The sequence below is a fragment of the Lampetra planeri genome, chromosome 3, assembly GCF_965212315.1.
Source record: "Lampetra planeri chromosome 3, kcLamPlan1.2.h2, whole genome shotgun sequence".
Lineage (NCBI taxonomy): Eukaryota > Metazoa > Chordata > Hyperoartia > Petromyzontiformes > Petromyzontidae > Lampetra > Lampetra planeri.
Window position 1 is genome coordinate 24,793,456 of NC_136109.1, and position 102,854 is coordinate 24,896,309.

The following is a 102,854-nucleotide window of genomic DNA, read 5'->3' on the forward strand; positions in this document are numbered from 1 at the left end:
GTTTTACGCCAACTTCTAGACTACACATTTTACAATATTAAAATTTTAGTTTTAATGTGCACTTTACATTTCATTTGCTATGCTGTATTGTGTTGTTCTTTAGTTCCTCATGAAATGTACTGTCACATACAGTATTGCTAAATTTATTTTTGGCAGATTAAACACATTTACAAAATACAGAGCCGTAACAAAAAAGTATTTTAGATCAACTTCGAGGATGTACAATTTTTGGTTGGGCCGTAAAATCCTCACTGTTGTCATTATTACTGTTACAACAGGTTAGTCTCCTTATTTTAAACATGAGCAGTCACTGCTTTAAATAGTAAATTTAGTTTTCGAATAAATGGTTTTAATGACAATGATGATTTATTTTTCAGCTGTTTTTTTGTTCAATGCCACAGCACACCCGTTATGTTTTTGTGATTATTTTTGGAATTTTGATGCAGTATTTTTTATTTTAATTCATGTGTATTCTTGAATTCAAATACTGTGTGCTTCCACGGATATTTTTCAGTCATTCCATGAATTCCAGTTTGAATAAATCTTGAATCATTGTGACTGATGCTCTCACATTTTGTACCGTAAAATGTATTTTAACCATAAGTTGAATGCTTCTCACCTGTGCGCTTGTATTTATGCAACTGAACTAAAATGTGTTATCCTTGTAGAAATAATAAAAAAAGATGTAAACACTTTCTTTGTTCTTTAGTTTACTTGAATTCCATCTGCAATTAAAAGGTGGTGGTATATACCTACCATATGATACTCAACATGGATAGGGGAGCTGTTTAGTTGTAACTTGTGCTAGATACAAATTGTTTTCAATCAACTGTCCCCCCCCCCAGCCATGTTGCAAGAGTTAAAAGTAAAACTACACACCAACAATAACTGCGTGAAGCTCATGTTTTTTCACCCTGTGGATTACGGATTCATGCTGTGAAAGCAAACTAAAGGTAAAGGTGCACCTGAAGATTATTGCTCAAATGCATCTGGAGGACATTTTGCCTACTCTTCCATACTAGCCAGACGTCTTGGAAGAAGGACGATTACCCAACTGGTGTATCCGTTTAAAATTAGGAGGGATTTCAGAAATTTTAACATTTCATTTGAGCGAACTACCTATGTTGTAACAGCTTACCAATACTAACATCAATAGTGTTTGGGCAAGATTTATGAAGAAATATGTTCACAAAATGTGTATTTTCATTAGAAAATCAACATTCTGCAAACCATTGTGATTACCTCGTGGATGCTTAATTTTTGTGTTTCTGTACATTTCTTTGTACCGTTGAATCTCCAATAATAGTGGAGGTTCATTTAAGATACTGACTTGCCAGAATATTTGTTTAACATATCCCGTAGTCTATACCCCCTATACAACCATGAAGCCTTCGGAGTCCGTTCACCCTGTATCACCGTTATCCCGATAACAAGATCAGCGTCGCATGTATCGGGGTTCACTCCACACCGCCACGACGCCCTGACGCTTCCATAGTACAGTACAGTTTTTTTGGGTTACATCGTGGAAATATAAATGTGTCGTTAAATCCGCCACCACCCGACACAGCCAATGGGTAAGGTTTGTCAAGTAAACAACATGCCAATTGTCAATTCTGTTTTGTAAGGTTTGTCACGTAAATTCTGTTTACCTTACTAATTAGTACGGTTTGTCGAGTAAACAACATGTAAATTGGCAATTCTGTTTATGCGACAAACCTTACTAATTGCCAATATCGGTGGTGGCGGGGTTAACGACACATTTACACGATCTAACCCCAAAATAAGTATTATTTTAAAAACACGCTTTTATGAAATGTACTAGTAATGGCAGAACTACACGACTCCAAGAAGTGGCCCCGAAGCTTGCCATAACATAAGGGACCTTGGTCATTTACAGCCAACGTCAGTTGACCGTGGACAATTAGACCCAAGCCGAAACATAACATATAAAAAATAATGTTTAAAAATATATATTTTAAATTTTTATGATAGAATATAGTATTGTCATCAGTATGACATAAGTATACCAAGTTTGCAGTCGATACCACATTAGTAAGTGGGTTAAAATTGAGTTACAAGATTTGAGGATACAACAGTGAGTTAATACTGGTAGGAACCTGGTTACACCAGCCCACAGGCGATTATTGTGTCCGTCCGTCGTGCAGGAAGGGGCTGGGTGGGGAGGGGGTGGGTGGGGCTGGGTGGGGAGGGTAGGGCTGGGTGGAGGGTGTGGCTGGGTGGGGAGGGGCTGGTCACCCCGTGGTGCCCTTATAAAACTCAACGTTTAACCTACTCACGCCGGCTTGTGCCCGCCCTCACAGTCGGGTATATTTGCGGAATACACCACGCCCTGGCCGTTGACCCTGGCCATTGACCGAGCAACCCAACGTTCCTACCAGCTCCCTCCGCAGGAATGTGTTAAAAATCGTGTAATAATAATAATAAAACTTCTATATTATCGATATTGGTCGCGGAAGCAAACTTACTACGTGACACTTCCCTCCACATCCACAAGGAGGGTCAACTCCCGCCAGCACGCACGCTACAACACCACCAACCTCCTCTCTCCACCATCACAAACGACTGCACAGACACAACACCAGACGTTACCTTAACACGTGTTTAGTGCTTTCGCGAACAATATCCATAATACAGATTTTTGTTTATTTTTTGGGTTAGATGGCGTAAATATAAATGTGTCGTTAAACCCGCCACCACCCGACACGGCCAATTAGTAAGGGGGTTTGTCACGTAAACAGAACGCGTCCAATACTACGACGAGAATAACAACAACACCGGTGTGTTTGGAGAACCAAGCCACAGCATTTACAATCGGACGCAAGTGACAAAAGCCACCAATCGGCCACTACGCGGCGGTGACGTCCCCCGTACCAGGCTAGGTGCACTCCACACTTCCGAAGCTCTTCCACTCTCACCAGCCGCGCAGCGTTTTCCGAGACGACTTCAAGGAGCGATCGAGCGATCGATCGAGCCGGTGTCGTGATGGTGTCTGCCTCTCGCTACGAGGAGTCGGAGAGACGCGGTGCCCCATGACCACAACGAGCGACTCGTGCTGCCTCCCGATGGCCGAGGCGGCCCCACCGGCCCCACCGGCGGCGCCGCTGCCTCCTCACGACTCGCCTAGAATCGTGCAGACGAAGCGCCTCTACCGGTGGGTGCGCCGCTAGTCGAGCGCGGCGACTTCGCGGCCCTCATCTCCCGGCCTACTCGCTAGGCCTCGGTGGCGTTATCGGAGGGGTCCGTCTTGTTTGATTTTGTTGTTAATTCAACGGATTGACAAAGCATTCCGTGATGTTGTTTTTGACCATCGGCGTAATTATTGAGCCGTGATCATCTACCGCTTGTTGAGTGGTCCGGGTCACTTGGGCCTCATTGGTGTTGTTATTTATTCGTGAGGATGAGCCGTGGTCGATCCACTGCTGAATTAAGGGAGGTCTATGGTATTATTTTTTGTTCGTCATCATCATGAACTATGTGCCACCGATGGATGAATGCTCCCTCTCCCAAGTCTGCCGGTGAGCTAGTGATGATATTGAATTTCCTTCATCATCATCATCATGAGTAATGGTCATTCCGCTGCTTGATGAAGGCCCTCCCCAAGTCGACCGGCTCGCATGGGCCTCTGAACCACATTACGATGTAGTTCATCATCATCGTAGAGCCACGGTCGATGATCCACTTCTGTTTAAAGGGCCCAATCCAAATAGGCCGACTTTATCGTTCCTCATCGGTACGTTGTTCGTGAGACGCTGCAGGACGAATTGCCCCCTTTAACACACAATTGAGACATTTGGACAAACTTCAAACTAAACGAAGAAGCATGTAGAGCTCTTTGTTAATCTATTGCTGGATTCAGGCCTTCCACGTCGTGGTCATTGTGGGTTGTTTGACCATACTTAACCATGATGGTCAGTGTGGGTTGGTAAAGGCAGTGTGGCCCTGGTCCAGTTCAGATTTATCACACGCTCCTGATGTGAGCCGGATTTGAACTCAGGCCGCTGGATGCAAAGCGTTGTGTGCTTACCACTCTCTTGGAATACAGCAGAGGTGTGGACTCGAGTCATGTGACTTGGACTCGAGTCAGACTCGAGTCATGAATTTGATGACTTGCGACTCGACTTGGACTTGCATAACAATGACTTTGTCCCACCTATGAGATGTGGACTCGAGTCATGTGACTTGGACTCGAGTCAGACTCGAGTCATGAATTTGATGACTTGCGACTCGACTTGGACTTGCATAACAATGACTTTGTCCCACCTCTGGAATACAGTACATAAATGTGCAATATTATAATCTCTCATTGATGTGGGTTTCCACACAACTCTCTCTAAAATGTACCAGTCTTCTTGGTTCTTTCGGTAAAGTCACGTAGAAGGGAAGTAATAAAATAATAAAAATAAAACATAATAAAAAAATTCTCACGACGTTTCGGCCACAACGCAAGCAGCCGTCCTCAGGTGAAAACCAGGTCTGTCGAGGCGACAGCGTCTGAATGAAACAGCCGAAACGTCGTGAGAATTGTTTTATTATGTTTTATTTTTATTATTTTATTACTTCCCTTCTACGTGACTTTACCGAAAGAACCAAGAAGATGAATCCCTGCAGTCACGAAAGCTTTAAATCGAAATTGTACCAGTCTTGTTGAGTCTTTCAGTGACATACGAATTTCTCTGCTCCAGCAGACCTCTCTCTGCCCCCCCCCTCTCTATTTAAGGCCTCGACACAGAGGCATTGAGTCTCTGTGTGTCTATGTTGTGTCTATGTTGTGTCTCTGTGTGTCTCTGTGTTGTCTCTCCCTGCTTGTGTGTCTGTCTGTGTTTTGTCTCTCGCTCAAATTTAGTTCTACCTGATGATAGTTTCTTGTGTTGCAATCGAAACGTCGTATTTTATTATTTTATTTATTTTATTTCTACGTGACTTTACCGAAATAACCAAAGAATACTCACATGAAGTTTTATGCTGAATACACTCTGTAGGCACCTTTTCAGCTGTGGATAATGCAGTGTGGTTTAGGACAATAATAGGCTTATTTGTCACGTTATAATTGTCGGAAACGGCCTCTGCCATTAATTGGTTCACCGTTTATAAAACTTGAGTGCGAGTTGTAACGCTTCTTTAGCGCTCTCCCTTAGCCAACCGCGTTTAGGGGATTTGGTCCTTATATGTCATTCATGTACAGCTTTGTGGGTTGCTGTTGGCATGAATGACGCTATATAAAATGAAAGTATTCTTAAGTATTATTAAAATGCTGTGTGTCCTGGTGTAACCTGCTTGTAGGGCGGTTGTGGATGTTGTTCATCGGCTGGACACCATAATTTCCAGTTCATCTGTGTGTCAAGAAGTCTTCAAGCCAGAGAATGTGAGCCAAAGAAACAAGTAAGCAATTTGTTTCAATAAAATTGATATCATTGCAAGATGTTAAAATGTTGTTCTGTCATGTGGGTAGGGTGAATTTCATTTAAATGGTTATTTTTATACAATTTAATTCCAATCGTGTGATCGGCATCACGTCATGAGATAAAGTATCCAGAGAATGGCCCACAGAAGCGTATATCACAGAACTACCTCTGGGATCCCTTGAAGTGACATCTGGTCCACACAGTAGGGCACTTTCTCCACCCACTCTGCCACTGAGAGTAATGTTCATCGCATGAGTCAAACTGATATTTTAAATGTTATAACTGTAATTTAGCCAAATTGAGTGCAGAACCAAATTTAAACTAATCCCTTTTTTTTTGTACCACCATTGGTTACTGGGCTGAGACCATCGGCATACTACACTGAATAACTCTGTTTAATAACAGGCTACCTTGATTTGATCCCAGGATCTCAGCAGTGTGATTTGGTGCTGTGATCTCTGAGCCACTTCGTCACCTCAGGGTGCATATAAAACATAGCTGCTCTAATCATAATTGAACCTGCAGCTTTTGCATGCTTGTGTGTGTTTTCATTGCAATAAGGTTGCGGGAGCTGTGCGTGAAGCTCATGTTCTTGCACCCTGTGGATTACGGACGCAAGGCTGAGGAGCTGCTTTGGAGAAAGGTCTACTATGAAGTGATTCATGCTGTCAAAGCAAATCGTAAGGTGTGGTATTTTAAATAAGGCAATAAAAGGTAAAGGTGCACCTATGCATTTTTTGTTCATATTACGGCTGGTAGAAGGGTCTCCACTAGAGGGAGCACCAGATAGCCTCTAGGGGATATTTGGCCTACTCTTCCATACTGGCCAGACATCTTGGAAGAGGGACGATTACCCACACCATGACTAACTGTAGTGTAGCCATTTAAAATAACGAGGAGGGATTTAAGAAACTTTACAATTTCATCTGTTGTGCCGAGAGAGTGAACCAGTGATAGACTGCTTAATTTCTGTGTGCAGGAAATATTACATGTATCATTTTTTTTGTCCAAAGTTGCTTCACATGTTGTGAAACGAACACACAGATTACCACTGCAGGAATCCATACTCTTTGGTTCTTTCGGTAAAGTTACGTAAGGAGAAAAAATAATAGATCACGACGTTTCGATAGCAACACAAGCAACCGTCATCAGGTGTGAAACAAACACAGCAGGAGGACTTCTCACGTAGTAGCTACGTCGTGATTTATTATTTTTTCTACCTACGTGACTTTACCGAAAGATCCAAAGAGTATATATTTATAGTATTTGGGAAAAATTTCTGATGTCATATGTTCACAATATTTGTATTTTCATGAGAAAATGTTTATAATATATCACACATGCCGTAATCTATTGTGCATTGACTCTTTCAAAAGTGTGGACCCTGCATTTTGCACCCCTTTTGTCATTGCCTAACTTATTGAAAAGCGTTTTTTCTCTCAGCCCAATTTCAAATGTTCTTGTCTGCAACACTAACTGCAGACACTTTAATGTCATACATTGCTTCAACATACAGATATATACATGTATATGTTTAAAGCTACTGTGTGTACAGATTTGTTGTCTTGTTGGGTTTTTTTAACTTGCCTTTTTGGGGGTGACTTACCTCATGCAGCAGCTTCAGACCCGGGGCTCGATGGAATGTGCGTACCGCACGCACCTTGTCGCGGGTGTCGGCTTCTATCAACACCTGCTGCTTACCCTGCAGTCTCACTATCAGCTGGAGCTGCAGGCCTGTATCGACTGGACCCACGTTGTTGACACGCTGAGCGGTACAGTGCCATCGTAGTGGCATAAAACAATGCGATTGTTTTCTTATCTTGTTCTTGTTTTCCATCATTCATATATCCAATCTGTGCTATTGGAGACAGGTTACCTGGAAAAGTTGTCCATTCTGCATTATTACTATGCAACGGAATATATGGCAGAATTTCGAATGATTGGCAGTTTATCTCTTATCCATCCACAAGGTGGCACTCAAGTCGTTGCTGTTTGCAAGGGAGTTTTGAAAATTTGTTGATCACGTGTCTGACAGTTCTTTGAACATTCAGTAAGCAGACTGAGATCACGAAGCAAGTATAAATAATAACTTTGTTTCTTTTGTGTAACCACCCCCGCTTCAAATCCAGAGTCTCGGCAGTGCTTGTGCATCTATGCACACATGGTGCATGCAAATTCCACATGCAAATAAGCAAGACCTAAATGATATTTTTCTTTCCTAAGATATTCAAGAGGAATAAAATATACAATAATGCACCGTACTGGCTGATTTCTAAATGTAAAAGTTATGCTTTGCATTGTTTGTAAGTGTACAGAGCTTTAAAAGCAATCTGAAAGTGTTCCTCTATTAAATCCATTGGATTTAATAGAGGAACATAGCCAGATTAGCTGTATCACTTGATACAGCTAATCTGGCTGTGACGGTCCCACCTGATGACGGAGACTTGTGTTGCCTCCGAAACGTCGTGATTTTTGTTTTTATTTTATTTTACTTTCTACGTGACTTTACCGAAAAAACCTAAGAAGATGATGTGGTTATACTTTAACGCTATTTGTAATGTTTCTTGTTGCAGCTGTAAAGAAACCAGCGGTGGTTTCATCTCGTGCATTGGAGTGGGCACGGATGGCTTGTCACCACTGCCTGATATACCTTGGAGACCTAGGTGAGCTACCGAGTAAACAAGAAACAACAATAAACAATGCAGAAGGAAGGAAGCCGCTGTTTAACCCACAGAATGTACTGGTTTTTGTTGACATTTGTGGTCAAACAGAACACTTCCCGTGGTGTCCCTCCCTATAACTGAGCTCATATTTTAGCAAGCAAATATTGTTGTATTCATATTTTGCATGTGGAACACAGATACGGAGTAGTATGCATATCACTGTTGAGTAGCGGTGCTGTGACTGATGGTGTGTGCTGGCTTTGTCTGCTGTAGCTCGCTACCAGAATGAGCTAGGCGTCATCGACACCCATCACCTGTCCGAGCGCTTTTACCTCCAGGCTCTGGCAGTAGCTCCCCACGTTGGTACGTTGAGAACATCTCTGCTTACCACTGGAATTGTCCAGTTTGTGTCTTGTATGTATGTTTGTTGAACTTCTTTCACACCATACGTAGCCACCCGTGATAATCTCAGGTGTGGGGGAAGACTGAACAACCCAAATAAGAGTTGGATGCATTTGTATTTCATTCCCAAAACACTTTCCCAGCAGATTTTACATGTACAGTAAAACCTTGGATTGCGAGCAAAATTCGTTCCGGAAACGTGTTTGTAATCCAAAGCACTCGTATATCAAAGCACTCGTATATCAGTTGTGATCACGTGACGCTCGGCAGACAAAACGTATACATACTACTCGTATTGCAAAACCTCGCTCGTTTATCAAATTAATATTTATTTAAAACGTTTGCTCGTCTTGCAAAACACTCGCAGACCAAGTTACTCGCAATCCAAGGTTTTACTGTACAGCCCTTTGTCAATCCACTGCTGGATGAGCAACAACCTCATGTCGTATGGATCGTGGGGATTATGTGACTATATTTCACCTTTCTGGTTCGTGTGAGTTGGTGAATTTTAAGTTTGGGGAGAATAAGCAGTGGAGCATAGAAATGGACATCAATGGATTTTAGGCGCACTTTCCTTTATTGACAATGTCGCACCGTGCATTCGGCAAATAACAGGTTTTGAGCCATCACAGGCTATGATGTTTCCTGGTGTACTTTGTCTTCCATTTTATATGGATGGCTCCCACCAAGCGCTGTGTGTCGTGAATTAGCCATAGTGGTGGCTCCCTTCATGCACCGCTTATTATAAAGTAGCTGTAGTGGCCAATCTTCTATTCTTTGGTTCTTTCGGTAGGTCACGTAGATAGAAAAAAATTAATTAGAATACAATTTAAAATAAAAGCAAAAAACCCACGACGTTTCAATCGCAACACAAGCGGTCTTCGTCAGGCGTAGAGAAAAGAGGGGGTAAGCCTCCAAATGCAACTGCTGAATAGGGCTTCCAAAGTCGTGAGTGGGCGGGGGACTAGAGTTGCGAGGCAGCAGCAAGGAAAGCTGTGCGGCGTAAACAGCACGGGCGGGGCAGCTAATGATAATTGAAGCTTGCCCCCTCTTTTTGGAGGTTTGCCCCCTCTTTTCTCTCCGCCTGATGAAGACAGCTTGTGTTGCGATCGAAACGTGGGTTTTTTGCTTTTATTTTTAATTTTATTTAAAAAATTATTTTAATTTTGTTTTTATTTTCTATCGACGTGACTTTACCGAAAGAACCAAAGAATATGAATTCCTGCAGTCACGAATGTTTTAAGCTAAAAGCCAATCTTCTACTTTGTATTCAAAGGTTTGGGAGTCATATTGTAGTTCTGTCATTCGATGGCGCTATGCGAGGATTGTGGCTTTCAATTATTTTCTCATTTATGAAGCTTCAAGGTTCTATCAGACGGACCAAGACAGAGATTGTGTTTGTCTGCACGATTAATTTTGAGTTGTATCTTCTTTAAAAAAAATATCACTGCTGTCATTGGTGCCCTTCAATCTAAACCTTTAACCTCTGTTATAGTAAATGTCATTATGAGTGGTCACTTGTGGTAATTGCTTTTCTTGCAGTACCTTGATACTATGCTGTCATCATACCAGTGCAGTGTTATAGAGCATCAACTAACAACTAAAGCTTGATTTTTGTGTATAATTAATGTATTCTAGAATTGAAGCTTTCGTGACTGCAAGGATTCATACTCTTAGGTTTTTTTTTTCACTACAGTTACTTTTCTGTGCCTTTTTTACACCTGATGAAGGAAGCTTGTGTTGCCTCCGAAACGTCGTGATTTAATTTAGTTATTTTCATTGAATATCATTTTATAATTTTTTACCTACGTGACTTTACCGAAAAAAACCTAAGAGTATAGTTAATGTGTTATTCATAGGGGTGCACCCTATGAATCATATTTTGCCTGAATCATCGCAACAATAATAATACATGCTAAGCTAAATATTTTGAACTTTGCGTGTTGTCGTAGTTATTTGACCACCATGGCTCTTGGTGGAGGTGGGGAGGGAAGGGAGGAGTAAAGTTTAGGGGATGGAAGCTTCAACAACAATAATAGTAGATGCTACTCAACCAGTTTGTATTGTCAACTTGAATCTTATGTCTCAACAGAATTTGTGAACTGCACCAAGGGCGAACCTCTGGTTTGTGTAACTGCGTTGTTTTGTCTTTTTTTTTATAGGAATGCCTTTAAATCAGTTGGGTACATTGGCTGGGAACCGGTCTTACAATGTGGAGGCAGCCTACTACTACATGCGCTGGTAAACCCCATTGCCTATGACTATAATGCATAAACACTTTTTAAAGAAGTTTTGCGTGTATTTTTTTTATCGATTAATTTTCAAAAACTTCTTTAGGTGCGAAAATTTCAAGTGTGTTTTCCACTTTTGTTTCCACCTAGCATTCAGTCTGAGGTGGGATTTGACGGTGCTGTTGGTAACATGAGACGAGTGTTTATTAAAGCCAAGAAGATGTATATGGAGCTCCTCAAGAAAGAGGCTCCTTGTAAGAAGGCATCCCTTAGTAAACAGAGGTGTGACAACTGCATCATTCACACTCTTATCAACTGAATGCAGCCATGATAAAGAACTTGTCACATACTTGTATTTGATCGTGCATGGCTATAGAACTTCATGCAATCTAAATGTACAACTTAAAAGTCATAAAGATGTTGCTTCATTTAAGTATTGTTTTTAAGTGTATAACATGAAATGGTAGTTTTTTTAATGCCAACATAATGATAATTTCATGGTGTTTCTTCAGGACAGACTTCTGTGAAAATTAATGCCAACAAATGGTTTTCAAGGGACTGAGGTTTTCTGTGATGCCTTGAGGCTTTTGTCTTGAAACTCTATGTTCTAGTGAATATTATGTTTGGCTTGTAGCCATGTAACAATTTACTCCAGCATTAATTCAATAAATTATCACAGTTTTATTTAACAAAAAAGCTTACGTGTTGCCTGTATAATTTGCACAGTGTTATTTTCTCTATTGTATTTAAGTGACTTTAATCTTAAAACAAATATTTCAGGATTTGTTGCATGTATCGCAAGGGTAAATATTATTGTTAATTTACTTTTTAATGTTTTTACCTACGTGACTTTACCGAAAAAAACCTAAGAATATGAATCATTGCAGTCACGAAAGCTTCAAATCTAGAATCACCACAAGGTAGTTTAACACGTAGGCTTTCGCGACCAACATGAGCCCCAAACAACCTCTTATGGATCACCACTAGGTGTCGCTGGATACGTATCTAATGAGCACTGAAACTCGATTGAGAAGTTAATTTTTATTGAATTTCTCAAAAGTACAATGGCAAACCTTTGGATATGAATTTATATTATCTAGTTGTTAAGCAATATTGTTTTTTTTACTTTGAAACGTAGAGCATGCAATGCTAGACATTTTCCGATGTGAACTCCATTTCAGAATCATACACCTTTATAGTTTTTTTTCTGGAGATGAATGTTAATTTCCAATAAACTGTTGTCTGTTTTACATGTAAATAATGAACAGGTCACGAGACCTTAAAAAGCTTCTTGTGAGCTTCCTCTACCTTCAGAGTTTGCTTCATCCAACCAGCAGGTATGGATCACATCACCGCATGGTCGTGTCAATTTTGGGTTGTTTGTTTTTACTTGTAATGTTTTCAATTTAACTGGAATCAAGGATAACATTTTCCGTACGTTTAATCTGTTGACATCCCCCCACTACTCCTAACACTCGCTCCTTGGCCTGTGTTTTTGTCAGTGTGTCCGAGGCAGAGGTGACCTCCCTGTGCCAGGCCGTCCTGCACGATTTTAACCTCTGCATGTTCTACTTGCCGGCCGCGGGGGCCAATGCCGGTGCAGGACCCGAGGACCATGACGCCCCCTGCCTCTCCCACCTTCTTGTCTTCAGAATGCTCGTGCTTTGCCTCATGGGCCTGCACGGCCTGAAGAGGGCAGGTAAGCGATTCCACAGGGCAGAGCAGCAACAACGACCGCTATTTGCACTGAATTGGCGATGATATCACCATGGTGTTTGTACTAGGCAAGATGCACTTTGAGGCCAAGTGAAGTGTCAAAGGCTCACTGGCAGGAGGTCAAGGGGTGGACCCTGATGATATACTAACTAACTATTTTTATTTTGCCAGGTAAGGGCCAGTGAGCTATATAGCTCTTTTTCAGAAGTGACCTAGCCACAAATGATTGCTCAACAAAGTGACTTATGTGTAAATTTATAGGAGCCAAATACTTGAAATGTGGAGGGAAAAACCAGAGGACCCGGAGATATATCAACGCGGCCACGGGGAGAACAAGCGAACTCCACATATACAGGCGTTAGGGTCAGGATCAAACCCACGATCTCCTGTATACCAGGTGAGGTAGTTAATATTTTGACTAAGATTATGCTTCCCACCATGCTATCTTGCCGGGATTTAGACACAAACACCACACAGCCTATTTCGTGCACAGAGAAACCTTTATTGGGTCCTCTCTTTCTTGAGTGAATCCAAGTTCATTGGGAAAATGCAAAACATAAAAAATTATGTATTCGCATATGTTTTCAATTACTATTTTGATTGGGCTTCAGGGCTCATGATGTTAGCTGCAAAGGTTAAGCAGGGGGTGCGAAGAATTGATGGTTATAAACAGGATGCATTCTGTATTTAATAATTGCTGCATGCAACATGCAGACTTTGCAGAGGGAACTGGAGATAGAACTGATCTAGATATATTGGTACATAGTTGTACTCGGTGAGGTGAGACTCAAATTATATTATACCAATGTTTTTTTATTAGCTTGGTATTCGACACGTGAAACTATTCTCATTTAGACTCTACTTAATACATTTCATGTTAATGGTTTGAGATAACACGTTTTCCCTCCTGGTGTTTGCAGCTATAATACTTCATGATCCTTGTGATATAAACATTAAAAAAAATGTTGTGCCTTTATTAACCACTAGATTAAAAAACCCCTTAAAAGTGATTAATCAATAACTTTTTCATATAAACCTCAATATAGTACCATATATCTATTACTGTATTTAAAAAGAAAAAAAATTGCCATGATAAAATAATTATGTATGACCCCCCTCGCCCGCTGATTTTTTATCTTGGTTGCCGTATAAATTACAATATTTTCAAAGTATAATGGCCTACCTTATATTTCACACTGAAACATCATCGTGAGAATCAAGAACAGTGGGTTTGTTAATTACATTTGTTTAATGGCCGTTTGTTTCATATAAGCTTTACCAAGAAAAATTTATGCTGGAAATGTGTTTATTACACTGACCAACCTGAGCATCGTTTTTTTTTGCATTGAAATGCCTTACATGTTCTGAGATAAATTGTGTTTGGCCTACATGGTGCATTGAAATAATGTGCGTGTTCGTCTATGCATTTGTGTGTGTTTGTACCCGTGTGTGTGTGTACATCTGTGTGCCTGTGTTATGTACTTTGTTCACAGGATCAAAGCAATTTACAACGGCTGTGGCATTCACCCTGGCCTTGTTCTCTCACCTCCTCAACCACCTCATCATGCGGCTGCAGGTCGAGATGGACGACTTGGAAAGCATTGTGCCTGCTCTGCCTCCGAGCGAGGAAGGTCGGTGCCAGATTTAATGACGCACCAAATGCACTCAACTAATGAGTATATTGTATACATGTGTTGTGTATTGCCAAGTTCCAATAGCCTCAACTGTCAACGAGAAATATGTTAGTTGATATCTAAGAGATTAACAGTAGGTCTCTCTGCTACAGATTTTGGAACGCCAAATTTTCTATGAAATTAAATATACAACCCATTGTCGGTCCACTGCTGGATGAGGGCCTTCCCTCACCATGCAGGTCATGGGGGTTATTTAACCGCGCACCAACACACTGGTCAGTGCGGTTTTTTGTAGGCAGAGAGCATATATGTGGGGGCACAATATTGTACAACAATGTATATGGCTGCACTACCTGGTGATGCCCACAACATAGCCCTGCAGCAGGTTGTAACACCTATTTTGGGAATATTGTAATCCATGCAAGCACTATCCAGGCTCAATGCAGCTCTTAACTTCTGATATCTGAGAAGATAGGGCACATTGGGAGTGACTTGTTCATAAGTTGAGTAGAATGGTATGGGGGCTTTTAGAGCTTGCTGCATTGGCAGAATGAGGTGCATTGTAAAACTGTCTCCTTTTAGGCACATTTATATTGAGACACAATATGGAAAGGTTTCTTCCCCATAAAATAATGAATGTAAACAGCTGATGCCATCTGTCCTAGTAAGTTGGAGATTTGCATGCGTTTCCATTTTGCGTATGTGCCCTTCACACATTGGTGGTATTACATGGGGTACATAACCGGACAAGTTTGCACCTAGATGATGATTTTCCCTGAATTGCTTGCAACTCCTTTCATATTCTGGCAATTCAGTGTTGAATTGAATTTGAGTCTCAGTAGGATGCAATAACAGCCAACAGCTTTATACCAGAAACATTATATTCTCTTGGCTTATTATGGAAATGTTATCATGGGGTAAGCTGAGAGCATTTGCGCAGTTCTTAGCGCACTGCATTATAATGCTGGTGACTTGAGTTTGATTCCCATCTATGATTAACATCAATGTTACGTGATCAGAATTGATCCTGGGTCCCGCACTTCACCATCCTGTACTGACCAACATGATGAAGTACAGTCAAAACAACCCTCATAAATGAAACGGCACATGGGTGGCCCTTCATCTAGCAGTGGATTACTGTAATTAATATTAAAAATGTATTTGAAGCTGAATAAAGCTGTATACCCATTTTATATGGGTATAAAGTGGAATTGGGATTCATTGAGATTGACAGCGTGTATTGTACTTTATTACAAACAATGGAGGGATTCTTTAACATTTATTTATTTATGCAGTTTAGTTTCTAAAAAGGGTAGGTTACACAACAATGATGGTCATCAGATGGATCACATCAATCACTAACAAACTTTAAAAACACTGCAGATGGGAACACAGTCGTAAACAAGACCGGAAGGTCAGCTTCAGCTGCACGCCCTGGCACAGAGGAAGTTACCGGCACAGCGGCACCAAAGGACGAGGCTTCTGCTCCGGTTGAAGCCCAGTCATCAGCGGTGGTCGAGTCAGTGCCACCTCCCCTGCAAAAAAAGCGTGGTAAGCTCGAGCCAAAGACGTCGCGGCTGCGCTGGCGCCGTAGGAGGAGAGGCAGTGGCTCCGGGGAGAGTGACTTGAGCGAGGACTTCGACTCGGATGATGATGGTGATGAAGGAGGAGACCGTGGTGACGGAGAGAGTGAAGGGGCTTCAAATTCAGAGGTACAGTTCTGGCTCCAGTCACTTAAGATGACTCACTAGGCTTATTCTTTCCACAACAAATTCAATCCTACAGGGTGAATTGCTCATGAATTTAGGTTGGCAATGCAGTTGGTGTATTGTAATGAGTGGCAGCTTAAGGTGGGCTTTATTGAAAAAAAAAAGTATTTTCTCTGCATGTTAGTTCATCCCTATTGCATTTAAACTCAATTCACATTTTGTACAAAAGGACAGAAGCATAGTTAACCATTTAGAGTATGCTTATTGGTGTTGTTTATTGTGATAATGGTGGTAGTGTTATGGTATGACATTTATTATGTAAGTATGTATGTTGAACTTCTTTCACACTGTATGTAGCCAACTGTGCTGATGTTGCCGATTGTGAATGTGGTGTTGTCGGTGAGAAATCTCACTCCTAATGACAGTTTTGCCTTCAGGAGGAGGATGAGGAAGTAGCGGCTGCATTTGGCTCAGATTCTGAGTCGGATATGAATAGCCAGGAGTCTCGGTCAGACCTCGATGATGTGGACGGCGAAGATGACGAAGAGGAAGAAGAGGAGGCAGAAGATAAAGAGGAGGATGATGTGGACAACGAAAAGGAAGAGAAAAAGAAAATCTTGAAGGTGTCAGAAGAAGTGCAGCGGACTAAAGAGGTGGAAGGACAAGCCGAGGGAACCAAGGAGGGTGACTGCACAAAGCAAGAGAGCCCACAAATTGGTGTGTGTTTATCAAGCATTTATGAAAATCCACCAATATCTCAAGTCCAGTGCTCAGGAAATGTCCTACTGAGCCAAGTTAAATACAGTAGACTGTACAATAATCACTACTTCCCAGTACTTTCTGGAGATATCCACTGTGTAATCCGGCATTTGAGAATTAAAGACCCATTTATCATATAATATGTAAGAGGTGAGAGCTCGTTGAGACAAGGAGTTTTCAAAGGAGACTTGGATTAAATATAAAACATCAATTGTGTATTCATACTATACACTATGCATGTCTGACGTTTACACCAATATGTATAACGAGGGCAGTTATTGAAGGTAGATGGGGATAGAAATATATTTAAAATACTGACTTGGATAATGAAAAGCAACATACAATTGTGCCTAAAGTGGACAGTTTATTTTTGGAAAGTTTAAAGTGCTATAATCAGTATATATAACCTGCCATGATGTGGATTAGAACCTTGGACATCGACAAAGAAAATGTAACAAAATCTTAAAAACTAGCCTATAGCCCGTCCAAGGACGGGTGTATTGCAGTTAATCTGAAATATTCAATGGAAAAGAATGACCTCCTCATGATTACTTTTTGACTTAAAACTTTCGTGACTGCAGGAATTCATTTTCTTTGGTTCTTTCGGTAAAGTCGCGTAGATAGAAAAATTATAATAAAAATAAAATACAAATTATAAAAACAAAAACCACTAATGTAGACTTTAGCCTGGTTCTTCCTCTGGGTGAGTGTACTGGCAGTCTATAATGTAGACTGTAGCCTGGTTTTTCCTCTGGGTGAGTGTACTGGCAGTCTATAATGTAGACTGTAGCCTGGTTCTTAACCACGGTGGGCGTACTGGCAGTTTATTTTATTTTAATTTTTATTAACTTTCTTTTTATTACCGCTCATGATTATTAATGAGGGAGTGGGGGCGGGGTCCAAATGAGTGATGTCATCAGCTCATGATTATTGATAGGGGGGGAGCTCCATGGGGAGTGACGCCATCCGCTCATGATTATTAATGAGGGGGGGGTGCCTCGCGTCATCCGCTCATGATTATTAATGAGGGGAGTGCTCCATGTGGAGTGACGTCACCCGCTAATGATTATTAATGACGGAGGGGGGGGGGGGGCCCTCATATGGAGTGACGTCACGCGCGAGACACACAGGCTTTTTTGGCTCGTTATATTAGTTGCATTGATTTTTTTACTAGCTTTACTTTCCATAAAGAAAAGTAAAAATGAAAGCTAATTTGCGTAAACAAATTTTCGTTTCTGCTCCACCTTCATGCGGAGTGACGTCACCCGTTCATGATTATTAATGACGGGGGGGTGGTCCATGTGGAGGACCCCACCTGTTCATGATTATTAATGAGGGGCTGGTCGACGTGGAGTGACGTCACGTGCGCGACACACACATTCTTGGCTCATTATATTAGTGATGCACTTAGAAGCTTGGCAAGGCATGTTTTGAATTACATTGAGGGAGGAATTAATGGATGAAATACAATATGCAAGTTAGAGTTTTTACACCATTGGAACCTCATTTGCCAGTAAAAAATATGATAATTGGTTTTTTACCCTTCTATCTGGCAACAAAACTGACACCTTTTTTTTACAAGGAGTCATGTTTGCATAGACCACAATACCTGCAGTCACAATGCAAACAAAAAACATATGACTGCAGGTATTGTGGTCTATGCAAACATGACTCCCTGTAAAAAAAAGGCGTCAGTTTTGTTGCCAGATAGAAGGGTAAAAAACCAATGATCAAGTTAGAGTTGTCATATTAACTGGCAAGTTATTGTCTTGCCAGTCAACATTGGCTTGAGTAGACGACATATTTCGTAAAGGGACTAATGACGGAATGACAGCCAAGTCAATGAATGCTCGCAGTGTCCACTGCGGAGATGGAGCAATGCGATCAGCTCATGAGCAGGGGCTAAATGGATTTCGGCATCATCAAACCGAGGGAGATGATGAATGCTTGGGGAGCATTCGTTTCCAGTAGTGAATAGGTCAGTGCCGATAATGTTGAAAAGTGTGTCCGTGTCATCACCCATATCTTAATTCTGAAGCTTTATTACCATGCCTCTCCATCAGGGTCAACCCACTCCTCCCTGGCAAAATATATTTGTTCAACCAATCTTAAACAGCTTAAATAATGAACACAAAATAACATTAATAATAGGAATGTTATAGTTTTATTTTGTAATAGATTAGTGCCCCACAGCCTGTTCCTGCACTCGGCACAAAGAGACTTAACACCCAGCTCTTAGCACGAGGTATTGTATAACAAGAAAGACGAATAGCAAATGTTACACACCCACATCATCCCTTGAGCATAATTTAAATATATTACTCAAATTGTGTAACAACGCATCATTCATTGTTTGTCTGGCACATGCATGAATGTTCTCTTTTTGTAATTACATCACTATTCCAAAATGCTGACGATTAGCGGCACTGGAAGAGCTAATAAAAATTACATTTCCGTCATATATATTGCACCTTGTTTATAATACAGGGTGATACATTTTTAGATACGCTACGGATTTATTCTCAACAGGTGGTGAAATGTTGTGAAAGTGATGGCACCATGCCTTACAGAGTGTTGAAAGATGTATTAAGTGTGTATTGAGATGGTTGGGAGATGTAGAGGTTCTCAAATAAAATATATATTTTTTTACTCCTTTTCTATAATTTTTCCATATTTGCTATGAAGGGCAATTGCCTCAAACATTGCCAGTTATATACTTTCCCTTTAAAGGCCGTGTTATGAATTGAATATCGATTAATTGTCTAACCCATCTTCCCTTCACACCCTGTTCATTGCAATGGTCAGATACAGTGGCGCAGAATGGGGCACTGACGGCAACAGAGGAGGTGAACTTGGGCACGATCGCGAGCAGCCTGCAGATGTTCCAGTCTAGGCGCAGCTACAGGCTGGCACCCGCCTTTGAACCCAGCACTGTATCGCAGCCTGCGCAAGATTCACAGCCACTCCCGGTACCCACTGTGGAGGCCATTAAGCCCAGCGAAAATGGCGAGGACATCCGGCCCATGGACAATGGTAAGTGGCTATGCTAATCTCAACTTTTAAAATAATTTGTTTCTGAAGCTAAGTAACTTTAAAGAGGATTAAGTTCATTTTTACACCACTTTGATAGCACCAGTGAAATTCTAAGAAAGTAATTTGTTTTGTTTTATTTTTTCCAAGAACAAAACGGCACTCTGGCAGACTTGAATACAGGTAAATATGTATTTGTTGGCAAATTCCCAAATACTCTTATACAATTGTTTAGTATCCTAAATTGAACACATTTGGATATTTACATAACTTTCTAGCAGCACAAGGTAACCTGAGCTAACCTGGCAGGGATATCCCATTATTTTCACACCCCTGGTGGCCACTGACTATACATTTTTAACAATGTTTAAATTTATCTATTAATATCAATTCATTGGCTCACAAATTATGCATAGAATCGTTGCAATGATTTGGAGAAAAACACTTTATGGACGAGATATCAAAAAAAAAAATGTTTGTAAAAGCGAGAAAACAAATCTATTGTTGAATGGAATCCCGACCCTCCGAATCATGACCATTATTGATTGGATCGCTGGGAGGGGGGTGCGGGGAAACTCTTACATGTCTACTATTGACCCCACTCTTACTTCAAATATGTGCAGGAAATCGGAGTGTGTCGTCGGAGGAGACGCGCAGTACACCCAGTGAGGGCGAGCCCGGGCCGCTGCGAGAGAGAACCACGGACGAGACGCTGGACATTCTGTGCCGCGAAGGGCTCCTGCCCTCTGTCAAAGTGTTCCTTGACTGGCTGCGGATTAACCCAGACATTGTGCGCACGTGCGCACCGGTGAGGAACGCTCTCCCACGATGCCGCGTGGCGGAAATGTTTGTGGCAATAGTGTAAGCGGCCATAATTTTTTGTTTTTCTAAATGCAGGCGTCTACTTTGACGTTAAAATGGATTTTTAACATTGCATTGAAAAGCTTTCCTTAACACCTGATTGTTGAAGTCTAATTCATGTGTTGTTGGATTCCTCTTTCACCACAGAGCTCCCAAAACCTCTGGAATCGCCTCTCCGTTCTGCTTAACATTTTGCCTGACAGCACGAAACTGATGGCAGCAGGTACGCACTTACAAACATGGAAAATATAAAAAATAAGAGTTCGTCAAGTAAACATTCATGTAGTGAAATGCATTATCACAGTCATTGTGAACGGTTATGGCTGGGTAAAAATATGAAGTGGAATTTTTTTGTTTTGTTATAAATGTTATGTAACTCCATTCAAAAAGAAACATTTTATTTTGCCGTTCATACTCATATTTAACACTTTGTAAGCTTAACACTTTCAATTTTAAGGCAGTATTCACGTTGATAGTGGCGATGCTGTCTGCTTCTGATCGCTCGAACAGGCACGCAGTTGCCACCGGGAGCCGTGCGCTTTGTGAGTGGCTGTGAGAGAGGGGAGCAGCGGCCGGCCGTGGCGCTGCCCGAGGACGTGGCCCTGCGCAGGCTCCTGGCGCTCCGGGAATCCCACGCGCGCATGCTGTCCAGCGAGACTGCTTGGCAAGAGCCACTCTCGCCTCTGCAGCAGGTAGATTACAGCTTTGCTCTTCCCTGCAGCAGGCAGATCACAGTTATAGTCACCTCTGCTCTGTAGTAGATAGAACATTAAGCTGCAATCTGTTCTCTAGTAGGCAGATTACAGATGTGGCCTCCCCTTTGTAGTCTGTAGATAACAGGTAGCACAGTTAGCTACATACGGTGCAAAATAAATTAAACATGCATACATACAGATATGGTTAACTCCTCAGTAACAGGTGGATTATATAGTTGTGCCCTAATCTGCAGTGCTCTCTTCTGTAGCAGGGAAGCCACAGAACTGATCTACCTTATGCAGAAAGTGGAATGACAGCTGCTTTCATCTGCATTATTTTGGTATTTCTGAAGTTTTGTTGTAATGGCTTTGGGGAAATGGATTTGGGAAAGTCTTAGAAAAGGGAGTTTTAAGGAGTGAATGCGTGACGCGTCAAAAGCATGAATATGTTTCTAGATTTGAAGCTTTTGTGACTGCAATGATTCATATCCTTAGGTTTTTTCGGTAAAGTCACGTAGGTAAAAACATTAAAAAGTAAAATAAAATAAAAATCACGACGTTTCGGAGGCAACACAAGCTTCCGTCTTCAGGTGGTACCGTCACAGCCACGACAGCTGTATCAAGTAAATGAGAGATTTCAAGAGTTACCACTGCGTTTATATAATGGTTGGAGAAGGTGGTGGGGCATGGGCCGCATCTTTATTATTAATATGGTAAGGTGAGGCTTGAGACTAAGAATAGACTGCATAACAAAGGCTGAGCTATATGGAGAGGTGCGGTTTGTGACTCAACCTGTAACAGGAATACCACCACTAAACATGGTAAAACAGTAATGGTTGTCTGTCAAATAAGATTGGCAAATAAGTGTAGTTAAATCTTTTTTGCATGGTTAATCACATCTTTCCAATGATTACTCAGTTTGTAACCGTCATCACGGTTGAAATTATGTCTGTGTTTGTATATTTGTATGGCTTCGTGTACAAACCTTTGATGGTAGCCAGGAGGTTTGCAGAGAACCTTGGTCTCGGAAAATACAATTTCATGAGAGCCCACCGAGTTATAACAATGATCGGCAACGGCCGAAGAATCAGTTCTGCCGTGTTTCAGATCTGACTTGTGCTCGCGGACACGATCAGAAACATGACGTTTCGTTTCTCCAATGTAGCAATCACCACAAATGCAACTCAATTTATAGACTCCAGGATACTGTAAGTCAGGAACGACATCCTTCACAGATGGAATGAAATCACGGATTTTATGCACTGTACTGAATCGGACTTGGATCTTATGTTTGTTTAGAATTTTGGAGATCTTTTTGGTCACGCCTGCTATGTATGGCAACGTGATAGTTTTGGTCGGACACCCTAACAATAATTGAGGACTTAGTCCAACATGGATTGAATTCTGATGTACCTGCGCTGGTTAGGCATTGCCTCACCAACACTTATTTTACCTGGAATGGCACCTTCTACAAACAGAATGAGGGTACGCCTATGGGCTCCCCCTTGTCACCAGTTATAGCCAACATGTTCATGGAAAAGTTTGAATCAGACGCCATCCAGACATCCACCCTGCGTCCTTCCTTGTGGAAGAGGTATGTGGATGACACTTTCGTCATCTGGCCACATGGCCTCCCAGCATTGAACCACTTCTTGGACCACATCAATTCTAGGCACCCATCCATCAGATTCACCATGGAAGTGGAGAAAGACGGTAAACTACCATTATTGGATATTCTGTTTGAGAGGAGGCCTGACGGATCCTTAGGACATTCTGTCTACAGGAAAGCCACCCACACAGATTCCTACTTGAAACCAGATTCCCACCACCACCCATCTCAAAGAATTATCTCATCAAAACGCTATACCACAGAGCCCATAGCATTGCTGACCAACACCACCTGGCCGGTGAATTAAGACATGTACATCGGGCCCTCAGGATGAACGGATACTCTGACCGCACTATCCGCCAAGCTGTCTCTCCCACCATACAGAAACAGCCACATGAAACTCCGACCAAAACTATCACGTTGCCATACATAGCAGGCGTGACCAAAAAGATCTCCAAAATTCTAAACAAACATAAGATCCAAGTCCGATTCAGTACAGTGCATAAAATCCGTGATTTGATTCCATCTGTGAAGGATGTCGTTCCTGACTTACAGTATCCTGGAGTCTACAATGATTACAGAGGGGAAGGGTGGAGGAGAGAGGAAAGGTGGTAACAAAGTGAGAATGGCTGACAGCATCAGGAAACTGGTTGGTAAATCCTTTGACAAAAGCAGGAAGGGCGGTACAAAATCAAATGCCTGAGGAATATTATGATATATCAATATTGACCTCACAACAAAAGAGATGGTAGGAGAAAAAAATAGCTCATGATGTAAACACAAGCAACTGAGTACATAATGTGAAACATTTCTTTATTAAATACATGTGAAGATTTGTATTGGTTCAATGAATAAAATCAGTGAACCCATTTATTTATTTTAAAACAGTTTTTTTAAATCATAAATCATGTTAACTTTAATAAAAAAAAACTTACAAATTTCATCCAGAAAATTTGTTTTAAACCATGGATGTCTGTTATAATTGGGGACCAACAAAACTCCCCAATTAAATAATTTGGTATACAAACTGGAATATATTGCAACGAACTCAAGCCTCGCAATTGACTTTCGATAAGAGGACTACTCTGTGATTATATAAAAGCATCGAGGAGGGGGTTCAGTGGTGAGCTGTTGCTGTGGGCTACGCTGTTGAGTAATAGATAACATTAAGAGGCAGAGCTACGCTAATACCAAGGTTTTTTGGAGTAATGTTTAGAACACGACTAATATGGCAGAGTGGTTCTTGGGTATTTTTCAAACTAATGTTACGTCTATTGCAGTTTTTTAATGATACAAATCTTCCAGGTTCTTTCATCAGCCAACATTCGGACTCATTTTCGAGATGTCTGCATTTCGAAAGCACCGAGAAAATACATACATCACTGACAATTTTATTTTGAGATCTAGGCCACAACACCGGCATGTGATGGTCCCCTCTTATTGAGAGTGGTGTGCAATGTTTGATGTTAGCAAGGAAATAGGTTCAGAGTGGGCTTGATGTCCTTTACAAGAATCATGTCATTATTAATGCACCTGCTCCACATTATCAAGGGGAGGGGGATGAGGTGCTCAATTTGGCATCTATTGATCTTGGAGGGGTGCAATACACCATCCTTTTGAAACGGTCTGAAGACTCAGTGAGGCTTTCCAGGATAAACAATATAATTATTATTCGTTATTATGAACAATAACTTATAGGCCTTTTATACTGGTAGGAACCTCCTGGTTACACCAGCCCACAGGGGATTATTGTGTCCGTCCATCGTGCAGGGAGGGGCTGGGTGGGGAGGGAGGGGCTGGGTGGGGAGGGTGGGGCTGGGTGGGGACGGTGGGGCTGGGTGGGGAGGGGAGGGTGGGGAGGGGCTGGGTGGGGAGGGAAGGGTGGGGAGGGGCTGGGTGGGGAAGGTGGGGAGGGTAGGGCTGGGTGGGGAGGGTAGGGCTGGGTGGGGGGTGGGAGGGGTGGGGCTGGGTGGAGAGGGGCTGGTGACCCCGTGGTGCCCTTATAAAACTCAACGTTTAACCTACTCACGCCGGCTTATGCCCGCCCTCAGTCGGTCATATTTGCGGAATACACCACGCCACCGTTGACCCTGGCCATTGACCGAGCAACCCAACGTTCCTACCAGCTCCCTCCGCAGGAATGTGTTCATCATTCCCTACAGCAGCAAGAGCATAGCCGCTGCTGGATGAAGGCATCCCCAAGATGTCACCATCCCTCAGTCCCATGATGCAACAGTTAATGTGGCTCATGGATCTTGTCGTTCCATCTCTGCAGTGGTCATTCTCTTGGGCTTGTTCCCAAATTGGGTTGCCTAGGTCGTCAGGCTCGACCATCGGCCAACCTTGTACATACGTTGAACTTCTTTCGCACCGTACGTAGCCAACCATGCTAATCAGGGGAACCTTGTGTTCTCCCAATGTGTCTGGCTCAAGCTGACTTGCTTCTCTTAAAAGTCAACATGTCTTCATGTGCGATTCAGAGGTCCTGGTTTCCCTGATTCGTGTGCCGTGGGCCCCCACCCTCTGGCACGCTCAAGCGAGTGGTGCTACCAGGGTGATTTGTTGGACTCCACAATTTTTCATGCTTTGTGCACTTTTCAGCATTTGATCCATGTTATTTGTCAATGTGCACGTTTATGATCCAAATATTATAGCAGGTAATGGGCACTGATTGGAAACTTTCCACTTTAGGGACATTGGTACGTTGATTTTCACTATCAAGTTCTGTTGTCTAAAAGAACTCCAACCTGCTTTTGTGAAAAATTTAAATTGGAGAAATTTATGGGAAATGTTAAACTGGGGTTGTTTTTTCATATACATTTTTTTCTGAATTAAAACATCAAAGCTTAGTCACTTGTTGCTCTGCAGTATGATCATTAATCCCTCACTGAAGCTAGTTTATATCTTGTGGTTAGATGGCTAAAATGACTTGTTTCAAGGCTTAGTAGCATGTGAGATTAATGGTATCACCTTGATGCTTATTGGGGCTGCCGACAAAGTAAAGCCACAAAGGTTTAATGCTATACTTATTGGATTAACTTTTTTTCGATTGCATATAGTATTTAAAATGGAGTGTATGTGTTTATAGTATTTAATCTGTCTCATAACATGCCAATTTTATATTGACCGTTTTAAGTAAATGGTGTTTTTGTCTTACGTACATATATCATATGTGATTGCTAGATTACTCACTCAGATGTGTAGTATCCAACATTTCTAAATTCTGTACGGTGCTTTAATTACACATGAAAAGGAACATTTAGTTTCCCTGCTCTCCACGTCTGCTGAATGGCCGAGGCAGGTGGGTGGTGCGCCACTCCACATCGCCCAGTTCTCAAACCCCTGCGATGACCCCTGCAGTTGAAGTCCCTTGCCCTGGGTCCCCAAAGGGATGCGCAGAGCTTGCCCCCCCTGCGCTTTTACAATAGCTGAAACATTTCGTCAGCCCTCCATTTGTAGCCCACGGTGTGCCATTTTGGCTTATTTCGCCCTTCCAGCAGTGTGACTATCATCTTCACAGCAGCAGCTTTTTTCTAACCATCGAACAAAGACGGTCACTGCATCGTGCACGCTTTCGGATGCGCTTCTGCGATCATCTGGAATGCTCTTCAGATATTAGGAAGCCACTGGATCTATGCACTTTTAAATATAGATTGACAGCTCTATTTCTTTGTACTGCTTTTGTGTTTAGTTGATTGTCCTTCCCCCACCTCCGATTAGCATGGTTCACTACATACAGTGCGAAAGAAGTTCAATATAGATACAAACATTAGTTGTTGTGAATCCACAGCTATATAAAAGCCTTTCCATGTAGATGACAACGTGAGTGATTTGTGTAGCAGCAGTTCATTTTACTTTGACATTTGCTCCGATTGTATGGTTCAGTCTCCCCATTCGCGATTCCTTTTTGATTTGTTCCCCCTCTCAAATGCTATCTCAACACTTTTGTTTTGAGATTATCATTGCTTCTGGTAAATATTCTACCCAAGTCCGTTTGTGAGAGTAGGTGTGAATTCCCAGGTTCTTGTTTGCTCTTCAATCTGTGCACTTTTTTTGTAGAACTGAGTAAGTCTAAGCATAGACTTGTATTTAGTTTTTTTTGTAACGTTTTAATCGTTGTTTCCAAGTTTATGATCGATGTAATATTTTCTCCCCCGATATGTGTCGTGAAGTATTGTCAAACAGCCCCAACTACCAATATTACATGGGGAAGCCTTCATCCAGCAGTGGATTGACAAACGGCTGTGAATTTATTATTTTTCACATGTAAAGACTACTATTCAGATTAAGTAAAATTGTATCACTTAGTTTCGTAGTCAGTTTTTTCATATATATATCTTTTTAGCAAAACAAATAATATAGTGTTATTTACAATTTTCACATAAAATGCCTGAAAAACTAAAAAAGAATGACCTTGCATTATGTACAGCATCACAGTGTCATGTTAGTTTGAAATTTAACGCACTGGTATTTAACTTTATAAAATGAAGAAACCTAATCTTCCTTCTCCTATGTGCCCCAAAATCTGTTGTACATGTTGTTCTCAGATTTCCAGATAGTATTGGTGCTCAGCTGCTAATGGGACTGTTATTTTGGAAGAAAGGTCACATGCCCTGCCTGTGCAGGTTTTTATTTCACTAATTTAATTACATGCAGTTCACGTGCATCCTTGTTTATTTGAAAGCGTTAGTGCTGCTGACTATTACAACGGAAGCATGGCAGTGCGTGGATGCTCAAATCAGAAATAATGCAAAGTGCGTGCACCTTAGTCGTTGGCTTCTAAGCTGCTTTGGCTTCAGGTTGTTGAAAGAATACATTGCGTATAAGGTTGCGCTCATTCCACACAAAGTGCTTGCCACAAATTAACCACAATACTTTGCTGTTCTTGTCAAGAGCATAAACCATCACGCAAACTCTGGTCATCCTCGCAGCAGCATTTGGCTAGCCATCGAACGAAGACGGTCACTGCATCGCATGCTTTTATATGCACTTCTACGGCCGTCTGGAACGCTCTTCCTTTTGATATCTAGGAAGCCACTGGAGCGATGCACTTTTAAATGTAGATAGAAGTGTTTTGTTTGTTGTCCTTCCCCCACACCTAATTAGCACGGTTGGCTACATACGGTGCAAAATAAGTTCAACATACATACACACTTAGTGATCAATACAGCGTCATTCGTTTCGCATAAACATGATTTCGGTGTGCTTGAGATTACAATTTTCATCATTAACAGATTCGGATTATTAAGAAAATATATTTCATTATAAAGCAAATCTCAATGCACATCATTACCAATGCGGATGCTCATTCGTTTCTTTAAGACGGATGTAACCCAAAAAGACAAACAATGCTCATCTTCTTGGTACGGAACTAGGCTGTGTGTCTCAAGCTGTTTGAAGACAGCTTAATAATGAGAAAAGACGTTCAACTGATTTAGGTGCTCGGTTACGGCACAGTAGTGTATTCACTGCATTGACATGAAAGCATATGTCAGTGACATCACAATGACATAAGTAGCGTGCCATGATGGCACACTTGTAAGCTTCATTGTCTTTTCCTCTTTAGAAAAGCTTCAAATTAATTTAGTCAGCCTGAAGTAACCATATTTCACACACACAGTTCGTTTATGTAAGTATATTCGATAGAAGAGCTATTTGTTGATTTGTTTGTCGTGAATTTACGCTTCCATGCAAGACACAATGGAGACAATACTGTACAAAGGTAGCCCCGCAACAACGCGTGACCCGTTGAGCTGCTAACTCTGCTCAGTGCTATCCCTGGCCTCCACGACGGGGGTTCCAAACCGGGGGGCGGCTTTGCATCCGCTCCTTTGCCTGGCAACGGGCACTGGCTGGGCCCAGCCAGCTCCCCTGGGGGCCACTTCATGTGCGACTCAGAGGTCCCCGTTTCCCTGACTCGTGTGCCATGGGGCCCCCACCAGACACGCTCAAGCGAGCGGTGCAGTGAGGGTGATGTGTTGGACCCCCCTGCATGCATCTCGATTCACACTCTCTTTGACGTGTCGCCAGCAGTGCCTGGTGGGAGACCATTGTGTCGTCACTAATGAGTAGGAGGTAGTGCTGTGGGTGGGGGGGTGTGTTTTTGCTAAGCTGGCTTAACAAACAGTAGTGCATAATGACGGCAGATGTTTTTCTCATCCATGCCGTTTGGCCGTTAATTGTGCTGCATTCATTTGGAAAATTCTGGCTTTTCAATACAATGCCAGGTTTAACCGGTGAGCTGTGAAGAAATTAAAAATCTTTGAAGTGGCAGTAATTTTTGACGAGCTATAGTGCCACAGTTCTTTCTTGCTTTCGTAATAATTAAAATATCAATTGTTGCCCGATGGTTGCATTCAGAGATGAGTTGATGAATAAAATGAGAGTAAACTAATTCATAAAAAAACCGTGGCAGTAATCAAGTGATGAAAACATTGTTTAATATGTAAAAAATCTATTTGTTTACGTGATTACAGTGTTGTTAAATATTAAATGTTAGTACATTGCATCATGAGTCAGCTATACTACACCCAGAACATTATGCATCATTGATTGCTTTTATATTACCACTAAAATTCAAGGTTGTTTAAAAAAGATTACTAATAAGGGCTTTAGTCAATGGGCAACCGAGATGTTGCTGTGGAGCCCACAGTCTCTGGGCTGCTCTCCCATGAGATCTCAGGATCTCTGACATTTTTACACACGTCTCAAAACGTATTTATCCACTTATGTTTATTCTTTTAGTTAACTTTTAGTTAATTCAGTAAATGTAATTTAGCATTCGTTTATTGTTTTCACAAGTAGTTTTTTTGCTTCGTGTTGGCTGCTGTTGTCTTGTAGAGCGCTTCGAGATCCTGTATGAAAGTCGCTATATAAATATAATTATGATTATTAAATCAAAATACTGTCAAAACCCATCTTTGCAAATGCTGCAACTGTTAAAATTAATCTCTGTAAAGTCTCAAGCTTAGCAATCATATTCTTGGTTCTTTCGGTAAAGTCACGATACGTCGTGGTTTTTTGCTTTTATTTGTATAATTTTTTTTTATCTGCGTGACTTTACCGAAAGAACCAAGAATATGAATTCCTGCAGTCACGAAAGTTTTAAGTCAAAATCTTAATCGTACCCCACGTTACCACCTGTGGTGACGCGATGATTGATGAAACACAAAATTAACTGAATGTGGTGATACATGACACCTGTATGGCATTTGCGCAATGAGTAGCACACGCCTAAACCATATAACAAAATGCTATATGCCAATAGTTTAGTAATTTATATTTAGGCGCCTGCTTACCTAAAGATATGCTTCTTAGATATTAGTGGAAAGCTCTTCTGAAAATGTAGTTTGAATAATTATGACTGCTTTACTTAGAAGTATAATGATTCACTTTCCCGAGGCTTTGATAGATTGTTACCATTTGGGATAATGATGAAATAAAAAAGTTCTAAAGCAATGTTTTGAATTTAGTGGCCACTAGTGGCTGCAGGGGTCACATTCATCCATTACATATAATATACCCATTTAAAGAACATTGATTTTTTTTGTGTACTATTCAACGCCTGTTTTGTGAGCTTTGAAAATTATTAATTGATGAACCCATACTGTTGCACCTCTCATAGTCTAAAATATCTCCCATTGTAGGGTCAAAGAATGTAGGAGTGACCTCTATTCGAAGCTTTCAGAATTGCATCCTTGCTATTTGACCTCATGATCAGGAAATAGGTTTCTCTGGCATGACAATCATGGGCAAGAATCGTCTTGGTATGCTTGGGGTTCACGATGATCTAATAATGGCTCATTCCTATTCAAATTTGATTAAGTAGCACCAGGCCTGGTTGGTTTTCTGATCGAATTTAATGTTTAAAAATTTTAAATAATAATTTCACCATCCAAAATGGTTCGTCATCACTAACACATATAATACTTGAACAGAGTAATGTTGGTATTAAGATGTCTATATATTATGATGCAAATATGTTATTTTACTGATACTTTGAGATTGTGACCATTAAACACCAGTCTACTAATGCATACAAGTTCCTGTAAATGTCAATTGCTGCACAACCCTTTTAATTCTTTCTTTAACGTTTACCTCATGCTCTCTCGGCAGATTTTGCTGAATATGCACCAGATTGCCAAATGACACCTTCAATGCTTTGGCTATAATTACACCATGTCTTGCAGGGTAAAAAGACTCTTTATGGCATTGTTTACCCTAAAGGGCTGCCCTATAAATCATCGAGAGTGGAATGCATCTGGTGCTAAAAAGCACACGGGGGAATCAGGCTGGTCTGGGCAATGGTGTGAAATTTAGAGCAGCACAAATAACTGGAGATGAGTTACAACACGCTGCCACGACCTGAGAAAGTGTCTCCATTCACGTCAGCAGTTACGTCGGGGCGACTTGTAACCAGAGAGTGTGGGGGCCCTTTTGGCTGACATTCAGGCCCACTTGTCACCAACCGTCAGGGACCTCTAGTATTAAGGCAGGGTTGTGGATGAGTGGGAATGGAACAGGAGTATTTTCCTTTAGAAGGATGCTCTTGGTTCTGTATGGCTGGGGACGCATCACAAAACCTGGACCGGATAGTGACATTTTCGCCGTGCGGAGGTTGTGACGCATGTAGGTTGCTGTGCGTATCACGTGAATTTCCTGCCATCATCACTGGCTCAACTGACAGTGTGGTCCGCGTGGCAGGTGCTTTGTCCAGGGCCAGTGGGTGCGTTAAAGCCAGACACTTGAGTGGAGTCTCCTGCATTCTGTGCATGTCCCCGTGACCTCGTTTTTGATTAAGTGTTTTTTAGTGTCGTCCAACACGCTTCGTTTGGGATTGGTTATATAAAGCAACAACGAGTAACCGCGTGCGGCATTATCGACGTGCAACATCAAATGGACTGCATTAACAAATGGCAAACAGGTGTTGCACTGGTCTCAAAGTGTCAACCGTGGGAAGATGCAGTGCACTATTGTGTTTAGAGCTTCAAAGTCCAAAGAATTGTCTGTCTTTATAATGAGTGCAGCGAAAAGAACGAAAGACTATCACATATTTATGGAAGCAAACACGGTAGTTAAATATACGAGGTATCTAGGCGAACATAAATGTTCATTGAGGCATTGAAAGCAGTAGAGTTGAAGTAAAGACTTCCGTTAGTGCTAAACTTGATGGAAGGTTGAGAGGAAGGTAGTAGTCTTTGCGAAAGTAAATGTAACAAATTGAATATGAGAGCAGTGTTATGTAACAGCAGTGGCGTGAAGATTTGAAGACAGGTGATGTTCAGGTGATCTTTAACCACTTAAAAAAACATGACCTAGCGGGAGCGCATTCCCCGCTTGTTGTAGAGTTTCATGGTTTGAATCTAACAGCTGCCCTGATTCATACTGCGGGTGTGTTAACCGTAAAAAAATATGCGCTGTCTGTTTTAACAGTGGACGTTAAAGATCCCTGCAAATTTCTCAATTGGGATTATACCATAGCAAGTCTTTCCCCCCCTACTGGCAGACGACAGAACTTCGGCAATCGTTGGCACTGGTGTCTGACTGCCATCCCGTTTGTCTGTGGTTTCCTGCCCCAACGAACTCGATGGACCGAATGGCCCACTCTCATTCGTAACCTTTCTGAGATTCTGACCCATAACTGTAACTCTGACGCTACACATTGCATAATGGATTGCGCTGGTGCATATGGTAGACAGACGACACTTGAAAAAAAAACGCGTCCCATTTTTAGGACATGTTTTCATAAATGTTTAGGCTCCTTGTAAGCACCTACGGTTTCCAATTTTTTATGGTTATTCCTATTGGGTTGCCAGAAAATTAAAATGCCTCCTGCAGGACAGAGACAATGGAGAGCATTGTCATTCCTGTGAAATTTACAGCAGCGTTTAGCCAGGGAACGCGACCCATTGCCATTGCATGGGCCAGGGCACTCTGCTTGCCTCTGTCCATTCTGCATGTTTCACGCTCTCAGACTTGAGAAAAAAAATGTTTTGCATGGTGTGAACGGGGTTGGTGTTCCGTTGCCAGCTAAAGCTGTCGTAAACCCAATGCATCACGAGAATGTTAACAAAGAGGGGCTAGATATCTAGGTGGTTGCGTATTTGGAAGACACACAGAGGTACAGGGGAAGGAGGGCTAATGATCATCTGCTCCTAAGTGCTCTTCAATATATATTTTGTATACGTATTTTTGTGGGTGTGTAATCCAATAGACACAGCCGATTGACACGAGTTGAGGCGAGATGTTTTATTTATGTGCTACCCTTGCTCATCAGCCCACGAGGCGCTTGCAGCAATGGGCCATGTAAAGGAGTGCTTTATGTAGAAAAAACATCCTTGTTTTGTTTCCTCTTCTGGCAGGCTGAGTATAACTTTGTTTCATATGATTCTAAAAGTTAATTCTATCAACACCTATCTTGTATGAATTTTATTAGGTCTTTTTCAAGCATTGCAAAAAGCCTTGTATAAATATTTTTCTTTAGCAAATCGTAATTTGAGTGCGATTTTTTTTTGCTGCACAGCTCAACAAATACATTTTGGCTTGTCCAGGGCTACAAGCTGAAGGCAGTAGGAGATAAAAAGTTGGACAGGCATGAAGGCTTATATTTATTGCATTTATTTTTTGAACTGGCCTATTGGCTGCAGAAACATTTTCATGGGAACTTTTGAACATTAATTCACTTTGTCAAAAATGACAGACATCGACTGGTCCTGAGGAACTTTTATTTATGATTGTTGGAGTTGTAGCTGTAAGTCTCTTATGTCCAACATCTTCAGACATAATTGTATTTAGACGCTATGTAAATCTAAATCGTTCTAACACGGGGGTCCAAAATATATACAAAAAGGTTATTTCAAATATAAAAATGATCTATTTTGTCATTATTGCATTTCATGAAAGAAAATAGTTATATTTCAAACGTTAATTATCTTAAACCTTTCACTGAAGACATACACATCCCATTGGGTTCAACAAATTTTGAAAATATTTAAACTGTTGCATTGGATGTGCATAACCACAAGATGGAAATGTTTCACGACCATCATTGACATCATCTCTATATAAGTGATACTGCCTATAACGGTAGCTGATACTGGAAATGTTAATTGTGATTGTTGATTATTATGATGGTAAAGTAGTTTACAGCCCTTAAACGAGTTGCAGAAAATATCTCTCTTGCACCTCGGACTCCCTTGCAAAATAGATGTTTGTATCAATTGACTTTGATTAGTTTTTTTCATACAGATTATGATGATGATGTTTGACGATGATGATTATTCAATCCCTCCAGACTGTGGTGCGTGCCGCATGTCTGCGATGCATGGGGCATCACTTTGCTGCGCTCAACACGGGCGTCCTGCATTACAGCACCGAGCTGAGCATCTTTCTGGGGAGCAGCAGTGCCGTGGAGCCAGACGGCGGCACGGGAGAAGACACCGGGGTGAAAGATGCCATGCAGCAAGCTGAGATGCAGCTTAAGATGGTGAGTTGCATTTCCAGTTTGCTCTTCTGTTTCCAGCCTCTCATTCCACTTTTCTGGGTTTGCTTGGGCAGGTAGAGGGATTGACTTGTATTAGGTTTTATGATTTCGGTTTTGCACTTTCAATATTCATCCTAAAAATGCAATATTGCCAGAGGAATGAGAAGGAAATCGAAAGAAGAGGGGAGTCAAATACGTATAAGAACATCGGGTAATATTAATAGATACATTCATTTCCATTAAACTAGTAAAACAATTCTGATGAAATTAAGTGGTCTTTTTCTCATTCGAGCTTTATATGAGCTTATTTTAATAATAAGACTTGGGTGGCAAAGGCTGGCTCTTGTAAATGCCAATGGGTGTTTAAAACTCGCTTAACAGCCAGAATTTAAACTTTAGTGATTTCCTGCGGTATTACCTGGCAGCTGCATGAATCAAATCTGAGTGGACCCCATTTCAAACCTGCATTATTTAATTTTTATTAACTATTTCAAATAAAAGTAATTGATACACTCACGACAAATTAGATTTCTTGTGTTTTTTGCAAGGAATACCCAGTTATAGGCGAAACAAAAACTGCTTAATTAACACAAGGATTACATGCAATAACAAAAATGCAAGTAGATACATAATCAAATATCAGTCAATAAAATATGCATATTGTCATGTATGTGCCCATCCTGATTTTTGCAATTGATGGTGGAGCGAAACAGATTATTAGATGGCGTTTTAATTTATCCCAACCGGTCACTGCTCTGGAGGGACATCGCCACACTCCGTCTCTAACCCACCCACACTTGCCAACACACATCCGCTTTCCCAAACAATTTAGTTCTCCACCTGCCAAGAAAATCTCCACTTGTCCTATTTCCCCCCCCGTATCCGAAACACCAAAACCCAGACTTGAAGCGTAATTAGAATTATTTTGGTGTATTTTGTTTTAATCACCCCCTTTTGCCCACCGTGGCCTTTTTCATATTCAAATGTGTGTTCTTGTACACACTCAGGCTGTCTTTGTAAATAACTCTTTAACTGTTCACCCAACCTTTACTAAATTGTTACGACATCATGGTTGGCTTGTGTGCAGGCACGCATGTTTTTCTTTCTTCAAAGTTGCTGTATAGCCCTGACAATTACGGTATCCATTTTGGGCTCTGTATTCTAGTCCCTCTCAGCATTTTTATGAAAATACTGACAAAGTGAAATGTTGCCAGTGGATGAAATTCCCAAATGAGCAAGCTCATGTGCGTATGCCTTGTTATAAAATTGATGGGGTGTGGCTGGGGATGAAATTCTCATGTCAGCATTGTAGGGTGAACTAGCCATTATTTTATATAAAGGTATGTTTATATAAACATATTTGTAAGATGTTGGCAACTAATATCTGGAATTTCTTAATTCACAGGAGTCCATTTTGTCGTACAGTGTATTTTGTAGGTATCTTTGACCAATGACAAATCTTTATTTGCTTTCCTTTAAGTTAAGTCAAGTAGAAATTAAATACACATTACAAGAATACAGAAAGCTAAATTTACGTCAGAGCTGACTGTTGGCAGTTTGATTTGATAACAACCGGTTTCGCAATCTACACCTTAAGCAAAATAATGCGAACTGCCGAGTTAGACTTTAAGTTTATGGGCAAGAAATTTTAAAGGTGAACCACATTTGTTTTGAGAGTGTTGACATAGATGGGAGTTGGCCAAAGGCAAACATGTTTAGCCTGGTAACAATGCCTTGTTGACTCCTAAGCCTTTGTTTGGACAGGCTGCTCTGCTGCTGTCTGTAATGTTAACCAAACAGAGCAACGAATACTTGGGCCCATTGCCCAGCCGTGGACCGCGAGTCAATATTGGTACTGTAAATAGCATGACAAATTGCTGTTGACATAGGCTTAAATTGTTTCATGCGGCCCAGGTGATGGTTTTGAGCCCCTTGTTTGCATTGTTGTTAGAGGCCGCCTATTAGTGTGTCCCTTTTGCTTGAATACAAATGCGCTGCGAGCCATGCTGATGCGAAAGAATATCTGTGTGCGCGCATCACGGTGGCAGCGGAGGCGAATTGAGTTCTGCACGCCGGTGTTACGCTCACGAAGCGAGCACCGTTGCAGTGTTCGTTCTTTCTTCCGGCTTTTCACTTCACCCCAACTCGCCTGGTCTCTTGTATGCCATTCTCTTGTTCGTACAGTTTGTCATTCATTCCCCTCCCCCCAAATAAGAAAACCCCTCGCATTTCGAATTACTATATAAAGTAAGATGCCTGGTGAGCTAAAAATGTGCCTTACCGCCGGTTTGTGTCATCCATGTTTTACCGTCTGTCAGTTTTAACAAGACAATGTGTGTGTTTTTTAAGTTAACCTATTGGAACCTGCCATCAGTTTAATATTTAACCGTTTTTTCATTACAAAGTACCTTATGCATACAAATGTTTCTAATGATGGTATTTAAAGCCAGTTGTATGGAAGTTTGTACATTGAATACAATGGACTGTGACCCGCTAGTTACCAGCACATACTTGTCAGTATTTTGTTGGATCGATGAAGGATGATGCTTATCTGTCCATACCAGTTACCCTTGCATTACATTGCCAGCCAAAATTTGTACGTGGAATCCAATCGGTAAGCACAGTTATGTTTTTTGGGCCTTTTACAATGAAAACTGAATTCGACAGATAAATATTCCACAGTAAATTATACGGTTACATATATAAACATGATCTACCTACAGAAGCAAAATATGTATGTAAACTTTATTTAAGGACATCACTTTAGATAAACAAATAGAGCAAATTATTTACAGCGCTGGCTGCATGTAAAACATGGCACGGTTATTAATTTATGTTTTTAGAGCTGAATGTCAGATAAATGGTCCCACAATACCCCTTGAGTTATTGGTAAATATCACAGCCATAAGGGATTGGGCACAAAAAAACATTTAACCCCGTGACAGTTTAAAGTGAAGAAGGAAATTGATCTTTTATAAATTCCAGGAACTCAAAACATACGGATAAAATTATTGAAATGAAATGTTCTTCTGGGTATTTTATCAGTCACATATGTGTGCTTGTGTAAGAGTCATACCCACGTCATGATGCCTGTTGATTTATATCATTAGTGTAGACTCATGGCACATATCGCGTGCGTTTGGGTTAGTTTGTCCAAAAGACAAACAAGATAATTGTTGACCACTTTGCCACAATAATACACTGCACCTGCCTGCTGCTAAACTCTTGGGCCAGGTCTGTTTGTGTCTGTTTACCGTAGCAGGTCATGTAACGGCTCTTATCGTTTTACGTCTGCATTGGCGCACGTTATCACATATCTAGCTATATGTGTGCAGAAGCTGTTTGCATAGCATGCCCCCAGACACCCGAGCACACCCACTTGCTTTGGAGAAAAGCACACTATACAGTAGGACGTTAAAACCAACAAGGCTAATGTTATTGATTAAAGTTATAATTATGTTTTTTTCCCGCGGCTGATAAGATTGCTCGTGAATTACCCATTAAAGTCTGCGGAGGGAGGGAATTTAATATCCGTATCAGCAGCTCCGCTGATGAAAATACCGTGCCTTTGCCAATTTCGTAGTTTAATAACTTGACCTTTCAACCCAAAATGGGGTTGCAGTGTTGGTGCAGTACAGCACTGACCCTTAATTTGATGAAGGACATATTTAGGTTGATGATTTACTGTGGGTGGGAGTTAAAACTAACAGCTTATCAACAGGGCGTTGTTGAAAACACAGATGTGCTTGCATACACTGGCAGTGGCCAATAGGTGGTGCATGGGCACTATGACAATGAAATGTAATATTCACCAGCAGTGACTAAAATTACTCTGGCGGCCCCTAAGTTAAAGTAGAGCACCATGGTTTTTTTAATCTTGCTGCTTCGTGTGAAACATTTAGAACGTTGCTTTTCATTTTTTTAAGTGTTCAACCGAGGTTTTATTTTATCTGTTAAAATTGAGAATGGACAGTTAATAACTAACTAAATGAGGACCAAATTGCTATGAAATTATAATTTTACTCTAATAGTGACCTCCTTATATTTCCACAGATTTGGGGTGGGAGGCACTGCTCAGGAGTGCGGCTCCATTGCCCTAACCCGTCAATTTAGGACACAAATTATGCATTGATTGATTTCCTTTATTTAATCAGTTGAGTCTATTGAGATTCATTATCAGTTATATTGTGCAGAAGAACATGAATTATTTATTACATGTATATGTGTAACTTATAAATGATAGGATTCTTGATTGTGCTAGTGGAACTCCATTATCTCTAGTGAGTGGTAATGCTGCAGGGTTAAAAAGAACACATCAGGCTGCAAAAATATATGTGGAGATACCAGAGTAATTCCTATGGCCAAATCACCTGTCATGCACCCAATCTCATCAGATCTTGAAAGGAATCGACGGTGAACCTCTGTATAGTGCATGGATGGGCGATCATATCCATGAATCAGGTATTACAGGCTACAGTGGTGCTCTGTTATGAGCAGTGGGAGAGCATGCAGTTAAATGTTTTTGTTGTACTGTACGGTATTACCACATCTATGTTCGCTGCCTTTTTGGCAGCGCACACTGACCAGCGTAGTGAATTGTGGTTTAATAACCCCAACGACACCTCAGCATGGTTGGGCCCGCATTCACCAGTGGATTGACAAAAATAGTTGTACATTTATGGGAGTCATAGAATTGACTGCGCAAATTGGGCGTGTCTCTTATACTAGAGTGTACAGCCATAATAACTCGCCACAAAAAATGATCCTCTCATCTTCGGGCTCCTACCTCCCAGTTCAAGGATTTTCTTGTGGAATCATAATCGACATGAAGTAAACAATTAGGTTTTGCACCTGTTGCCCATAAGCATCATTAGCCTATTAACATGAATAACAACCCACTCTCCGGCCCTCCACACCCACTCTAGCCCATCGAGTGCTGCCCGGAGCCTTGGATGCAGCACTCAGTAATGCCCATCTGAAACAATAAGCTGGGATTAATTTTCTTAATAACATAGCTTGATCATTATGGTTTTATTTATCCTGTATTGGTCATTGTTGTTATAGCAACAAATGATTTACAGTACGAAGACGCTGGGTAATAATCTGAGAGTCAAGTCAAAGCGTCTGCGTACTCAAATGAGCCTTGGGGACATTTCGTTTCATTGGCAGTGGAGGTCCTTAACAAGTGGTGAAAAATCCATGTTCTTATGACGGGAATTTCTGTCTTGCAGCATAGGTTTTCGTGATTGTTTTGTATGGCTCTGATGTGTTTTCTGGTTGTACCATGTGTTGTTCAAGATGTTTGACGTTTCACTCCATGTACTAGGCGCTCTGATAAAGCTCCCAGACGTTGGACATAATTTCGAAAAACACAGGACATTTAAAAAACACATTGAGAGCTATAATCACCGTGCTATAGCACGGTTGGCTACATATGGTGCGAAAGAAGTTCAACATGTTGACTTCAGTTTCAACAGATGGTGCTGCTGGTTTAGCAGATGTTTCTCGTTTTATCGACCCTGAAGGCATAATGGCCTGAGACCACCTGACAGCGATTGAACTTCTGACCTTGCAATTTTGAGCCCAGAGCATGGATGGGTCCAAGGTTTTGAACCTCGAACTTGCGGAAACTGATCATAATTATGCTTCAACTTGCTGGGCCTGGCATGATGGGAACACTTAGAAGAGCAGGGTTTGCTTCTGCCCTTAAAAGTGATGATGGTTTGTCATGGGTAACGAAGCAGCCGCAGCCAGGTTTGCCATTTTTACAGTGCACAGTGTACATCGACTCATTTTAATTTTAAAAGCCAAGAGGAGATGCCCCCAGTGCTTTCCTCTGCATCACCCCTCAGCTCTTGTCGAGACTCGGCTTCTGAGATCTGCGCTTACATTACTGTGTAGCTATAAAAGGAAATGTGTATTTTATTCTAGCAAGTCATGAATAATTTATAGGAAAATGCAAATCCCAAACCCCGACAATTTTGCTGTAATATGCTCATCATAATTTGCAGTAGTTTAATTGAATGTCTTAATTATACAAAAGCCACATTTATATCAACAGATTAAACGTGCCTGGCATATATGTACTACATTTGGAATAGGGCTGAACGATTATTCTATTTCAAATCGAAATCGCAATTTGAAACAATGAGATCAGCAAATCGCAAAGGCTGTGATTTTTGCGATTTGAAAAGTCCTATTACTTATTGGAATAGATTTATAATTTATTATTCTAACTTTATTTAACTTAACAATTGTTCTATGTTTGATTGTTCTATTTCAATTACATTTTTTTTTATATAAATACATGTTGGAAGCAATTCATTTCTTTTAAGTTCTCAGCCGCGCATTAGAATTAATAGAGTAGTTCATATTTTGATGGTATCATATGGTAGTGCTCCATCACATGTTTTAAATACATTACACAGTGAATATTGAACTGAAGCTTGACTTAAAAAAATGTAATCACAAATCAAATCTCAATATCTGTCAGAAAAATCGCAATTAGATATTTTCCCCAAATCGTTCAGCCCTAATTTGGAAGAATACCTCGCAGGAAAACGATACAGATGTATAACTTTTCAAGCTTAAAATACGCTGCCAAGCTTAGCAGTGTTCATTAAGACGCTGTCTTTCCGACAGCTCTGTTTCTTCACCTGAGGACGGCTGCTTGCGTTGTGGCCGAAACGTTGCGATAATTTTTTTATTATTTAAAGTGTAATTTTTATTATTTTATTATTTCCCATCTATGTGACTTTACCAAAAGAACCAAGAATATTTTCAGGGTTGTTTTTTTAATGCTTTTTCATTTAAACGTTTTATATTTATATTAATATATACTCAACCACAGAATAGCAAAAAAAAATTATCTATAGTTGAAATGTATAATTCTTTCCATTGTTTTTAATCTAGTCAAACCGGCAACATGACATTCATGCCCAAATGCTGTAAATGTTTGCCACCGCTTCTCTAATGTAAGCGTTAACTTAAAAATACGTACAGCATACAAATGATACAATCATACATAGCATATATCGATGCTTAATTAGCCACTCACATGGCAAATACTGTATGTTTGGTAAATTAAAGGAGTCCAAGCCCTATAAAGACCAGTAAAATTAAACATATACAGTGGCGAGATGATCAGTACCTCGCCTGCTATACAGGACGGATGTGGGTTCGATCCTGACTAACGCCGGTATATTTGGAGTTTGCATGTTCTCCCTCCCAGTGGTGGTTCGGATTTTTCTCCAGGTCCTCCGGTTTTTCCCTCCACATTTAGATACATTATTTTAAGAGCATTTGGCTGCTGATATAAATTCCACATAATCCACTTTCTTGAGCTATCTATAATTTGTGGCCAGGTCGCTTCTGAAAAAGAACTATATAGCTCAGTGGGCCTTACCTGGTAAAATAAAACGTTTTATAATAAAATATTCATCTATATGCTGTGTTTAAACCAGGCAAGGGCCTGTTGTGAGATACGTCTATTTTACAAGGGTGACCTGGGGAACAAAGCAATACGGTGTACAGTGGATATGAAGGGGAAATGCGGTTTCATGGTTAGTGCACTGTGATATCAACCCAGTGACTTGGGTTTGATTCTCAGCCATAGATAACACCAGTGGCGATTAATATCTGCATTGGTCCTGGGCCACTTGCCCCCTATCCCCTACATTCCGCACCTCTTCACCAACCCACACTGACCAGTATGGTCAAACAACCGCCATGACCACATGGACTGGGGAGAGGCTTTCATCCTACAGTGGAATGACAAGGTCTGTGAATTATTAATGTTCGAATACAATGTGTTCTATAACTCTGTGTGTGTACATATACACAGAGTACTGTATATTTTTTATTTACTGTCCTGTGTACGACCTTTATTGTGATTTCAATTTTATCCTTTGGCTGTGTGAGATGGTTGGGAGGCGCACGGTTTTGCGAGCCAGCGTGACTGACACGTGGCCACGGTTGGCAAATACGTAAATCGCTCTCCCCCGCCTCCCCACCCCCTCCATGTGCGTGTGTCTCTCCCTTCCCGTCTGTCTTGAGCTCGTTCTCTCTGCATCTCTTCCCGCATCCTCTGATTAGTTTCACAATGAGGGTGAAGTGGGGAACACTGCAACGGCACGATGGGTTAATTGGGCCCAAACAGGTTGAGTTTTTAATTCATGGTTTTTTACTTTGGCCTCCTACCACATTGATTACCGATACTATAAACTGAAATATAAATTATTGAGTAAGTAAAAATGGAAATGGCACTCGTGGGCTTGCATACTCAGGGATTTGGTTGGGCTGTCGAGGCGGCTGCCAAGCGGCGGTTAAATGAAACCGAGAGTACACGGGGCGGGTGACGCAGGGCTTGCCGCGTGTAACGACATGCCAGGCGATGACAGCTCCCCAGCCCCAACGACACGCTTGTCCTTCGCTCCCCCACTGTATCGACCCACGGGGCGGCCTGGGTGTCCCCCACCACATTCCCTTCCACAATGCCCCCCCCCCAAAACTATCCTTCCACACACCCCCATAACCCCACCACCACCCAGCCTGCGTTCACCCCCCAATGCAGCTCGCCTCGGACCCCTATCCCACCCCCTGTTACCACTGCCCCTCCCCTGAAACTACGAGAATAAAAGTGGTGACAGGGGGACTGTGCCAAGGAAGCAGGAGGGCACAGACGCGTTACTGAGGATTGGCTGGAGGGGCCGATGGGATGTTTATGCGAGAACGGAATGCAACAATGTGGCATTGATGTACGTCTTCATTACACCATGGCCGATACTGTTTTTATAAACCTGGATTTAATTTCACTTGCGCCAATAGAAAATGTTTAAAACGTTGTGAGCGTTGGCTGTTTTCCTCCCTAAAGATAGCCATTTCCATGATCGCTTTCTCATTTACTGCTGGTGCAATGATGCAGATTGTGATTAATGTCATATCTATTTCATGCCACAGCAATAATTCATTTCTTAAAGTACCCACTGGCTCGCTAGAAGTGTCTTCGAAATATGATGCGCTCCTTAACACTGATATTTTGAGATTTCAGAAAAAATAGGTGTGATTATGGTGAGCTCAAGCAAGGTCCATAAAGCGTTTTTTTGTATCTGTGCAAGATATGAACATGCGATAGCCCTATACCCCTGTTTTAGCACATGGTAAGTACTGTATTTTAATTGTGGTCGACTGATGCAGGGGTTCTAGTATCTTCATCTTCGTGAGCAGGATTGTGCACCTGCTGCCTGGAGTGAGTGGGTGCTCAGGAGCAGCTTTTGAACACTTTTTTTGTGGCTTTGGCAATTTTGCTCGCGGTGCGTAAGAATGCACGGCCGACCACCTTGATCCCCAAACCGCTGAGAGGTAATTGCAGACAACTGTCCGTGGATGACTCACAGGAGCATAACGCTTTAAGCACAGTTGGCTGCTGTCTTTCCGCTCCCCCCGATAAAAAAAAATTCAGCAAGTTTACTCCCCCCCCCCAAATTTCTTGGCAGCTGAATGATGCTTTAATCCTCTGTAGACTTTTTTTTATTTCACAATCAATTTTGTGGGGCTTCCGCCAAACAAGCCAGTTCACCCGTTTAGCCGGTTTTGGGCTTGTTATTTCAGCGAGGAAGTGTCTGGGATGAGAGCTCGAAGTCAATGTGGTGCCGGTTAATTGCAGGGTAAACCATGTTATGCTGGAAGCCAGGGCGCCCTGATCCCATACGTCGCCTCTGTCCTGCTTTACACTCACTCCATCTTGCCCTGATGTTAGACTCTTTAATGAGACTCACCGAGTCAGAGTGCTCACAATCCATCATTATTGGTCTTATTACATTTTTTTCGTCGGGTTGATGGTGTCTCATGGACTCTTTGTTTGGCAGCATTTCCTACAATGCTGGCTAACTATGGAATGTTAATGTATTATTTTTGTCACTCAATTCCGAACATTTATTCATTTCCCTATGCAACTAATTTATAAATGCAGTATTTATTTCAAATTAGACAATCACTGTAATGGATGCTCTCATTTGTTTTAATCAGAGATTGAGTAATTGTGCTTCTTACTTGTCATTTACAGATTTTGTATGTATTACTCTCAATATGTCCCACTCCTGTTTGTGAAACATCAAATATGGATTTATTCGAGTACTGTACATTGTGTTCACAGATTATTATCCAGTTTTATTTGAAAGTATTATATTAATGTATTACATGTGTATATTTAGTGGGCCTCTCTACTTGGGTATTATGCCCTGCTTTTGGTAGTGATTCAAATTCCTGAATGATTCGCACCTTTGGCGTGCTGTAGTTATAAAAGCGTTGTTACTTAGGATGTTAAATGATACAATGCAAGTACAGTATGCTCTGAAAAATAAATAAATGGCCCTATTTAGTATCTGTGCATGATCAAATGTCTTTTAGTCTTTCGGCCTTTTCTTCATCCAGACTTGTGTTAACCAGCAGCATTTGTTCAATCAAGCAAACTCTGGATTGGTTCTGCCCTTTTGGAGCTCATCTTTAGTCAGGATTCTGCCTAGGTTTTACTGGTAGGAACCTCCTGGTAACACCAGCCCACAGGGGATTATTGTGTCCGTCCGTCGTGCAGGGAGGGGCTGGGTGGGGAGGGAGGGGCTGGGTGGGGAGGGGCTGGGTGGGGAGGGGCTGGGTGGGGAGGGGCTGGGTGGGGGTGGGAGTGGTGGGGCTGGGTGGAGAGGGGCTGGTCACCCCGTGGTGCTCTTATAAAACTCAACGTTTAACCTACTCACGTCGGCTTGTGCCCGCCCTCACAGTTGGGCATATTTGCGGAATACACCACGCCGCCGTTGACCCTGGCCATTGACCGAGCAACCCAACGTTCCAATGTGTGCTCGGGTTTTACCTTGTGGTGTCTGGCATGATGTCTTGATGTTTCGCTGAACGTGTTGAGAGCTTCTTCAAGGTAACCGAAGCTCCCCAGCATGTGTCAGCGGAATGTTGGACATCGTGCCGTGGGGTGAAACGTTGCCAATTGTGATCAATGACACCCGGTACAACCCACAAACATATCAGTTAGGCTTAAGAAACAGATATGGCTACAACCAGATGTTATTCTTACATATATTGTGCGTGCCATATATTGATTTCGTGCATGTTTTTATTTGGGATTTATTTATTTATTCTGTAAACATTAATTCTTTGAGTCGGTTCAGCCGTAGTAATATTTTTTTGTTGACTGGCGTCTGACCGCAGGCGTCTGCCTCGTGCGTGGTGAATGGCTTCCTTGGAGCACACACAACAGTTACCGCAACAGCCTTTGGAACATGAAAACACTGGCACGGACCAGGTTCTTGCCATCGCTAAACAAACACTGAGACAAAGGCTCATAACCCGATAAGAGAGTCAGATGCACGAGCAGAGTTATCTCCAATCGCATACAACTGGACTTGCATGTATATTTTTCATTGTCCTCAACATATAAATAAATACATGCCCATATCTACCGAATTTTTTTTTCACCTGATTAGTTGTTACTTTTATCTATAGGTGCCTTAAGCAATCTAACGCAGACATTTAAAAAATTAATTAATCCCAATGAGCCAGTTCATTTTAATTTTGCGGGTTTTACTTTGTAATTTTCTGTTAATACTCAGTATTTTTTTTAATCTTGTGTCTTTGTTTTGAAACAATAATACACATTTACATGATAATTTATCTTTATGGGATACTAATTGCAATAATCCTTGTTTGGAGGAGCTTTTTTCAGTTTCTTTTTTGTTGAATACCAAGACCGCATGTACAGTAGTGTACACAGTTGTTGATACAGACACTTAACACCCACAAAACGTCGCCAGTAAACACTAAAAGGTTCCGTAATGTTCGCTATCAAATGCAGAAAATTATGTAACACACGAAACAAGTGTTGTTCTGTGGCTGAGCATGAAATAGTGCATTCCTCTTTCTTGGCAGTAGTTTTACTAAGCTTGACGGATCTTAGGAAACCACTGTTTGCAGAGTTTTATTTCATTCCTATTCTGTATGCAACTCCCAATAGGCTTGGCAAGAAACGTCCAACGTTCTATCGCACTCAGTTCTAGTAAAGCGTGAGTCCAATTTTCTGGCCCTTATTTTGTTGATCTAATTCGTCTTCTTTCGAGGCAACGCTTTGTCATTCTCAAAGCTACCGGAGGAAGCGCAGTCTGGATACTGTGTTGCAATACTCGTGCTGATCAAAAAAGCCTCCGCACTCCCGAGATGTGTTTATTTTGATGGGCTAAGGCCTTGAGCCAGAGAGTGCCTCTTGCAGAGCAACCCGGTAGTCTGGTGCTTATGAGAACAAAAATGGCCACTGTTAAGTGTCCCAGGTGCATTGTCAGCGATTGCTTTGACCTGGAGTGGACAGGTGGAAAATATCTGCACGATTCTTAACAGGAGTAGGCCATTCTATGTTACGGTGATGACACGAAAACAAAGTGTTCCTGCAGTTTTCAAGTATCCCACAAGGGGGAATTACATTCTCCTCATTAATAGTCAGTGTATGACCTTACGGAACTACTGTGTATAAGGGGTAATTAGGGAAAAAGCAATCATAGCGGTAAGTACGGCTGGGTTGAATACAGCCTCCTGCTATATTGACCAATTCTGTATTATTGCTAAAGGTTAAAATGGAAAGCAAGAGGCTCGCTCTGTGGTGCTACTCTCACGAAATGTGACCGTATCATGCGTTTGTTTTCAGGCGGAGGAGGAGTTGCGCAGGAACCGCTTGATGAGGGACATGGCTCAGCTTCGGCTGGAGGTAACGCCATCGTTGGAAGCACTGCACACACACAGCTTCAGAAGCACGCGGTGGGCAGTATAGAGCACATGGACTAATGCAGTGAATTCTCACCATATTTTTATATATTTGATTCCTATACATTATTTAAATGTGCAACGATTTAATTTGTTTATATGTTTCTATCATCAAAAGCCATGATTGTCATGATCAATCCACTGCTCTCCAAGCCGTTGCAACCCCTGACATGCAGGTGCTTGGTGGATTATTACATTGCAGCATCATGAGAGGCAGGGGATTGACCACAGCATGATGATGATTAGCGGTGGGGGGGGGGGGAGGAGGGGTGCGCGTGGTGGTGGGGTCAGATGAACTGTTGCATTCTATATTGCCTATTTTCAGCCGGGTTTGTGCCGAAAGCAAACCCTACGGGCAGATTTTTCCCAATAATGTTGCGGTAATAGCTCGGGCTGGCTCACGCATGGGATGGTGGCGCTGCTGCTGCTGCTCACCTTGCTGCCCTCATCATATCTCTCCTGCACGTAAGCTGAACCTGAACCAGAGATCTCAATGGGTAATTCACGAGGATTATTCCTGCTTATTTGGCCGTGTGAAATAACATCCAAACATCCCGGTGTCAGCCGGGAATCCAACATTCGAGTGTCTGCCCGACTCCCTGATGTTCTCCTTTTGTTGCGATGTCAGGAGGACCTGGCAAAACATTTTAAAGATTTCACGGTATTGTCAAGTGCTTTACTTTGCTGTGAAAAAAGCACTGCTGCTGCCAGAGATTACAGTCCACTATAACAAGTGTTGTTTTTTGCTTGCTATTCTAGTGCTGTTTTAAAGTGGTGATTTTTTTTGGTTTTTAATTTTCTTGCTGGTTTTGTGTATTGAGGCTTTCTTTACTGTATTAAAATGTAATGGACTCTCCAAGTTTTATAAAGTGAAAGGTTATGAATTTATGAAGTCAGTGTAGAACTGTTGTATTGAAATGTTATAGAATTCGGTGGACTTTATTATAAATATTGCTGTCACACAGAATTGGAAAATACACACTCACAAATGGTACAACCTAGATAGTATGCTATTAAACATGAGCATAAAATAGCGCGTAACTATGTGTCCTAGTTTTATTTTCGCTTAATAGTTTTACTGCCATGGTTACTAAAGGGACCCATTCCAATTTAATTTATAAAACCGGTATCAGTAATTTAACATAAGAAAATATAACATTGGTTCAAATTACATGCAGTTTGAAACACGCCAATACATTTATTGTTCAAAACAAGTTGGACGTATATTACGTGCAATTGATATCAATACAAAACACTGCAGGCTTCAAATAAATGCATTGTGCGTGGTCGTGAAATAGGCTGTGATGAGGGCAGTGCCTTTACACTGTGTCAAGAGTCTTTGTCAATGGGCTAAAAAATATCGATGTTGTGGCCCCGCGTTTAAAAGCTTCCTCGCAAGGGGTGCAGAGCAAAAAATGTCTCTTAAGTACAGCACGCTTTATTGCGTCGTTCGTGAGTCACTTTCCCGCCACACTTCCTCGCAAAAACATCCTTAATCTTCTAGTCTCCCTGTAGTAGGATCACCATTTTTTACCACGCTGCTCTTCCTTTTTTGAATTCCATTGGCACAGGCAAGTCTGTGTGTATGTGCCAGTGTGCGCGTGCCTCTGTGTGCGTGTGGCCCAGAGGGGGCGATGCTGGTAGCGTGGAAAGACGCTGGCCGCCTTAGGCTCCGCATGCTTGAGCATGAAAGCGTTTTACGTGGGCGTATCACGATAACTTGGATTGAGCGGCTGGAACAGCAGGAAGCCAAATTACATGCAGGACTTGACTCAACTTTTGATTTTTCCTCACCATGAATGGCTATCAGATGGCCGCTCGTACCCCATGCCTAAATGCCCAGCCTCCTGGTGGAAATGTCACGGTTACAGTTGAACGATAGTTAAATAGCAAATGACTTAATAGTGGATCACGAGAATGTTACCATATGAAAGCCCTGCTCTTAATGTATTGTTTTGAAGATATTTCTCTGTGTGGTGTGTCATGATCGTTGTGTACAAGTGCATTTAGCTTTTCGTGTTGTGGACTGATTAAGCTAAAGGTTGGGGCACTTGCTGCTGAGACCGTTTTGTATTGACCCCTCAAAACCCTATGAAAACTTGTTTGTGATTGGTGTGGTCATACATCCAAACGCTATCCAGGCATTTCGGGTGATTTATTTATTGGCATTATTTAGGATTGGTGTTGCTTGAAATGTACAGTATTACAATATTATATTACAATAATGTGCCTGGTAGAAGCATGAAGGTACTGCAAGTTGTGCTTTGCAGGCTGGTAGAGTGTGAATGGCAAGATTGCGCTCATTGCTCTTACTACTTTGGTTGTCAAGGATTAGCATGTGCACACACAGGTCAATTAGCTCCTGTCCGATCAACGCCACGCAGTATTTTGTATGTACGTGTGTCGACATAATCCCATTCCAATGGCATTTTGTTACATTATGGCAATTTGCTGTCATCTTAAATACTTTTGTAATTAACAAAGGGAAAATTGCACTAGTTTTTGCTATGTTTCCTTGGTGTGTGTGTGTTTGTAAAGATATTTGCCAATATCTAACCCTAGTCTGGGACTCCTTTGGTTGATTTTGCTTAAGTATCTGTAGCAGTGTCGAAACAAGTAATATGAAGACTGCTACTGCTGACATTACAACGGTCTCCTGTGAGCCGGCGGTGGCAGGCACGCTGTCTGACCACTGCGGTTGTTTCGCGCTGTGTGTGCCGCATGCGCCGCGAGCAGGAGGAGGTGCGCGAGCTGGAGGGCAGCCTGCGCTCCCCAGGCACTTCCGCCTCGCTCTCGCCGTACCTGGTCCCGGACGCAGGTGCGCTGAGTCAGCACCTCCAGCTGGTGCGGCAGTTGGCTGCCAGCGCACGCTTCATTCTGCTCATCCCCCGTGCAGGTGAGACAAAGCGATGGCACCAGTCTTCCCTTTACATGTGCAGTTTTTCTTGCGTTTCGTATGTTTGGAGGAGTCCAGACTCTGTTTAGATTGTGTTCGTTACGGTGTGAGAGGTGGCGGATTGGTTCGGTGGGGCTTATGCTGCTTGTGTCAAAGCGTTGAACCAGCACCTCTGAGATCACGGGTTAAAATCAGGTCAGTCATCTGAGAGGGTTAAACAGCTGCTCAAGTTCTCCTGTGTGTTTTTGGATTGTACCATGTGTAGTTTGGAATAAGGTGCAATGTTTCGCTCCACTTGTTGGGAGCGAAACGTTGCACATCATGCCAAACAACATACGGTACAACCTTAAAACAGAGAGCTATCCAGCGAAAGTCCATTAATTGGTGCTTAAGTCGAGCAATTTGGTGGTCCCTCAGCAAGATCCCCACAAAGCCTTTATATAAGTTTGAGTTTTCACTTATTTGGGTCTTGACAGATCTAAGAAATGTAATTTTTTAATTGGTATTTCACGTGATTGTCATGCAGCGAAACACACTGCACAGAACAAAAAGTGATGTGGTTGTGGTAAGGAAGTCCTGTTAAAGTGATGCCGGAAGTATTCTGTGGTGTTATCTCTTGGTCATTTTACAGAAGGCATTGGAGGGCTGTGGGCAGGATGTTGAAGCATGTCTCACATTGATTACAGTAGCACACTTGAGGAATAATAATCGATATTACAAAATTCAACGCATGTTTTTAGTTTGTTTTTGTTTTACTGTGCGTATTTAGAAGCACCCAGATCCTGTTTACGGGCAAAATTAACACAGGATATTTTTTCAAATAGTCTGCTTACTTGGGCAATTTATATGGTCTGTTTGGAAGCGCCAGTCTTGTTTACCTGTACCATTCATAAAGGGTGTTGGAAGAGCCAAGGTTCTATTTACCTTGGCTGCTTATTCAGGGTGATCCAGTTGCATGCACATACACACACACCTGCCCAATCTTGGCAAACGTCCTGCTCATGTAATCATCTTTATGCTCGCGTGAGGCAATACTCAGTACCCATGTTTGTAGTCACATGGGCGTATTACCACCTGCACACACACACCTCCTAAATCTCGTAAAGCCCTTCTTCCCTAAAATATTACATTGTCGAGTAACATGCATTCCAGGTGCAGTAATTTTGAGATCATTCGATCAATGGAAATCCTCTAAGGTGGCGAAGGTAAACATTTGGAAATATCTTACCTAAGATTAGCTCAGCCGTTTGTGTAAATATTATTCACATTATGTTTCAAGTCTGTCAATAATTGATGTGTTTTTAATTCCAGGTTGCCAAAAACAGTTTGTGTAGGTTACTGTGGTTTTCTTAAGGTGGGGTTTGGAAGCTAGAAGCCACTACCCATTACTTGTGGCTTTAAGGTATTTAGCTTTGAGACTGACACATCCTCAGTGGCTGCCAAAAAAAAGACTTAATGTGGTCATCGCAATCATCTGCCCGCGGCTTGTCCTGCTTACTGCATAAGATGAGACGTGAGTTTGTTTTTTACTCACAGCATTTCGCGCCGATACTAAACTAAATCTGAATAAAAATGTGTGTGTGTGAGAAGAGACTTGTTGAGGAATTTGAAGTTACTCACGCTTAAGTGAAGATTCCTGGATGCTTGAATGAGTATAAATTGCACAACTGCGAGCATATATGTGTTTGTGTGTGTCCATCCACGCGTGACTGCATACGTGCGTGAGTGCGTGTGGTGGTGGCAGTCTGTACAAGTCTGAAAGCTGAGTAGGGGCTTGCCCCGCTTGAAAAAACATGTATAGCTGTAATCATAAAGAGAGAATGCTGTAAGATAAGCTGTTTGAAAACCATCACCACACTTTTATTGAAAAGCATTCATAGGACTGAAAACATGTTCCTTTTGGTACTTAACTTTAGCGTGCTACAACGTGAGATAGATTGATGCACACGTATAATGTGGTCAAACATGTTTTAACTAGATTTCACGTGCCACATACATTTACATGCCGTCTGCAATTGAATTGACGATGTATATACATTTTTAGTACCATTGTTGACCTTTTCAGGCTGACTTATTATTTAAAAGAACCATTTATGGTCAAGCATTTATGTATGTCACACATACCATGTAAATGTAAGTCTGGTGTTTTTTTTACGAAGTACACTCCACACAGTGTCCGTCATAAAGGTCTTTTTACCAGACGTCACCAAGCTGGTCAGTGAGGGTGGGTGACAGGTAGGTGACGTGGGGGGTTGTGGCAAAGACCACTTCAGATCTTTGGCCACTAATTTTGGCCTTGGCTGGGAATCGAACTTAGGTCGCTGGGTTCACACCCCGAAGCGTTTTCCACTGCACCACCACTCCACCTGCACATACCATATTCACGAGTACAAAGAGTACATATATTGATTTTCATATTTCTACAGACACGCACACTGATGCGCATGATTGCCAAGACTCCTGGAACAAAAACCCCAAAATTAATGTCACTGAGTCGGTTTCATAAATAAGGGAACAATACAAGTAAAGTGGGCTGACCAAGAAGCCCACAGCACACACGCTTCCGTGCATAGCAGCCCTGTGCTTTTAAACCCTTGGCCCGCCACACGCACCAGTGACACTGTCTAGCCCACAAGCACGCGCGTGTGTGTGTCTTTGTGGTTTTTCGCCCCCATTCTTTATCCCACCTTTTTTGCGTGTACGTGTCTCTCTCTCTCTTGCTCACTCTTGCTCTCCCACCAAGACCAGCATCTACCGTGGGGTTTGGCATGCGTAACTGTGTCCCTTGATGTGTTTAGCCTGGCTGCAGCCCCCGCTTCTAATGGGCTGCCTGCCAGCGGTGAGGACTAGGCAGGACACAGCTTGCCACCACCACCACATGGTTTTTTTTGCCACCCTTCACTCCACCCTCTGCTAACTGCCGTGATGCGGGCATTTTCCTCCTGGCCCTATCACAACATCTACCCCCCCATGCCCGAAGAGCAGAGAACTGGGGTTTGCTTGCAAGGGTATTTTTGTTTTTTTTTTCATTGGCGTGGTTGAGCAGCGGTTTAAATGCGTAACCATTACAAATATTGACAATTATGAAAGCACTTGTCATCACGTGCTTTTGTGCATGCTTTGGTGGGGTGAGTACGGACTACTGGAATTGGACTGTGATGAAAACTACCGTATTAATCAGGTCACATGACAGTTTCTCATGATTTTTCTAATTTAGACGACTACTGGAAACGATTTAATTTTAACGGAGGCATTTTATTACCAAGTCTTCACAAATAACCGTTTATTTTTTAAACCCAACTATGGTGTGATGGTATCACTTAATGTGTAAAAATATAGTGCCGTTTATAAATATTTAGATTTTTAAATACCCATATTTGCACATTGGTGCACAAGGGGTGAAATTATATACTGGCCCCCTGGATTGCAATTCAAAGTTAAAATTAAATAATTTATTTGTTTTTCTACTTTCAATGTAGTAGCCTACAATGGGTGCAGGACTCGCTTTGAGTTTTAACAGCATTGGTTCTTACACACATGATTCAGTACATTATCGTGAGTTTAAAAATGTATAATTTGGTGAATGACAGCATAGTTCTACCCCTGCCATTTGCATCTGGCAAGGGCACTGTTGGAGTATCATGATATTTGTTGTAGACTCATTGTTTAGTTCTTTTCCAAGCCATGTAAATGCTTTGGATACAAGTCTTACACTGTGGTACATATCATCTGCTGCGTATTACGCACTGCTGAATGAAGGCCTCCCCATGTCGTCACCATGTCTCACGATCCATTTCGCTCTTGCGAATTCATTTATTTCATCACTCCATCTGTGCAATAGTTGCCCACTTGGTCGTGTTGCGTCCTTTGGCTGGCACTACATCGATAGCCGTCAGCACATTTTAGATTGTTGTTAATACATTCACCATTTTCCTTCGCGCCTTTGTTTCTCAAATCCGCTTTTCAGAAAATATCTTACATTGTGGCTATGAATAGCCTTGTTTGAGAGCGTATCTCTGCATAACTCACTTCTCATTCGTAAATGTATTACTTTATCCATGCAATGTCAGTGTATTTCCGGCTTTGTAAATGGTTTTGATAATTTCTATATATATATTTTATTCAAGTCTTGGTTTGAGAGGTTGGATAACTTATTCATTTCCACCGAACCGAATGCCTTTCAGAGTCCACAAAAACGTGACAATGGTATTTCATATTCATTTGTCCTCTATATAATCATATTGATAGAATGTGGTTAAAAAAACCATCTCCAACTAGCTTTGCTGTCTTGGTGAGTTGGCCTGTAAATTGTCCATTATTCACTTTTCTTTGATATTTGTGAACAGTTTATATGTGCGATAAGAGGCTAATGGATATAATTCTTCAAATAAGTTTTGTCTCCTCTATTCAGTCGGGAAATAAAGAATGATTGCGGTCCATATTGGCGGACAGAAAAATCATTTTACACTCTGGTGCATTGCGTTTTGTGTTCTCGTATTCCCCTGTTTCAAAATATAACCTTCAGAATGATGCCTTGTGAAAAAGAAGTGGTCACTTACCTCTTCGCAGTGTTTTTATATACCTTTATTTTTGATATGCACAGGGGAATATGCATGTGAAGGACAGGTCTTGCGAATTTCATCACAGGGTACTCGATTTATTTTTCACTTAAATCTTCCACCTCGCCTCCTTCCTCCCTCCCACCTCCAAACTATCCATTTCAGCACCCACACCAACGCTTATTATTTTCAATCCACAATTACTCTCTAGAAAGCCCACCAACAGTCTCCTTTGGCATAGTCATAAATGTAGTTCAAAGCAAAGTGAATCCTCGGCATATAAAATCTAAATTCTCCTGCTAAATCTTTCGTTTTCTTTTGAGGTTAATTCTGAACACCTTATGTTAATGCTTAAAAATTGGGGAGGTTGGGGAGGGGTTCTGGCTGATCAAAGTGTCCGTGTTTCCTCATTTCCGTGCAACTATCAGTCTAAGTATATTTGTAAGTAAATTCCTATATTTTGAGAGCCTGTTAAGCTATTGTACATTTATCCCTTTCAATGAATACCTGGATTGCCATGCAAGCGCTGTATATAATGTCTTTGTTATCCTTTTACAATGTAGTTATTTATCCTCGAGTAATTTACTTCCAGGTAATTTTTGTTAAATGTTTATGATGTCAATAAGTGATTACTTACATTTTGTGAATTATTTATCATTCTCTTTAATGTCCCCACTGATGGCATTACCCAAGCACACTTGAGTAATGCCAAATTGCTTGCAGTGCAGTTGGGAATGAGAACAGGATGGCGGATCATGCTCGCCTATTCTATTTATAGGCCTTTCAAAGCCAGCAGGATTGTAATCATCATCAATCTAAGGGACAGACTAATTATGATCATCCCCTTCACTTATACGCACATCACCCTATCACCGTATTTTATGTCCCAAAGCGGACAATTTAAATCATTGTGTTTTTATTCTTACACATGCAATTCTATGTATGTTTTTATATTATTCCATGAACCCATCCATCTTTGCACCCCTAGTGACATATATTATGCTGAATCATCTTGAAATAAGATGTAGGCTGGTACATGACGCCAGATAGTGCCGGTTTGTGTCCTGCTCTCAAGAACAATTAAGCCGTCAACTGCACGATAACCGGTCCAGGATGAAATGTGCTAACCTCTTGCAGCCTGTTTTAACATGGGAAATATTGCATATATGTATGAACTTGAAGGTGTATTGTTAATTTATTCATATTCAAATGAGCAGACAATGAGGCATAGCTCATTAGGGGATCTTGGGAACAACATTTTGGGAGAAGACATGTTTGCGTATATAATTTAAATGACAATGTGTTGGGAATTTTTTGAAGTTAGTCATTTCTGTGTTTGTTTTTCAAAACAATCTTAATTTGTCTGCTTCTCTAACAAGGAGTGAAGTTATTCATGGTATGTCTTTGTGAGGCGAATTAAATATGACTGCTGCCTATTCACACTGCGCTATAAATACGACATTTAATCTTGGTTGCACGCACTGCGGAAACTTTCATACACAGTAGTGCGATACTCCATGTTGATCACGTACAAGTGACAAAAAGTGAAATGTGGCAGTTGAATATGGACAAAAGACTTAAACTGAAAAAGTTAAGTGTACCAAAGCTCAAATGAACATTGATCATATCCATTGGCAATCATGAGCTCATTGGTGGAAAATTCATGGGACCAATCTTTCCACAGGACAAACGCTATCGATTTCTCAGCAAGTGATGTAACCACACCAGGTGGTGTTGATCTTACCGATGCCAGTCGGCTTGTGGGTTGAATTGACTTTGCGTGGGAATTTAACTTGGGCATGGCAGCCTGCTGTGCTGCCAAATGAGCTACTATCGCGGTTGTTTTAATGAGACAAATAATAAGAATAGAGCAAATGCTGCAGAATAAAAGAGCATTCTGTAACTGAGCTGTTTTTCCTCACAGCAATGTAATATCGAACAACTTGATTGATTGCGATGACATACAATAAACCACAGATGATTTTATATTTCTAATTAAACCTGAGAAATAGCTTTGGGCAAAAATGTCATTGGCAAGAGAAGAAGAACAGAATTTGCCTCAAGAGACCGGGTGTGTCCGTGTATCTTAGTAAATAATGTTATATATAAAATGACGTTCATCACACGGCCACAAACCTCTGCAAATGAAGCCTGTCAATGATTATAAAAAATAAATATATTTTTTATCCTTCCTGCGGTTTTTGCGGTTTTTAGTGTTTTCCCAGGATCTGGGCCACTCTGGCGGAATTAAATTAAAACCGCGGCCGCCTGCCCCGCCTGGCAGTACGTCAGTGCTAATCCCTAGGATGAAACACAATCGCTATCAATTTTTTTTGTCTTTCATTTTATTAACGCCTATAACCTCCACCTACCCGCTAACCCACACCCTCTCTCCCTCCCTCTTAACAGCTTTTCTTCACTCACAGCTTGGCTGGCTAGAGTGGTGCGGTTTGCGGATTAAGGGCACACAGTTAGCAATTAGGGGTAGACTTGATTGCATGTAAATTTTGTTCTGGTCCGGTTATTACTAACCGTTTGCGGAAACTGGCTGGGTATGAGTATCTCACAGTGCTTTTGCTCGCAGAGTTCCTGAGTTTGTGTTGGCAGGAAAAGGTGAGGTAATGCACTTTGAATAATCGCTAAACGGTGGCAAAAATTTAAGTAAACCATTGCTTATGCAACTGACCGGCACTTTGTAATTTGAAGTGTATTTCCCATTGGATGACATGATATAATGCTCATTTAGTGTATTGCGACAATGAGGGTAATTGCGGTGCCTTATGTTAACTGCTTTCACACAAAGCCTCGGTGGCAGGTAGAGGTCTCGTAAAGACACGTGCGATCTTGTCAAACCTCCCGTGTACAGCTGCCACGCTAGCTGCCACACTATCCGCGTTGTTGATGTCACCTTCTTTGTTCTTGCCATTGTCATTCTATCTGCAGGGTAATTAAAATAGAAAAGTGGATATACACATTTTTGATTCCGTCAAAAACAAAACCCACTTTGTTTGGTGAATGGTTGTATGTTAGCAGATGCTGGATGAGCATGTTGCTCACTGGTGATTGATGCGACTGCACTGCCCGCTAGCAAAACGTTTATGCGCGCATCCTGCAGTGATCGATGGGTTGGACGTGATGAAGAAGGACGAGGCAACCGCCAGGGATGCCATCCGCTTCCTGGAGGGAGAATTCAAGAAAGGAAGCCGGCAAGACATTTGAATTTCTGTCTGTTTGGTGTTTTCTTGCCCTTTCGTTGCCCACTTCTCAATGTCCCCGTTAACCCACATCTTTGTTCTTTGTTTTTAACACCAAAAATGTCCTGCACTTTGTGTTGTTTTGTAATTTCACGATTTTATATCCCGTTTTTTTAATACATTTGTGTGCATGTTAAATGTACATATTAATATGTATGTAATTATATACGTAATGATAACGCACACATTGTAAAGTACACATAATTAAATAGCTATGTAGCTGTATTAATATAAGTTCGGATGTTCTCCCATCCTCCCCTGCCAGTCACAAGAGATTACAGATGTCACAGTAATAGGGTTCCTTTTGTTACCTTAATAATAGATAGTGATTACCCATTTTTCTTAAATGGAGTAAATAAATAACCCTGAATAAAACAAGGGTGGGGTTGTATTGTGTAACTGCGCTTGCCTTGATGTAATTCAACAACCCTTAATATCCTAATTTGCCCTTCGCTAGGTGTATCTGTGTGCCAATTCACAAAGAATCATAATGAACAGCAGCGTTCTTCACGTGCACAGCGTAATCTGTACAGAGCTGTCATTTAATTTCTCAATTGTAGTTTACCGTTCTGCGTGCTGTAATTTCTGCATACTAATAGCGTTGCGGCCGGTTGAGCTAATTAATTGGGTTCTGTTGAAGTTTAAGAGGCTTACAAGAAAATCAGCAATCGGAAAGCTAATTGTTCTCTGGCATTCAGTCACGCTTTGCCTTGTGGATGGTTTAGTGAGGTGGAGTGGGGGGAGTGGAGGTAGGGTGCGGGGAAGATGATGGATGAGGAATCGTGAGACACAGCTGGAGGCATTGCAGAGAAAACGCCCAGAATGCCTCTAATGGGAGGACTGGAGCCGAACATAATGACAATGTGCTGGTAACTCCTTTGAGACGTGCAAGTGCATCATTAGCCAGATCAAAGATGGATGCGTGATCTAGGCTACCGTACTGCTGTACCACGCTTTCCTTGCGGTCGATTTACTTATTATTTTAATTTTTGCTTTTATCCAGTTGGAATTTGGAAGGGTGACGTGGATCGTTATTGTTCCAGGCTTGCACCGTGCACTCTTTGCATCTAATTTAAAATCTCTTGCCGCAAATGCTGACGACGGGACATCATGTTTGACATGTGCTCCGAAATTCCAATGCATAATGTGGGCTTGCCTTAGAATTAAAAAAACACAATGTTTTGAATTGAAACACCATCATATATTCTTATCGATAGCTTGAGCACACGTTTTTTTCCATGTGTACAAACGAAATATTTGTGTGAGCTTGCCTGTCTGACTGCCGACCGACTCTAGGTATATTCGGTGCCAGCGTGAATCTGGAAAGGTCCCAGATCGACACCGGCTCAAGAGACAAGACCCCGAGGCCTGGTAAATAAAACACACCTGCTGGTTTTCAAACTGACCTGCAAATGCAGAGTTTAATAGTGCACACTGCGCTCATGCTGGGAATAGTATCCATAGTCTTCACCTTCACCCGTCTTGTTTTCCTGCTCAACTGCTCACCTGTGCACCCCAGCCCAAACCGTGGAGACCTGCTGCCTGTCGGCACGATGCTACTGGGGGAAGTAGGCTGCAACTTCTGTTCCTGTTCTGTTGTTGGGAGAATTGCCTTTCCTGTTGGGGTCAGTGGGTTTTTGTTTTAGTGAGGTTTTTACATTCTCATGTCATTAACTCTTTTTTTTTTAACTGCATTTTGTGTTTAGTTTGTTTTCCTTCCCCAAACGTCGGATTAGCACCATTGGCGTGAAATAAGTTCAACAATACAGACATTTTGTAATCTGTATTCCTTCTTAGCTTGTGGCTTATGATGATGGCAGGGGATAATAGTATGCTCTTGTGTTATTTTTTTTCACTCCTTGAAGCTTCAAGTTTCCAATCTTCGTGAAAGTATTTTTTACCAAAGCTTTTATTGTTTTTATATCATTAAACAAGAGATGGACAAGGTGGGGAGTGTGTCAAAGGTGATTAGTCAGGTAAAAAAAACATGTGTTACATTTATAACTCGGGAACAAAACTTATTTTAATTTGGTTAGTCACTGGACTTTAAAGCATTTTACTGAAGATATCATATTCTTTCTTGAACCACTTAAGATTCCATTTACATTAATTATTTCCTTTTCCAAAGAGATCTGCAAGATTATTTTGCAAGAAGTTTACAATTCCTATTTGTCAGTAAATTAAAATGTGTGGTCTGTGCTAGTGTAGTGACATAGAATGGTCACTACTGTGTCGGCCTGTACGAGGGCTGGGGTCCCCAAGGGGGTGCCTGGGGGGTCACGTGCTGGAGGGATGCAGACCTTCCCAGAGGTGGGAAGTGAGGTGTGTCCTGGGAAGGGAGGCGTGGCCTGAAGAGAGCCAGCCACGCCGGGGCGGAGCCAGCCACGCCAAACCAGATATAAGCGTGGTGTGAACGCAGAGCGAGGCTGTTGTACTGTACTCCAAAGAGAAGACATCATCGGTCGTCAAGTCCCGAGTCGTCGTCCTGGGCCAGGCAGGCCGTTGCCTGCCTGGTCCAGTCTGTGTCGCGTTCCAGAGTGTTAGTGAGTTGAGGAAGGTGGTCACCACCTCATGTACAGTGTTATATTACTTACCGTTAATAAATAGTGTTGCCTCCAAGCTGCGTGTGTGTGCACCTAATTCAAACCCACTACACTAGGAAGCAATCGCACAATGACCTACTATTGCAAATGGTGATGTCACAAAGACTTAAACATTGAGTCTACACCATGCTCTCTTGTAATTCCCCACAAACAAAAAATACCAGAGGGTGGCAGAAATCGAGCTGTTGGCTGTCAGCTGTCCCAATGGCATTCACCATTTGGCTTTTCTATGTCACTTTATATCTCGGGCTAGTGGTGTCCGTCAATTCCACGTGTTGATCGTTTTAAAGAATATTACAAGGGCTTTGACCTATTTCTTTATTTCACAGCTTAACCTTCTGAGTAACATTCGAGCCATTAATCACGACCAGAACCTCATTTATCTAGACTCCAGGAGGGAGCAGCATAGAGTTTGCGACACTGGCCTCTGAAGGGTTAACGTAGGCCCCCACCCCCCCCCATAGCTCCCATATATTCTCCACGCACCGCCCCTGCGGGGTTAATTTTAACTCTCGCTGTAAATTAAGCGGGTAATCAGGTGGACATTGGAGGCTTATAGGTGTGAAGTGCAGTGTGGATGACGGTTATAGCGCAGTGAAAATTGCATTCACCGACTGCACACGTGGCTGTTTATAAGTGTGTTAGCTTCAGACTTAGCTTCAGATTGAGTCTGTATAGTGCTTAGATGGGCGACTATCGTGCACAAACAGATTGTCGTAGGGATCCGGATCACCTTGGTGCGCAGCAGACAGCAGTGTGGCAAAATCCATTGCTATACTGTCCTGTACTTTTGTGCTGCTGCATCTCTGCTCCCACCTACACCAGCCCCCATTTACCCGGATGGTGAAGTGTGGTCAAATGACCCCCATGACCAGCATGGCATGGGTAGTCCCAGATCAAGCAGTAGATTGAAAAATGTACTCTACATGAACATATATTCATGCTTGTGTGTGTTTTTCGATTGCTTTTTCTTGAAACAAAAAATTACTAGCTCGTTGGGTACATGACGGCAACACATTCAGAATTAATATTTTTTATTATGACCTTTACCATTGCTATTAAACTAGCCTGAGGTGGTATATACTGGAGTGTGGCATGACGAGATCAAGGCTGGCACATTTGAAGTTACCCTTGGTGTTGCCACGTCGTTCGGAAGACTGGTCTATGGCTCCTATGAGACAGTTTGCTGGTAGTGCAAGTGCGTGTGCACGCATGTTCTGCACTCGCGTGATGCACTCGATCGGTGAAACCCGACCATCTCGGTTTTTGGCTGCAGCCCATCTGTTTTTGCTTGTTTTCGTACATGCTGGGTCAGCACCCCAGGCGCCGGAGTGTGGTGCGCCTGCAAAGTGCCATGCTTTTGCCCGGTGGCGTAGGTTCTAAGGCATATGGGGGTGTTGGGGTTTGTCTTGGGTTGAGATTGTAAATAATGAATAATTTCATAAGCAAGGGTCACAAAGGGTCGTGGGGTGGAAGCATGGAGGGGAGGGGAGGAGTTGTTGGCAGGGTGCTATTAATCACTACCTTGTCCACCGTACACATTGGGAATATGGGGCTTGATTTGTACTGGCTGTTATCTTGGATAGAAGTATTACACACAACATACCTGCATCTGTGGTAAAGAAATACATAGCATTTTCTTCAGATGTGGCATTTGGAATTGTATTGGTTATTCTTGTGGATTGGATGACTTTGGACTGTGTTACAACATGGATAATTTAAGTCTAACATCCAGTGCCACACTGCAGTGCCCTTTACTCATTGACGATAGAATACGTTTCTTGTGCCTTTTGAACGGCATTCCTTGTCTAAATAGGATGGAGCTTTCTTTATCATCGATGCCATAATACGCACAGGGAATTGCATGCACAACACATTTTAGAAACGTTATCATCGTCCTGTTAATTATTGCAGGCTTTGTAGCCGCTACTGAAGCAGCACAAATGCAATAAGTAACGCATTGAGCCCAAACAAAAGACATAAATTAATAAGAAAATTTTACAAAAATAAGAAAACACTCTCATGATTCAATAAAAGCCGTGTGCGATTGCAGTTAACCTTCTTGCTAATCGTCTGGCAGTGAGCCATGAGACTGAATCGGCCTCTGTCTCCCGACTCCTTCCTTCACCTGTCAACCAAAAGAAAATAGAAGTATTCTTTTTTACCCCTATTTGCGGTGGTTTTACAGGGGCACTATTAAAAGGAAATGCCAAGGGAAGTTGGGCCCTCTGTGGAGGAAGTCTTTATTTGTCGCTTGATGGCCTTTCAAGTTAACCACTCCCACCTACCCTTCTCAGCCTTTACCCACTCCCTGCCACATTCAGCTCCCACTCAGCATCGCCTTACCCCCCTCCCATGTGCACCATCTTCTCTCCCACTCTGTCATCTACTTCTTTTGTTGAAAGGCCAAATAAAATGCTGTTCGTCCACAACGTTTTTGTTTGTACAATATATGCGTTTGTCCACACCGAGCCAGTTTGCGAATTACTGTAGTCTTATTTCACCTGTCAACCGGTGTGGCAGGGCGTCATTAGATTAAATTTCGATTGCTGTGCTTAGTTTGATGCATGCATAAAAATAACCATGCATGTTAGAATGAGTCATTTTTGATTATGTACATCTAATGCAAAAGTATTATGTAGGCTCATGGTCACAATAAATGGGACAGAATGACCAACGTGGATAAATGAGATATACAAATGAAGCAGTGCAGAAGAAACAGTACAAACAAAAATCAGTGCACACAATATATTATACACAAGACAGGTATGAATGATACAAACGTGAGTGAAGTGATAATACACATTTTCTTGGATTGAATCCTATCCACAAATCATGACAATCAAATCGTAGGGGCAGATGGAGTGAATTGTTACTTGTCTACGTATCCAGTCTGCTGTGATAAGACAATTTATAATAATTTACATTCCTTTGTCAATCCACTGTTAGATGAAGGCCTCCCATGGCATGGAGGTTGTCAGTGTGCGTTTGGTGAAGGGCTCATCCACGAAATGTTATTAAATGTTATTTTGTAGTATATGATGGTTATGTTATCGTTGTGTAGATAGAATATTTCTAAAGGTTCACACCTGGTAATTCTGTAATGTTTCCCCATTTTTATTTGTTTTTGTCACATTTACGCTATGTACAGTTTTGAAATAGCGTACTATGTATATTTATTTTCAGAGATATTCATGCATAACTTGAAATATGCAAGTGTAAATAAATATTACAATTAACTCACGATGGAAGAAGAATGTTTTTTAGTGTAGAAATTAGCAAGTGTAAATACATATTACAATTAACTCATGATGGAAGAATAATGGTTTTTAGTGTAGGTGTCTCGGTGCTAAATATAAACACCAGCCTAGAACAATAGTGATGGTAGCTTTGGGTCATGGGGTTCTGCAAACAACCCAGCCAAGTGATGTCGCCTTAAGACGCCCACGCACCCCCACGCACCCACGCATTCACATTTGAACACACACGCACACACAATAGGCACGGATTGGAAACGCACCAACATATCCACACACCCCTCCCATTTGATGCACACACACAGGCATGCATGTACAAATCACTTGGCAAGTATTTACTGGTTGTCAGTGGGGGGGGGGGAATGTGCGGGGGCAGGGATTCATGGTGAGGGAATGGAGAGAGAAAGAGAAGGAGAGAGAAAGAGAGGGCGCATTGTCGGTCGTAATTTTGAAATCCTCATTTACGTGCCTCCCGGTCTACGTTGAGGCATCGCTGCCGACAGATTGACTCAGGCACTTGGTAGGGCTCTCGTTTATCACCCCGCTGCCCAGGGCTGAATTCTTCCATCATAAATTAATGTCTGGCTGGCATTTATAAATTAATTTATTTATTCATTCACTCTGCATAAGTTGTGTAACTGACGGCATGCCTGCAGGGTGTCACAGCCAAAAACCATAGATGTCTTTAATATTTCGCTGTGCTTCTTGCTGTAGCTTATATTAATAAGTGGTTTCAGGAAGTGGGAGGCTGGTGGTGTTTATGTTTATCCTTTTGTGCTTTAGCTCCGGAAGGGATTACGTGTCAGAGTTTTATATATATATCCAATAAACACTACTTTATATGCAGGACAGCATACCCATTGGGTAACGTCTGGTTCTTGCATGTACACATCCAAGAATACATAGACCTTAAGTAGCTATGAGTGCTAGAGAAGTATAGCTGACCCAGCAGTGCAGTAATGAGTGCCTGGCTGTGTGGCAACAATTTCTCTATGCCAGGTGTGCTACAGTCTCTACCAAAATGAGCTGTGTCCTGAATTGTCGTAAAATAAGTATTGTACTCTTTTGTAGATAAATATGAAAACGCATTTAAAAACTGCAAGCTCTGAAAAAAAATCACATTTTTGAAACTCATTATCTTGGCTTTGAGTAAGAAGGACATTTTGTGACACCATGCTTTGGTTTTCTTTTGTTGCTCTTTTTGACTGGATTCAGAAATAGGCTTGAGCGTTGATGGAAGTTTGTGACCTTTTTATCCTCCTCCACATGTGTGGTCTGTCCTTCATTTTCTTTGCATGAATCTTCTTTCCAAATCGCTGCTTTTCACGTAATGCCATTCTGTCCTTTGTGTCGTTAGCGCTGTCGCTCTTGCTACTTTTTTGTGTTTCGTTTCATTTCCCAAACCCTTTCAGCACTTAACCATTTTGTTGCCCGGGGTACAGCTTATAAATTAATAAACCTCTCGGCAGAACACTTCCTCTAGGGGAATAAGGAGGGGGTGTCGTCGCCGCTGACGGCTAAGAGGGAGGGATCTGCACATTTTTGTCAGTGAAGAAGCGCATGGGAAGGATCATCAAATGATGGCTGTCAGAATGAATATCTATCTGCAGATGCCATTAAACAGAGCAGGGGCTTATTAGAGAATTCTCAAATGTGCGACACTCTTCAGCAATGTGAAGTTAGCTCGAATTTACCAGCAAAAATAATTTGGATGATTGCTTGCAGACCACTAGGGCACCATTCCGTATTGTTAACCTGGAGTTCTGGTGTTCTTAAATATACTGGAAAGTTTTTCTTGAGAAGGTACAATGAGGCATCTTGCACTTTGTGGCACAGGTATGAAAACTCTGTTTTGTCATTGCTTTTTAATGTGGAAGCGGAAATCTCCTCCCCCCCCCCCCCACTTTCATTTAGTGAAGAACACGCTCGGTTTTCTCTGGGCCATGGAGAGTATTAAAGAAATGCACACCAGCGATTGCACCCGCTCCACCGCTCACACCGGTGGCACGGCACAAAGAGCCGCCTTTGTACTGAATAATTCACGACCCTATTAATGTCTAGAGGAAAAGCAATCCTTCCCGCGGCCCCAAAACCTCCACCGCTGCCTGTCTTGTTTTCCGCTGCAGAGCCGTGTCACGTTAATAAAAGATGATTTCCTGACTCCATGCACGGCATTGATATGGAAATTGCCTCTACATAATTCACCCGTCAGTGAAGGCATAATTGGCAGCGGTTAGTGTCGAAGTGGCAGGAAGGAAATTTTATATATATGTAAACCATGTTATGTATGTATGTTGAACTTCTTTCGCACCATATGTAGCCAACCGTACTAATCAGATGTGCGGGGAAAGGACAACAAAACAGAAAATGCAGTTCTAAATGAGTTTTCAATCTTGATCTAAAACTTTATAGCGCCAGTGATTTCCTAATATCAGAAGGAAGAGCGTTCCAGACAGCTGCAGAAACGCATCTGAAAGTGCGCGATGCATTGACCGTCCTTGTTCGATGGCTAGCCAAAAGCCGCTGCGAAGATGACTGGAGTTTGTGTGATGATTTATGCTCCTTGACAAGGTCAGCAATTTATTGTGGTTCAATAAGCACTATCGTACAGTGCAAATGTCCCGCAAAACCTGTGTGCAGGTACATCTCATGTGCTGCAGCAAGTTTTTTGCTCGTACATTTTTTTTACGCATTTGTAGAAGAGAGATTTTGTACTGGCACGTCATGGCAAGCTGTGCCTCTGGCTTGGTTTGTCAGCAACAGCTGTTTTGCACCGTGTGTCAATTGCCAGCACAGCATGTTTGAGTCATTGTAATAACGGATTACTGCCTTTAAAGTGACTATATCGGTATATATTCACATAATCGGTATGGGGTGGAGCGGTGGCACAGTGATTCGTTGAGGAGTTTACATTAATATAGATCTGAGGCAATGAAGTCGATTCATTAACAAAAAATTATAATTTGTTGTTGAACCCAATTCAAATTGGCAGCCACCCCCAAATCCTGCGTCCCGAAGGCAGGAAACCCCCTACAAGCCATAGCTTAACGTGGTTGATGATGCCGATTCCATCACCAAGCCCCACCCATCACCTCCCATCCATTGGCACACGTGAGAACGAGGTGAGACAAATTCACTGTTTTTGTGATATTCCATCAGTCGGGTAATCGGACCAATAATCTGTAGGGCAATGGAATATGTAAATAATGAGATATCCAGCTCTGCATTCATGGACACACACGTCTGCCATTTAGGTGGGGGCAAGCTTTGTGCACTGTCCTCAACACCTGCCTTCCGTGCTGATTTCTGCCAGGCGCATGTATCGCATCCTGGACGGATGCAAACAGCTGACAGTGGCTCAGGGTGGAGCGGAGGAGTCGGCGGGAATGGTCACCATCCTGCTCGCCTGCCAACCCCAGGACACTCAGGCTCTCACACCAAACTTGCAGGTGAGTGTGGGAACACAACATTGGGGTGGCGGCCTACCAGCCATGGTAACAATGCCATCATCAGTAACATATGTAGAGCCGTTTATCCAGCATATTGCTGGTTGAAGGCCTGGCCTCCCCATGCACTTCGTGGTTATTGGGTTAGAGGTGGGGCTATACAGAGTTGTGTTGGTTGATTCATTGCTGCTGTGCACTGATAGATCATTCACAGCAATGTACAATTGTCCTGCGGTGTCACAGTGTTCCTCGGCACACCATCACTAAACACTGCTGCACTCTAAAAATGACTCCTTACTACCTCCAGTGAGGTCAATGCTGCTCTATCACTTTGGCTCACAAGTACATTGGCTAAATGGACATAATTTTCAGCCATCCACTGCTCTGGATGAAGGACTTCTCCCACACTATGTGGGATATTTTACCTTATTTTGCCATTCTGGTCACTGCCGTTTGGTGAAGTTGGAGAGCATAGACGTGGCATGTGTAAGTACAATACAACAGTGGATTTTTGTGCAGTGCCCTTTGCTGCCCTTAACACAGCCTGTAACACATGTTATGCATTGTGGTCATGCAATGTAGCGCTATCCAGGCTCATTCTTACTGAGCTCACCGAAATCTAGTGAGATCAGGTGCATTCCAAGTGATTTGGTTATAATCAGCATGAGTAAACGTAAACAAAAAGATTAAAGCAACTTTTTTTTTTAGCATGATTCATTTTATTATTTGTACTTTGTCCTAAATTACATCCCAATTTTGCTCTCAGTTATCACTGAAGAACCCCAGAAGAGCTAATGCTTGAGGCACTTCAGACCGGAGGGAACACACATTTTCATTTATTGAAAAACTTTTTTTTACGAATGTCAATCTTATAGCCTGATAAATAGGACTTTAGGGATCTTACTATATAAATAGATGAAACAGGGGGATGCTACCTCTGTGTAATGGTTATCACACTGGACTTCGATCTCCTGCCACAGCGGTTGAAAAAGTGGCCAAGTTTCTTAAACCCTCCCCGCATCTGTCGACCCAGCAGTATAAATGGGTACACCACAGTTAATCGATCGGCAGGTCGCTTGTGGTGGGGTATCGTGTAGATACTCCCAGCTCTTCCAAGCCGTCTGACAAGTGTGGAAGTCGGCCAGAATATCCCCAAGAGGGGCTGTCCAGAGCTCCCTCAAATGGAAAGGCGTTTACCAGCCATGGCTTGAGCAAGTAATTGCAGGGCTGCACCATTGCCTTTTACTAAGTGGAATGAGAATGGTTAAGTAAAGAAATAATGTTCATTGCTTTGGTAACTAGATTTTGTTGGTCGTTTTTTTTAATACATGTAATTTCACAGCCTGCTGTAAAACATACCATCCGTGTACATGTGTGACATAGCGCAAGAACACTGTGTGTGCTGCTGTTATCCTCCAAGGCTCACTACATTATCCACACACACAGCAACAAACCTGAAAGCAATATTCCATTGCTGTCTGCAACTGGGCACGTTTGTATTCCTGCATTAGGGTGGTCTAATTTGTCTGTTAGTCTAGTTTTGCAGCATCTGTTTTTGTAGATTATTTTCCATCGCACAGATGTGCTTGACACTAAAATGTTGGTCTCTTTGTTCAATCAGACCTTCACTTGCGCAATTTACACTTAAGTGGGGCATCTCAGAAATGCATCTTTTGTGGATGTGGGTTTTTTGTTTTTTATGGAGTGTCCGTCCTTGCGATTTGCAGCTACTCTGTTGCCATGAACGCAGCACTTGGCTTTCTGTTTCTGTGCTTTAGCCCGAGACTGAGAGCGAGGCCTCAGAATCACATTGTGTTCCCCCTAATAGAATTCAATATTAATTTAAGTCAGCGGCTTGCGCACAAAATTTGAAATAGCTTCTCAAGTGACATGTTGAAAGCAGAGTCGTGCAAAAAGACACGTTGACCCAGGCATCAGAAAGAGAGAGTGCTTTTCATTCTCACACACTCATTCTGTGTCCACTCTGCGGAATTGGAAAGATGAGCATTGTGATGTGCACCCTTCCCTCCCCCACATTTCCCCACAAAAGCCTCCTCCCATCCTGACTGTATCCTAGATCATTTCTCTACTTGTGTGTCAATCTACCGGTCTGGATGCAAATGGAGAGGGAGTAAAATGGGTTCGGCAATTATGCAGACCTCACAACTACAAAGTGGCTATTCACTTCTCCCACACACAATAATTTGAGTACATCAGCAGAAGCACAGAATAAAGTTTTGATGTATTGTCTGACGGTTTAATGCTTCTGTCCATCGTGCTGAGTGTAGTACTACAAAAGCAGCCACTTCATGAAAGGGAAGAAAAATATTGAAATAAAGAATAATGTTCAAAAACAATGAATGATACAATTGTCTTTGTATATATATAAGAGAATATTGAAAATAATCACCATCTTGACCACTCAAGTATGTGTACTAATTGCAAACAATTCCAAACATTTGTTTTGGACATGATTTTAATACACATTCGTCAGCATTAGCATTTCTCCATTGAGACGATGTGTTCGATAGATTATTCACATGATAAGCCTTATGTCTCCATCAGGGTGAGATCAGGAAAAGCAAGTAACCTCCAACTGAACGAAAAGACAAAACTAAACAGAAGCAATAAATATGTACTTGGAAAAGTAAATCACTCTTGTGACTTACAGCGATCTTCATGGGTTATTTTGGAAATATTCTTTCGGTATTCTTTGGAGGAAACCTAGCCATGAGGGGACCCATTAAAATATTACATGAATTCTCACTCTGCTTTACTTCTAAAGCCTTCTTAATTTCTGCTTTTAATTAAAGAAAAAATATCACAGTGGTCCTTTTTTTGTGCCTATGACCAAAGCACCCAGAATGCACCTGATCTCAGCAGATTTTGGAAGCTGAGCAGAGTTGGCCCTGGATAATACATTGATGGGTAATGAGGAACCACTCTACATGCCAGGTCGTCACAGGCATTGGCGGGGCTGTGCGACATAGTAGTCAGCAGAGGGCAGAGCAGCAAAATCCATGTATCCATTTGTTGTCCTGTACTTGTTGGCTCCCATGTCTATGCATGCGATGGGGAGGTGGAGGACAGCTCTCATCCAACAGTATATTGACAATAGACCTGTTCACATAGATAGCTTTCTTTCACAATGGGAGTAGCTGGAGACATTATGCCACTTATGCAACCATATTTCTGCATTCACTAGCTCACCTCATATAAAAGCATCAGCCTGGGATATTGTGGGCTACGCATGGATTTGACTCTAGCCGTGCCATCATTGTATGGTCAGTGGGTATAGGCGTTGTATGGCACTTTGTAAAATAAGCTATTTGGACGCTGCCTCCACTTGTGCACCAGTATCCGTGTCTGGTGATCAGCAGGAAAACCCAGCGTGGTTGAAATAGTGGCACTTGTGCCACTGGGTCAGCATCTTGTAGCTGCCGAGAGGGCACACTCCCCACTCTCGACCTTGCTGGATTTTCACAGCTCTGGTTTCACAAGTTTCTCTCAGTGCCCCATGCCTGCTTCTGGCTTTGCAGCTTATTTTATAAAGTGTTGTCAAAACCATTACAAGTGTGTTGTTATTGGCTTTTAGAGCTCCATTTAAAGGCACTTATCAGTCAATTACAAGCAAGTATTCTGAAAATAGGGACACAGAATGATGCTCACGCGCACGATCAACTTCTCTCTCTGGCCCACCGAGACTGCAGGCGTGCTGTTAAGTGAAACTGAAATTAGTTATTACAGACAATTATAATTTACTAATATAGAGTACCGAGCTCGTTTAATCTCAGTGAATAAATATGCAGAATATATTTGAACTACATTAAAAAAGAAACTTCACTCAAACTTTCGTACATGTACAATTTACAACTGAAGTTTATATTGTTATCTCTAAACGAAAAAAACAATCGCAATTTATTTATTTTGGCGACTCCGTCCCACCGCGGACATAAACGCCACAACCCACATGGCGCGGATCATTGTCTTGTCATGTCGTCCATGCACAGCAAGGACGAATGCGCAGAAGAGCTGAATAAGCGAATGCACTCCATGCTCGGGTATGGGCAGGATCATAAGTCTTATCCACAGCTGCTCAAACTGCCTACACGACTTAAGTCCTTTATTTGTCATAAAGGTAAGCATAATACAGTGAAACTGCTTTCTTCTCTTCATCATTATTTGTGACCTAGCAATGTCTGCAGCCAGGATCAATCGATGACAATCCTATTACCTGCAGATATTTAACAGATGAGTCGCGTTGCATCGTTAATTCCTCCTGTTTGATAATACTTCTCTTGTCCATATGCATCTGTGCAGATAGGTTATTTTTTGCAGTTAAGCCATAGTCCCCGCATACCGCTCGTATCAATGCGGATAAGAGTAGCGGCGACCCACTACTCTGCAGGGTAACATTGGTATAAACGCTTGTTACAATATGAACAGCGCATTGAAAACGCGTACTATTTTATGTACTGCTTACAAAGTGTGTTCACAAATCCACACTGAGAAACACGATGATTGACAGAGGGGTGTAAATTATTTTTTCGATAGTATATTTAAATAGAGGTACTGCAGGTAAGTAGATTTCAGTTTTAAAGGCATAGTTTAACAAGACAACACTTGCCACCATCCTTCAAACTCATTGGTGAAAAAGAGCAAAGTTTTTGTTTACATTATAATGTTTATGCGAGAGCCGGGGGCTTATGGGACCCCGGGGTCCCGCCACAAGGTTCAATTGACAAATTAACACAAACGAGTATTTTCATGTATTATCCAAAATATGTCCTAAGCCTAACAGATCTTGTTTGGGATGCCAAGTTTTTAGGTGCTCCTATAATCCCCATAAGCTTGCATGCCACAAGTCACACCTGCATAAAGCCACAAGGACGTTTGGCTCTATATAGCTATAATTAGTGTTTGGACAAATGATTATTCACATAAGCATTTGGTGACATTTGTAAAACAATGAGGATCTTGAATTGAGTTAACCAGAATGGTTGGAATGACTTTTTCACTTTACACTGAAAGGGTTTTTCAGGCAGGCACCCAGGGAGTATTTGTGAGTCATCGCTCTCTGCATTGTGTGCCCTTAGTCTGGGTGTCCTGTTCATGTGAAAACAAAAGTGGTTTTGCATCTAAACAAAACTGATGGCCCAGGTATTGGTCTGACACAAAACAGGTCACTTGACACAGACAATAGAAGGACACCCCAAGGTCTTTTGTGATGTTATTGCTTGACTTGCCTTTTGTCTTGCGTGGCAACTTGACCAGTCACTCCTAGTCATTATAATACCTGTGCACTGTGTGTGCACCGTATGCATATATTTTGATCAAAATGATAATTTACAGACTAGAAATCTGCAGTAATCGTGGATGAGGAGTTAGTGGATCACATATGGATAGTGGTGATATTTGTGAGACATCTGCACGCCTACAACGTGATGAAGTGCGATTTATGGGTAGTACAACAAGTAGGTTAGCTGATCATTTTTTTGGCTCTTCTCCCCATACATGCATGGGATTTTGCTTGGGTATAGCTGAACTAGATCCCCAGGAAAGATTTAAAATCATTGCTTTTTTTTACGAAATTGTAAAGTGAGTGTCATGGACATGGAACCCTTCTAGTCAAGTCGTTGTGTGCATGAGGGCTTTCGTAAAAACAAGCATGGTGCTCCTAAAGCGTCAAGCTTATTTAGCACCACTGTTCACAGAGAAGCACACATTATTGCAGTTGCTTGTGTATTTATGCACATAGCAAACCTGAGGTATATTGGCTGCATATGACGTAGTGTTTACATGTCCGTGTTTTTGGACTCGACAATACCCCCGCAGCTCCTCTGCTGAACGGACATATCTTGTACGTGCATATTTTTTAAACTAGTCCAGCAATTTGCATCATTCAAGCCTCGCTGCCCGTTTTATCCTGCTGCTGCCGCTGTGCCTGTTGACAATGACATGTTTATGTTGTACTTTAGCCAAGCAGGGTATTACATGCATGGGTGGCTTTTGTTGAAGTAGGGAGGGATTATATAAAAATAGTTGGTAATACTAGGGTTAAGTGACCCATCTGGCCATACCACTCCCTTCCCTAACCCTGGCCATCCCCCTTTCCCTCCCATTTCACCCTGCCCTGCCTCCCAGGGACTACTCTGTTTGCTAATTCAGGCAAAATGGTTACTGGGGTCGGGGAAGTGGCCGCAGGCATCTCTCACGCCACGGTTCACTTGTTCGGTCCCAGTTCTGGTGGGTGGAGGGGGATGCTGAGTGATGGAGAGATGTGATGTTGATAATGGCACAATGATGACGCTGTTTTATTTTTTTGAGCAAGGACTCTCTGTGAGCTGCAGGGTCCTGGCCTGGCTTGTCGCAGTTTGTAAGAGAGATGGACAGGGCCGTGGCTCAATTTAGAAGTGGCCAAGCGCATTTTCTCATTGTGCGTTTCATATGTTGTTAAACTTAACGGGTTATATGTTCACCCTTGAATTTTGTATTGTTATTACATATGTAAATATTTCCTCCCAAAATCATACTGAAATTTACAATATAACCATAAAATAATAATTTGTATGTGGAAGAGGCATATATAATGAAGCATGCCAAAATATACGATATGGCACCACATATTGATACGTATCTTCTTATACTGGCGAAGCTACAACACAACTACAATGAAGGTGCAGAAGAGTTTGATATTGACAAATACATATAAGTGCTTGAATATTAATGTGCACCTTATAGGGACAGAAACGTGCACTCTGCATGTGGCGGTGGTTTTATTAATTGTTTAATTTTTCCTTCGAGTGTGAAATTGCCATACCCCTGCATTCCGGTGGCACGTGTTGTGACATTATCATTGTGAGACATGGAAATGAGCCATGCGCAAGCCGCCCAAGCCTGCCGTTTGACACAAAGGCATTTCACACTTAAATATTAACCAGCGTTCTCCATGTCCCATGCCATGTTCCGAGTGGCCTTTATACCTCATTAGTCCGCTGTACCTGGGTGTTTGCCGGTGGGGTAGTGGAGTTGGGGGAAGGGGGATGGGTCCAGTGGGAGAGGGGGAGACATGAGTTTCTCTCAGCAAGGGAAAAAAAACTCAAAAAGCTGACAACTTAAAGAGCTGTCAGCTATATAGTTTTGTTTCCTTTTGTTCCAGTATAGAGTTCTGTTTTTAGTCTTCTTTTATAGAAGAAAACTGCTCTGACCAAATTCATGTTTTATGTAAAACACCCACCCTTTTCCTCAGAGTGATCAGTAGTCATTCGGTGATTACTTTACATGAAACCTGGAAGGAAAAAAAAATGGTTTTCACAGTTTTGCGATTTATTTTTGTATTGTATTTAAAATTCAATGCATTTATAATGAGACGGTACAAATTTCAGAAGTATAAAAGTATCGTACCTCATCACTTTTTGAAAAAAAGTATTCGTCTTTACTGTTTAAAAAAAAAACAGATTTGTTTTAGCAAAGCCTTTAAGCAATAGTACTATTAAAAATATGTTTCTATAGGTAACTCACCGGTTGTAATTAAAAAGCAATTGATTTATTCTGTTTTAGCATTTTCTGGCTATTCTCAGAAGACCAATTAGTACATTGTTTTCAAAAATTGTTTAAATTGAAACTAAACACATAAATGCTGGCCGTGTTATAAATATATAATTTCATATAAACTGACTGCAAAAATGCAGTAAAATGATCAGGAAGAGAATTGCATCTGTTAAAAACATAATTACAAAAACTCTTCAACCAATAATTATTACAACTACTACAATGGCCTTGACATGTATGCACAATGCATCATAATCATTTTTAATTCCATTGTCTACAGTCATAAACTGGGTTCGCATTCAGTTTTGCTAACTTACATGCATAATAATCATACATTCCCCAATATAGATCTGCAAAACCCCTACATTTGTTACATGATAATTATTTGTTGCCTTATTTTTTGTTATTTCTCTTTACATTATCTCAAAGCGGTGTGAAATATTCATCTATTTAATGAAATGTGCGGCCTACGTTGTGGCCCAAAAATCCATGTTGTACTGTATGCCTATGCTCCGACCAGTAAGCTCCACACCTTTACCAACCCACGTGATGAATTGTGGTCAAATAACCCCCAAGACCTGCACGGCATGGGGAGGCCCTTATCCAAGAATGGATTCACAACAGTGCTGGACATGTATAATGATTGCGGTATTCTTATTTGGTGTGGCGGTGTAACCAATGCTGACTTTGCTTTCCCCTTTGCCCTCCAGGATGCTATCCGGGAGGCTCAGGAGAGCGGGATTCACGTGCGGAACGTGCAGGATTTTTACAGACAGTGGCGAGAATTGGGATGAGCAGTGGTGGTGAGGAGCACCTATGGAGAGACGACATGCTGCCCCAGAGGGGGCAACCTTTTGGGGATGGCAGTAGCAGCGGGTGGCAGTAGCAGCGGGTGGCAGCAGTAAGATGAGAAAAAAAAACAAAAAAAAGATCAGACACCCACCAGCTGCCTGATTGCCCTGTCCGGTGGATGTCACTGCTGTGTTTGTTAGAGGGGAACAGGGAAGGGGGCACTTTGTGGGCTGGGAGGTTTGTTGGGGCTGGGTGGGGAGTCGGGTGGTGCATGATGGGGTTTGCCAGGTGGGAAAGCCAGGGCCATGGTGACCGGCATACACAGAAAGCTGCCAATCCTGTCAGCGCCACACCACAGACAGCTGCACGCTACTCTTGTCAGGGAGCCTCTACAGCCGCTCGATAAAATGGCACTGTGGAAAGATTCTTGACCCAACGATAACTTCCCCAAAGTACTTTCCCTTGAAAAATGTTTTACTTCCCCGCTAAGTTTCTGAAGCATAGGAATATGTGATGAAATGCTATGCTTCATTGACATGGTGTGTTGTCATTTCTCATTCCTTATTGGTTTTGGGGTGCATTATCTGAAGCCACACAACACGCTATTGAGCCACACGGAAAGCCATGCCAAATTGGACTGAGCTGTCCGAAGTAACAGCACCATTGATTTGGCCACTTTACAGTTTGTCCACATTTATGGACACCTCAGTTTGATTTGGGTGATATCTTTAAAAATGTATGTTTTAACACATCTGAGAAGGACATCAAGAATACATTGGTATAAGTTTAAACCACTTTTGGTTTGGCGCGATTTCTTTTTCTGTGACCACAATTTAATCGCTTCAATTGCCGATGCAAGAGAATGTCAATGCCATTTGTCCCAGTGTCGTGTGTGTGCACACACATTGGATTATTGCAAAAAAAATAAAAAACACCGCTACCTTGGTACCATTAAAGCCAACGCACACGAACCACCAGCGTGGCCACTGTGCATACAACCATTGGTGTTTTGAGGCAGGGTGCATGCATAGCACTTACCAACACCACACTCATGGATTTTTAAAGCCTGCCCTTATTATGAAAGAGATTTAGTGAGGACGGTGTACGTGCGTGAGAGTGTATGTGTGCTTTTTTTCAAAAATATTCATTATTTTTCAATCATAGGCAACGGCAGTGGCCACACTGTCGCAACTGCTTGTTGCACCTGATTCGTTTCACACAGTAAACCATGTTCCTGTTACTTACTTTGTGTGCGTGCACCTGTTTTAAATTGTGTAATTTTCTCACTCTAATTTACCAATCTAGCTCCTTCGTTTTAACTTATACAGTAGTGTCACCGTTATGTGTAACATGCTGTAACAACCGAGCTGAAAAATAAAGAGCAAAACAAAAATCGCCCGTACCGTCTGTGCCCTTGTTGTAAGTAATGCACCTGAAAAAGAGAACTGGTTGCCAAAGCGTGTGTGTGACAAGCACGTTCGTCACACACTTTGATCTACTTACGCACTCTCCAGATTTCCACATCCACTACCACTTTCTATCGTGCGGCCAGATATTCTAATTATTTAATGTGTTCCCCACTAAATTGGTTCTGCGCAGATTGCAAGGGTTCAGCGGGGCGAATCCCATTTCCACAAAGCGACGCTGCAGGCCATTACCAAAGAGCCCCCCCCCCCCCCGCTAAGTAGACGTTAAATGGCGTGACGTCATTTTCTGTTGTGTGCCATTATCATGGCTTACATTAATCATAACCACAGTTCTCTGCCAGATTGTGGTGGTTTTGTTTTGCGTGGATGCTGACACCTGCTCATGTTACCTTATTTAACTGCCACATTTGTGCCTCTTGGTGTATGAAAGCACACGATATCAGTGTGTACGTGTCGAACATCCTTTAATTATGCACTGCGTATGTAAAAATCCTGTGTATGGGTGAATACTTTGCCCAATGAGGCATGACATAGCCGAGTTGGCATGGGCCATGATGCAAGGAATGAAATGGGTTCCCCAGTACCATTTCTCACCTTTTCGTAGCCTTGCACCTGAACTCTAACCTGGTTGCCCCCTCGTTAGCTGTACCGTTGCTGAGAAAAAACAACTCGCCGGATTGATCGTGAAAAGCATACATGAAATTTGTGAACTGGTGCAGGCACATGGTAGAGTAACGTGTTTTCAAAAACGTGGGTCCGGATGTGGAGATGTTGGTTTTCTCACCTGATATACTCCCACAGGTCCCCTGCGCCACTCACCTGCGTCCCTTTGGACTGGGGGGCAGGTGTGCTAGCAACCTCTGCCCCCCACAAAGCTGCTCAGGGACGTGTTAATTGCATTGGTCGTGTCGAGCACAAGTCTTCATTTACCCAGATCCCATGCACCCGCTCAACTCTCCAATCGGCTGCAATGCATGCACGTGTGCAGCCACACACACACACTCGTACTTGTGTAAAAGCCATTGCGCGCGTGCTGGCTAACCCCCCTTGATCATTCCTGAGCTCTGGGCGCCTCATTATTTTTTTAGATGTGTACTGGGAATAAGCAGTGGATCCATGTCAACTGGGAGACCAGAAGAAAAACGCCTCGGTGTACCAGGTACAATTTCTCGAGGCGCATGCGTTGACGCCGCCACGGTGAAGCCGCTTGCCGAATTTTGGAAGCAACAACCACAATTGTGGGTGGGAACAGCTGGTCCGGGAACCGTCGGTAAAGACTAAAAGCACGACTGCAAATAATTAGCTGCCCTGGCGCACTGCAGCCACCGGTTTAAAAGGTGGGGCTATATACAGTGCATTGGTAGGTGATACACGGATCTACAATTAGTTTGTACTGACTTCTCAGCACGCCATCATTAAACACTGGTACACTCCATAAACACAACGCCTTGCTGCTTCCATGGGATCAACACTGCTATATCGCATGTGGCCACATGTACAGTGCTAAATGTCCATAATCACAATAATAGCAACTAATGGTATTCATATTATTTGGGTCTTTCGGTAAAGTCACGTAGATAGGTTCAAAGAAAATAACAGAAAACTACGACGTTTCGATCGCAACGCAAGCGGTTGTCATCAAAAAAGAGGAAAGCTGCTGAGGCAGGATGTTTTAAAGGTTTGAAATGGGTGTAGCCCAAGGGTCATAAACGAAGTAGGCGGTGCTATTGATGTTAATGCCAGAAATCCGCATGTTAATGTAAGAGCCCATCCATAAATGACGTCACGCGATTTTGGACGATTTTTGACCCCCCCCCCCCCCGTCGTCACACGGCGTTTCAAAAAGTCAGACCTTTGAACCTATCTACGTGACTTTACTGAAAGACCCAAATAATATGAATTCCTGCAGTCACGAAAGCTTTAAGTCAAGATTTAATGCTATTCATCCCATTGTAAATGTATATCGGGCTGGATTAAAGCTTTGCCATGTCGTGGGAGGTGATCGGCCATACTTCACCACGATGGTCAGAGCTAGTTTGTGAAGATAGGGTCCAAGAACTGGTCCAGGTATCCCTCGCCACTGAGCATAGCTTTGGACAGGAGGAAAAACGACCATCGCTGGGTTTGTCGGGCGGTGTGTCGTCACTCCACAAATGGACTTAAGTTATTTGTGGGCATGTAACGGTTCTTGTCCACCAAGACCCTCCTAGCGCACACAATTCAATGCACATTGAGCTCATTGTGAATGAATTGGGAATCAGTCGAATCGTGGCATGCCTATAGTTTGTATCGTTGACCAGGCATAATCCTTTATTTAATTCATACCATGCCATTTCACAATCATGTTGCTCGTGAAAAAACACGTATATTTTTTATGTACGCAATTATATACAGTAATTTTAAAAGGTTGAATACAATACTGTAATTATGAACACTTTAATTTTATTATACCAGAATATAAAACCCAATGTAAATCAATTGTATCACGAAAATATCCTTCACATCAATGTTTAGCATTTTTAGCGGAAAACGTCATAAAAAAATAGTCCAAACTTGTTCGAAATGATTTTTCATCTTAAGTTTCTACTTCTTGCATATATTCAATATTTAATTCTTCCTCTAACGCTAAAAGGTTGCAAAAAAATCGACATTTTTATCCAAAATCAAGGATTAGTATTGTGAAAATTAATGAGTGTCTCATGTTTACAGATCGTGGTAGAATTAGCTGACGTGAGTAAATTAATTGAAAATATTAATTACAATGTATCTGCAGTATATATTTCATAGTGTAACATTTCTATCATACATGCATCACATTTTGATTTAAAAACTAAATATTAATTCATTCCGACAACCTTGGCCCAATTTGGCTCCAACTGTGCTCAAGGCTGGTGTTGACTGCACATCAATAAAGAATGCACGATCTCAAACGAATAAAGGACCATGCATCAAGGCTATGCAGAAGGGAATTTGACTTGATTGCTATTGTGTTGTTGGTGTCAACAGGTAATGGGTGTGATTCATCAAGGGATTTATGATTCCTTCGTATGCTAAGTGATAGTGATACCATTGTTTCCTTTCTCGCTTATGCTTACACGACAAAAACGCTCATCCAAGCATCGCTAAGCTCTTCTGTAATCGCTCTGGTGTCCATACCAGACTTTGTGAGAAGTGGCAGAGAAGCTTTGAAGTGGGAAAATGGAAGAGCCCCGAGAGTTGTAACAACGTTTGCAGGTCAGAGTGGCTGATATCAACACCAAACTGAGCAATTCATTGATTCTGTCTCGTTTGAACTGCCAGACACACTGTTTATTTTCGGGGGCGTCCCCGCTTACATCTCGTGTTGCTGCTGCCTGCTGCCATCCTTGACTCAATGGTGGCATGGAAATGGGACGGCTCCCGAGTCTTTCTGTACCGTGCCGGTCCATCTATTTTTTCAGGTTTGTTTGGTCACCTTCGTGGTGCCGATTAAGCATGCAGTAAGTAGCAGGACATGGCAGCTTCGTGACTCAGCCACAAATAGCCTTACCTGCCCGAGGTACCATTTTGTGCTACGCTGAAGCAAATTCACCAAGATACAAATGTGATAACCCCCATAGTTATCTACCCACACAAAACCAACCAAAATATCCCACTTTGCTATAAGCATGCCATTATAGGTTGGTGTGGCCAGCACTGCACATCCAGACATCTGTCTACCCGGTGATGATGTACACAACGATGCGAATACCTATGCGGAGTCAATCTAGAAAAGGCTCGAATGTGTTGATGAATGAGATTTGAGTGTTTATAATAAGGCTATGCTTAGATATCAATTGCCATTGTTGTACATTGTCAATTTATCAGCATGCTAAATACGCTGGTAATGGTGTATTGATCAATTGATTTAAACTGATCTGCATCATTATGCACAAAATAATCAATTATGTTCGATTCGTATGTTTTGTGTCATCGGTTCACATAAACCATACGGTCATTACGAGGTTCCAAGTTCACGCAATGGCAAAATAATGTATTATTGGAATATAATCGATCCACTAAATCATGGAAATTGAATAGTGAAGGGAAGGGGAGGTGAAATTGTAACATGCACATTGTTAAACCTCTTCACCGACCATTATTATTTTATTACTTCCCTTCTACGTGACTTTACCGAAAGAACCCAGAAGATGACTCCCCACACTGTTTAGCCATGTCGTTTTTCTTGTGAAGCCCCACCACCAAAGTCCAACTCTGCACATCAACCAGTGTCAACCATCACACACGCAGGCCAGTGCCAAGTGCTGGGCGAATTGAATATTAGTGACCGTCCATAAATGACGTCACGCACCTGGGGGGGGGGGGTCAGGCATTTGTGACGATGTGTGACGAGGGGGGGGGGGGTTGAGAAATATGTCACATCAAAATGCGCAACTTTAAATAAATATAGAAAATACGTTCTACTTAATTAATTACACTTTTTAATACATGTTTTCTCCTGCAACATCAGAGTGCAGCGGCGATTTGAAGCATGTTTTATTGGGGGGGGGCAGAGCTTTGTGACGTCATATTGGAGGGGGGGTCTGACTTTTTTGTGACGCCGTGTGACGAGGGGGGGGGAGAAAAAAATCGTCCAAAATCGCGTGACGTCATTTATGGACGGCCCCTTATACGACACTCGTTCTCGTGGCTGGTTGATTGCAAGTAGGAGGGTAGTAGATTCACAGGGGTAGTACTCGTGGCTGGTTGGCTAGGGTCCGTGAGAACTAACACTGCGTGGCTAGTTCGCCTTGGGATGGGAATCTACAGGTCGAGTGGATAATACAGGTAGGAACAATGTTCCACACTGCCCACCAGAGATGTATTGTCTGTCTGTCTGACTGTCTGTCTGTCGTGCATAAATAAATATATAATACACACAGCTCTTTGATTGGTGGAGACCTTACAAACAGCTCTTTGATTGGTGGAGACCTACTGCCGGGTACGGGGAGGGGAGGTGCCTAAGGGAGGAGGGTCAGGGGAGGGGCCTAAGGAAGGGGGGAGTCATGAAAGGGGCCTGAGGGGGGGGGGTCAGGAGAGGGGCCTAAGGGGGGGGGGTCAGGGGAGGGGCCTAAGGGAAGGGGGGTCAGGGGAGGGGCCTAAGGATATGGGGGGGTTGGTCAGGGGAGGGGCCTAAGGGAGGGGGGTAATGGGAGGGGCCTAAGCAAGGGGGAGGGGCAGATAGTTAAGGGGGCTGGCTACCTGGCTGGCTGCCTGGCTACCTGGCTGTCTGCCTGGCTACCTCAAGTCAAGTTATCTTTTATACAGGTAGGAACAACAGGTTCCACACTGCCCACCAGGTATGAGTTGTCTGGCTGTCATGCACGAATGCGCTGTCCAACCAAGTTCCTACCAGAGGTGTGGACTCGAGTCATGTGACTTGGACTCGAGTCAGACTCGAGTCATGAATTTGATGACTTGCGACTCGACTTGGACTTGCATAACAATGACTTTGTCCCACCTATGAGATGTGGACTCGAGTCATGTGACTTGGACTCGAGTCAGACTCGAGTCATGAATTTGATGACTTGCGACTCGACTTGGACTTGCATAACAATGACTTTGTCCCACCTCTGGTTCCTACCTGCCCACTCCGAAGGAACGTGTTTGGCCATCTGGCCAGGAATGTTTATTTTTATTGTTTTATTATTTCCATTCTACGTGACTTTACCGAAAGAACCAAGAAGATGAAAAAGCGTTTCTGTTGTTGGCTAGGGCGCTCCGCACCCCAAAACCACTGGTCCAGCCTCCCTCCCCGTTGCACCACGTGGTCTTTTCGTAATTTTGTTTGTGTTTTCCTGGTTTCGTGGCGTTTTTATTCTCCTTCTCGTAAGCGTTTGGTCTTTCGTCCCTCCCCCGCACGCTCCACGCTGGTTATTAATGGGGTGCGTTGTGCCGCATCTAATGTGCGAATGTGTGGTGGGGGGGGGGTGCCTCCCTCCCCTGCCCCTCCCGCTCGGCGTATTGTAATGAGAGCCAGGCTGTGTTACTTAATCGATATCAATCAACCTTGTGCATTACTGCACTAACACCCATCCTCCCTTCTCTCCCCCCCCCCAGAATTATCGCATCACCTCCAACCCACTCCATTCTCACTCCCCCCCCATTCTCATTCCCCATCCTCACTCCGAGAGGCGGCCGCTGTGCGTCTCCACTGTGCTGTGTGCGCAGCTGAGTTTTATGATCGGAGGCTCTGGGCTGTGCGCGCTAACGAGGCAGCGCTCTCCCCCCCCACTCACCCCCCTCCCCCGTCTTCCCTCGCGCTAATTGATTCGTTTGAGTGTCTTTGTTAAGAGTCTTCGTCTGTTAAGCAGTCGACTGCCCAGAATGAATGGTGAGGACTGCTCTGGCTGCTTTTTAGGGCAACAATCCAACAATGATGGTGGCATGCAGTGGTGTACTTTTATACTGATAGGAACCTCCTGGTTACACCAGCCCACAGGGGATTATTGTGTCCGTCCGTCGTGCAGGGAAGGGCTGGGTGGGGAGGGAGGGGCTGGGTGGGGAGGGGAGGGGAGGGTGGGGAGGGGCTGGGTGGGGAGGGGTGGGGCTGGGTGGGGAGGGGTGGGGCTGGGTGGGGAGGGGCTGGTCACCCCGTGGTGCCCTTGTAAAACTCAACGTTTAACCTACTCACGCCGGCTTGTGCCCGCCCTCACAGTCGGGCATATTTGCGGAATACACTACGCCGCCGTTGACCCTGGCCATTGACCGAGCAATCCAAAGTTCCTTCCAGCTCCCTCCGCAGGAATGTGTTTTTAACTGACGTCCATTTCAGGATTTCTCTTTCAACAATCGGACCGAGTGACGTGGTCGTGTTGTGGCGACCTCACAATTCACTCGATGTGGTTCGGGCTAATCGCGTTAAGCCCGGAGCGAAGTGTTGTAGTGTGTGAATGTGTTTATGTACAGGTGTGTGCATGTGCATCTTCAAATATTGGCCCGGCTGAGATCAACTCCACTAGAGGCCGTCCATAAATGACGTAACGCACCTAGGTGGGGGGGGGTCAGACATTTGTGACGATGTGTAACGAGGGGGGGGGGTTGAGAAATGTGACATCACATCAAAATGCGCAACTTTAAATAAATATAAACACGTTCTACTTAATTATACAATGACAATAGTTGTTTAAAGCGATTTGAAGCATGTTTTATTTTTTTGGGGGGGGGGGGGGGGCAGAGCTTTGTGACGTCATATTTGAGGGGGGGTCTGCCTTTTTGTGACGATGGGCGGGGGGGGGGGGTAAAAAAATCTCAAAAATCGCGTGACGTCATTTATGGACGGCCCCCTACTCACGATAACGTATTTCAATGGAGGAACAGACAGCGCAAAAAGAATGACGGTCGGTTGTCGAGACCAGCGACGGCGTAGCAGTCAAAGGAAGGAAGGAAGACGCTCGAGATCAGTTGTTCTTCTCTTGCCCTGAGGCGCACGCACCCCCTGTGGGGTGCGATTATGCCCTTTCTGGGGGTGCGAGACGCGGCCAGATTTGTTAGGAAGGTAATTCATCGACACACATGGGCACGTAAGTACAACGACTTCGTTTCATCAAACGCTATGTATGTATCAACATTATACTTTTTTTTTTACGATTGAGAACCAAAAGGGCTGCAAGGCTGCAGTGAAGGTTAAGAACCAGTCTGCTCTAGAGGCTGTCCGCCTAGAAGATCAGCGATCTCCAATAAAGTATCCTCTGGTCGAACAGCTTTCCATGGCCGGCACGACGTGGGGGGAGGCCTTAATCGAGCAATGGATTAAGGGGGCTCCTAAATTAACATCATTTGGTCTCCTCACGCGGCGCTGAAGATGAATGGTGCGAGCACGCCCAGTGGGGGGTGTGCAGTTGAAGGGACGCTGTGATGTCCGTGATGTAATGAAAAGGAATCAGATGAATCCGCCCTCCACTACACACACAAGGGCAGAGATAGACGTAACAAAGATCTATCCCTCTCCCTTTTTTTTTAGAAAAACTTTTATTTAACCAGGTAAAAAAAAACCCTTGAGGTTAAAAACCTCTACTAATAGGGGGTTTCCCCCTTTTTCCTGGCAACAAAACAAGGAATCATGCTTACGTTAACCACAATACTTGCAGTCAAATGCAAAAAAAAATATTCTGATAATGTTTTTTTTTGCATTTGACTGCAAGTATTGTGGTTAATGTAAGCATGATTCCTTGCAAAAGGTGTCAGTTTTGTTGCCAGAAACAAGGGGAAAAACCCTATTAGTATATTTTGGTACTGGCAAAGGAGGTCCCATGATGTTAAAAACCTCTTTTGCGAGTGGGACCTGGAAATGCGGTGTGGACTGGTCACAGTACTCATGAACAAGCTCCCTATTAATTACATTTTCAGTTTCAGTTTCATTTATTTGGTAGAGATCTGTGAGCCATTCGGCTCTTGAATCGGGTGCAACCGCAACAAACAAAAACATGAACAAGAAACATCTTAAAGTGACTACGCGCAAACAGAAAAATCCAGGGAAAAATAGCAACGTCTTCCAGAAAAAGCATCGTATATCAATGTTGTGTGCAAAAATCCCAGTGGGATGCTTGCATAGCGCACGAGACAGACGGTGGTGAGAGTCGGGGGGTGGGGGGGGGGTTGAGCATCACCAGGAAATCCCGACCACCTTTGATCCCCACCCCCCGAGCACAATCGATGGTCAGTCCACCTTTCCGGTGTGTTTATGCAAACAAATCCATGCGAACAGGAGATGCAGTTGCGATTCTATGGGGTAGCGGTAGCCGAATATGAATAACTGTAGCCCCCACATGTGCCCACCACCCTCCGCGCTCCCCCCCCCATTCAGAGGCAGCTCTTCGGAGTGGCGAAGGAGTCCCTCGGGGTCAAGTTAACGAGGTCATCAGGGCCGATATCGATGATGCCACCGCACCGAGACCGGGACTCCTTTATTCTGGTGGCCCGGGCCACGTGGAGCGACACTTACGGTCGAGTCACCGAGGGCTCTACGCGAGCGATGGCGCAGCGCATTAGAGCGCAATGTATTGGTTAATTAAATGCGCTCATTACCATTCATTAGCGACAGTGCGGGGAGGGGATGAAGAGGGGAGGGGGGGGGGGTCGCAATATCAGCGCAATAAGAAAGACCCCCCCAACCCCTTCCCCCACCCCCCCCCCATTCTTTTCCCCCCACTCCCATCGCCAACCCAGACCCCTACTCTCACTCCCCAACCCTCAACTCACACTCCACACCCCGCCGCTCCATCCACCGCCCCCCTCCCTCCTCCTCCCAACCCAACTCGATTGAAAGAACAACGAATGATTTGCATGTAACATAAACCCCAGCCACGTGCTTCAAACAGTTCTTTAAAACGGCCAATACCCCAATGCATGAACCTCTTGAAAAGGGGAGTCTTGAAACTCGGTGCGGCTTTCCTGGATAGATCGATGCATGTTTTACCACATTATTAGCTAAATCCAAAGATCCCCAGTATAGCCTGAACAAAGTTTTGGGGCAAGTGCTGTTCGCGAGAGACAATGAAGACCGCCACAGCACGCGAGAGGGGTGGGTGGCCAACACCATGCCCGGCCGTCTTTATCTCCCTAGTGTCGATGTTTACACATCGCACCAGGTACTAATTTGAGACTGAGTCGACCTAGGGCAGGCCCAGGAACGGTTTAGATATTCGTCACCAATGTTGGCCTTGAGCGGGACGCGAACTCGAATCGCTTGGTTTGTAACGCAGCCCACGAACCACTCCCTATCTATACCGTATAAGCAAACAAAGACACGCGCGCGCGCGCGCGCGCACACAGAAACACGTCGTCAATTTCCTCGCGAGGTTCGCGTCTCTTCAAAAGTTAAATAAGCATCGCATCATTTTTGCTCGGGAGGAGAACAAAAAGCCATCAAGTCGTGCATTCGCATGTCACCCGCCGCTCCCGCGGGTCGCGCCTGTTAGTAATCCAGTCGCTGGCCATTAGAGTGATTCTGTGCTCCGCCGGAGCCTCTCGGCTCCTGGCCCATCTGCTCCCAAACCTGTCGCTCACACCGCCCATCTGTCCTCGATTCAGAGGCAATCGAGCGTCGCCCCCGACACCCCTCTGTCGCCAACCCCCCGCTCACCCACTGGGTACAAATAAGGCAAGCGATGACGAGGCTATCCTCCTGCACCGATGAGTTCTAATAATGACGACGCCGAATAGGTGTGGAATGCGCGTGCACGTTTGTCCGTGTTCCCTTTAAAGCTTCGTCATAATGGGTCAAGTCACTGCTGTACGGAGGCCGCTTGCTACACATCGTGTCAGTTATGTGGGTATATTTGACCATACTTCCCCCGCAATGGTCAGTTGCAGATTGGTTCCATTTATTAGGTGTAACCCTGTGAGCCATGCGGCTCTTGACTCGGGTGCAACCGCAACAAACAAAAAACCATGAACAAGAAACATCTTAAAGTGACTACACGCAACAGAAAAATCCAGGAAAAAAACAGCAAAGTCTTCCATGAAAAGCCTGGTGGAGGCAGTGGAGGGTTAGGGGAGGTGGGAGCAGGGTACTTCGGATATCACTCACCACTGATGAAAGCCGTGCCCGCGAATCGAACTCGCGTAGCCGGATTCGTATCAGCGCAAGTACGCTCACCGCTACACTACCGCTCCCCACAAAAGGCAAACACTCGCGCGCGCGCACACAGACACGGACGATTGCTTGCAAGAAAACGCACACAAACACAAGCAAACACACACACGCACGCACGCAAACACACACACGCAAACACCCTCTCGCGTACACAAACACTCAGAGGGGAAGAACAAAAACACTCGCAAACACTTGCAGACAAACAAACAACAACAAAGATCCCCACCCTCCCGTTTTGCCTTTAACAGTTTGTTAGGACAAGTGCTGTTAGCGAGCACATATGGAGGCCGGAAACGGTATGCATGGGGGTGGGTGGCCTGGACCACGCCCGACCGCCTTTGTCTCCCCAGTGGCGATGTTTGCACACCGCACCAGGTACTTCTTTGAGGCTGAGTCGATGTAGGGACACGCGCAAAAACACGAGCACACACGCAGGATTCCCCCCGTTTAGCCTCATGGACTGCTGGGGTAAGTGCTGTTAAGCGAGCATCTATTATTAAGATGCCCGCGCGGAACGAGTGCGAGGGGAGGAGGGTGGTGGTGGTTGTCGTGGTGCCACATGTTTTGAGAGCGGGTAGGTAGGGATATCTTTCACGCACGTCTGGCCGCCTTTGTCTTCTCGGTTCAAGAAAACGCCGCTGTCAACAACCACGACTGCCCCATCATGTGCCCAACCTATAGATGGACTATAAGCCCCTGCCATAATAATGTAAACGTTTCTCCTCTGGCTCAATCGAGAGCGGCATTTGGGATTATAGCAGCACTCTCAGCTCGTTTGAGTGTGGGAATGCTGATGGCTCTAAAATGCAATGTTACTGATAATCACAATGAAGGCGAATATTAAATGGTGATGACGACAATACTGATGACGATGATGAAGAATCGACGAGAAAAATACGACGATGATGTCGACAGGACGACGATGATGATGATGATGGATTGACAATGAAGACAAGATGATGATGTCTTTGATGATACAATGACGATGAATTAATAATGATAACAATGATGATAAAATGACGACAAATACACGCTGTTAATCAACTAACGAATTTACGATAGACACGACTATGACAATTTTTATGCCTGTAAATGCATGCGTATTATCACTACTACTACTACCACAATGACAATACACATACAACCATGAGTATTATTATTAAGAATCATTATTTATGATGATGACAATAAAGATACGATTATGATAATGATGATGACCTTTCTATCCCGGGCCGGCTGTTCTATCGACTGAGCTGTCATTTACACAATATTACACTCACTCACGCCGCTCCCCGGAGGACCAAAGCTCCAAGCCCCGGCTCCATCCCAATCTCGTCTTGAAATTTACCAAATCTGGCGAGGCTTGCCGCTGTTGTTAAGCAGCAGGCATTGTGCCACACTCCGTCTCATGATGTCTATTTGGTGCAGCGCCTGTGTATGTGTGTATGGATGACAGTGTGTGTCTGTTGGTGGGGGGGGGGGTTAGTGTGTGTGTATATCTGTGGGGGTCAGTGTGTGTGTATATCTGTGGGGGTCAGTGTGTGTGTATATCTGTGGGGGTCAGTGTGTGTGTATATCTGTGGGGGTCAGTGTGTGTGTATATCTGTGGGGGTCAGTGTGTGTGTATATCTGTGGGGGTCAGTGTGTGTGTATATCTGTGGGGGTCAGTGTGTGTGTGTATCTGTGGGGGTCAGTGTGTGTGTTCTGTGGGGGTCAGTGTGTGTGTATATCTGTGGGGGTCAGTGTGTGTGTTCTGTGGGGGTCAGTGTGTGTGTATATCTGTGGGGGTCAGTGTGTGTGTTCTGTGGGGGTCAGTGTGTGTGTATATCTGTGGGGGTCAGTGTGTGTGTATATCTGTGGGGGTCAGTGTGTGTGTGTATCTGTGGGGGTCAGTGTGTGTGTTCTGTGGGGGTCAGTGTGTGTGTATATCTGTGGGGGTCAGTGTGTGTGTGCATCTGTGGGGGTCAGTGTGTGTGTATATCTGTGGGGGTCTGTGTGTGTATATCTGTGGGGGTCAGTGTGTGTGTATATCTGTGGGGGTCAGTGTGTGTGTGCATCTGTGGGGGTCAGTGTGTGTGTATATCTGTGGGGGTCAGTGTGTGTGTATATCTGTGGGGGTCAGTGTGTGTGTATATCTGTGGGGGTCAGTGTGTGTGTGTATCTGTGGGGGTCAGTGTGTGTGTATATCTGTGGGGGTCAGTGTGTGTGTATATCTGTGGGGGTCAGTGTGTGTGTATATCTGTGGGGGTCAGTGTGTGTGTGTATCTGTGGGGGTCAGTGTGTGTGTATATCTGTGGGGGTCAGTGTGTGTGTATATCTGTGGGGGTCAGTGTGTGTGTATATCTGTGGGGGTCAGTGTGTGTGTGTATCTGTGGGGGTCAGTGTGTGTGTGTATCTGTGGGGGTCAGTGTGTGTGTATATCTGTGGGGGTCAGTGTGTGTGTATATCTGTGGGGGTCAGTGTGTGTGTGCATCTGTGGGGGTCAGTGTGTGTGTATATCTGTGGGGGTCAGTGTGTGTGTATATCTGTGGGGGTCAGTGTGTGTGTATATCTGTGGGGGTCAGTGTGTGTGTATATCTGTGGGGGTCAGTGTGTGTGTGTATCTGTGGGGGTCAGTGTGTGTGTATACCTGTGGGGGTCAGTGTGTGTGTATATCTGTGGGGGTCAGTGTGTGTGTATACCTGTGGGGGTCAGTGGTGTAGCGGCCAACGTCAGTGACGGTTATCTGAACCGGTCCTGGGCCTCCACTGGGTCGACTTCATGTGAGTACCCGACGCGGTGTGTAAAAACATCGCCACTGGGGAGACAAAGGCGGTTGGGCGTGGTGTTGGCCACCCACCCCATAGTGTTCCGTGCCGACCTTCAAAGGTGCTCGCTAACAACACTTGCCCCAACAGTCTATGAAGGTATCTCGGCCTCGCCGTGCGCTGCGTTGCACCGCTAGTCGAGTAGATAACCATGTGTTCAATAAACCCTCGGAGCCAGGATGACCGTCCAACTCCGATCGTCATTTATTGATTGTAACAGGTAAAACTGGTGAGAAAACACAGATACAGCATCTGTTATAATTCGGAAACACCCACACAATGAACACCACAGCATCAGAACATTGTCTCAGATAACAATAGATCCTGGAAGGACCAGGCCCCCACATTACCCCTGAACAACTAGACAAAGGCACAAGCTGGTGCGTTGCATACAGGCACATAGTGTATTCATCCCACTGCACCCCAAATGTACAGCATTACACTTAACACTAAACTGTGGATGAGATACTTCGTCATCACTCTCAGGATCGCAACATAGGCACAAGTCTGACTCGACCTACTAAATCACAAGTAACATCCACAATAAGGAAAGTCACAGGCTTCGTTACTAACTAGGCCTCGTATTTACAACAACTTAACGGCACCATAAAGGCATTTACATTGCTATAACGGTCATTCCAACATTACAACAGCATTTCCAATATTATAGGAATATAAACAACTTACAGATAATGCTTCTTAAGCTCCCACAATGGACAAGTGTGGCTGTGGTCTCACTGAGATGCGATGCGTGCCGCCATCTTGACTTATCTGTGTAATGGCTGACGCCCGCGTGGTACAGTGGAAATCTAACATCGTCACTTCCTGGTCACGTGACCAACATTAGCATCAAAAAACAGGAACTTCCTGTGAACGTACGCTCCCCATCTGCCGTGAGGCAAGACAGAAGGCTATACGGGAGGTCTTTGTTAGTGTGTGTCTGTGGGGGTCAGTGTGTGTGTCGTGATGTCGCCGCCTCTCTCCCAATGCCCTCAATTCCATCCCTATGTTGTTTAAAGGGCCGAATATTTTCCTGATTTCTTTTGCCCGTGAAATGGGACCCCCTTGCGCTTTTCACCCCGCGCGTGTCCTGAGCGAGGCGTCGATTTAATTATTTTCCAAGCCGATGTAGGTCTGTGTATAATAATAATAATAATGAATCATCATTGTTACCAACATCGTCGTCTTTTTTTTGTCGAGATTCCCAAACCCTGTTGCTTTTATCACCAGCAGACACCTCGCCGAGCACGCAAAGTGGTTTGCGTCTGAGAGAGCGCGGCCTTTAATCAGCCGTCAAACGCGACGCGAGATGAGGGTGGTTGGTGGGTGGGTGGTTGGTGGGTGGCTGCGGGTGGAGGGAGATGGAGGGGGGCCCGGTGGGCGTGGGAGGGAGCGAGGCAGATGGGAGGTGGATTAGTGCGTAGGAGTCGCAGAGAGTTTACGGGCAGAGAGGCAAGAGATGACGTGGAGATGCTGTGTATGGGTGGTGAGGATGATGGTGCTGGTGGTAGTGACGGGAGGACGAAGTCTTGTCGCGGTGGTCGTCTTCTTCGTTGGCACGGCTGCTGATGTAGATGCAGAGCAACGACTACACTCACGTCCAGGTGGTCTCAAGACAGCGGATAACCGCGTCATCTGTGGATGGGGCATTGTGTCGTTTTTGGTGTACGGTCTGTTCTGGATGACCACAGTCGCACACTGGAGAGTTTTTATTATTTTTTATTTTCCATTTGTGCATTAGGTATCCGCATCGACCATGGTTTGTGCGGATTCACTTTAGGGTGGATGATGATAAACTAAATCATTTTATACACTGTACCAGGTAAAGCGCACTGAGCTATTTTTTTTTCATAAAGGCGACCTGGCCACGCATGATAGCTCATCGAAGTGTCTTATCATCACATATGCGGATTTATAGGAGCCATTTAATCTAAACGTATGTTTCTAAATGTGGAGGTTAAAACCGGAGGACTCGGAGAAAATGATGATAGGATGAAATAATTATCTTTACCATCATCATATTAATAAAACCATGAACATAAACGGAGAAATGATCATCCATCTCAGATGTACCCATGACATAGCCATTATAAGAATCAATGACAATGAATTACAGGAAATTATAGAACTCCACACAGAGGGCCGCAGAGTTGGACTCGAGTTCAAATAAAATGACCAATACAGTATTTTAAAGATGAATAACGTTTTTGGAGAGACGGTGCTGGAAAACACGGTAGAATATTATCATGATAGAATAATCCATTACAGTATAATGTTAATTCCCCTTATTCAGGAAAGCCTCACCGATTATCTTGACTATTTTGCAGGAGGGTCCTGCATTGGGATGTTTGGTCAATGCCATTAATGATTGCATGTGGGGAAATTGTGTGAGTCAAACGGAGTATCTGGAAACCCCACACGCATACGAGGCGATAACAATCACAGTTCCGCACAGAAGGAGTCAATAGCTTTAATTCCTCTCCTGCCATCTCATGCCCACCGCGCAGTCCCGTGCGTTTCGGAGTTTCACAAATTTGCATGATCCACCAATCCTTATATCCAGCACCAAGGATCACCGTGGCGGTCGTGATGCTACCGGTGTGTGGCGGTGGAGGAGTAGATCTTGATTTCTCGTTCGGTATTCTCCAGAATGTTCCTTGGGCTGGCTTGGAGTATGGCTTATCAGCGTAGGGCACAACCACGAAAGTACAATGTACGCCTATCGATAATAATCCTAGGAGGACAAATAATTATCGCGAGGGCACAATCAGGCAGGATGAATGTGGCGTGCCAAAATAATTCCTGGAGAACAGCGTTCCGGAACCTTTCCAGCTGAACCTCAGCAGTGAGTGAGGGCGGTGCTGGTGAAGGGAGGAGAGGAGCTGCTGCTGGTGGTGCTGGCGGTCTGATAAGTGTGGAGGGTGCTAGCGGTGATTGTAGTAGGGGTGATGTTGGTTCTAAATTTGGTCGGGGGCAAAAGTAAGTGGTGCCGGTGGCGGTGGTGATGGGAGGAGGGCCGAGAAGATTGCAGTGGTGGGACAGGGTGCTCGTGCTACTGATGAAAGGTGTGTGGGTGCTGTTGTTATAGGGGTGGCAGTGAGTGGGGCGAGTGCGCACTGTGTAAACGGGAGCGGACGAACACAAGCACGAGATTCCGCGCTAATTACGCACTTGGAAAATATGACGTCTCCGTCTCGAATAACTCGACTATCATCATCTCGCTCGTCATCGTCACCTCTCTCGTTCTCCCCCCCTCTCTCGCTCGCTAAGAGGGACACGACGTTCTGACGATTTCGCCGTCCACCAGCTGTTGCCGGCCATCCAAGGTCCAGAAGATTGTCTCAACACCCAATTCCTCAATCCTCCCATCATCCCTATCACCCATCACCCGGCTGACATTGTTACTCCTCCCTCGTCCCTCGCTCGCCACCACTCATGCTTGACCCCGTGCCCTCTTCTCTGCTTCTCCGTCTCGAAAGCGTCGACGGAATGGGGTGGGGGAGGCACGCGGAGGGATAGAAAAAAACACCACCGGGGGACGTAGGGAGGGAAGGGGAGGGAACGCGAAGCACGGGTTGGCATGGGGAGGCACGTGAAGGGAAAGGCAGGCATTGGGAGGCACAGAGATGTGTCCCTTATGACCCCACTCGTGCAGACGACCCCAGCTCCCACGAGAGATTAGGAGGGGGCAGCAGAGGGGAGTTAGCAATCGGGTAACCGTGGTGTGGGAGTGGAGGGGGCTGGCGGATGCGGCTGGAGGCGCCTCTAATTATACAGCAATTAGCTGAATTAATTTTTAATGATGACTTAAGAAGGATTAGTCGAATGTTACTGCACGGAGATGACGCGGCGAGAGTGGGGCGCTTGTATTTTTATTCTTCTTATTATGTTGGGTATGGGCAGAGGGGGGAAGGAATCATGATTTATGCAACCGTTGATGTGTTTCACTTACAGCGCGACATTAAATTGAACGACGTAATGAATGAATTCGTCAATAAATGCACATTAGTGGGAGAGCTTGCGCGTCGCGCAGATCAGTTGGACTGCGCCTCTCGGGGAACGGTTGCGAGTCCGCGAGTCCGGGTCAGGGTTCACTCCGGAGTCCCCAGAGCTACTGCAGTGCCCATCGTGATGTGGCCCTATGAGCGAATCGCCCCGAATGCGCCCGATATCACCAGATACCGAGAGTCAAGCAATGTTGAGCATTGTTAGTGCTTGGTTGGACGGGGGGGCGGGACTGTCTGATGAAGATAAGATGTTGTTATGGGTGTGGTACCGCGAATTGGACAATATATGAATGTAGTATGTTCAACTTCTTTCCCACCGTACGTAGCCAACCGTGCTAATGGGACGTGCGGGTGAAGGACAAGAAACAAAACACAAAAATAAGTTCTACAGAAATACGTTTTCTATATAGATTTAAAAGTAAATAGAGCTCCAGTGGCTTCCTAATATCGGGAGGAAGATCATTCCAGACGGCCACAGATGCGTATCTGAAAGCGCGCGATGCAGTGACCGTCTTTGTTCGATGGCTATCCAAAAGCCACTGCGAGATGACGGGAGTTAGCGTGATGACAAGATCGGCTTGGTGTTGTGGTTCACTTGTGGCAAGTACTTTGTGTGCAATGAGTGCGACCGTATAATGTATTCGTTAGGAAACCGGAAGCCTATGCATCTAGATGGCAGTCATGCAATGCATTTTTCATTTTCCTTCATAAAAGACAAAGAACCCCCGTATAGCCTTAACAGACTGTTGGGGCAAGTGCTGTTAGCGAGCACCTTTGAAGGCCAGCACGGTACGCGAAGGGGTGTGTGGCCAACACCACGCTAACCGCTACACTACCGATCCCCACATTATACTCTAGACACGTGTACACACACACACTTGTGTGGACCTTTCTAGAAACTTCAATTTCCTCCAATATTCCAAAAATACTCACACCCTGCCATTGGCCAAACGTCACTATTCACGCCCGCCCCCTAAACGGTCTCGAGACCCAGTCAGGCCTTAAATTGGTAATTTGGAAGGTATTGCCGTGTGTGTCCAACCACCTCGCTACGTCATGAATAGGGGAAGTTATTCGTATATATTTTATAAGAGTGAACTGATCTCTGCCATAGCATTATGGAATTGCCACCCACGTCTCATGGTCAAATGCTGTGGGTTTTACTCTCCAACACATCGGTGTGCTGGTGTGGCAACTACTCGATCCGTTTTGTTTTCGTAATAAACCTCACTAATTGGCTGCCTGGTGGTAGTGTGTTAACCACACAGTTATATCTGCGCGATCTAACTCCCTCCCCCCATAAAAAACCCCTTTATTATGAATGTCTCATGGCCAACGACGAAGCATAGGGCAGGGTAAGGGAGAGGGGGGAGGGAGGTATCCAACTCCACTCCCTCGCTGTGCCTCCCGGCGAAGCAATCTTTTCGCGTTTGCCAATAGTCCCCGATTAAAATGTAAATTGGTTGATGGCACAATGCGCCGCGCCTGTTGATTGGTAAACTCGATAATACGCCCCTGGGGCGCGGTGGAGGCAGCTGAGCGGGCGGGATGACCACGTGCGGAAAGGCGGCAGAGTTCGGGATGATGCACGGGGCGTCGACAGTGGAGGAGGGGAGGGTCCGATGGGTGGAGAGGGAAAAAAAAGGACCGGAGTTTGGGAAATGTGACTGTGAATTATTACGCCGCGGTGCTCATTTCACCCAACACTGACACTCTTAGGATTTCTGCTTATGCGATATATATACGTTTTGTACGGTACTTATTTATGCACGATTAGATCAATAGATTCACTTGATGGCCAGGCAAGAGCAAAATGGACCCAACCCCCCTCACCTCCATCACAGCCCATCATTAACAAGCGTGATTAACCACGGTCACACAACCCCAATAACGTCACGGCGTGGGTATGCCTTCATCCAGCAGTGGATTGACAAATTGGGTTGTATCTTCTTGGTTCTTTCGGTAAAGTCACGTAGAAGGGAAGTAATAAAATAATAAAAATAAAACATAATAAAACAATTCTCACGACGTTTCGGCCACAACGCAAGCAGCCATCCTCAGGCGAAGAATGAAACACCCCAAGCTTGGAGCGTATATTTAAGCTGGGTTAGAGGGGGGGGAGGTGGGAAGAAGAGCGCCTAAACAAAATAATTTGCATATCAAGAGGAATTCAGCATATGGAAAATGCGTAGGAGGTGGGCGGGGGGGGTTCCAAATCAATACTATGCCCGTGCATTATGCAGGATTAGCAGCATCAAAGGGGGGGGGGGGAAGGGGGGGAGCATTAACAAAGGAAAGGAATGTTAATAGTATGTAGCTGTAGTTACTAAACAACCACGTAAAAAACTACAGTATAAACTGCATGACAAACTAAAGTATAAACTACATAGCATCATCAGTAAACTTACTATACTCTACAATAAGCTGAGTTACTAACAGTAAGTAATACATGAAAAATTCTACGTTGTAAAAAATTATATAATATGCTTCCATCTAAACTTTATTCTCTTACATCACACGCGTCTATACCGTACTATATACTTCCATAGGCAAAACCAACATTAAATTACATACTGTATTGCTATAAACCACCCTATACCTTATACATTTTTAATATAACACTATGTATTATTCTACCCACCCTAATGTGTATCAAAATGGTTTATTACGTCCTTCCAGTGATTGCTAAGCCAGAATCCATCTTCTCGGTTAAAATTGTCTCTGTGTTTGTAAATGTGGATCGCCTCATGTACGAATCTCTCATGATAGCCAGATGGCTTGCAGAGAACCTCTGTCTTGGAGAAGTCAATGTCATGTGAGCCCACTGAGTTGTAACAGTGATCTGCCACGGCTGAGGTGTTTGTCCTACAGTGTTTCAGGTCAGCTTTATGTTCACGGATGCGTGAACATAAAGCTGACCTTGCTGGGGTCACAAAAAAGATCTCCAAAATCCTGATTAAACACAAGATCCAGGTCCGATTCAACACAGTACATAAAATCCGTGATCTGGTACCGTCTGTAAAAGATGTGGTTCCAGACATACAGTACCCTGGTGTCTACAAACTAAGTTGCCTCTGTGGTAGCAGTTACATTGGGGAAACCAAACGACATGTCTCGGACCGCATCCGTGAACATAAAGCTGACCTGAAACACTGTAGGACAAACACCTCAGCCGTGGCAGATCACTGTTACAACTCAGTGGGCTCACATGACATTGACTTCTCCAAGACAGAGGTTCTCTGCAAGCCATCTGGCTATCATGAGAGATTCGTACATGAGGCGATCCACATTTACAAACACAGAGACAATTTTAACCGAGAAGATGGATTCTGGCTTAGCAATCACTGGAAGGACGTAATAAACCATTTTGATACACATTAGGGTGGGTAGAATAATACATAGTGTTATATTAAAAATGTATAAGGTATAGGGTGGTTTATAGCAATACAGTATGTAATTTAATGTTGGTTTTGCCTATGGAAGTATATAGTACGGTATAGACGCGTGTGATGTAAGAGAATAAAGTTTAGATGGAAGCATATTATATAATTTTTTACAACGTAGAATTTTTCATGTATTACTTACTGTTAGTAACTCAGCTTATTGTAGAGTATAGTAAGTTTACTGATGATGCTATGTAGTTTATACTTTAGTTTGTCATGCAGTTTATACTGTAGTTTTTTACGTGGTTGTTTAGTAACTACAGCTACATACTATTAACATTCCTTTCCTTTGTTAATGCTCCCCCCCTTCCCCCCCCCCCTTTGATGCTGCTAATCCTGCATAATGCACGGGCATAGTATTGATTTGGAACCCCCCCCGCCCACCTCCTACGCATTTTCCATATGCTGAATTCCTCTTGATATGCAAATTATTTTGTTTAGGCGCTCTTCTTCCCACCTCCCCCCCCTCTAACCCAGCTTAAATATACGCTCCAAGCTTGGGGTGTTTCATTCTTCGCCTGAGGATGGCTGCTTGCGTTGTGGCCGAAACGTCGTGAGAATTGTTTTATTATGTTTTATTTTTATTATTTTATTACTTCCCTTCTACGTGACTTTACCGAAAGAACCAAGAAGATGAATCCCTGCAGTCACGAAAGCTTTAAATCGAAATTGGGTTGTACATTGATTATAAAACATAAAAGCCAAATAAGACCAGAACTCTGCCTTTCAACGAAGATCTGGGTGTGAATATTTACAGTGAAGTAGCCAATTCAGACGTAATACCAACAACGACAGTAAGGCCAAACACATCATTTGAATTCCAACATAACTCTCAGTTTTAAATAGCACGTTTGCCATGGTCGGGAATCGAACTCTGCCCGCTGGGTACATCGGCACTGTGCCAGTCACTGTTGCCAACATTTTACACCCCCTCCGTCCCTCCTCCGACGCGGTTGCCGCTGCATAATTTTGACGCAGCAGCTGCGAACAGACTCACCCACCCACCCATATACCACTCACCAACCCGGCAGAACCTCCCCCACACGCGGGACGGGAGCCAGGAATAGAGGCGGCCTCTCTCGAGGCGTCGAGATTTCTGGGCCGTACGGAGGTCGGACCCTGCCTCCGCGTCATTGAAAGCCTCCTCGTGTTCACGCCTCGTGCGCGCACGCGATTTATTTATGGCCGACGTCTTTGTTTGTCCGAGTGTCTTCTTGTATCAAAGACAAAATATCCTCCCTGTGGCCTTTAACGGGCTGTGTTTGGGGCAAGCGCTGTTAGCGAGCACGTATGAAGTGCCGAGACGATGGCACACGAACGGGTGTTGTGGCCAGAACCGCATCAGCTCTCGCTTCCCAATGTAAATGTTTACACACCGCATCAGGTACTGTGTGTGTGTGTGCGCACGTGTGTCTAAATGTGTGTGTGTGTCTTTGTCTCGTGGTACTCGAGTTCAGGTCGCTAGGGCCGTAGCTCCGCGAGGAGGACGCTATCCCCATCCACCGCTGAAATCAACAAACAATAATATCTGATCCGGTACTTGGCCTCATCTAGGTCCATTCAGCCTTAAATGAATACCAGCTGCGGTGAGTGAATATCAGCACTCTGTGGATACGGCGGCGGCCGTGTGTGGTTCGAGCCGCAGCAACCGGTTGTGCGCTGTGTCGTCCCTTAATAGGTGTTCACACACGGTCTGAAAGCCATACGGAGGATCTGTGTGTGTGTGTCATTATAATTGACATACTCTTCCCCATTCCCGTTACCGATTGAATTGCGCCACGTGGGCATATGCCGGATGATTCACACGTGTGTGCCCATGTGCGCGTGTTGTTTTAATCTTTGTGCAGCCGGTGTGAGCAGATTGTGTGTAAGATGATGAGCGATAATTCTTTTCCCCTCAGCTTTTTAATCAAACTAAATCCTGTTTCTCACAACATCATTCGGAAACGCAAATCCGATTCGTGAACTCCAGGCTAAGAAGGCAACACACAATGAAATATCCAACCCTGGTTGTCGTATCTGAGGTGGGATCAATGAGAAATGGTGAGGATTAGTTAATTGAAAAGCGACGAGTCCCCATTCATTGACCTGCTTAAATTCGCAATCTTGCCATCTGCATGGACCCCGTTGGGCCATCACAAAGGCCGCGATGTGGAGAATGCTCACAACGAACATGTCAATCGTCATTATAGTGATCATGATGGGATGGTATTCCCCTGTTATGTGTTGCCGTTGAGTGCACCCTTTTGCGTATACAGTGCAGTATATTAGAATTGATCATTGGAACGCGATGGCGGCGTTTGCAGATCACGACGTATTTTCGCAATCGTTAGGCGTCGCGTGCAAACAAATTCTACGACTTCATTTGTAATCGTGATCCCGAGAAGTTTCATGTTTGGAAATGCGCACCGCAGGGGCTCGCGAGGATTGCAGTTGGGAAACCCCTGCTTCAAGGTGTTTGTTTAAATCACGGAACGGAAATCGTTCCATAAGTTGCAGGTGATTCACTTCTGAAACCACAGCCGGATTTATAGGAAGGAGACAAAACTGGGCATTTTTCCCACGGTCCAAACTTCCAGAGGCCCAAACAATGACAACGATCCCCGAGTGTAGCCTGAACGGACCGTAGGGGCAAGTGCTGTTAGCGAGCACCTATGAAGGTCGGCACGGCGTACGATGGGGTTGGGTGGCCAGCACCACGCCTGACCGCCTTTGTCTCCCTAATGGCACTGTTTTCACACATCACACGAGGTACTCAATTCTACCTAGGGGAGGCCCAGGACCGGTTCAGATAATCGTCACTGGCGCTGGCCGTGAGCGGGAATGGAACTCGGGTTAACCAGAGGGGCACACACACAACAAAACGTATGTTTGTTTAAATAATAAAAATGGCTGAAATTAATCTGGCTGTGTCTCCTAACCCATACCTATGCCTCCCCCCATACACCCCTTCACCCAAATCCAAGTTGCTCACCTCCGCATCCGCCTCCTCATAAACAGGCATCTGACCGAGTGGAATTTTACAAGTCGTGAGTGCCCTAACTGCCCTTCCAAAATTCCCAAAGCGATTAAACGCTCCAGCGACCGTGAGTCACGAGGGAAACATACGCGCGCACGACGCATAGCCGTGTATATCAGAACGAAAATTGGAAATGGTAAAACGCAAGTGGGTTGGGTAAGGGCTGCTGGTGTGTAGGAATTACTTGTCCGACACGCTTGACGTTTCGCCCTATATATACATACGAGTAATTTATTTTTCATACAGTCACAGTTTATGTATCGATGCACGTGTGTTGGTAGCGGCAGAAATGGCTTCAGCGAGGGTCGTGGGATCATGGCCCAGTTCGGATCGAACTCGAACATTGATGGTGATCATTGTGATCGTCGTCATCATGATGTCTTTGTTATCTTCATCATTATCATCGAACATTATTATAAAGTCGTCGTGTTATAAATATCAACAGTGCCATCATCATGATCGTCGTCATCACCACCATTATCAGTTATCGTGGCTTTGTTATTGTTGTTCTCAATATTATCATGCCATGGTCATGTATGTAATATTGTCATATCATTGATCTCATCATTATCGTCGTCGTTTTAATCGTGTTTTATCCTGAATCATTATGCCGTGGTGAGGCTGACACGAAGTCAACAGTATTCATTATGGAAATACTGGTTCGCGCCATAGGAATGTGGAATTGGCACGCGCTGTCTGAATCAATCGGTACATCCATCTAAGCAAAGTGACCTGACCTGCGTGACCTTGTCTCGCCCCGTGATTATGAATGAGAAGCACGTGGTTTGATATTTATACTCGTTCGGGGAACAACAGAGATCTATATTTAGCCTTCCAGACGGTCGGACTAGGTACTGTTAGCGAGCGCCTATTAAGGCAGCCAGGGCAGGCCGTAACATTTACACTCGAGCACGGAAGCTCATCATTTTAGGAAGAATCGTCGTATGGGGAGGGCCAGGCTAAGTGCGGAAAACAATTACAACCGGCGTTGTGAATCGTGATCATTACGCAGGAATACAATGCTGTGTGCAAATATAAACATTCACCATGGAGAAATACAGGCTACTGGGGCAAGTGCTTGTTAGCGAGCAGCCTATTCAGTTCGGCAGGAGGGGCGAGAGAAGGAAATGTGGCCAAAAACCCACGCCAAGCCGCCGTTGTCTATCCGATGCTGATATTTACACACCAAGCCATGTATGTACTCACTTAAGGCCGAGTCGACCTAGGGGAAGGACGCGTACTGGTTCAGATATTTGCCACTAAAGTTAGCCGTGGACGGGGATCGAACTCAGGTGGCTGTGCTCGTAGCGTCGTGCGCTACCCCATCTGCATTAGCATCTCTCTCACAAAAGGAATCGCATACCCACAAACACGCACCTTGAGGTCAAAACAGCCCTACCGAGTTATATAATGTCAAGTACGGGAGATCTCCCCCCCACCCCAATGTTCATAGTTCGTTTCACCCTCCTCCTCCTCTCCGCATGCTCATCACGTTTAACTGTGTTCAGGTCACCCAGAGGGGGTTTTATCATAATTTCATTTTATATTTCATTTTATAGATAGATAGATTTTTTTTTTATATTTCTCTGCCGCTTAATGGTGCGAAGCCGGTCTATTCGGGGCGGGCTGTGTAAGCGACACGGAGAGCAGTGGAGTGAGAGAGAGTGAGAGAGAATGGGAGAGAGAGCGCAGGAGAGCACTGGGAAAAGGAAAACGACTTTATCTAATAAAGATCCGGGATGTATCTCGATTCGTGGAGCAGCCGGTCTCTCAGTCGTAAAATCGAGCGTTCAAATCCCATCCACCGTTGACTGGGCTTGTCACGGTCCTCGCTGTTAAACGTCTCACTGAATATCTTCCGGGCAGCTGGTAGACTGGAGTAAACGGCACGCTACGAGAGGTCACGGTCATAGCGAGATGCGTACCGACTGTGGTGTGCCGGTTGAGAAAAATCACAAAAACGTTATCCGTACAGAACCCAGCTGAATTTAAAGCCCTGATCATGATTTGCGCCGAGTGAGGAGTGTACCTCTTGGAGCATTACAAGTCACTTCACACGTGGCTGTTGCGACCAACATGCCTTTCCCGACGTGGTTGTGCACTTTAATAGCTGATACAAATGGTACGATTGGAATATCATTTTGGGGTTGA

The 102,854-nt window shown here is 43.4% G+C and overlaps 2 protein-coding genes across 10 annotated transcripts in view; both read left to right on the plus strand.

The window, feature by feature from the left end:
* The window catches only part of KIF23 (kinesin family member 23), a 14,439-nt gene extending 13,746 nt beyond the window's left edge, over positions 1-693 (plus strand). For all 7 annotated transcript variants that reach the window (XM_078624680.1, XM_078624708.1, XM_078624687.1 and 4 more), the window contains one exon: positions 1-693. This exon is cut by the window's left edge and continues 241 nt beyond it. The gene's annotated coding sequence lies outside the window, so the exon portion shown is untranslated.
* A 1,927-nt stretch (positions 694-2,620) lies between these two features.
* On the plus strand, positions 2,621-76,780 carry LOC144742259 (nonsense-mediated mRNA decay factor SMG5-like). 3 transcript variants are annotated; one of them, XM_078624733.1, is made up of 25 exons: positions 2,621-3,172; positions 5,302-5,400; positions 5,985-6,108; positions 7,039-7,195; positions 7,997-8,086; positions 8,360-8,449; positions 10,651-10,729; positions 10,870-11,001; positions 11,988-12,056; positions 12,222-12,418; positions 13,929-14,066; positions 15,453-15,781; positions 16,204-16,495; positions 19,343-19,570; positions 19,718-19,750; positions 20,191-20,375; positions 20,576-20,651; positions 20,939-21,120; positions 34,026-34,217; positions 46,912-46,971; positions 49,764-49,923; positions 57,598-57,688; positions 59,033-59,107; positions 66,910-67,045; positions 75,304-76,780. In XM_078624733.1, the coding sequence occupies exons 1-25, from the start codon at positions 3,051-3,053 to the stop codon at positions 75,385-75,387; spliced, it is 3,420 nt and encodes a 1,139-aa protein (XP_078480859.1). In that variant the 5' UTR covers positions 2,621-3,050; the 3' UTR covers positions 75,388-76,780. The 3 variants fall into 3 exon arrangements, with proteins under 3 accessions (XP_078480859.1, XP_078480866.1, XP_078480873.1); XM_078624740.1 differs by having other exon boundaries at positions 16,216-16,495; XM_078624747.1 differs by lacking the exon at positions 19,718-19,750.
* The last annotated feature ends 26,074 nt before the right edge of the window (positions 76,781-102,854 follow it).

Coding starts and splice junctions, on each gene's coding strand:
- LOC144742259 (XM_078624733.1), top strand. CDS start 3,051: ATGACCACAACGAGCGACTCGTGCTGCCTCCCGATGGCCGAGGCGGCC. Junction 15,782..16,203: donor AAGGGGCTTCAAATTCAGAG/GTACAGTTCTGG, acceptor TCCTAATGACAG/TTTTGCCTTCAGGAGGAGGA. Junction 21,121..34,025: donor CACTCTCGCCTCTGCAGCAG/GTAGATTACAGC, acceptor CAATCCCTCCAG/ACTGTGGTGCGTGCCGCATG.